General features: G+C 28.5%; 10 protein-coding genes, 3 long non-coding RNA genes and 1 other non-coding gene across 17 annotated transcripts in view; 3 read left to right on the top strand and 11 right to left on the bottom strand.

Moving 5' to 3' along the window:
• Window positions 1-323: 323 nt before the first annotated feature.
• On the top strand, window positions 324-8,383 carry LOC115697576 (floral homeotic protein AGAMOUS). The gene is made up of 9 exons (XM_030624644.2): window positions 324-535; window positions 684-960; window positions 4,980-5,061; window positions 5,308-5,369; window positions 5,458-5,557; window positions 5,678-5,719; window positions 7,066-7,107; window positions 7,204-7,490; window positions 7,983-8,383. The coding sequence occupies exons 2-9, from the start codon at window positions 686-688 to the stop codon at window positions 7,984-7,986; spliced, it is 894 nt and encodes a 297-aa protein (XP_030480504.1). The 5' UTR covers window positions 324-535; window positions 684-685; the 3' UTR covers window positions 7,987-8,383.
• A 225-nt stretch (window positions 8,384-8,608) lies between these two features.
• LOC115696799 (GDSL esterase/lipase At1g29660) lies at window positions 8,609-30,771 on the bottom strand. Of its 3 annotated transcripts, none has more exons than XM_061101639.1 (5): window positions 30,474-30,771; window positions 29,413-29,537; window positions 29,059-29,289; window positions 9,660-9,900; window positions 8,609-9,018 (listed from the first exon to the last, which is right to left on the bottom strand). In XM_061101639.1, the coding sequence occupies exons 1-5, from the start codon at window positions 30,733-30,735 to the stop codon at window positions 8,798-8,800; spliced, it is 1,080 nt and encodes a 359-aa protein (XP_060957622.1). In that variant the 5' UTR covers window positions 30,736-30,771; the 3' UTR covers window positions 8,609-8,797. The 3 variants fall into 3 exon arrangements, with proteins under 3 accessions (XP_060957622.1, XP_060957621.1, XP_060957623.1); XM_061101638.1 differs by lacking the exons at window positions 29,059-29,289; window positions 29,413-29,537; window positions 30,474-30,771 and adding exons at window positions 10,902-11,132; window positions 11,256-11,380; window positions 13,097-13,403; XM_061101640.1 differs by lacking the exons at window positions 29,059-29,289; window positions 29,413-29,537; window positions 30,474-30,771 and adding exons at window positions 11,256-11,380; window positions 13,097-13,408.
• Window positions 11,395-29,557, top strand: LOC133029153 (uncharacterized). The gene is made up of 2 exons (XR_009683345.1): window positions 11,395-12,257; window positions 29,427-29,557. It is a non-coding gene; the product is annotated as an uncharacterized LOC133029153 (long non-coding RNA).
• LOC133029152 (uncharacterized) lies at window positions 14,692-16,029 on the bottom strand. The gene is made up of 2 exons (XR_009683344.1): window positions 15,851-16,029; window positions 14,692-14,982 (listed from the first exon to the last, which is right to left on the bottom strand). It is a non-coding gene; the product is annotated as an uncharacterized LOC133029152 (long non-coding RNA).
• Window positions 26,489-27,826, bottom strand: LOC133039932 (uncharacterized). The gene is made up of 2 exons (XR_009688881.1): window positions 27,648-27,826; window positions 26,489-26,779 (listed from the first exon to the last, which is right to left on the bottom strand). It is a non-coding gene; the product is annotated as an uncharacterized LOC133039932 (long non-coding RNA).
• Window positions 30,772-33,870: 3,099 nt separating the features above from the next.
• LOC115697566 (GDSL esterase/lipase At1g29660) lies at window positions 33,871-39,670 on the bottom strand. Its single transcript, XM_061101637.1, has 5 exons — window positions 39,334-39,670; window positions 37,967-38,090; window positions 37,211-37,469; window positions 35,175-35,418; window positions 33,871-34,299 (listed from the first exon to the last, which is right to left on the bottom strand). The coding sequence occupies exons 1-5, from the start codon at window positions 39,593-39,595 to the stop codon at window positions 34,079-34,081; spliced, it is 1,110 nt and encodes a 369-aa protein (XP_060957620.1). The 5' UTR covers window positions 39,596-39,670; the 3' UTR covers window positions 33,871-34,078.
• Window positions 39,671-42,384: 2,714 nt separating this feature from the next.
• Window positions 42,385-45,874, bottom strand: LOC115697562 (GDSL esterase/lipase At1g29660-like). 2 transcript variants are annotated; one of them, XM_030624630.2, is made up of 5 exons: window positions 45,577-45,874; window positions 45,234-45,358; window positions 44,362-44,637; window positions 43,338-43,590; window positions 42,385-42,705 (listed from the first exon to the last, which is right to left on the bottom strand). In XM_030624630.2, the coding sequence occupies exons 1-5, from the start codon at window positions 45,869-45,871 to the stop codon at window positions 42,485-42,487; spliced, it is 1,170 nt and encodes a 389-aa protein (XP_030480490.2). In that variant the 5' UTR covers window positions 45,872-45,874; the 3' UTR covers window positions 42,385-42,484. The 2 variants fall into 2 exon arrangements, with proteins under 2 accessions (XP_030480490.2, XP_060957619.1); XM_061101636.1 differs by lacking the exon at window positions 44,362-44,637 and having other exon boundaries at window positions 45,577-45,872.
• Window positions 45,875-50,251: 4,377 nt separating this feature from the next.
• Window positions 50,252-54,622, bottom strand: LOC115697574 (GDSL esterase/lipase At1g29670-like). Its single transcript, XM_030624643.2, has 6 exons — window positions 54,357-54,622; window positions 53,757-54,010; window positions 52,762-52,898; window positions 51,678-51,926; window positions 51,102-51,351; window positions 50,252-50,727 (listed from the first exon to the last, which is right to left on the bottom strand). The coding sequence occupies exons 2-6, from the start codon at window positions 54,004-54,006 to the stop codon at window positions 50,396-50,398; spliced, it is 1,218 nt and encodes a 405-aa protein (XP_030480503.2). The 5' UTR covers window positions 54,007-54,010; window positions 54,357-54,622; the 3' UTR covers window positions 50,252-50,395.
• Window positions 54,623-61,995: 7,373 nt separating this feature from the next.
• On the bottom strand, window positions 61,996-64,231 carry LOC115697568 (GDSL esterase/lipase At1g29670). Its single transcript, XM_030624636.2, has 5 exons — window positions 63,810-64,231; window positions 63,577-63,707; window positions 62,687-62,932; window positions 62,333-62,588; window positions 61,996-62,245 (listed from the first exon to the last, which is right to left on the bottom strand). The coding sequence occupies exons 1-5, from the start codon at window positions 64,069-64,071 to the stop codon at window positions 62,052-62,054; spliced, it is 1,089 nt and encodes a 362-aa protein (XP_030480496.2). The 5' UTR covers window positions 64,072-64,231; the 3' UTR covers window positions 61,996-62,051.
• A 2,018-nt stretch (window positions 64,232-66,249) lies between these two features.
• LOC133029411 (small nucleolar RNA R71) lies at window positions 66,250-66,356 on the bottom strand. The gene has a single exon (XR_009683533.1). It is a non-coding gene; the product is annotated as a small nucleolar RNA R71 (small nucleolar RNA).
• Window positions 66,357-78,165: 11,809 nt separating this feature from the next.
• Window positions 78,166-80,915, bottom strand: LOC115697560 (GDSL esterase/lipase At1g29670). The gene is made up of 5 exons (XM_030624628.2): window positions 80,544-80,915; window positions 80,331-80,464; window positions 79,010-79,255; window positions 78,668-78,917; window positions 78,166-78,563 (listed from the first exon to the last, which is right to left on the bottom strand). The coding sequence occupies exons 1-5, from the start codon at window positions 80,794-80,796 to the stop codon at window positions 78,316-78,318; spliced, it is 1,131 nt and encodes a 376-aa protein (XP_030480488.2). The 5' UTR covers window positions 80,797-80,915; the 3' UTR covers window positions 78,166-78,315.
• A 2,579-nt stretch (window positions 80,916-83,494) lies between these two features.
• LOC115697567 (GDSL esterase/lipase At5g45670) lies at window positions 83,495-87,735 on the bottom strand. The gene is made up of 4 exons (XM_030624635.2): window positions 87,332-87,735; window positions 85,761-85,885; window positions 84,560-85,061; window positions 83,495-84,104 (listed from the first exon to the last, which is right to left on the bottom strand). Exons 1-4 carry the CDS (start codon window positions 87,582-87,584, stop codon window positions 83,881-83,883), a joined length of 1,104 nt encoding a protein of 367 aa, XP_030480495.2. The 5' UTR covers window positions 87,585-87,735; the 3' UTR covers window positions 83,495-83,880.
• Window positions 87,736-97,296: 9,561 nt separating this feature from the next.
• Window positions 97,297-99,368, bottom strand: LOC115697589 (uncharacterized). The gene is made up of 2 exons (XM_030624666.2): window positions 98,796-99,368; window positions 97,297-97,775 (listed from the first exon to the last, which is right to left on the bottom strand). The coding sequence occupies exons 1-2, from the start codon at window positions 99,252-99,254 to the stop codon at window positions 97,605-97,607; spliced, it is 630 nt and encodes a 209-aa protein (XP_030480526.2). The 5' UTR covers window positions 99,255-99,368; the 3' UTR covers window positions 97,297-97,604.
• A 19,902-nt stretch (window positions 99,369-119,270) lies between these two features.
• Window positions 119,271-121,896, top strand: part of LOC115697537 (alpha,alpha-trehalose-phosphate synthase [UDP-forming] 1) — a 6,941-nt gene continuing 4,315 nt past the window's right edge. Inside the window, exons 1-5 of the mRNA XM_030624589.2 lie at window positions 119,271-119,341; window positions 119,458-119,561; window positions 120,376-120,797; window positions 120,892-120,989; window positions 121,076-121,464. Of these exons, the coding sequence (XP_030480449.2) occupies window positions 120,407-120,797; window positions 120,892-120,989; window positions 121,076-121,464 (878 nt within the window). The 5' untranslated portion in view covers window positions 119,271-119,341; window positions 119,458-119,561; window positions 120,376-120,406. The remainder of the gene's footprint in view (window positions 119,342-119,457; window positions 119,562-120,375; window positions 120,798-120,891; window positions 120,990-121,075; window positions 121,465-121,896) is intronic.

The following is a 121,896-nucleotide window of genomic DNA, read 5'->3' as shown; positions in this document are numbered from 1 at the left end:
TCCACAAGTCCCTTTCTCTCTCTATAGCTAGCTAATTCCCACCATCATTCACATGAAAAAAAATTAAAATTAAAATAAAATAAAAAAAAAAAGTAAAAGTAAATGAAAAGAATGGTTAATGGAAGTCTGAATACAAATGAGTGATATTTATAAACAAATATTCTCATCTTCAACTTCTCTTTATTATTTTCCTTTCATATATATATATATATTAAAAAAAATTATATAAAAAAAAAATTATACCTTATTGTGTTAGTGGAATAAGTGTGGAAAATTAGTATATAAATATATATATAGGATGAATATAAAAAAGTCATTTCTCTCTAAACTTTAACTTTATAAATCTCTCTCTCTCTCATCTCTCTTTCTCTCTCTCTCTCTATATACCTTCATATTTTTCAATATATCTTCTTCTATATTCTCTAGTACTCTCTACTCAGATTCCTCACAAGAAAAAAAAAATAAAAAATAAAAAATCATCAAATTAAAACCACAAACCTCTTATCATCATCATCATCATCATCTTCAATATCTGGTAATTATTATTTTTATATATTAATTTATGAAGAAACCCTTTTACTTAAGGGATCTAATTATACTATAAAGATTAGTTTTTTTTTTTTTTTTGGTTTTATAAAAATAATTTTTGTTGAAGATATTAATAATTTTTGTTTTTGAGGTAGAAATGGCTTACAACAACAACAACAACAGCAACAACAATGTTAATAATTCGATATCGATGTCGATGTCGATGTCGGTTTCTTCTCCGGGGAGAAAAATGGGAAGAGGAAAGATTGAGATAAAGAGAATTGAAAACACAACAAATAGACAAGTCACTTTTTGTAAAAGAAGAAATGGTTTGTTGAAAAAAGCTTATGAACTCTCTGTTTTGTGTGATGCTGAAGTTGCTCTTATTGTCTTCTCTAGCCGTGGACGCCTTTATGAGTATGCAAATCAAAGGTATAAACATATATGTAATTAGGGTTATCTTTCTCTCTATATATATATATATTATTATTATTATTATAAAACCCTAACTATAATATAGTAGTTTTAATATAATATGAGAAGAGAGATCTTACTTTTTACTTGTTTTGTTTTTATAAGATCATGATCTACAATATATATAAATAAAAAAAAAATATTCATTTACTTAATTGCATTTTTTTTTTAATTTAAGTGCTCTTTTAATGAACTTTTGTGTTTGGGATTTTTTTTGTTTGGGTTTTGGTAAAATAATTTATGGTATTTATATTTATAGATCTGGTGTTAGTATGGATATTAGAAATATTATTATATAGAGAAGATATAGTAAAAATAAATAAATAAATAAATTGTTGTAAAAAAGGAAAATATCTAGAGGTTGAACTGAGTCCATTGTTGAGAAAATTTCTTCTTTCTTCTTCTTCTTCTTTGGTACATATAATTTCACACTTTGTTTTTTCTTTCTATATGAAATTAATCCATGAAAGAGGTATAGCTAGGTCTAAAAACCTAGAGAGAGAGAGAGAGAGAAAAAGAGAGAGAAAGAACCTTTCCCATCTTTTTTGACACATCCTTAATAATAAGTCAATTTTTAGAAATCAAAAACAAAATGGTACGTTTTTCAAAAAGAAAAAAAATATATATATAAATTTATTTTTGTTTAATTTTATTTTATTTATTAGGGTTTTTAAGAAAACAAAAATGAAGACTGATAATGGAGTTTTCCTTTGAAACAACTTTGAACTTCTCTTATCAACCAATCACAATTAGGGTTTTTTTTTACACAAGAGAAATTTCCAAAATCTCATTTTGTGATATGCCACGTGGAATATTTCTGAGATAAATAGTCAAACATAACCAAATTAGGGTTTCATAAGCAAAATCAAAACTTAAATTTTTCTTTGTAATAAGAACAAGAAAAGAAAATATAATAATATATAAAAGAAGTTTCTTGATATGACAAAACTCATCAAATGATTTTTTTTTTTTAATTTGGTGTCATTTACACCCACTTAAATTTTTTTCATAAATTTTTTAACCCTAGTTTAGGAAATTTGGCGATCTGGGTAAGGATTTTGGTTGTGTTTGAGCTATATATAAATATATATTAATATATAAATATTCTTTTTTTCTTAAGTCTTTGGGTGTAGAATCTTTGGTCACGTCACACACGATTTTTCAGTTCTTGACCACTGACAAAAAGAGGTTTTTTAGGTCATGATTTCCCATAATGGTTTTTCTTATCTAAAAACCCTAATATCATACTTTGAATGCTTCAAAATTGTTTTTTTTTTATTTATTAAGAAAAAATCTCTTGTTTTTTTTGAGTAAAATTCTTTCACAAAAGAGTGAAGGAAAAAAAGTGAGTACGTACCACTGATTAACCAATGAGAGTTATATATATATTTATTTATATATATATATAGCTCAACACTGGCTGAGTTATATATCATCATAATGTCACTGTGTACAATTAATTTTGGCTTTTAACACATTATTTTTTTTTATATATAAAAAATAATATTAATGGTTGAAAAAATACACCTAAAAAGTTATATATACAATAATACAACCTAATTAATAATAAAATAAATCAACTTAAATTAATTTTTTTTGTTAATTTGAATGTTTTTTTTATTTATTTTGTTTTCATATATATATATGTATATTCTATTTTTACTCTATAAGACTTCATATATATTTTTTTTATATACTTTGTCTTAATATTTAAATATATGTATATTTTATATGTGAGAAGGAATAATTTTTGTTTTTTTTTTTAATAAATTGAGTATAAATGTATTATGTAATATATATATTTAAAATTGTGATTAAATTTAACAAACCAAAGAAAAAGGGTTGGGTGTAAATATATAAATATATATTATGCCCTAAAAAAACCCTTAACCAATGAGAGAGTTTTGAGTTTTTTTATTTATTTATTTTTAAGTTCTGATTTACTGAGGTTAGTTCAAGTAATAATATATAGTTATTGCTATTTTTACTCTATAAGACTTCATACATTTTGTTCGTTTTAATTATTTTTGTTTTAATATTTAAAAAATATTTTATTACAAATATATATTTTTTATAGGATGTGAGAAGGAATAATTTTTAATTTTTTTTAAAAAAAGAATGAGTATAAGTAAATATTTTTTTTTAAAATCCAGTTTATTTATAAATTTTGAAAGTGTAAATCTTATAAACAAACTCCATTTTTTTATTAAGTAATTCACTACATTTTACATTGGAATTGAAAATTATATATATATAAAAAAAAACCTTTAACCAATGAGAGAGTTTTGAGTTGAGTTTTATTTATTTTTTTTTATATTTTTGAGTAGTGACAGCTGAAAGGCTCTGATTTACTGAGGTTATTTTGTTCAGAATGAAAATGACTAATTAATAAAAAAATAAATAAAAAAATTGAAGAAAATGGTTAATAGAGTGATATTTCCATATGATTAATGTAAATATCCATTGTGTAATAAGTGAGTTTGAAAAAAAAGACCTGTTTTTATTTCATATGACTTTCTCTACATTTAGTTATTAAGCCAATCAATAATGAAACTCTGTCCACGTGGCAATCACAGCCAATCACAGCCTCGATGAAATTAAGGTTATCTGTACCATTGGAAACTGTGATTTTAAAATGTATCTATAAATATAGATATTTGAACAGTTGTAATTTTGGCAATTATTAATTAATTAATATATTTTCTTTCAATGATCTTCTCATAAAAATATGTTACTCATCATCGATCTCAATGTTGAGAGTGACCAATTTATCTGACATTAGAGAAAAATTAGAAAAAAATGCTCAGATTTTTTTTTTGACTCATTTCATTTTGCTTTTTAGGGTTTCTTTTGTTGTTGCAAACCTGTAAGCCTAGGCTTTATATATGAAAATTATTAAAAAGTATAATTGTTTGTGCCTATTAATTTTATCCTTATTAATATTGGTGTAATTAAGTATTAGTTTCATATAATTTAACAAAATAATTTTTAAAAAATATCGTTAATTAAACATCGAGCCCACCCCGGCCATAGGCATAGGCAGGTTAGGCCTGTACCTAGAGCCCACCTAGCCGAGGAGCCCAAATTTTTTTCCCTTTTAAAATTATATATATTTTTTTACTGACTTTCAAAAATACCGCATTTTCTCTAACATAAAGGCTCAAAAATATGTTTTTTTGTGGCTCACTTTGTTTCAGAGTCGGCCCTGCATGGAGCACTACTTATAAAAAGTATTGGACACTACTGGTGCCCAATAATAATACTCTGATTTATATATATTTAAAATTATTTGTTTTAAGTGCAATGAATGATACATAGGTTGGTAAAAACTTTATTATGTTTTACTTTTATATGTTTAACCTTTGAATTTTTTACGGCAAAACTCTTTTAATTTCACTTTTTTCTTAGTAAATTTGAAGCATTCGTTAAATTTTACGGTTAAATATTAATTAGTTTGTTACCGTGTGCACTTTTCTATCCGTGACATATGTATTTTTATTAATTTCGAAATTTGACTGTTACTTTCATATAAGTATACAAAGTAAAGATTACACAGTTAACATTTAACAGTAAAATTTAACTAACGTCTTAAATTTGCAAAGAAAACTAAATTAAATTGAAAGGACTATTCAAGCCCCCTGAAAAAATAAATGAGATTAAGTATATAAAAATTAAAATCCATATAAAAGAATTTTACAACTAATTACCAAAATTAAACATAGTGTTGGTTGGTATATTTAATTTCACCATTTTTGTTTTGTTTTGGTTTTCACTTATTTTAATTTCTATATAAGCAATAATTATTGGTTGGTTAGATATCATAATGATTGTTGTTTCCTTAAGTAAATAATTAATTTAATTATTTGTTTGATAAGTTATTCATAAAGAGTTGATTTAATTTTGATTATTGTGTTGATTTAATTAACATTATTATGTTTATTATATATATATAAATATATATATATATATATATATAGTGTGAAATCAACAATTGATAGGTACAAAAAGGCATCCTCTGATACTTCTAATACTGGATCAGTTTCTGAAGTTAATGCCCAGGTAATTATTTATTTAATTATTTCATTTCACTACAATTATTGCACTATTAATAAATAATTAAAATTATCACATTTATATAAGATTAAAATTATTGAAACTTTTTGCTAGAAACCAATGAGCTCAGTGTGACACATTAATTATATATAAATAAATATTATATCATTGTTATACAATATATTATTATTGTACTATATATTAATTATATTTATATGAATTAATCAAATTGATCTAATAAAAAAAAATCAGTTCTATCAGCAAGAAGCTGCAAAATTACGTGGTCAAATTGAGTCTTTGCAGAAAGGAATCAGGTAAATATTTATATGTATAATATAATTATTGTATATATATAAATTAATTATATTATTAATTAATATGACTAATTAATATTTGTTACAGAGAGTTGCTTGGTGAGTGTATAGACAGTGCAAAACCAAGAGATCTTAAAAATCTGGAGAGTAAATTAGAGAGAGGAATTAGCAGAATTCGATCCAAAAAGGTCTTAATCTTCTTCATTAATTCTTAAATTTACATAATAATTATTAATTATTTTCATCACTTTAATTAATTAATATTAACATTACATATGTGTAATTAATTGTTTTATTTTTTTTCACAGAATGAGCTACTCTTTGCTGAAATTGAGTACATGCAGAAAAGGGTAATTTATATAAATATATATATCAATTAATTTTTTATTATTAATTACTGGATTTTGTTTCATAATTATTGGATCAATTTTTTTTTTTGAGTAAATCAAAAAAAAAAAAAAAGTTCATTACTAACAAATTGATTGTAAAACACAACACTTTTTAAAAAGATTTGAAAATGAAAACTCTTTACGATGTCCCAAATTTTCGGGTTATAACTACGTAAACTATTACATCCATAAATTGATTTTTTTTTTTCTACATTTTCTAAAATCCAACTTTCAAACATAGCCTTATGGCTTCGTAAACACCTCTTATTGATGTAGCAATCTAAAAATAAATGGGCTATTGATTCTTCATGAGAGCCGCACATCAAACAGTTAGGTCAAAACAATCGTTGCTTCGTTTTTAGACGTTGCAAAATTGCTAGCCACAAAATGAAGCTATGTTTGAGTGTTTAACCTCTCCCAAACTTCAACATATCAATCGACTCGAGGTTGTCAAGAATACAAGTGTATTCACTTGTGACAACCTATTGAGAGTTAGCAATATTTTGAATCTATCCTTGAAAGCCACAATTGTTTTCCAATACCAACTACTTTACACGAGAGCAATATACACCCACTAATATGAGTCTTTGAGATATACTATGTATCAATTTCACCCATAGATTATCTTTTTTGGAGGAAAACTGTCCAAAGTATTCTACAGATGTAAATCTCAAAAACTAGATCCTCCCACTCGTTTAGGAGAATAAGCTACTCGCCAAGCCACTTGATCAGCTGGTCGTACATATTTTGCTTGTCCTTTCCACAAAAAAGCACGACAAATTGCATTAATTTGCTTCAATAACTTCCTAAGAATGATCATTATCTATGACTAATATATGTGAATGGAAATGATGACCGAGTTTATTAATGTGACTCTACTAGCAAAAGATATATTCCTTGAACTCCAAAAACAAATTCTTACTACCATTTCATCAATCAAAACTCCACACTCTTTTTACTGAAATTCTTTTAGCACAAATGGGAATCCCAAAATATTTAAAAGACATTGAACGATTATGAAAACTAAAATACATCAAACTAAACTTACTACATTCCACCTTAATCAAAGTATATACAAAACAAAGTTATACAAAATAAAAGATTTTTCTTTTATTTGGGCTCCTATGATAAGTGGGCCTTATGCGTGAGTCTAGCCCGTCTTAGCTTATAACTGACCCTGATTGATAGATGATTGATAGATGCCTAATGCATGTTTGTAAATATATATTTATATATATATATATATAATGTAACAAATATAATTATTAAAATGTGGGATTAATTGTATAAATTGAATACTGATGCAGGAAATTGATTTGCACAACAACAACCAACTTCTACGAGCAAAGGTAAAAATAATAAATACATAAATAATCCATTTTCATATATAAATGAAATTGAATTATTAATTCTTAATTTTTTTTTATGCATAATAATATTTACAGATAGCTGAGAATGAGAGGAACCAAAGCATGAGTATGAATATGAACATGAACATAAATATGAACATGAATGTTGGTACAAGCAGCTATGGTCATCATCATGAACTAATTCATCAAAATCATAATAATAACAATGATCATAATAATAATAATAATAATAATAATGATGATGAGGGTGCAGCATCAGTTGTGGTACACCAGCAACCAGGAAATTATTTCCAAGTCAATGCTTTACAACCAAATAACAATCACTACTCACGCCAAGATCCCACCATGGCTCTTCAATTAGTGTAAGAACATATCATATATATATATATATATATATAAATATATATAATTGTCTAAATTAATAATAACTTACATGAATTTGCATACTAAATCTAATATTATGTATACATAAAAATTAAAAATATTGACATGATAATTTTTCTAATTAATCGAATTTATATGTATTTATGGGTTACATATCACTAATTTTTTTCTATTTTTTTTTTCGAAAATAATATGTGCATCTAAAATATGCATCATAATTTTACGGAATAGTATATCTATTTTTTTTTTTCAAAAAATCAAATTTATTTGAACTATTTTTTTTAGTTTTTAAATAACAATGTTACATCACTAAATACAATATGTTTATATAATTATACATTTGACTTGAACTTTTTAATTCCCATAATTTTTTATTCATAAATATATATACATTAAAATGTAAAAAATTAATCATAATACACAAAATGGTTTCATTAATTGATTTTAGCATTTGAATATTATATATGCAGCTAAATATGGTGGTGGGATCAAAAGAAGAAGTGATACTTTTGTGCTGCAAATGGTGATAATTTGATGCCTAGAAATGCATGCATGTATTTCTCAACTTTATATATAAATATATATCTATATAGCTAAATCTATGTATAAGCAATTTGCTCTAAGTGCAGGACCTAATAAATATATATATGATATATATATATATATATATATATATATATATATAACTGTAAGTCTCTCTAATAGCTACCACAATATGTAGTGCATATATGGCCAATTAATTTGTGATATTGGTCATGGATAATATTATATCTACTTAATTTGTCTGTATAATTATATATATAATGCTTCAAACTTTTTTTGTGAGAGATGATATAATTATTATAATTAGTAACAACTTATATTTATATTTGATGTGTAATATGTATAATAAATTGGGCTATATATAGATGATTAGTGTGTCAATTGTTATTAATTTTTTTTAATAAATGTGTCAATAGTGCTTTATTGTATAATATATATTTAATTTGTAAGAAGATTCATGAATGTTACATGAGATATATGAATTCTCATTGTAATATAATTAAGTTGCTTAGCTTAGATAAATGAGAGAACTATTATAACATATCGTTAATTATTCATAAAGCGCTACCTTATTATATTGCTGGTAAAATTTCAATTGATGTATCAATTAGAGTGTATTAAGAGTAAATGAAATAGATAAAATTTATTATGTGTTAAATTAACTCATACCATATCTTGTGGTCAATTTGACAAAGCCTTTAATATTAATGTAGAACTTCTATAGTACTCTTTTGAAGATGTTTTAAAATTGTAGTTGAGCAAGATGTTTGATATCAATAGGATAATTGTCTGAAGCATGAAGAGAAGTATACGATCTGTTAGCAGTAAATTTGTTTAGGGTTTCAGTTGTGTGGAATTCATCCCAGAACACGTACGATGTTCTGTTATCACATGTAGTACTTGAAGGAATACATAAACCAATATTATTTGTTTCACAACAACTTTCGGATACGTTAGTGAGTCCTGAAAAATAAAATTACAACTAAATTTCAAAATATAATAAAGGTATTAATAATAAGAAAATTCTAGAGTAAAGATTTTGTAGTCCTATTTAGAGATACCTCTAGTTTTAGCATTTAGAAAAATTATAACTCAAAATTTTTATATGACTTTTTACATTGTAGTTATAGACACATTCCACCCGATTTAAAAAAAAAAATTGAATAATTTACTATATATTGAAAGTAGAGTTCAAACATTTAGTTTATGTGTACTTATTTTTTCTTACATAGACCAAACTTCATCTATTTTTGCAAAATGAAATAAAAAGAGCTCTTTTATTATAAATTCGACAGTGTAAATTTTTAGTTGTAGTTGTAAATTAATAGTAAAAATCTTTTTCTGATTAATATAAGAATTGGAAGTGGAATAAAATTTATAATACATGAATATTTAGATTCTGCATGCATTAATTGATCAATTTGAATATTATTTTTTAGTATAGTAAATTATTCAAATATTTTCAAAAATAAGTAACAAAATACCTACCATAACTGTAATGTGAACCTTCAAAAATGGGTTATGATTTTCTCTATATATCAAAAACATAAATACTTCTATTTTAAATGTATTATTAAAAAGAGATTAAGGGTAGAGATATTTACCAAGAGAAGAAAGATCACCAGATTGTATTCCATAATTGTTGACATAAATAAATTTAGCATCACTAAATTTGGTATTAAGTTTATGAACAAGTGATATGAGATTTTGGTTGAAGAGTTGAACTTTTTGGTTGACTTTTGTTATACCATTTATTCCATATAAAGCAATAACTGCTGGAGTTGATCCTAGTTGCCCTAATCCAACAAGAGCAACCTTCCTTGCACTAGAATTACTGTACAATCTCTGTAAAATTATCAATTATTAATTAACTAATTACAAAAATTAATATAAGCCAAAGATAATATAATTAATCTTCATGCAGATTGTTAACCAGTAAGAACTAACAAAACTTATGTATGTCATAGTCAAGTGCGATATTGGGCATAAGTAGGTTAATCCTGTGTTTAAAGTTACTATAAAAATATATTACTTTTAGTCACAATAAAATTCGTAACTAAAAGTAAAAAAGTTGTGACTAATTAATTATAAATGATCATTCTTATGTTGTGGCCAAAAGTTACGTGGCTAAAAGTATTAGTTACAAAAATTATAATTTGTTGTGACTAAAATTAAATTAGTGATAACTTGTATCGAAATACTATATTTTAACCACAAGTATTTTTTTGTTGTGACTAAAAGTCAAATATATGTTGTGATTAAAAATTTGTCACTAAATGTATTTTCTTTTTGTAGTGGGCCCACCTAACCCAATGGCCCAAAAAAATTATCCTTTTAAAAATTCACTTATATTTTTTGTGAAAATTGCATTGTATACCTACTTTATTTTATTTGTTTTCATTTTTACCTTCATTTCTGTATTCTTTAAAATATATCCACTTTTATAAATAATGTCTCCATTATACCCTTTAGATTAATATAAATCATGTGCTACATTTAAGTAGAGGGCAAGAGTATATTAAGCAACCCACTCATAAAAGTGGGTAGATTTTAATGAAATATAATATGAAGGTATTTTTGATTAATGGATAAAAAAGAAGTATTACTCAACTTATTCTATATTTTCTACTGATTTTGAAAAATACTATATATCTTGTTGAGGATGCAAATTTTTTTCTTTGGCCCACTAATGTTCAAGGAACGATTCCTAATTTTCTATTGGAAGAATATACGACAGTTTTTCAACCGACACAATTAATATACTGATATTCTAACATAAAAGAATTTTTTTTGTTCTTACAATGATCGAATGATTTTTTTTTTTTTAAAAAAAAGCCATAACTTACCAAAACTTGATCTTCATATTTTTGGATGAGAAGCTCAGCAAATTGTTGAGGAGTAAAAAGATGACTTGTATTATAAATTGTAGGGAGTAAGTAGTTTTGAAGGTAGTCATTATTTCCTATTGTAATATGATATAAGCACTTCTTTAAGTAATCATTTTTTGTTTTATTTTTTATTTTTGAGATTGTAATTTGGTGGTTGTCTATTTGTTTGTCCAGGCTAATACATTCACCCTGTAAAAAATAAAGTAAATAAGTTGGGGTAATTTTATGAATTGAAAAATATTAAAAAAAAAATATTTGAAAATTTTGTTTTTTTATATTAATGTATTTATTGAATTAAAATAAGAAATATACCAAATATTTGCCTGATTCTGGAAGAATTCCACAACCTCCAGATGCATAGTTTACACCTTTGACTATGTCATAGCCAGTAGTATTGGCAAAGGGTGGTATGAAATCATCAAACCCTAAAAGTTGACCTTGTGACAAAAAAATAAATATATATAAATATTAGTTGATATTGTAAATGTATATATATAGATGTATTGAATATGTATTACCTAATTAAAAACATGCATATCGTACACTACACTACAAAAATTTTTACTTTTAATCATAAAATTTGTGACTAAAAGTAAAAAAGTCGTGATCAATTATAAATCATTAAATTCTTATATTGTGACTAAAAGGTACGTGGCTAAAGGTATTAGTCACCAAAATTACAATTTATTGTGACTAAATGTGTTTTTAGTCACGATATATGCTTGTTGTGACTAAAAGTAAATTAGTGATAATTTGTATCTAAATACTATGTTTTAGTTACAAATAATTTTTTGTTGTGACTAATAGTCACATTTAGTCACAAAAAAAATTATGTTGTAACTAAAATATTGTCACTAAAGGTAACTGTTTTTTTGTAGTACAAGAATTTATGTATATATATGACCAATTTTTCTGGCTTTCTCCCATGAGTGAGATGTTGGTTTTCCAATAGTGATAGCATTGTTAATTGGTAATTCTTTTCTTCTTCTTTTTATTCTCTCAATGGAAGAGCCTAGTCATGTCCAAGTTTTGGTGGATGGTGAGGGTTTTCCCTTACAAGAGGAAAATATAGAGCTTTTCAGGCACAGTAATAGTCACTGAGAAACCAATTTCTTTCGCTTCCTTGGAAACAATCTCCATGATCCTTATTTCTAAATGCTAGAAGCAACAAGGTTAGGGGAAAAGGCTCTTAAAAGAGTGGAACAAAGTCCAAATCTAGTCAGGGACGTTTGGCCAGAAAAAGTGTTCCCCTGTCGAGTATACCCTTTGAGTTAGCTTGAGGGGATGTCGAGGACAATGCTCGAGATCAGGGAGGTATGTTTATTGAAATTCATGTTGATTAAAATTTTTAATTGGGCGAGGAGGTGACCCTTATCAAGCCCCCTCTGTCCCAATGAATGTTATTTCCTAGAATTGTTGGGGGTGTCAAAAGGCTACCAAATTTCCAAGCTTTGGTGGCTTAGGTCAAAAAACACAAAGTTGATTGTTTATTTCTGATGGAAACTAAGGGACATTAATAGCTTCTTTCTCTATTTTATGGCACCCACATAGTTGACAATTTTGTGAACCATTAAAAGAAGTTTTTCAGTCGATTTGTACATTTTGTAGTAAACATATTCTATCTTTTTTCCTATTGTTTATATCTAGGCTTTGAACTCTAATTCCTACAACCATTTGGACAAACTTTACAAAACTCTTCACATTGGAACTTCAATTTCCCATAAAGTTCAAACTCTTGACAAGCACTTAGAGCTAAGATATATATATATATATATATATATATATATATATATATATACATATCCTTCCTCAATTTGCTATTATTGCATCTTCAAATCCATTTCAACAACCCTTTTAATCGAAATTGGTTTGAACCAATTCCAATTCAATGAATACTTTTTAATTTTTTTTTTTAAATTATTATTATTACTATTTATTTAGATACACGATTCTTCATTGAAATTAGGCACTCCAATGAAGATTCTCTATCCTCATCCCAGTCGTCGGGGAATGCCCTAGGGCAAGGGTGAGCATAGAGTCACAAGCTTCATCATAATTTTCAACCTAAGAATCAACATACTTTATTTAACAAAATACAAACATATAATTTAATATAATGAAAGAACTAAATTCATAATATATATAATACATACCAATTATATCAATGGTAGTCCGGCCATTGGTGAACCTACCGGTTGGACTAATAGCATAATTAGCATTAGGATTAGAGAAGTCAATCTCATAAGGTTTGTAATTAGCCTTACTCAATGTTGGAAGCTTGTTGTTATTTCCATTATCAGATAAAGAATCACCAAATATGTATAAGCATGGTACTTGTGGTTGTGAATCTCCATTAACACCATAATTATGATCATGTAACAATATGATCATCATCAATACCACCATAACTAATTTCATCACTTGATCTTAATTTTCATACTATATATGTGCTTAATTTATAGATAGGTCATGATAATGTATATATATATATATATATACCTAAATTAATTAATCAAATTAAACAATAACTCAAAAATTGTGACTATTGAAAATTAATTACTCAATTAGTATTGGTACACTCTTTTAAAGTCAAATGGTCTATAAATGTAAGCTTAATTAATTAGTCTTGTCTAGAGTTTTATTATAACTACTCAATAGCTTGGATATGCTTCTAGATGTTGGGAAACAATGGAGTGTGAATTTTTATTGAAGAAAAAAAAATTATATACTTAATTGGTATTAATAAGTACAGTCAAAATTATTTTAAAAAAATCAATCAATTTTGTGGGGTGCCTCAAATGTTTAAAAATATTTGTGGATATTATTATTTTGACTAACATAATACACTTTACATGTAATAAATATAAAAGTGGATATTTTTAAATAAGTCATTATCGTGTTATTTTTAAATTAGGCGTATCAATCTAAAAATAACTAATTTAATTAATACACGAGTTATATAATCAAGTCAACTCAAAAATAATCCAAAAAGTTCCCCCTTAATGTAGTTATGCACATGCATGAGGCTAAATTATATATTCAACATTAATTAATAAGTTGATTTTTCCTCAAACTCACTACCACTTGCCTTTGTTTTTAGACTACTATTACGTTTTCTTGTTAGTTTAAGTGGGAATTTTATTGAGAGAGAAATAATTTAATTGTGAAAAATTGAGGTCAACTAATTATTATAATTAATATGCTTATGTTGCATCCGTAGCTGTGACAGTCAGTAATCTTGTGATTTGTGAGGTGAAATACTGAGTAAGATATGCACTCCCACATCACGTGGAGAAGGTCAAGTACGATGATTCTAAGACTGCGTAGATATGGTACTATACAGTTGAAGAGAGTTTGAATGGCTAGATTATATCAGTAAGATGTATCTTCTTTTTGGTAGTCCATCATTTAAGAATTTTAAAGTTAAGTGTGCTTGACTTAGAGGATGGGTGACCTCCTAGGAAGTTTTCCCAAAGCATGCAAGTGAGGACAAAGTACACTGAAAAAACTTATGTTGGTTTGCAGGGCTAGTCGTCATTCCATGATGCAACCAAAGTGGCATACCCGTGTATAAGAACCATAAGTCTTTGAGGGAAGGCCTAATGGAGACTTGGAGCAGGGATGTTACAAATAGTATCAGAGTCTTAACCTAGTCCGAAGTGTGAGTAACGAGGATGTCAGACCTCGTAAGGGAGGAGAGGTGATTGTGACAGTCAGTAGTCCCGTGATTTATAAAGATAAAAAAAAATAATTTAAATACAACAGTGGATTTTAAAAAAAATCAAAATGCAACAGAGAAGGATCCTTCATTTGTAAAACAAGATACAGTAAGTAAATAATTTTAAATAATGCATTTCCACTGTGTTAGATTTATCAACTGCTTAAAATAAAACTAAGGCACCACCGACGTTCTAGATCGTTTGTCCGCCCGTAGCCGCTCACAGTATACGTACCAGAACTGACCCTGCTCACTATACATACTTCCATGTCTAATACCTCAAATCCCGCTGCTTAAGAGTTGTTATCTCGTCACTACTACCTATAATAAGACATGGGTCAAGGCCCTAATATTAAAATTCGTACTCTTACAGTACAGCAGAAAGATTACTATTTTTGACCAACAACTACACTAATTCAGTAAAAGTTGTCTTCATAAAAATTATAGGAAATTCCATTATCTTTCCAACGATATAAAGATCATTAAAAATGGATTAAAACTGAGAGAGCTATGATTGTTTTACTGAAACTATTTCTGAGAAGGAATATGGAGTAACGAATTATACGACTTAGCAAAAATACAAACTTTTTGTATTGAAAGGTTCAGAACTAGAAGATAACATCTTCATGAAAGTTTTAGGAAATTAAATTCCCTTTCCAATGATACCAAAATCTCTGAAATTGGAATTATATTCAAAGAGATATTACAATTTTACCAAAACAGTTTTGGAAGAACAAGATTCAAGAAACGAATTACATGATACAGAAGGAAACTAACTTTTCGACATAGTATAACTCCGAATTCACGAAATGTTTCTTCATGAAACTTATGGAAAATTGAATAAGCTTTGAAACCATATATAGATCATTAAAAATGGACAAGAATTGAGAGAGTTATGGTATTTTAAGTGAAAGTACTTTTTCTGGGAATATGAAAAAAACGATTTACAACAACATCAGAAAGATGATAATTTTCGACATAGAATATCACCGAACTGGTGAATAGTTTCTTGATAAAAATTTTAGATCATCGAACAAGCTTTCTAACGATATAAAAATCGCTGGAAACGGATCAATATTGAGAGAGATATGACTATTTTACTAAGACAATAATTTTCAGAAAAAAATAAAAACGAGATTTCATAGTTTAACCTAAAAGTTCACAACAATAAGTGGAAGAACTCTCTTACCTCTTGACGACTCTTCTTAATCAGTGCTAGATCTTGAAATCTCAAATTATTAGAATGGTGATGATGATCTCAATGTTATGTTGATGAAAATCATGAGTGTTGTTTGGCGAAGAGAATGAAACAAGAAGGAAAATTATAAATCTTTGATAGGTAGCGAGATGGATAACTTGTAGGATATAGGATTTTATGAGTGTCATATACAAGAATTGTATTCGAAATTTGAAAGAAAGAGATTGAGATTGAGTTTTATTTTTCTTAGGGTTAGAGACTACGCATATTACGTATCAAGAATGTGATAGATTTAGGTTTTATAATCTAATTAAATCTATAAAAGAAAATAATAAAATAACCCCTATAATCTGATGCTAATTTAACTCTAAATAGAATAATTAAATAAAAATCTTATTTGTTAGATATAAGTTTTAAATTTAAATTTTAAAACTTAGGGTTTCTATACTAAACTTAACAGGTCGTCACTTTGTAACCTAATTTTGACCCCAATAAAGTTAAAATTACGATAAATCTATTTCTACATAATTGATAGATCTTTGAATTATCTTTCCAACGCCACTGAAATCACCTCAATCCGAGCTCTAGAACTCCAGATATGATCGTTTTAGTAAAACAGTTTTTAATCCTGCGAATTTATCCAAACCTACGAATTTTTAACATTAATTAATTAAACTCACTAAATATATTATAAAACCCTAATGGACCTTCATATTGGGCTTTAATTAAACGATTACTTACTCTGTAAAAATACCATAATATTTTACTTTCGTAGTTAATACAACTTTAACTCTCTAGAAAATTGGTACAACTACTCTAAGCAATAATATCAACTCACTAACAACACAAAGAAACAAGATAATTATCCTCGCTCAATTAATATCCAAAAAAAAAATAAAAAATTAAATACTATTTTAATCTGGATATTACATTCTACCCTCCTTAAAAGAAATTTCGTCCTCGAAATTTAACTTACCAACACTCGGGGTGTTGAGTTGTCATGTCTTTCACCACTTACTGCATTACCTCATTATCTACCATATATATGGACCCGATAAACATGCATTTAACCTATGTCTTATCGGTCAATCCATAACACATAAAATATACACAACTTAATTAAGTATTATTATTTCTCTATACATTACTTAAATACCAAAATGTACTCCATCATAATAACTTACATATACATGCTTTAAATACTAAGTTTTGCAATCACATGCTCGTAATATATGAAAAGTTTTTCTTTCTCTTATGATCATCCTTACATGCCATTAAGAGTGAAACTATTTATTCTTCTATGAGCATCCTTACATGCCATTTAAAGTAACACTAATTATTCTCTAAATGAACATCCTTACATGTCACTTGAGAACACATTATACAATACAAAATAACAAACACAAAGAGTAGGGTAGAAGACCTTATGCAAACTTGTCTTTAATCATTCCCATTCTTTAGTTGAATGTTATTACCTATAAAAATCTTACTTCTCTACTTGATTTTCTACTATAAGGCTACAATGTCATTCTTTCAATTTCATAGGTGTTACCCACTCATCGATAGACACTTGTTCCATGACACTTGGAAATAAACATTTAAGCTCTTTAAAAGGTCTTCTATATATAAATATTTAATGATCCATTTCGACCACCTTTTTGTCTAACATTCACCTCTTGATATCCTTTATCCATGTATTCATTGCACTTGTCACGCCTTCCCATTTTCCTAGGTAACCACTGTCGGTTCCTTTTGTAGTCTCTTTCTTGTATCACTATATTGTATTTTCTTTGCTAATCTCTCCTATGGTGCTTGGTCCTCCATTACCCCCTTCAATCAAGTTGACTTGATTATGAGATTAGCTAGTTTTCTATACTAACTTTTATCTACTTTGGTATTATCTTGCTATAGTGGTGAACTTTGAATCTGTAATGCCGATAGATTCTGATAGTTATGTTCAATGATTGCTTCTTCTAATATACTAGCCATCTAAGGTATCACATAATTTCATACTTATCATAGCATTGATTATTCCAGCCATATTCATGCCCTGTATATTGTAGCCTTCTTTAATTCACCAAAAAAAATATATATATATATATCTCAACTTCTTAATTGTACCTCTAAATCTTCCAAATCTCTTAAACATACATTCCAATACTGATTATTTACTTAAGACTATAACATATATGTATTAAAACATAGAAAGCACACTAATAACCCCTTTAAAATAAGTTCAATCCTACCATAGTTTATCGTAGCCCAACTATTTATTATTTGTTGACTTTTAACAATAAGTCAACCATACCAATCTCATAATGTATTGATCATCCAAGTTATCAGGGTAAGGATACTATATATATATAATTTGCAAACTATGCCGAACAGACCTTACTCTGTCCATCACTATTATACCTCCTATACCCCTACTTGTATTTGATTTATTACTGGAGACTCACTATTTATAATTCCTTAGTCAGGAATTTTTTATTCTTACTTCCCATACTACCTTTAAGCACAAGTCAATAATTCGTTCAAGCGTCTCATTTTACATCCAAACGCCACCAAATTATCAATACCTATCTTGTTTTTTTCTTCTTCTAACTTTTGCACTTTCAATTGGACAAGACTTAGTAGTGTGCAATAAGTTAGTTATTGTCAGCTTGAGAGAGTCCTTCCAAAGATCTCTATTACTGGCTTTTTAGATTGAGAAAAATATCTAATATTTTTTTTTTTTGCTCTTAACAATTTTAGCTTTTGACAAATCCATAGTCATTTTCTTCTCGGGCATTATAGGACCTAGAAACACCATCTCTTTTCAGCAGGGCTGAACTTTGTGAGTTTTCCTCTTAGTTTCTCATTAGATGACACTCCAACATACTTATACTATTGCCCATAATATAAGTCGTAATTGGATTGTAGTATCCTTTGCTTACGTTGTGCCTTGAATTCCTTTATGTTGCATGAGTGTATTTTCTAATCCCAACACTTATCAAAAACTTGTATAGTCCTTGACATGCCATGACATTCTTCAATATATGTTACTTTGGTCCTAATTGTGTCTCACTTTTCTCCTGTCTCTAAGTGAGGCTTTCCTAACATTTTCTCATTGAGCTATACTCCACACCATTATTGTTGTATCAGTGAGTATTTGGAATCTAGGGATGTCACCCTTGAATGCTAATTCCTCCTCTTTCTCAAGTTATGAATTTGCGATCTACTCTCTATAGTTGTTTGTTGTACACCTGCCACAAAGCTGCATCCACAATCTCTTAGTTGTGTAGTTGTGATCAATTCCGAGTAGTCACCCTCTTAGTTGTCTCTCATTCATGTTGTACCCAAATTGTTAGCCGTGCCTGGACTTTTTTTTGTCTTTCTCCTTTGAAAATGTCTCTGTCGAAACCATACACATTTTTCTCTGTTATCTCCTCCACCAAGTAGATGACCTTGAGTTTAAAGTTTACAACTTTCCTTCGGTAATCTAATATTTGTTGATGCTCTGCTTATCTCTTAGTGTTTAAGATACCTTCATAAGTTATTACCTCTAGTAATTTTATCATGTCTCTTTCTAACTTCTCATTTTGGATTCTATTCAAGACACCGCACTCCTTTCTATATGATGGCATCGTCCTCTCCCCGACTCATTTCTATAACATACTTATCTCCAATGTCTTTGCATACAGTACTCATACTTCTTACCATCTAACTTAAGAGTGTGTAACTTATAGAATATCCAACAAGATAGTACCTTCTCCTTAAAGATCTATTATTTCATCCTTCTTAATAAGTAAGTTTCGTAAATTATACTTGTCCCGATGCAGTATAGCGTCTGCTATTCTAAGTCATCCCTACTTCCTATATGTTGGGCTTCCATTCATGGCTAGGTGTAGAGACCGCTTCTTCAACCATTCATAGATAGGTGAAAATATATGCGTCGGTACTTAGTTGGCTATTGGTACATTTCATTATGTGCTTCAAGTTCCACTACTAGTGTTGGTGATATTTTGCTGAGCCTGTGAAAACTCTTCAACAAATTGTCTTAGTCATGCTCGTAGTCCTTCCAATACCTCTATTAGATCGTTAGCCTTAACTATTATTGGGTTCTCTGGAACATCAACCATTTGTGGGTCAGCGGAACACACATCCTTAGCCCCCACCTCTATTGGTCGTTCCTTTCACATTGATTCTAACTGATCTTCTAGTTTCATGTTTACAAGAAAGGTTGATTTAAAAGAAACAAAAGAGTTCAATTATTGGAAGAGAAGATTCTATGTACATATCTAAACTTAATGTTGTCAAGCTTAACTAGTAATATTCTATTTATCAAATAAAGTCTTATGAACTCCTATTATAATTTATTCTAAATTTTCAAGAAAGGAACACGGTCCTTCCTAGTTCAATTCAAGACAATAAAGAAATATAAACCTATACATCTTCTTCCTAAAAAGTGTAATCAATCATAAGAGATAGAGGGTACTATTGATGTCTCTAAGCACCACCTAAGATGAGGCTCTAATTATATGTATCACATATAAGACTATTAATGGCAATACCAAGAAAATTAAAACTAACACTTACATAATAGTGAGAGGGATCTTTTTCAGTCTTCTGTATGTATACCGTGAGTATCCTTCGGGCTAACGGACGATCGGCTCGATACAATGTAACGCCCGTATTTTGCCTTATTTTACAAAAATACTATTTTCATGCATAATTTGAAAAGATAAAAAATAATTTAAATACAACGATGGATTTTAAAAAAAATCAAAATGCAACGAGAGAAGGATCCTTCATTTGTAAAACAAGATACGATAAGTAAATAATTTTAAATAATGCATTTCCACCGTGTTAGATTTATCAAGCGCTTAAAATAAAACTAAGGCACCACCGACGTTCTAGATCGTTTGTCCGCCCGTAGCCGCTCACAGTATACGTACCGCTGACCACTGCTCACTATACATACTTCCATGTCTAATACCTCAAATCCCGCTGCTTAAGAGTTGTTATCTCGTCACTACTACCTATAATAAGACATGGGTCAATGCCCTAATATTAAAATTCGTACTCTTACAGTACAGCAGAAAGATTACTATTTTTGACCAACAACTACACTAATTCAGTAAAAGTTGTCTTCATAAAAATTATAGGAAATTCCATTATCTTTCCAACGATATAAAGATCATTAAAAATGGATTAAAACTGAGAGAGCTATGATTGTTTTACTGAAACTATTTCTGAGAAGGAATATGGAGTAACGAATTATACGACTTAGCAAAAATACAAACTTTTTGTATTGAAAGGTTCAGAACTAGAAGATAACATCTTCATGAAAGTTTTAGGAAATTAAATTCCCTTTCCAATGATACCAAAATCTCTGAAATTGGAATTATATTCAAAGAGATATTACAATTTTACCAAAACAGTTTTGGAAGAACAAGATTCAAGAAACGAATTACATGATACAGAAGGAAACTAACTTTTCGACATAGTATAACTCCGAATTCACGAAATGTTTCTTCATGAAACTTATGGAAAATTGAATAAGCTTTGAAACCATATATAGATCATTAAAAATGGACAAGAATTGAGAGAGTTATGGTATTTTAAGTGAAAGTACTTTTTCTGGGAATATGAAAAAAACGATTTACAACAACATCAGAAAGATGATAATTTTCGACATAGAATATCACCGAACTGGTGAATAGTTTCTTGATAAAAATTTTAGATCATCGAACAAGCTTTCTAACGATATAAAAATCGCTGGAAACGGATCAATATTGAGAGAGATATGACTATTTTACTAAGACAATAATTTTCAGAAAAAAATAAAAACGAGATTTCATAGTTTAACCTAAAAGTTCACAACAATAAGTGGAAGAACTCTCTTACCTCTTGACGACTCTTCTTAATCAGTGCTAGATCTTGAAATCTCAAATTATTAGAATGGTGATGATGATCTCAATGTTATGTTGATGAAAATCATGAGTGTTGTTTGGCGAAGAGAATGAAACAAGAAGGAAAATTATAAATCTTTGATAGGTAGCGAGATGGATAACTTGTAGGATATAGGATTTTATGAGTGTCCTCTCTAAGAATTGTATTCGAGTGAAAGAAAGAGATTGAGATTGAGTTTTATTTTTCTTAGGGTTAGAGACTCTGCATATTACGTATCAAGAATGTGATAGATTTAGGTTTTATAATCTAATTAAATCTATAAAAGAAAATAATAAAATAACCCCTATAATCTGATGCTAATTTAACTCTAAATAGAATAATTAAATAAAAATCTTATTTGTTAGATATAAGTTTTAAATTTAAATTTTAAAACTTAGGGTTTCTATACTAAACTTAACAGGTCGTCACTTTGTAACCTAATTTTGACCCCAATAAAGTTAAAATTACGATAAATCTATTTCTACATAATTGATAGATCTTTGAATTATCTTTCCAACGCCACTGAAATCACCTCAATCCGAGCTCTAGAACTCCAGATATGATCGTTTTAGTAAAACAGTTTTTAATCCTGCGAATTTATCCAAACCTACGAATTTTTAACATTAATTAATTAAACTCACTAAATATATTATAAAACCCTAATGGACCTTCATATTGGGCTTTAATTAAACGATTACTTACTCTGTAAAAATACCATAATATTTTACTTTCGTAGTTAATACAACTTTAACTCTCTAGAAAATTGGTACAACTACTCTAAGCAATAATATCAACTCACTAACAACACAAAGAAACAAGATAATTATCCTCGCTCAATTAATATCCAAAAAAAAAATAAAAAATTAAATACTATTTTAATCTGGATATTACATTCTACCCTCCTTAAAAGAAATTTCGTCCTCGAAATTTAACTTACCAACACTCGGGGTGTTGAGTTGTCATGTCTTTCACCACTTACTGCATTACCTCATTATCTACCATATATATGGACCCGATAAACATGCATTTAACCTATGTCTTATCGGTCAATCCATAACACATAAAATATACACAACTTAATTAAGTATTATTATTTCTCTATACATTACTTAAATACCAAAATGTACTCCATCATAATAACTTACATATACATGCTTTAAATACTAAGTTTTGCAATCACATGCTCGTAATATATGAAAAGTTTTTCTTTCTCTTATGATCATCCTTACATGCCATTAAGAGTGAAACTATTTATTCTTCTATGAGCATCCTTACATGCCATTTAAAGTAACACTAATTATTCTCTAAATGAACATCCTTACATGTCACTTGAGAACACATTATACAATACAAAATAACAAACACAAAGAGTAGGGTAGAAGACCTTATGCAAACTTGTCTTTAATCATTCCCATTCTTTAGTTGAATGTTATTACCTATAAAAATCTTACTTCTCTACTTGATTTTCTACTATAAGGCTACAATGTCATTCTTTCAATTTCATAGGTGTTACCCACTCATCGATAGACACTTGTTCCATGACACTTGGAAATAAACATTTAAGCTCTTTAAAAGGTCTTCTATATATAAATATTTAATGATCCATTTCGACCACCTTTTTGTCTAACATTCACCTCTTGATATCCTTTATCCATGTATTCATTGCACTTGTCACGCCTTCCCATTTTCCTAGGTAACCACTGTCGGTTCCTTTTGTAGTCTCTTTCTTGTATCACTATATTGTATTTTCTTTGCTAATCTCTCCTATGGTGCTTGGTCCTCCATTACCCCCTTCAATCAAGTTGACTTGATTATGAGATTAGCTAGTTTTCTATACTAACTTTTATCTACTTTGGTATTATCTTGCTATAGTGGTGAACTTTGAATCGTAATGCCGATAGATTCTGATAGTTATGTTCAATGATTGCTTCTTCTAATATACTAGCCATCTAAGGTATCACATAATTTCATACTTATCATAGCATTGATTATTCCAGCCATATTCATGCCCTGTATATTGTAGCCTTCTTTAATTCACCAAAAAAAAATATATATATATATCTCAACTTCTTAATTGTACCTCTAAATCTTCCAAATCTCTTAAACATACATTCCAATACTGATTATTTACTTAAGACTATAACATATATGTATTAAAACATAGAAAGCACACTAATAACCCCTTTAAAATAAGTTCAATCCTACCATAGTTTATCGTAGCCCAACTATTTATTATTTGTTGACTTTTAACAATAAGTCAACCATACCAATCTCATAATGTATTGATCATCCAAGTTATCAGGGTAAGGATACTATATATATATAATTTGCAAACTATGCCGAACAGACCTTACTCTGTCCATCACTATTATACCTCCTATACCCCTACTTGTATTTGATTTATTACTGGAGACTCACTATTTATAATTCCTTAGTCAGGAATTTTTTATTCTTACTTCCCATACTACCTTTAAGCACAAGTCAATAATTCGTTCAAGCGTCTCATTTTACATCCAAACGCCACCAAATTATCAATACCTATCTTGTTTTTTTTTCTTCTTCTAACTTTTGCACTTTCAATTGGACAAGACTTAGTAGTGTGCAATAAGTTAGTTATTGTCAGCTTGAGAGAGTCCTTCCAAAGATCTCTATTACTGGCTTTTTAGATTGAGAAAAATATCTAATATTTTTTTTTTTTTTGCTCTTAACAATTTTAGCTTTTGACAAATCCATAGTCATTTTCTTCTCGGGCATTATAGGACCTAGAAACACCATCTCTTTTCGGCTGAACTTTGTGAGTTTTCCTCTTAGTTTCTCATTAGATGACACTCCAACATACTTATACTATTGCCCATAATATAAGTCGTAATTGGATTGTAGTATCCTTTGCTTACGTTGTGCCTTGAATTCCTTTATGTTGCATGAGTGTATTTTCTAATCCCAACACTTATCAAAAACTTGTATAGTCCTTGACATGCCATGACATTCTTCAATATATGTTACTTTGGTCCTAATTGTGTCTCACTTTTCTCCTGTCTCTAAGTGAGGCTTTCCTAACATTTTCTCATTGAGCTATACTCCACACCATTATTGTTGTATCAGTGAGTATTTGGAATCTAGGGATGTCACCCTTGAATGCTAATTCCTCCTCTTTCTCAAGTTATGAATTTGCGATCTACTCTCTATAGTTGTTTGTTGTACACCTGCCACAAAGCTGCATCCACAATCTCTTAGTTGTGTAGTTGTGATCAATTCCGAGTAGTCACCCTCTTAGTTGTCTCTCATTCATGTTGTACCCAAATTGTTAGCCGTGCACGGACTTTTTTGTCTTTCTCCTTTGAAAATGTCTCTGTCGAAACCATACACATTTTTCTCTGTTATCTCCTCCACCAAGTAGATGACCTTGAGTTTAAAGTTTACAACTTTCCTTCGGTAATCTAATATTTGTTGATGCTCTGCTTATCTCTTAGTGTTTAAGATACCTTCATAAGTTATTACCTCTAGTAATTTTATCATGTCTCTTTCTAACTTCTCATTTTGGATTCTATTCAGCACACCGCACTCCTTTCTATATGATGGCATCGTCCTCTCCTGACTCATTTCTATAACATACTTATCTCCAATGTCTTTGCATACAGTACTCATACTTCTTACCATCTAACTTAAGAGTGTGTAACTTATAGAATATCCAACAAGATAGTACCTTCTCCTTAAAGATCTATTATTTCATCCTTCTTAATAAGTAAGTTTCGTAAATTATACTGTCCCCGATGCAGTATAGCGTACGCTATTCTAAGTCATCCCTACTTCCTATATGTTGGGCTTCCATTCATGGCTAGGTGTAGAGATTTGCTTCTTCAACCATTCATAGATAGGTGAAAATATATGCGGCGGTACTTAGTTGGCTATTGGTACATTTCATTATGTGCTTCAAGTTCCACTACTAGTGTTGGTGATATTTTGCTGAGCCTGTGAAAACTCTTCAACAAATTGTCTTAGTCATGCTCGTAGTCCTTCCAATACCTCTATTAGATCGTTAGCCTTAACTATTATTGGGTTCTCTGGAACATCAACCATTTGTGGGTCAGCGGAACACACATCCTTAGCCCCCACCTCTATTGGTCGTTCCTTTCACATTGATTCTAACTGATCTTCTAGTTTCATGTTTACAAGAAAGGTTGATTTAAAAGAAACAAAAGAGTTCAATTATTGGAAGAGAAGATTCTATGTACATATCTAAACTTAATGTTGTCAAGCTTAACTAGTAATATTCTATTTATCAAATAAAGTCTTATGAACTCCTATTATAATTTATTCTAAATTTTCAAGAAAGGAACACGGTCCTTCCTAGTTCAATTCAAGACAATAAAGAAATATAAACCTATACATCTTCTTCCTAAAAAGTGTAATCAATCATAAGAGATAGAGGGTACTATTGATGTCTCTAAGCACCACCTAAGATGAGGCTCTAATTATATGTATCACCTATAAGACTATTAATGGCAATACCAAGAAAATTAAAACTAACACTTACATAATAGTGAGAGGGATCTTTTTCAGTCTTCTGTATGTATACCGTGAGTATCCTTCGGGCTAACGGACGATCGGCTCTGATACCAACTGTAACGCCCCAGTATTTTGCCTTATTTTACAAAAATACTATTTTCATGCATAATTTGAAAAGATAAAAAAAAATAATTTAAATACAACAGTGGATTTTAAAAAAAATCAAAATGCAACAGAGAAGGATCCTTCATTTGTAAAACAAGATACAGTAAGTAAATAATTTTAAATAATGCATTTCCACTGTGTTAGATTTATCAACTGCTTAAAATAAAACTAAGGCACCACCGACGTTCTAGATCGTTTGTCCGCCCGTAGCCGCTCACAGTATACGTACCAGAACTGACCCTGCTCACTATACATACTTCCATGTCTAATACCTCAAATCCCGCTGCTTAAGAGTTGTTATCTCGTCACTACTACCTATAATAAGACATGGGTCAATGCCCTAATATTAAAATTCGTACTCTTACAGTACAGCAGAAAGATTACTATTTTTGACCAACAACTACACTAATTCAGTAAAAGTTGTCTTCATAAAAATTATAGGAAATTCCATTATCTTTCCAACGATATAAAGATCATTAAAAATGGATTAAAACTGAGAGAGCTATGATTGTTTTACTGAAACTATTTCTGAGAAGGAATATGGAGTAACGAATTATACGACTTAGCAAAAATACAAACTTTTTGTATTGAAAGGTTCAGAACTAGAAGATAACATCTTCATGAAAGTTTTAGGAAATTAAATTCCCTTTCCAATGATACCAAAATCTCTGAAATTGGAATTATATTCAAAGAGATATTACAATTTTACCAAAACAGTTTTGGAAGAACAAGATTCAAGAAACGAATTACATGATACAGAAGGAAACTAACTTTTCGACATAGTATAACTCCGAATTCACGAAATGTTTCTTCATGAAACTTATGGAAAATTGAATAAGCTTTGAAACCATATATAGATCATTAAAAATGGACAAGAATTGAGAGAGTTATGGTATTTTAAGTGAAAGTACTTTTTCTGGGAATATGAAAAAAACGATTTACAACAACATCAGAAAGATGATAATTTTCGACATAGAATATCACCGAACTGGTGAATAGTTTCTTGATAAAAATTTTAGATCATCGAACAAGCTTTCTAACGATATAAAAATCGCTGGAAACGGATCAATATTGAGAGAGATATGACTATTTTACTAAGACAATAATTTTCAGAAAAAAATAAAAACGAGATTTCATAGTTTAACCTAAAAGTTCACAACAATAAGTGGAAGAACTCTCTTACCTCTTGACGACTCTTCTTAATCAGTGCTAGATCTTGAAATCTCAAATTATTAGAATGGTGATGATGATCTCAATGTTATGTTGATGAAAATCATGAGTGTTGTTTGGCGAAGAGAATGAAACAAGAAGGAAAATTATAAATCTTTGATAGGTAGCGAGATGGATAACTTGTAGGATATAGGATTTTATGAGTGTCATATACAGAATTGTATTCGAAATTTGAAAGAAAGAGATTGAGATTGAGTTTTATTTTTCTTAGGGTTAGAGACTCTGCATATTACGTATCAAGAATGTGATAGATTTAGGTTTTATAATCTAATTAAATCTATAAAAGAAAATAATAAAATAACCCCTATAATCTGATGCTAATTTAACTCTAAATAGAATAATTAAATAAAAATCTTATTTGTTAGATATAAGTTTTAAATTTAAATTTTAAAACTTAGGGTTTCTATACTAAACTTAACAGGTCGTCACTTTGTAACCTAATTTTGACCCCAATAAAGTTAAAATTACGATAAATCTATTTCTACATAATTGATAGATCTTTGAATTATCTTTCCAACGCCACTGAAATCACCTCAATCCGAGCTCTAGAACTCCAGATATGATCGTTTTAGTAAAACAGTTTTTAATCCTGCGAATTTATCCAAACCTACGAATTTTTAACATTAATTAATTAAACTCACTAAATATATTATAAAACCCTAATGGACCTTCATATTGGGCTTTAATTAAACGATTACTTACTCTGTAAAAATACCATAATATTTTACTTTCGTAGTTAATACAACTTTAACTCTCTAGAAAATTGGTACAACTACTCTAAGCAATAATATCAACTCACTAACAACACAAAGAAACAAGATAATTATCCTCGCTCAATTAATATCCAAAAAAAAAATAAAAAAATTAAATACTATTTTAATCTGGATATTACATTTTTTAATCTGGATATTACAATAAAGTAACTGGTTATATATTTTTTTTTAACTTTTTTTTTTTAATTTTTTTCTATAAAATATATATATATTTTTTTTTTTTAAAAAAAACTATATTTTGCACAGTTTGTATAAAAAACCATAAAATTTATAATTTTCTCTTATAGTAAATATGCTAATAAATATTTATAATTTTTATTTTTATTTTGAAAAATATTTAATTTTGATGAAATCTAGCTAGTTTCAAGACATGATTAATTTTAAACTATTTGAAGTAAAAAAATGTATATTTTTTTTAAAAATAATAATAATAAAAAAATGTTCATCCTAAAATTAAACAAAAATATATAGGAGCCAAATAATATAAACACTATATATAAATTTATATATATATATATAAAATATAGTATATAGTTAAGTGTAAATGAAATGAAAGAAGATAATATAATGAAAATTAATTAACAAACTTACCAAAATTTGATCTTCATATTTTTGGATGAGAAGCTCAGCATATTGTTGAGGTGTATACAAATGACTTGTATTATAAAATTTAGGCAATAAATAGTTTGCAATGTAGTCATTAGTGCCTATTGTAATATGATATAAGCACTTCTTTAAGTAATCATTTTTTACTCTATTTTTTATTTTTGAGATTGTAATTTGGTGGTTATCTACTTGTTTATTCAAGCTAATACAATCACCCTGTGTAGAAAATAACAAAATTAATAAGTTAGAGTGGTTTTATGAATTTAATAATAATAAAAATTAATTCAAATTTTATAAATATTATTATCATAATAATATGTATACTCATGAATTATGTACCAAATATTTTCCAGATTGTGGGAGAATTCCAGCTGATCCTGATGCATAGTTTACACCTTTGAGTATGTCATAGCCGGTGGTATTAGCAAAAGGTGGTATAAATTCATCAAACCCTAAAAGTTGACCTTTAATAATAATATATATATATATATAAATAATTAGTTGATATTTAAATATATAGAATAGTTCTTAGTAATATAATTATATATTAATTATATTTGTAAATAAATAATTCATGTATATTAGAGTTGTTCATGATGAATAGATTTAATTTGAATTACTCAACCCTAATTCTGGACATTATTAATATCACACCCTTTAATAATAAGAGTTACTCAGGCCTGATTCAAGACATAGGTGAACTAGGTCTGTGCCTGAAACCCACCTATAGTTGAAGGGCCCAATTTTTTTTTAAAAAATATTACTAATTCTTTTAGTAATTTTAAAAAATGATACATTTTTTTTTAAGCAAGAGCCCAAAATTATTTTTTTTTTCTATATGGCTCACTATATTTCAAGAAAAAACAACCTCATAATTCTTGTTGGTCAAAAAGAAAAAAAGGATAATTACATAAAGTACTATTTTTTATAAAATTTTTACATTTATACATTCAAAGATTTTTTTTATTATACTTTTACAATGTTTTATAAAATAACACGAAAACAACAAGAAAATTTTACAAAATAGCACGAAAACAACAAGAAAATTTTACAAAATAACACGAAAACAACAAAAAAACTATATAAAGTAACAGAAAAATATACAACATCCAAACAAAATAAAAAAAATAAAAATGAACAACAAATTAACAAGAGTACAATATAAAAATGTATCTAAAGACCATATTTTCTATAAATAAAATCGTAAAAATATTTAAAATTCCGTACAATTGTACGTATTTTTATAATTTTTTTTGTTGTTATTGTATTTTTTTTTTTGAAATTATTCTAAATGAATAAACCTCATAATTCCCAAGAACCAAGATATATACATTCTAACACAAAATAAATATAATTATATACACATGCATTTAATATAAAAAAAATTTATATATACATACCAAGTATATCAACCACAGTCTGACCATTGGTAAACCTGCCTGTTGGAGTAGCTTTAGGAAAATCAATCCCATAAGGTTTGTAATTAGCCTTAGAAAATGTTTTAAGATTATTGTTATTTCCACTATCAGATAAAGAATCACCAAATATGAAAAAACATTCTACTTGTGGATCTCCATTAACACCATAATAATTATGATTATGTAAAAATATGATCAATAACAACATAAAAAATTTAAATATCACAAATTGGAAGCACATCATGTCTTTCTTAATTTATACTTACTTAATTATATGATATGGTATCATGCATATATTTTATATGGTTTATATAGGTGATGATCATGATGTATATCTAAATTAATTAACCAAAATTAGAAGAAAAAAGAAATTGTAATCATTGGAAAACTATCATTAGTTTTGGTCCACTCCTATACATGTGTAATTTATTTTTCACAGTAAACTAGAAATATGAATTGCTTATGTCCACTCTTATATATATACGTGACATGTTAATATTGTTACATTTAATATTATTATTTAAAATTTATAATATTTTTTAAATATTTTTTATAATTTTATTTAATTTTAAAATAATAATATTAAGTGTGTACAAGATTGTACACATAAACAATTCATGGTTGTATACATTTAATTTGCTAACAGTTCGATAGTTTGGAAGGTTTTACTCTTAAAAGTTAAACTTAAAAAATTTATTAAGTACAAATGAAACAATAGTTGAGATGATTTAGCCGAGAAAAACTCATATAATAATAATGGCCCTACATGTATAATACGACTTTTTGTTGATGAAAACAATACAAAGTTATATACTTAAATAATTAGTATAAATTATAATTATAACATGTATATATATATTTAAAAAAATAAAGCAATTCTCTATCAATTTTGTGGGGTGCTTAAAGTGTTATTTAATTAGGTAATATATATCGTTAGATGTTGACTAATGATTATGAACTAATTAAGTTAATAAGGTGGTTGTGCACATGCATGAGGCTAAAGTATATGTGGTTTATATATTCAAGATATATTAATTAATAATAAATTGAACTGCAATTAATTTAATCTAGACTTAATTAATAATGTAGTTTAGCTAGCCTCAAATTAACTACAACTTTCCTTCATTTTGAGACTAATAATATATTGAGATAGAAATAAGGTGGGTAACTATATAATCAATATTCTTGTGTTGCACTCAAGAAACCCTCCTTACACACTACGAAAATGCTATTTTTAGTGACAATCTTTTAGTTACAATAAAAAAAAAAATCTGACTAAATGTGACTTTTAGTCATAATAAAAAAAATTACTTGTGATTAAATAAAGTATTTAGATACAAATTGTCACTAATTTAGTTTTAGTCACAACAAATTGTGATTTTTGGGACTAATATACTTTTAGTCACAGACTTTTTAGTCACAATGTAGGAATAATAATTTAAAATTAATCATAACTTTTTCATTTTTAGCCACAAGTTTTGTTGTAACTAAAAAAAAAAATTATAGTGACATCATCCCATTAAATTATAAATATGACTTGTGATATATATTTAAATTAATTTTTAATATTGTGTTCTAATTCATAATTGCCATATTTTTATCATTGCAAAGTAAAGTATGAAACTAACTTATCATCTATATCATTCACAATAACAAAAATCAATTTGAGCTAAGACATCTCTCTTTACTTAATTCACTATACAATCAACTCTAGGCACTTTTAAGTCCCAAACGGCCGGCCTCATTCCAAACCCGCCAAAATTTGGATAGACCGTGGCCTCGCCTTGCCTCAACCATCTCAACAATCGATGCACATTTGTTTCTCGAGTCCTCTAACTCAACCAAGCTTTGATTTTGATCAAGACACATTCTACTCAAAGAACAAATGGGAAACATCCTCCCTATGATTTTTCACAAACAACACATTGGGAATTCATAATCATTTTCACACCAAAGTATGATGAAGGCTCACTCTAACATTCAATATATCCAAACAAGCTAACCAAAGAATGAAAGAGGGCTTAAACTCCATTTAAAAGCAAAGTTAACACCTTATATTGATGGTTTAGACTTGTTAGTTTGTTATACATAGACATGGTGAATGCTATATTTTGCTAGCAAAAGATTTTGCTGAACTAAAACAAGCTTTAAGCGAATTTTTAACCTAAACAATTTTCTTCCAAGACCAGCTAATTGTGCTGAGAACCTCATTATCCCACCATGGAGTATTTGTAACGTCCCCGCTTCAAGTCTTCTTTGGATCCTTACACCCACAGAATGAATGGCTCTTATACACGAGTACGTCACTCTGGCTGGTTCATGGACTGATGACTGACCCTACAGACCAACACGAGTGTTTCCAGCATGCTTTGTCCTCACTCACACGCTTCCTAGGAAAACTTCCCAGGAGGTCACCCATCCTAAAATTACTCCCTAGTCAAGCTCACTTAATTGTGGAGTTCTTTCGTGATGGGCTACCGAAAAACAAGATGCACCTTGTTGATATAGGTAGTACCAATCAATCCATTTAAGCTCTCTTCAACTGTGTAGTCTCATACCTACACAGTCTCCGAATCATCCCACTTGACCTGCCCCAGGCGGTGTGGGATTGCACAGCTTACCCGGTATTTCCCCTTACGGATCACGGGACTACTGACTGTCACAGTATGGTAGAGCTAAATTGAGTGAATCCACTTCACCCACAAATTCTTATTATTTTCAATAGCCCAAGAGTAGTTCTCAAGAGCCACTAAGTTCCAAGTTTCCACATCTTGGATATCAAGGCCACTATTTTTCTTACTCTTACACACATCTTTCCAAGCAACATTTTTCCTGTTCATCAAAATTAGTTAAATCTTTTCATATAAAAACTCGACAAATCTTATTAATCTTATTCTTATATTGGAGATGCACCACCTCTTCTTGTTTGATATTGTTATTCTACGAATTATTTTTTATAGTGGGAAAATATTCAATTTTTTTTCTTGTGGGGGATGGCTTTTTAATATATTTTTTTTTATATCTAAACAAGTTTTTTGATAAAAGATAATTAATTTTTTTAATCGCTTAATTAGTTTGAAAATTTTAATTTCTTTTTTAATTTTGATAATCATTCAAAATGATTTTTTAAGGTATAAATTAATTTTTTAAGATATACAAAAGAAAATATGAATCTTTCTCATTTTTATTTTGAGGAGGTACAAATTGATAATTGTTAAAGTTTAGAAGATAAAATTGCTAATTTACAAATGTACGTCAACATTTAAATGAAATAATTGACTAAATTTCTATAAATGTAAAACTTCAAAAGAATTTTTAACAAGTTATATATTTTAGGGAGCAAAATCATCAAGTTTCAAAAATTTAAAAAGGCAAAAAATAGATAATTATTCTCTTTTTTATTGATGGCATGAGTATAGATAAATATGATAAATTTATCCATTTATAATATATTTTTACATGGTATTGTATATTTTGTATTATGCATATATTTATATTACAACACTATTATATAGATATTATATTTTAAAAAATTATATGCTAAAATATAGCAATATAGAAACCCTATAGCATTTCTTGGATATATTTTAAAGTCGTAGCTGAGCCAGTTGCTTGATATCAATAGGATAATTGTCTGAAGCATGAAGAGAAGTATAAGATCTGGTCGCAGTATATTTATTTAGAGTTTCAGATGGATGAACTTTATCCCAAAATACGTATGAGGTTCTGTTCTTACATGTAGTGCTTGAAGGGATACAGAAACCAATCGATGTTGTTGGACAACAAGTTTCATTAAAATTAGTGAATCCTGAAAAATAAAATATTAACCGAACTTTAAAATATAAACATTTTAATACGTGGTTACAATTACACATATAAGAAATATTTTATAGTAAGGGTTTGTCCTTATTAGTAAGAATATCTATTTTTAACCCTTTGAGAAATTATAATTGAAATATTTTTATAAGTGTGAACATTGTAATTATATATAATATGCATTCACTTATTTTTAGAAATTTTTTAATAATATATTTTATAGAAAATAAAATTTAAATATTTAATTACATATGTAATGTACTATTTCAAACTCAGTATCATAAATTATTAAAAAAAATTGAAAACAAACCGGAAGTATAATATATATCATATTATTGAGATTGTTGGATTTTGACATATACTAAATCATGCTCTCTGAACTTTTGAGGTCGTTAAAAATTTCCCTTGAACTATTGAGATTGTTGGATTTTAAGAACTTTTTTTAATTTCATTCAATTTTGCTAATATGTAGATTGTCCATATACTAAATCATGCCCCCAAACTTTGATATTTACAAAATCATGTCCCCTAAACTTAAACATGTACAGAATTATGCCCCCTAAATTTTCATCCTCGTCAGACTTTCTTTAATAAAATTGGACAAAAATCCTTAAATCCATCAACCTTAATAGTTCGAGGAGAATTTTTTATGACCTAAAAAATTTAGAGGGTATGATTTAGTACATTAGGAAGTAAAAATCCAAATTAACCTATATAATATTATATAAGTATATTCTTGAAACATTTTAAGTTTATGTTGACCATCATATAAATATTGAAAATAAATTTTACCCTAATAAATAAATAAATAGAACCCTATCTTAAATTTGTTATTAAGGAAAAAAGAGTAAGAGTAGAGATATTTACCAAGAGAAGAAAGATCATCACTAGAATGCATTTGAAAAGTGTTGACAAAAATGAACTTAGCATCACTAAATTTGGTATTAAGTTTATAAACAAGTGATTTCAGTTTTTTGTTGAAGATTTGAATTAGATTGTTCACTTTGTCAACACCAGTCTTTTTTCCATATAAATCAATAATTGCTGGAGAAGTTCCAATTTGTCCAATTCCAGCTAGAACAACCTTCCTTGCATTATTGTTGTACAATCTCTGTAATTAATTATCAATTATTAATTAATTAACTAAAAATAAATAAATATAAGCAAAATAGTATATATATTTAACAAATTTTTTATTTTGACAGCAAAAAATAATATATCTATAAACCTTATAAAAGAGAGAATAGTTTTTGGGCTTTTCATAGTGTATTTACAAAAAAACCCCTTAACTATTTTGAGGAGTTAGTGTTATTCTCTCTCATCATATATATTATATACTAAAGAATTTTTACTAAATAATCAATTTATAAAAAATACATAAAACATATTTAATTTTTTTTTAACAGCATAAAATAAAGTTTATCATGTGATTATTTTTCTACTATAATAATACTATTATTGATAAATAATTGTTACTTAAATAAAAAATTATAACATTATATTCTCATTCTATTAAATTTATAATTAAAGCTGAAAAATAAATTTATGAAAAAAATAAATAAACATACAACTCAAAAAAGTTATAATATGTTTCAAAAAAAAAAAAAAAAGTTATAATAAATTAAATATAGATAATGAAAGATAATAACAAAACAACACTATAATTAATTTGGGAAATTCTATGTTTTACTCTCTAAAATTAAGTGTACCAAACACTCCTTTCGTATTTTCGATATCCAGATAGTATTAATCTTAATTATTTTATATGACAATGTACATTGTAGTTTTTTTAAAACATCTTGCAAATTTTCAATAAATTCAAAATAATTTAACATGCGAGAAACAAGATTCAAATAATCTGTTTACTTATGCCTATTTTTATTATAATTTTTTTAATATTAATTTTGTGTTAATTTTTATTTATTATTAGTAGTATTGAAAATTCAAAAATATTTCTAAGAACATTTAATTTTTTTTCCTAAAATTTTATTTTTACTTAACAATTAGATTCAAACTTCTTCAATTTTACTAACTCATATCTATATATTACTTATCGAATTTTTTCAATTAAGTATAAAAAAAAAATGATGATACAAATTTTTCATCTAAATCAAGAATAATATATTTATTGATCAAAAATACATTTTAGGTACGAATTTTTTTAAAATAAAAAATATGAAAAATTATTTAATTTTTAATTTTTTTTAAGAGGAGTCATGCTTTAGAAGTAGATAAGATCTCGAGAAAAAAAAATACTAATTAATAATGCCACATCAACTTTTAAATGATAAAAAAGAATAATAATTAACAAAAATATTATATCTCTAAATAGAAGAGTTTACGAAATTTTTTCAACATGATATACATTTTAAATGATACAATTATATAATGTTGTAAGTTCAAGAGACAAAATATTAATTATTTCTTAAAATAGTTATACCTAAATAGTTTTAGGAGCCACTCACGTGCGAAGCACGTACTATCTGACTAGTATAGTTAATAAGTGAAAAACAAAAAATTAAAGGGCCTTTTTTTATTTTTCACTTTAAAATAGTTTTTATATATATATATACGGAATTCTACATAAAAATCTCTATTATAACTAACTGAGCAATTTAAATCGTAACCAAAATCTGTATAGCAATCTACATAGAAACTACTGGAGAAACCATCTGAGAAACTCAAACCGTAAATTTTTTTTTTTAAAAAAAAAAGTTAAAAAATAATATATAAAGTAATTTTCCAAAATTAAATTACAATAAAAATTAAACATTTCGGTCGAAATTAAACTAAAGTAGTATAGGAACCTATATTTAAAACATTTAGTTTAGTCAAGTGTACATAAAAAGAATAAAGATAAATATAAATAATGCAATGAAAGTTTGAAAAAAAAAAAACCTTACCAAAATTTGATATTCATATTTTTGGATGAGAAGCTTAGCATATTGTTGAGGTGTATAAAGACTACTTGTATTATAAATTTTAGGCAGTAAATAGTTTAAAATATAGTCATTATTTCCTATGGTAATATGATATATGCACTTCATCTTTAAGTGATAATTTATTTGTGAAATTGTAAATTTATGGTTGTATTTATTTTTTATTTTTGAGATTGTAATTTGGTGGTTGTCTATTTGTTTCTCCAAGCTAATACAATCACCCTGCAAAAAAAAAAAAACAAAAAAAAAACAAAAGTTGGTGTTATTTTATGAAATGAACAATGAAAATTTAATTTTAAATTTATTAATATTAGGATAAATATAATTTTAAATATTGTATTTTATAAAAATTATCGATTGGATCCTTTATTTTGTAAAATGACAAATTAGACAGTGTATTTTTCAAAATAGTACTAAATGGTACAATGAGCTGATTTTTTGTCAAAATAAAACTTTATAATAACCCGATATAAATGTGTTATGACAAAACTGATTACGTTTTTTTCAATTGTTCAAGCTAAAAATTATCTTCAAATTGATTTTATTAAAAAAATATATCAAAAATTTAGTTTAGGGTACTATTTGTACTAGTTTAAAAAATACAAGATCTTTTATATTATTTAATAAAATAAAAAATCTAATTAATAACTTTTACAAAATACAAATTTGAAATAATATTATTCACTCTTAATATAATTATCATAATATAATTAATGTAGCAAAATTTTGCCAGTTTCTTGGAGAATTCCTGCTGATCCAGATGCATAATTTACACCATGGGTTATGTTATAACCAGTAGTATTAGCAAATGGTGGTATGTAGTGATCCAAGCCTAAAAGTTGACCTTTTATAATAATATAGCAATATAAAAATATATAAAAAAAATTATATTAGTTAATGCATTCACTAAACAAGGATGTACTAATATATTTTTATCTGTTTTGGTTTCCAAAATAATTTTTATTTAAATTTTTTATCATAGTCATGTACGTTGTAGTTATTTATTAAGACATCTTGCAAAATTTTAAGAAATTATTCAGAAGAATTTAACATGTTGAAAACATGGTTCAAAACAGTGTGTTGTACGACTATTTTATTTTATATACGTGTGAAATAGACTGTTTGAACACTGCTTTCTATATTGTAAATTATTTCGAATTTTTCAAAATTTTATAAAATATCTTAAATAATTAACTATAGCATATACGAATATGAAAAAAAAAATGGGCTAAATTTTTTTCTAGATATCGAAACAAGCAAAGAGTGCATCATACATCTCTTTTAAGGGTGCATTGTAGAAACACTCTTGTGTATCTATAGATAGATAGATAGATAGAATTGAAAGATTCTAACATGTACTCTCTAAAAAAGGTTCACTGAAGCACCCTCTATCTATTTTGATATCAGGGAGAATTTTTTCAGTCTAATTTCTTTTATGGTCGTTTAAGTTGTAATTATTTATGATATCTTATTTTATATAATCTAATTTATGAGAGATCATATATGACCACATGTGAGTATAAATGATATTTTTTGTGAATATTTTATATTTTATTTTTAATAATATATATATTTATAAATTTCAAATGTAAAAAGGAAGAGGTAATTTTGTATGCATATTTAGATTTTTTTTCAAGTTTATGTTTACTTATAATTATTATCTTGCAATTATTTTTTTTTTAAAAAAAAAAAGTAAGAATAAATATTGTACTATTACATTTAAAAAAAATAAATATTGATACAATAACTATTTGGTTGGCTATGAATTATATTGAAAGTTTTAAATTATGTTTTCAATTATTAATAAAGCTAAATTGTAACAATTAAATTTAATTATCTTAATTTATTAAATATACTAAGTATACATGGTTTAGTAATATATTGAAAATAAAATTTAACTAAAATTGTCCTAAAAAAATATATTGAAATGTATTAATTATACATAAAAAAAAATTAATACTTATAATTTCTCTAAATGCTAAAAATAAATAAAGAGAGGTCCCTATAGAATAAAAACAAAAATGATATTTTTCAACTTATTATAAATATATTTGTATATATTAACATAATATTAATTATATACATACCAAGTACATCAACCACAGTTCGACCATTAGTAAACCTTCCTGTTGGAGTAATAGCATTAGGAAAATCAATCCCATAAGGTTTGTAATTAGCTTTAGCCATTGTTAAAAGATTGTTGTTGTTTCCACTATCAGATAAAGAATCACCAAATATGAAAAGACCATGTACTTCATCATGGGGATCACCATTAACACCATAATAATTATGATTATGTAACAATATGATCAATACCACCATAGTTAATTTCATCATTTGGGTACCCATAATTTTTATATATATTATTGAAGAAGAAGAAGATATGTAAACAAACACTCACTAATAATTTATATAATGCATATACAATGCATATTATATGGTTTATATACTAGTTCAATTACCCTAACGAGTAGTGTGTTAATAGTAATATATCATATGTTAGTTGTTATCAAAGTCAAATGGTCTATGAGTGTATGGATTAATTCTCTTTTATTTTTATTTGTTGATTTTAAGTCGAGTCCAGATTCGAGTCCTACGCCTGGGCTAGGGTCCAGGGTTGGGACTGTGGCCAAGGTCCTAGGCCAGAGTCTGGGTTCGAAGTCGGACCTCGGTTGGAGTCTGGGGTCAGGTCCGACATCAGTCCGGGTTCGGGTCGAGGTCTAGGGTCAAGGTCTAAGGTTTGGGTTTTGGTCTGGGGTTCTGGAACCAGGTTCGAGGTTCGGCGCCAGTCGGGGCTGGGGTCCGGGTCTTAGGTCTAAGTTCGAGTTCGGGTCTGGGTCCGGATCCGAGTCCAAGGTCTAAGTTCGGGCTCGGGTCCAGGTCAAGCATCGAGATCGTGGCCAAGGTCTAGAGTCGGATTCAAGTCCAAGTTCGGGTCTAGGTCTGGGGTTTGGGTTCGAGTCAGGGTTAGGATCTAGGGTCCAGTCAGGGTTGGGTCTGTGGTCTAGGTCCAGACCCAAGTCTGGGTCTAATTTGAGATTCAAGGTCAGGTGCTGGTTCGGGTCCGGGTATGGGTCCGAGTCTAGGTCTAGGGCCAGAATTCGAAGTCGGGATTCGGTTCAGGATCCAGGTTCGGGATCCAAGTTGAGGTCAGGTCAGGGTTGGAGTTGGGGTTAGGGTTCGGGTTCCAAGGTCTAAGTTGTGGTCGGAGTCCAACATATTGATTTAGAAAAAAAAAACTATTTAAAAAAAATTGAAAGCAACCTTTTTTTTTTTCCAAATTTTGATTCTCAATTAAAAAAAAATAAAAAGTAAAACAGTTTTCTAGAATATAGTTTTAGAAAATATTTTACTTTTCTAATTTTAAAAATAAAAAACTAATTAAAAAAATATTACTAAATGTGCCCTTAATTAATACATGTTATTCATATCAATATTATAACTCTTGGATATGGAGCATTATTATTATGCATTAGTGTCCAACATCATTAACTTGGTGGAGCTTTGTGAATAGTTTTTTATAATAATTATTAAATTAAAATATTTATTATTTATTATTTTATTTTTTATCGATAATATATAAACACTATTAGTGCTCTTTAATATTAGTCATTTATAAATTGTAATTTTTATAACTAATTATGAAACTTTTAATGACAAAATAAGTTTAATATATATATATATATTTTAGCCACAACTTTATTACTTTTAGTCAGAAATTTGATGTGTTAAAGTAAATTTCCTTTGTAATTATTACTTTGACAACTGAGAATTGTGTTTAACAAAAACTTATAACAATAAAAATGACATATTAACTAACATTAATATAACATTAATATGCCAACTAATTAAATTTGTTGATAGTGTTACTTGTTGGTGATTATTAACTACTTAATAAACTTAGGTAATTTTTGTGCACGCATGGGGCTAATAATTTAGCTATAATTGTGTACTCAAGATTGATTAATAATTATACTTCAATTAATTCTCTAGATCTAAAAATTTGGTTTGATTTGTTTTTAGAATATAGTATATAGTTTTCATGGTTTTTATAGGCATAGATAGACTCAAGATTTTCATTCAATTAAAATAATATAATATAAAAGTGTAACTTTACATGTTTATTTAGAAGAGATGGACTCTCCTATTTTATTCTACATAATTAATTTTTATTTTAATTAAAAAAAAAATAAGCATAAGCAAGAAATTATATATGAGGTTGATGGTATAGTGAAATTTGGATTCTAATTAAGCTTGTTCGAACAAGATTTGAGGTTTGAGTCTCTTCTCAGATACTAATTACAAAAGCAATTGTTATATATATTTCGGTCTAAAATATCTTCGTGAATGCATTTGGTTGATAGTGATGAAATAGAATATAAACGAAATAACTTTTAGGATAAAAATATCGATATTAACCTTATTCAAGCCTTTAAGAATTCATTTTCTCTTCTGTTCATAAATAATGCTATGTATTATTATTACAAAGTTTTGTACTCTCTTCTTCTTCTCATATAATCATTATGTAATACTTTTATTTGTATTTTGAATACATTTCCATTTTATCCCCCTATTCACTCAAAGTGTACTTAGAAAACTTCCAACACTATAAAGACAAGTAGATGATTTAATAAGGGATAATTTCAAAAAAATAAAAAATACAAAAACAATAAAAAAAAATTACAAAAATATGATTTGTACGAAGTTTTCAACATTCTTATAATTTTTAGATTTTATTTATATAAAATACGGTGTTTTGAAGTATTTTTATGTTATATTTTTGTTATTTGTTGTTTATTTTTTGTTATTTGTATATTTTATGTTATTTTTTGTTATTTTTTTATTACTTTCATGTAATTTTCACGTTATTTTTTTATATTTTTATAGAATACCGTAAAAATATATAAAAAAATGTAAAAAATTTTCTAAATTTAGTGTGATATATAATTATGTCATTCAATAATTCTTTTCTATACTTCACAAAATTATCTAAAACTATACCATTTTTTTTTATACAATTTAATATAGTACATAATATTTTTGAGTCCTGAGGTTGGGTGAGGTCTAAGTATGGGCCTAGTCTGTCTTAGCTCAAAACCAAAAGTACAAAGATCGACAATATCTGAATCCCTTAAATACAAATGATCAACCTTATTTTCTTTCTCAATATTTTATTGATTGTATAATTGACATGCATACACCTTAATTATATATGTATTAATTTAATTAATTAAGTAATTAGAGTTGTAAAGCAACAAGTTGTTTAATATCAATGGGATAAGTATCAGAAGGAAGAAAAGCATTATAGGATCTATTTGCAGTGAATCCATTGACAGCTTGAGTTGGGTGAATATCATCCCAAAACACATATAATTCTCTCTTTTCACAAACTTTCCCATTTGGTATACATTGCCCAATATTATTTGTTGGGCAACAACTTGTGTTCAAAAACTTGAACCCTGCACATGCAATAAATAATATTCAGAAAAATAAAATAATTAAATTAAAAAAAAAACCCAAAAAATTAATAAGCATTTGAGATTAGGATATAGGCAAGGTGATGTAATTATATACTATAGACTTTGTTTTATTGTAGTTGCTCAGAGATATATTGGGCCTTAGGAAGAAAAATTATTGGGCCTTATTTGAAAAATATGTGTTTTTTATGGGGTCTTGGGCTTAGTGGGCCTTAGGTCGGTAGAAATGTTCAAAAGGAACTAGTGGTGCCTAGTGAAGCCTTGAAATTTAGTAGATCGAAGTAAATAAAATAATTATAGACTCTTAGGAAAAAAAATATGATATTTTTTAAAATTAGTAAAAAATATGTATTATAATTTGTTTGGTCTCCTTGGCCCTAAGCACAAACCTAGCCTGCCTCATGCCTGGAGTTGGGTCTGTTAGCTCCTTCCAACATGTCATATCGTTATCGCTAACTAATTATAATTAAGGTGCTATTTTTAGATGGTATTAGGCACTACTAATAAACAGAGGAAGTTAGCTCTTTCTATATATATATATTTAAAAATCAATTATTATAATTAAATTGAAAATTAATAAAATAAATAATGTGTAGTTAGGTAGGTATATATACCAGCAGCAGTGGGATCCCCAGAGCCTATTCCAAAAGAGTTGACATAAATGAACTTTGCTGAATCATTGAATTTGTTGTTGAAATTGTCAACAAGTGATATAAGCTTTTGGTTGAATAATTGAATAGCTTCATTCACTTCATCAACACAAATTGATCCATTTTTTGCCCCAAATGATTTCATTGCATAGGGGATGCAACCAATGGGTCCCAATCCAATTAGGGCAACCTTCCTTGCACCATAACTATACAATCTCTGCATATACATATATTAATTACATATTAAATTAAAATATGTAGAACTCGATTGCACTAATAAGAGTATCAAAATAACTAGTTTTTTTGATATATATTTGATAGGTAATTATCAAAATATTTTCATTTTACAAGATATATACTACTATAAAAATTAATTATATACTATTTTATCAAACTCTCATCTTGGCCAAGTGATTAATACATACACAAAAAAATAATAATAATAATAATTTGCGATAAAAATATTTAAATTTAACTTTTAGTTTGTAGATAAATATTTAATTAAGTTTAATTATTTGTAGTAATAATACTTAAGTTATTTTTCAGAAACTTCTGTAGGTATATCTGGTCATTAAATGTGAAGTCAATGACTATGTGACAGTTCATGATTAGTCTAGATCATTAAATTTTTATTTTTTTATATAAAAATAACTTTAAATATATCAATAAAAAAATAACATGGAAATAATAATTTGACAGGTCCTAAAATATAACTTAGGTATTATTATCCTTAAAAATTAAATTTAAATATTTATCTATAATCAAGAATTAAAATTAAGTATTTATACCGCAAATTACTCTACAAATGTATAGAATAGTTTATTTTCTTCTCAACACCAATACAATTATACAAGATTAATCTCCTTATGCATGCAAAATAATTAATATTTAAAGGAAAAAAACAATAATTAATACATATTTACATATAGTTTATAAAATAAGAATAATATAAAATAACATATTATATGATATAATTAATAATTAATACCTGAATTTGTTTTTGATATTGATCGATGAGGAGAGAAGCATATTGTTGAGGTGTATAAATATGACTTGAAGAGTAAATTTTAGGTAAGAAATAATTGTTAAGGTAATCATTACTTCCCATTCCAACATAATACAAACATTTTTCTAAGTAATCTTTTGTTGATGATTTATAATTATAATTATAATTATCATATTTTTTATTATTAAGAATGTGATTCATACGTAAAATTGTTATTTGATGGTTCCATAATTGTTTATCCAAGCTCACACGTGCCCCCTGCATGCATGCATGTGATTAATTAGAAAGTTAATTAATTAATTAATTTATTACGTACAAATTACAATACACTTCTCATTTTTGTAATATATAATATATAAATATATTGGAAAATTAAATTTAAATCAGGAGATCTTTTTTGTCTAATTTTTATATTGTGCTCGTTCTAATTATAGATTTTTGTCCTAGTTAATTAATGGATTATCTGTATTTTTGATATTTAGAGAATTTTTTTTTTAAAACTATAATTTTTTTAAATAATGGGTATTTCACCGGGTTTTTAAAATTTATAAATAATTTACTATACCTAAAAATAAATTCAAAATATTCAATTGCAAGTGTATTAAAAAAACACCCAATGTAATATTTTTAATTTTATTTTTGACATAATAAATTATTTTAAATTTTTCAAAAATAAATAAATATCTATTATGTAAATATTTTTGTATGTATAAAAAAAATTAAGTTATTATTTATCAAAATACTAAAAAAATTTAGAGAAATTTTTACTAATAAAAACAAAAATAATGTCTATATTGTAAAATTTTCTTGAAAAATTCCTAAAATTTAGGATGATATATAATTATTAATAATACCAAATGTTGGCCTGATTCTTGGCGAATTCCTGCTGCACCAGATGCATAATTTACACCTTTTAGTATCATATCTCCACTTGCACTCGAAAATGGTGGTATCAACTCCTCAAACCCTAAAAGTTCACCTATAAATATATATATATTATAATTTATCATTAATTAATTAATACAATACATAATTTTTGAAAGAAAAAAAAAACAGATTAAAATACTCACCTGAATGCACAAACACATAATCAATATACAAAAACACTTTCTTTTAGCAAGTGTACTATAAATTTGTTCATACATATATATATATATATGAATATATAAGAGAGAAGATATATATATATATATATACCAAGTATGTCAACAGGAGTGAGACCATTGGAAAATCTTCCAGTTGGATCAGGAGATGATAATAAATCAATGCCATAAGGCTTATAATTAACTTTTGCAGAGGTTGGAAGTCTGTTGTTATTTCCATTGTCAACTAAAGAATCTCCAAATATGAAAAAACATGGCACATTTTCTTCTCCATTAACACCATTTTTATCCAATAATATTAATAATAATATTACCAATATTTTTATAAATATATAATTCATACCCATTATTTTGGCTGAGAATTGATAATAATATGGAGCTATAGGCATACCATATATATAGGGATGATTAATTAATATTATATATAGAATAATAAAAATCATATAATAATCATAGTGATGTGATCATAGCCATAGGTAATATAGATATAGTTTTTTTTTTATTAAATATTATTTTAATTATGTAAGCTAACAGAATGATGATGATTGTTGAGTTTAATAATAATTTGGTATGTGTCTTATGGCCAACTTGCTCAATATGACACTATATAATATAAATTTAATAATTGAGATGGCTAATAAATTGACCAATTAATATTTAATCATATATATATAACAATAATTAATGTTTATATAACTCGTTTGATACGCTGTATTATATTGTATTATGTTGAATTGTGTTGGATTGTATTGTATATTAGTATTATTTAATACAGTACTATATTTGGTATTGACTTATATTAATAGATTATGTAAAGTTATAATATATACTTTTAATATACTTGACCCCAATACTAACTACGGGTCGGGTCCGCGTTCGGGTCGCAGGTTGCATGTCTCAGGTCTCGGATACCGGGTCCAGGAACGGGTCCGGGTTCGGGAACGGGTCCCGTGTCCGAGTCCTGGTCCCGGTCCGGGTTCAGGTCTTGAGTCCAGGTTCGAGTCTCGGGTCCCGGGTCCGGGTTTAGGTCCTTGGTCCAGATCCAGGTCCTGGTTTGGGTCTGGGTCCCAGGTCTGGGGTCCACGTCCAGGTCTGGGTCCCGGGTCCAGGGTCCTGTTCGGAGATTAGTGTTGACCCCGAATTCTTTATAAATATTATAATACAAGCTAATACAGACCATTTATTTTGTATTAAATAATAGAACATCCATTGTATTAAAAAAAAAAATTAGTCGTAATAATTAATACAATACATTGTTTTATCCAAACATAATGTTACTTATTATTTAATACAATACAACTCTTATACGGCGTACCAAACGAGCCATGTATGTATTAATTAAGAGTATTGCTATTGGGCATGCATTAGTGGTGCCCATCACCTTTTATAGGTGGTCACGACTGGTTAGCGATATTCCCTAAAAGTTATTTTCTTAAATTACATAAGACTAGATATTTAATTATACTAATAGCGGTATGACACCAAGGTGCTAGGCACTAATAGTGCTTTTTTAGCAATTCTCATTAATTAATTAAATATTTTAACATAAATATTTTTGTAACTAATTAAACTCTCTCAACTATCATTACACTTGCACTTAATTCTCTAAGCATAAATTTTGGTGGTAAAACTTTCCAAACTACTTAACTGTTAACAAATTTAAGATGTTATCTATTTTTCACAGTTAACTGCTAATAACATGGACTATTTATGTGTACATTATTATACATGTGACACGTTTATATTGGTACACCTTATATTATTATTAAAATTATAATAAATTATTTCAAAATTTATAATGTAATTTTTTATTTTTGTTTTTTATGTTATTTAATTTTAAATGAATTTTGAAATAATAGTTGTACTAATATAAACGTGTCATGTGTACAAGACTGTATACATAAGCAGTTCATGATGACATTTAACTAAATGATACCTTAAATTTGTTAACAGTTCGATAGTTTAGAAGATTTTACAGCCAAAATTTAAGTTTAATTAGATGATTAAATACGAATAATTAAACAATAATTGAAAAAGTTTAGCTGCGAAAAACTCTTTAAACGCCTGCTATAACACTATGAGAAGTGTTTAATTAGTAGCGTGAAAAACCCCTTTGACATAAATTTAAGGGAAAATATAACTTTTTTTTGTTTGTTAATTTCATTTTTCTTTTCTTTTATTTTTAAATATTAATTGCTTGCCAATTTCATATATAGCTGTATTTGTATTTTGTTCTTTTTATTTTCATATACTTATTTATTACATCTTTTCTCATCCTCAAGATCATTTCTTGAAAGTGGGATTTATATATGTATGTAATATATGTTTTTATTTTATTTTTTTCATATTTTTATTATCCTTTCTCTTATATAATATTATTATAAGTCCATCCATAAAAAGAGGAGGAAAAGATTGTATCCTAACTAGAAGTGATATTTCATTTTCTAATGAGTTACATACGTGTTGGGAATTGTAATCCACTATAGTGCTCCATCATTTAATAACATAATAACTAATCTTTGCTAGCTATTTTCTAAAATGATCATTGGATAGGCGTTGATCGAAAACTCGTTAGAGATATGACTTTTAATATTATGACAAGAATTATGAAATTTCATCTCAAAATAATTTAATGATAAATGAAGTAATTCATATTCTTATATATGACTTAATATTTTTACATATAATCTACGTTTTTATAATTTTATCCGATACTTTATGATGTAGTCTTCCAACAATACTTTCTCTGATCTTGAGTCTATTTAGAATAACTATTCACAACAGAAAATTGTGTTTAGAAATATTCAATTTGCATCAAACTACCTTACTCCAATGAACATACTCCCAGCATCATCCATCAATTTGTATCCTACAAAGATTGTATAGTGAGTAAGTGAAAACTAAACATGATCCATGAGAAGTTAAACTCTCTCTTTGCGTTCCACAATTTTCTTCCAATACCAACTATTTTGGCTAGGGGCATTATACAAAAATTTTGAACAAAATTTTTACCCCAGTATTTAATTTCTAGATCATACAAATTGGAATCGTTCGAATATCCTCCTTACTAAAATTCGTGTTTGGGGTCCCAGGCCTAACAATTGGCCTTTGATTGAAGAAGGTATAGCCTTTCTCGATAATGTCATCAGAGTGCATTCTGATTAAGAACACACAATAAGCTAAGAGATTGACCTTATCAACTTTATCTTTCCATACTCTTCTAGCAAATCCTTCCAGTACCATTAATGGTGGGTTTGCTCCCAGTACGTAGCACACAATCGAAGACTCCCAATAAGAAATTTCCTCTTGAATGTCCTCCATTGTAAAATTAAACTTCTTACTTCTCACAAAACTTGCAAATGAATTTTCTAAATTCCTCACAAAACTACCAGATCTAAGTATTGGAGGGATAGAAGAGTAACCTTGAGCAATAATTTTTGAACATTGTTGATTTGCTTCTAGGGTGTTGGAAAAATTAGCATGAATATCTTTTTGACGTTAGGGCTAGCAAAACGGGTCAGACACGATAATACAACTTGAAACTCACACAAAATTTAGTGGGTTTGGGTTTCTTAAATGGGTTTGGGTCGTGTTCGGGTTGACTCGTCTAACCCGTTTAATAAACATGTCGTGTTCGGGTTGACACGGCTAACACGAAATTGACCTGTTAATGACCTATTTAAAGTTATCTTAGTACTTTAACATGTCATAAAAGGGTTATAAACGCGTTGAATACTTCACAAACGTGTTATTGGTTGACATGTTTAAACAAAATATGTTTATAAACGGGTTACATGTGTCGTGCTGTGTCAACCCATTTATAAATGGGTTGTATTCTGGTTTCATTTTTTTGACACGATTATTAAACGGATTGTGTTCGGGTCGAGCATATGTCTATTATACATGAGTCTCGATAAGACACGAACACGACCTGCGAACACGAATTGTCACCCATACCTGACATTAAATTAATTGCAAGGATGATCGTGGAGTCAAGGGTGCTTGGAAGACATCTCGACTTCCAAGGTCTTCTCCTTTAGCTCCATCAAATTTCCCAGCCCCTTCATCATCAGTAAAATCAGTAGGCTCAACTCCAAGTACCTCTTCCATTGTTTTGGTTTTCAAACACCAGTTGTGGAATTAGGTCCACATTTCTTAAATTCTTTGCAGTAATTTTGAGCTTCCCCTACATTATTGCTCTAGCCTCTGCCATGGCACCAGTTCGAGAGAACTACGAGAGCTAAGAGAGAGAAAAACCCTCATCAATATAATTTTAGCAATAACAAATTTTATACCATTTTTAACTTCTTTTTTTTTTTTAAATTTACGGGTTGCTCTGATGATTTCTATGTAGGTTGCTATATGAATTTTGGTTGTGATTTAGATTGCTCCATTAGTTAGTATGTAGGTCGTTATGTTAAATTCTGTAAAAATACAAAAAACAAAACTACTTTGAAGTGTAAAAATAATTAAATCTCATTTTTTTTATTTTATATAATAGCACATACGTACACATTTTTTTTTGTTATTATTAAATTTTTGTTTTGTCAAAAAATTAATTTAAGCTACTATTTAGTACTATTTTAAAAAATACATCCAATGTACCATTTAACAAAATATATAATCAGTAATTTTTACAAAATAAAAAGTTAAAAATAAATTTACCTATAATTATATTAAGAACAAAGAGTAACCATTAAAAAAAATCTATATAAATATTTTTTTGTAAGAATATATATAGTTTTTAAATAAAATAAATATAAAAAATAACAATACTAAACAAGTCAAATTTGTACTAATTGATGATCAACAAATATAAAATATAGTATACAACACAATACTATATATTTTCTATTTTTTTCTTCAATATAAACATTTTTTTTCATACATATAAAAAGAATTAAAAAAATTAATTAAAGTGGAGGGTGCGGATGAGAGCGAAGACCAGAGCGCGAGCGGGAGCGAGAGCTGGAGCGGGAGCGGGAGCGGGAGCGAGAGCGAGAGCGAGAGCGAGGGGGAGGCGGAGGTAATGACAAATTAATAAGGTGTCTGAGATCCATAGGATAACTATCAGAAAGGTCAAAAGCTGTGTATATTCGACTTGCAGTGATTTTATTGGCTTCTTCAGTTGGATGGAATGAGTCCCAAAATACAAATTCTTCTCTATTCTCACATGGCTTTTTCAATGGAACACATTGCCCTTGTGCATTCACTGGGCAACATCCAACATCCCAAACCTTAAATCCTGAAAATAATAAAAACAAAGAGAATGAGGACTATAGGAAGAAAATAAAATAATGGAGGACTTAAATGTAATATTCTTAAAAATTATTTCTTTCACCAATTATTGATCTTTTTTATTTTTATTATCAAAAATCATTACCTTATATGTTACATTGTAACATTACAAATATTTCGTTGAATTGTTAGAGTATTAGAAAAAAAAAATTATTTATAAATTCAAAAATAATGAAAAATTATCATATGTCATGAGATATGGTTATAAATAATAACATATGTATGTATTACTATGCATATTATGTATTCACATTTTCGTCTAATTTAATGAGATTCGAATTTAAGACCTTATTAAAAAAAATAAAATAAAAAATTACATACCAGCAGTAGTAGGATCACCACCATCCATTTCGAAAGAGTTAATGAAGATGAATTTAGCGTTAGTGAAATTCGTGTTGAGTTGATCGACAAGTGCTAAAAGCTTAACGTTGAAATGTTCGACTGCTTCGTTCATTTTGTCGACGCACGGGTTAGAGCTATTGGTTTGGTAAAATGCCACTGAATTAGGGGTGCAACCTATTCTTCCCAATCCCACTAGCACTACCTTGGTTGCTCCATACTTATATAATTTCTGCATATGATAATTAATAATTGATGCAATTTAATATTAGATTTCATATATTTTATCGCATTAATTATAGTAGCAGAAGTTATTGCAAAGTATTAATCTTCCCAAGATGTGATCAAGAATATATATATTGAATTATATTTTAATAAATATTACCTATTGATATGAACTTTCAAAAATAATTGTAATTAAATATTAATTTTAAAAATGAAATTTTAATCCAATATTTTAGCACTTGTTGTGGTTAAAAGTAAAATTTTTTGTAGTAACAATATAGATGAGAAAAGTATATCGATCATAATATTATGTGTACATATATATATACGTACCATGATATAGTTACGATATTGTTCAATGAGAAGAAGAGCAAAAGTTTCGGGCGAGTGAGCATGAGAGGAAGAGTATAACTGATCACGTGAGAAGTAGTTGTTGAGATAGTCATTATTTCCTATTGCAACCCAATATAAGCCCTCGTTTAAGTGTCTTCTTGCTGCTCTTCGGCTTCCTAAGCTCTTAACCAAACTCGTCATAACACTTCTGTGATTCTTTAATTGTGTACCAAAGTTGATGTTCTGACCCTACATATATACGAAAAAATATACACATTTGTTAAATTATTATGAAATGTATCTAATAAATATTATAATTTATGAATAATCATGATGATGAGTCTCTAAAATACTTGATTAAGTTTGTTAGAAACGATTAAATTTTGTTCGAAAATCATCGTAAAAAAATAATTTGATGCAATATTTTTGAGCATGTTCAGAAGTTATAATTTAAGATTTGTGTTTGGATGTCAAATATTATTAATTGTGTATGAAATGAAGCATTACACTCAATTCCAATTATCACAAAATTATTTTATTCTAAATGTAAACTTAATTATGTAACTTATTGGATGTGAATGAAGGATATATAAATATAAATATTGAATGTGATTTATTATTTCATCATAATATTTATTTAGGGTAAATACCATTTTAGATTCTATAATTATAAAAGTTATTAGGTTGACCATTTATTTTGTTAAATGATAAATTAGACCATGTAATTTTTAAAATAATACTATAAATAGCATCAAAAACTGATTTTTTGTCAAAATAAAACTTGTTACACTTTATGCATTTGTTTGTGTTAGGAATTATCTTCAATGTGATTATATTAACAAAAAAATTGTCAAAAATTGAACTCATGATTCTATTTATACTATTCTCAAAAATATAAGATCTATATTTTTGCTATTTAACAAAACAAAGGGTACGTCCAATTAATAACTTTTATAAAATATAAAATTCGAAATAGTATTAACCCTAATATTTATCATAACATAACATAAATTCGTTTATATATATATATAATTAAACTTAAAAATATTATGAAGCATGTATAATAAATTAATAATAAACATACCAAATGTTTTCCAGTGTTGTTTAGAATTCCAGCTGAGCCAGATGCATAATTCACACCATTAAGTATTAATTTTGAGTCCATAGAATTATTAACTGTTAAAAAGGTTGGAATAGACTCATTGAAACCTATATATTCAGCTGCATGTAAATAAGAACAAATTAATAATCATTAATTATATATATGTGAATTTAACTAATGATCTCAAAATAAAACTCAATGAATGATGAGATTTAAATGCACATTTTTTAATTGAATATGTAATTATTCGATAAAAAACATTATCATAATTCGTTACAAAATTTGTTTACTTTTAGTCACAATAGAATTTACGATTGTGAGTGAAAAGGTTTATGTTATCACTAAAAGGTCTGTAATTAAAAATATTAGTCACAAAAATTACAATTTGTTGTGACTAAATGCACCCTAAGTAATAATGGGCCTAAGAAATTTTGTGTGTGTTATATCTAATGCAAAGTGTGAGTATTATTGAGCCTCTTTTCATACAACTTTACAAAAATACCATTTTTTCAATGCAAAAAAGTATCCTATATAAATATTTTGGGCCCTAGGAAAACGCTTTAGTCCGCGTTAGCCTAGGGTCGAGCCTGAATAAATATATTTTTACTTACGATAATTGTTGTGACTAAAATTAAATTAGTGACAAGTTATATCTAAATACACTATGTTATAATAAAAAGTAATTTTTTGTTATGATTCAAAGTCACAAAAAATCTATATATATTGTAACTAAAAAGTTACTACTAAAAGTAAGTTTTTTTTTGTAATAATTATATCGTGTAATTAACTATATGTACACTTCGTCTACATATTTATAGGCATGCAGATATTGTACGTATTGTTAAATACACAGTATAACATACACACAATAATATTATTTAACATAAAAATATTTACGTAATTTATAAATATCCGTGAAATTTTATTTCAACAGTTGAGAATATATTAACCACACCATATAGTTAACGATGAATTACCAAGTAAATCAACGACAGTACGTCCGTTGGTAAATCTTCCGGTAGGTTGACCAGTTGGGTAGTCAATTCCATAGGGCAAGTAGTTGACTTTCGCTAACGTCGAAAGCATGTTATTATTTCCACCGTCAGATAAAGAATCCCCGAAAATGAAGAAAGAAGACACTTGTGGTTGTGCACTTATCATCACTCCATTCTTGATTATTGAAGAACTCAAACACAAAACCATCAACACCAACCATATTCTTTTCATCTCCCTATATTTTTATTCATAAGCAAAAGAAAAATCACAATAATTAATATAAATTTATGTGTTAATCATGTATAATCATATATAAATCTACATACATATGCAAAAATCAAATTTATTGTTAGAATTTTATAAACATGATGATGATCCTAAATATTAACACAAATATAATTAAATTATAAATAAAATTATTAATTATATAATAACCAAAACTTATTCAATTAATCATGTGTTTTTTCAAATTGTTGATGATCATAAAAATTTGTTTTTTTCTTCTTCTTCTCCTTATAATTTAAGGAAAAAGAAAATAATAATAATAATTAAAAAGAAGATATGAAAAAAAAAAATCAAACCTTGAAGAAAAGAGATTCAATAACCAGCTAAAAGGTATGTATGGATGATTCTCTCATTGATTGATATGGAATTAAACAATAATAAAAATAATAATTAATCATTAATTTGGTTTTGATTACAATTAATTACAGCATATTAAATTATTTATGAATTAATCATAAATTGGAATATTAATTAATCGATTAATTACCACACAAATTAAAACAACCCTTCCTATTATCATGCCCAACCTTTAAATTTAGAATATTAATTTTCTTAAAATAGGCATTCCATCACTCTCAACTCATAATTAAAATTTTTTTTTTATATATAAATATATTTGTGTCATTTATAATAATTTGTTGCTAATTTACTACATATTTAGCAAAAATAAAAAAGTTGTACTAACCAAAAAAAATTACTACTAAGATTTAACTACTATTTTTTAAGACCAAATACTTCAAATACTAGAAACATTTAGAATGTTGTTTTAACAACGGAGCCTAAAATTTAAAATTTAACGGGGGCCAACACATACAAAAATATATATAAAAAATATATATTTATTTTTATTTCTTCATTTCACGTATAATTTAAAAAATATTGAAAAAAATTGGAGGCATTATAGCTTCGTCATTTATGTACATGCAGGATCAGCCCAAATATTGGGCAGGTTGGGCCAATGTAGGAGGCCTCTATTTTTGTAAGGCCCAATTTCTTTTCTTTTTTTTTTAAAATGAAAATATCTATTTTTTTTCTATTATACATACATCAATAAAAAAAAAATTATAACTAAAAGTTTAAGAACATGTATCTTTTTTTCAAAAAAAAAAAAATAATGGGATTGTGGTCTTAATTAATGTACACAATTTTTTTTTTTTTGAGGAAATTAGACTCTATATCCTTTTTATATTGTCTTCTTTTATTTTTACCATCTTTTTTAAAGTTTATCATTTTTACCTCTTTTTTAAATACTTTACCGATTTTACCCCTGTCACCTCAACATACTCTCCATGTGACTCCCTTATGTGAGGGTATTTTGGGTACAACACATATAAAAAGAGGTATGTTTCAATATAAAATTAGAGGTAGATTTGGTTAATTGATAAATAAAAGAGGTATTTTTTTAATAAACCCCAATTTTTTTTTTAATTTTTATAAAGGGCCCAATTTTAATTTTTTGCGTGTGGCCCCCAAAATACTTAGATCGGCATGGTGTACATAAGTTTTGGTTTGCTCGAGACGACGCACCGTGTAATTCTTTTATTTTTAACTACTTTGAACCAATTATTATTTTGTTTACTATTTTCCATATTTTTAATTGCTTTTTATTAAATGAGAAAAAAAAATGTCAAAAGTCAAAAATAAAAAAATAAACAAAAAAAAGAAGAAGAAAAGAAAAGAAGGTAGGTGATGTGTTCAAGCCCAATTCTCTTAGTAAATAGAAAGCCCATGGCAGCTGTAATGGCCATATTTGTATAGACAAGAATTTGGAATTATTTTAAAAATACACAAAAATAATAATAAAAAATGATAAAAATACGGTTGTACGGAATTTTACATATTTTTATAATTTTTGAGATTTTATTTACATAAAATACGGTTTTTTTTATATATTTTTGTATTGTAATTTTTTTTTTTTACAAGATATTGTAATCTTATTATTTTAATGTTGATTTTTTGTTATTAACATATTATATTTTTATGTTATTTTTCTGTTATTTTCATGTAGTTTTCTTTTCTATTATTTTATGAACATCGTAAAAATATGAACAAAAAAAAAACTTTAAACGTGAAAGTGTAAAAAATTTACAAAAAATAGTAATTTATATAAATTTCTCAAATATTTTTATTGAAATTTGAGAATTATGAGCTTTAGCCTTAGGCATAGTACTAGTCCGCCTCAGCTTAAAGTTGGACATGGCCAACATCATACTCTCTTGAAGGGTGACTTGGGTTGTTTTTTAACATATTTTTCTTAACTTTCGTCTCCTGAAGGCGCGAACTACTCGTTATTGTGTTAGCCCAATACACGGAAGGGCAGTTGTGAGTCGACGAAAGTTAAGAAAAATATTTTTCTAAAAAAAAAAAGATAAATACAATTATTCCTATTAAAGTAGGGGCATAAATAATTTTTCTTTTTTGTCACATTAAATGAGCTAAATAATCCAATTGATTTTTTTTTTTTAAAAAAAAAAAAACCTTATGTAAAATCATTTATATATATTTATGAACATGAAGTATAGACAGCCAAGAAATTAGTGTAGCCAAGTATAAACAGTCTGAAGGAAGGTCGTGTGTTTCTCGAAATTGGTCAAGGTATTGCTCTTAAAGAAGTGCTTTCTTGGTTGAAGAATGATTTTTCTTATGTTGATCAGGTTGAAAGTGATAGCCTAGTTTCGATGCAAGCTGTTAGTAATAATTTGGTTTTAAATTCTACATTTGCTGTTGTTGGATTTCTAATCCTAGAACTATGATCTAACTCAGCTGTGTTGACAATCGAAAACAACTCTATGGCAGTAATGCCATATACACATAACCAAAACCAGAGCAAGTGCTCTTGACAAAAGAGATGAATAATGAATGCTTTCTTTATTGATGAGAAAGTGTATTACAAGACATAGTTACATTGTACAAGTGTTAACCTACTTATAGGTATGTATGAATCGAGTAACAAAGGCTTAGACTGAGTAAGACAGTTAAGTTAGTTATCCTAACTAACTTAACTGTCACTACAGTAAAAAACCAGAAAACAGTACAAATGCAATAAATACAATGTGAAGACAGCATCTACATATTTCTACAATTCTCCACCTTGGCTTCAATTGTATTTAGGAATTTAACACTTTTAGAAAGCATAGCAGATCCTAAACATTTCAATTCGAGATCTGCAACAAATTGAGACAATGCTGAAACTTGTCTCTTGGTAAAGCTTTTGTAAGCATGTCAGATGGATTATCTTTGGTAGGGACCTTTAGAAGCTTGACTTTTCCATCTGATATGGTGTTTCGAATGAAGTGGAATCTCACATCTATGTGTTTGGTTCGTTCATGAAACACTTGATTCTTGCTGAGATGTAGAGCACTCTGACTGTCACAGAAGATTTCTACAATTTCATGCTGAATTCTGAGTTCCCTGGTGATGCCTTTCATCCATAAAGCCTCCTTGACTGCCTCAGTGCATGCTATATACTCAGCTTTGGTTGTTGAGAGAGCAACTATAGACTGAAGATTTGCCTTCCAGCTAACTGTGTTGTTGTTCATTTTGAACACATAACCTGTTTGAGATTTTCTAGAGTCCATATCACCAGCAAAATCAGAATCTACAAACCCCACAACACCTGAATCTTCAGTATTTGGCCCATAGACAAGTCCTATATCAAAGGTACCCTTTAGATATCTCATAATCCATTTGACAGCTTTCCAATGTTCAATGCCAGGTTTTCCCATAAACCTGCTAACTACACTAACTGCATGACATAGATCAGGTCTTGTACAGACCATTAAGTACATGATGCTTCCCACTACACTTGTGTATGGGACTTTCTCCATGTAATCTTCTTCTTCCTCTGTGCAAGGAGATTGATCACTTGTTAATTTGAATTGTTGACTGATTGGGGTGCTTACTGGCTTTGAATAAGCAAACCCAAACTTAGACAAAATCTTTGAAGTGTACCCTTGTTGAGTTAACTTGATTCTTCTCTTGGTTCTGTCTCTGACTATTTAAATTCCAAGGATCTTCCTTGCTGCACCCAGATCCTTCATAGAAAACTCTTTACTCAGTAACTTCTTAAGTCTGTCAATTTCAGTGGTGCTTTTACTTGCTATTAACATATCATCCACGTATAGCAACAAGAACACTGGTCCTTTTGTGTTTCTCACATAAACACAACAGTCATAGGCACTCCTTTTGAAACCAATTTTGATGACAAACTCATCAAATCGTTTGTACCATTGCCTAGGTGACTGTTTTAGGCCATATAGAGATTTCTTTAATAAGCAAACATGATCGTCCTTGCCCAACTCTTCGGAACCTTCTGGTTGCTTCATGAATATCTCTTCCTCTAGATCTCCATGTAGGTATGTAGTCTTGACATCTAGTTGCTCAAGTTCTAGATCATTACATGCCACCAAACTAAGCAAAAGCCTAATGGATGTGTGTTTTACTACAGGAGAAAAAATCTCATTGTAATCTATCCCTTCCCTTTGAGCATATCCCTTTGCAACAAGCCTGGCCTTAAACCTTGCTTGTGCAACACCTTGAATCCCTTCCTTGTATTTGAGTACCCATTTGCATCCTACAACTTTCATTCCAGCAAGTTTTCTAACCAGAATCCAGGTATGATTTCTCTTTAATGAAGTCATTTCATCCTCCATAGCTTGATTCCATTCATGCTTGTATGCTGATTTCATAGCTTCTCTAAAATTCAGAGGCTCATCCACTGCAGCATTAGACAAAGCATAATGCACCAGATCAGCAAAACCAAACCTGTTTGGTGGTTTGACAGCCCTTCTTTTTCTGTCTCTGACCAATTGGTAGTCTTGATCCTCCTCTTCATCTTGTTCATCATTCACTGCATCATTGTCATTCTCAATCACATCTTCTTCAACTTCAGTTGTCCCTTGATCTTGCATCTTATTCTGATCACTACTGGGCTCCACCTCAAACTGATACTCCTCTTCTTGTTCAAGATCAGATGGTACTGGTTCATTTGGCTGGGTTTGGAGAGTATCTCTATAGACTCTGTTTTCATCAAAAGTAACATCTCTACTGATAAAATACTTTTGATGATCTCCATTCTTGATACTCCACATTTTGTATCCCTTCACTCCCTCAGGATACCCCAGAAAAATACATTTCCTGGCTCTTGGTTCGAGTTTACCTTGCCTCACATGAGCAAATGCTACACAACCAAACACTCTCAGGTGTTCATACTTTGCATCTCTTCCAGTCCATGCCTCAATTGGTGTCTTGAAGCCTATTGCAGATGAGGGACAATGGTTTATCAAATAACAAGCCGTGGAAACAGCTTCAGCCCAGAAGTTCTTTGGCAGTCCAGAATGGATCAGTAGGCACCTAACTCGTTCTAAGATGGTTTTATTCATCCTCTCTGCCAAACTATTTTATTGTGGTGTTCTTGGTACTGTCTTGTGTCTACTAATTCCAACCTTTTTGCAATAGTTAGTAAAAGCATCTGAGCAATACTCTAAGCCATTGTCAGTTCTAAGCTTTTTAATTTTCTTACCAATTTAATTCTCAATCATGGTTTTCCATTCTATGAAAAACTTCAGAGCCAAATCTTTAGTTTTCAATATATGAACCCAAACAAATCTTGAGAAATCATCTATAAGGGTGAGAAAATACCTGGCACCACCTCTAGAAACTGTCCTTGAAGGCCCCCATAGATCTGAGTGAATGTAGCTGAGAATACCCTTTGAAACATGCTTCCCAGTTCCAAATTTTATCCTTGTAGCCTTTCCAAGTACACATTGTTCACAGAACTCCAGATCCATGATTTTGTCCTTTCCAAACACTCCCTTTTTGCTAAGAATCTTGAGTCCACCATTGCTGATGTGTCCAAGCCTCTTGTGCCAGATTACTGTCTTTCTTTTCCCTTCATCTTCTGCAACATTTGCTTGATTCATCATAGTGTTTCCAAGTAAGATGTAGATCCCATTTTCTTTGGAACCCTTCATTACTAGCATTGACCCTTTGACAATTCTCATCATGCCATTTTCGATTTTCACAGAATGGCCCTCTTGATCCAACATAGCCACAGATATCAAATTTCTTTTTATTTCTGGAACATGTCTGACATGCTTTAGCTCTGAAACTCCTCCACCTTTTGATTGTAGCTTGATAGTGCCTATACCAGTTATGGGACATGATCTATTATCACCAAGCCTGACCATGCCACCATTAATCTTCTCATAATTACTGAATTGGGACTGATCTGGGCAAATGTGAAAGGAACACCCAGAATCGAGTACCCAGTCAGTTCTTGAACTTTCCTTAGACAATACTAATACCCCTGCACTTCCATAGCCATCACTGTCACAGTCTGAAACCAGATCAACATCACCAGATGACTGTTTCTGGTTGTAACTCTTAAGAACAGGACAATCTTTTCTCAAATGAGTGGTTTTGTTGCAGACAAAGCATTTTCTCTTGAATTTTGAATCTGACTTTCCTTGATTCTTCCCTTTTCCTGTGTATTCTTTGTTTCCCTTCTTGAAATTCTTGCCTCGAACAAACAATCCATCACCATTGTTGTCATCCTTCTGGTCTGATTTCTTCTTTAATTCCTTGGACATTAAAGCATTTTGAACCTCTTCTAGAGTCAATGATTCTTTACCATACATCATGGTATCCACAAAATGTTCATAATTTTCAGTGGGAAGAGAGTTCAAGATGATGATAGCTTGGTCTTCATCTTCTATCTTGATTCCAATGTTTTCTAAATCAAGAATGATCTTATTGAAATCGTCGAGGTGATCTTCAACACTTTTCCCTGTCAACATCTTGAATGAGTACAATTTCTGTTTCAAGAACAGTCTATTTGCTAAAGACTTTGTCATGTAGAAACTTTCCAATTTCGACCATACACCAGAAGCTGTCTTTTCCTTCAATACCTCACGCAGAACCTTGTCCCCTAGACTCAGGATAATGGCACTGTGAGCTTTATCGAGCATCTCCACCTTCTCCTTCTCTGTCAAACCATCTGGTAAGTTCTCTTCTCCCAGCAAAGCAGCCTGGATCCCCTGTTGAACCAGCATTGCCCTCATCTTTACCCTCCATGGACCAAAATCGTTCGTAATTTCCAGTAAATTTTTCAAGATCATACTTCGCACTGCCCATTTTCTTGGATGTTCACCAGATTCTTGAACCGAGATCAAGATGATCTTCTTCGAACCTCCTCTCCAAAGCTCTGATACCAATTGTTGGATTTCTAATTCTAGAACTATGATCTAACTCAGCTGTGTTGACAATCAAAAACAACTCTATGGCAGTAATGCCATATACACATAACCAAAACCAGAGCAAGTGCTCTTGACAAAAGAGATGAATAATGAATGCTTTCTTTATTGATGAGAAAGTGTATTACAAGACATAGTTACATTGTACAAGTGTTAACCTATTTATAGGTATGTATGAATCGGGTAACAAAGGCTTAGACTGAGTAAGACAGTTAAGTTAGTTAGGATAACTAACTTAACTGTCACTACAGTAAAAAACCAGAAAACAGTACAAATGCAATTAATACAATGTGAAGACAACATCTACAGCTGTTGTGGAAAACTGTCGACAACTTTTAAATTCTTTTTCTAATATTTCTTTAGCTTTTGTTAAGCGATCTGTTAATTAGGTTGCTTATCACATTACTTGAGCTTTCTGTTTATATGTTAATTGTATTTTTTTTGGACTCTAACGTTCCAACTGATGTTTTATCCATCAAATATGTTGAGATCGAGTAAGTTTATTTGAATGAAATATATCTTAGTTGAAAAAAAAAAAAAATAAAATAAATAAGCTTATACACATAAATATAAATATTACAGACATAGAGAGATTAATATTCTATTTATACATATAAACCTTGAATTAATTATGACTAATTAAGTAATTTACTAATTATATAGATAAAGATCATAATTAATCTATGACAATATATAATTGGTTTAACTAAATATATAAATGAACAACATCACTAATATTTATTGGGTAACTATATATGATATGTTATAATAAGCTTGATATATTTTAGTTGCAGTGATTAAGTTGTAAGCCTCAGTTGGATGAAATGAATCCCAAAACACATAATCTCTTCTATTCTCACATGGAATCTCCAAAGGCTTACATTGTCCATTCTCATCTCCACCACAACAACCAACATTCAAAACCTTAAACCCTAATAAGAAAAAAAAATAAGTATTATTTATTTTCGATTTATTAATGAAATTATAAAATTAAAAGTATTATTGGTAATAATTCTTACCAAGAGCGATGAGATCTTCAGACAATCCTATCTCATAAGAATTGACGTAAATAAATTTTGCATCGGTAAAATCACTGTTAAGTTCATCTACGAGCGTTGTAAGTTTATTATTGAATAATTGAACAGCGTCATTCATGTAACTTATACATGAAGAAGAATCGTTGTTCGTCCCATATATTTGAATTGCATTCGGAGTGCATCCGATTTGTCCCAATCCAACTAAAGTGATCATTCTTGCCCCCAAATTGTACAATTCCTATCAAATTAATAAATAATTTCCAAAATAAACAATTAATTTGAGCTTTTCAAGTATAATAATGTAATTATTAGAAGTATTAATTAAGAATTAATTACCAAGATATGAAGTCGATATTTGTGGATGAGAATAAGAGCAAATTGTTGAGGTGTATAAAGATTTCCAGAAGAATAAATCCAAGGCATGAAGTAGTTGTTAATGTAATCATTATTTCCAATTTCAACCCAATATAAGCACTTGTTTAATAGCTCTTGTGCTAATTTTTTGCTCCCTAATTTGTCACTTATTCTTGATACCATAATTTGGTGATGCTTTATTTGTTTCTTCAAGCAAATATTTTCACCCTATAAAACACAATAAGTACTCTTTGTAAATAATAGAAAGGACAAGAGTATTGTAGGGACACCAATTTTGTCTTTATTGCTAAAGATATCAATATATTTTTGATAATTTAAAAAATTATATATATATTTTTTAATATATGACAATCTACATTATAATTATAGTAGGCATTCTATTTATTTTTGAAATTTTCTAAATAATTTACGATATCAAAAACAGAGTTCAAAAATTCAGTTGCACGTGTACTTACTTCTTTTTACATGTGTGCATCTGAATGTTTGAATCTTTCTATTTTTTTCACAAACACGTAGATTATATATTTACTACAAAACGTGTATACAGTCAAATAAAAAAATTTGAGTTATAATCTCTCTAAACGTCCCTACTAGTAAAAACAAAAGTAATATCCCTCCAATAAAAAAATTCATAATATAAAGTTTAATATCGCACTAGCTACTACTTACAATGACACAGATTAATGTGACATTTTTTATTGGTCGATCACGATAGCCTGCAAAAACTGACAATTTGACAGTTTTTGCAGCCTACTCATAACCAATAAAAAAATCACACTTGCTCGTTCGAGTAAGAGTACTCATAAATAATTAAAAATATATAATTATTTATATATATATATAATGTATACCATATGTGTTCCTGTTTGCCTGAGAATCCCAGCTCCCCCAGATGCATAATTAGCACCACTCAATAGATTGAAGCTATTATTATCAAGACTAGCAAAGGCTGGAATTAACTTCTCAAAACCCAAAAACTCACCTAAAATAAATTAACACATAATTATAAACAAATTATGATTTTTTTATTTTTTTTAAATAAAATAAATATATAAAAAATAATTGAAGAGAAATATATGAGTACCAATAATATCAACAGTGGTTCTTCCATTGGTGAATCTTCCTGTTGGTTGAGAATCAATGAAGTCAATCCCATAAGGCTTATAATTGACTTTAGCCAAAGTGTTGAGATTATTGTTATTGCCATTATCAGCCAAAGAATCTCCAAATATGAAAAAGCAAGAAACTTTAGGGTTTGCATTAACATAACTAATAATCGTTATTATCACGATCATAAACGCTAACAATCTCCCACTTTTTGTATGATCAAATAATGTTGACTCCATTGTAGATAGCTTGCATAGAAGAAAATTTTAACAACACTTTATAATAAATATGTATTAATGACATTGAGAGAGTTTGTTGTGTAGTTGTGTGGAAGAGTAGGTGAGAAGAAGAAAAATACACATGTGGTTTTATTGTTGCCTTGGAAATTTAATAGGTGAGTGAGTAGCTCATATGTTTGTTGTAGTGGTTTTATTATTTGTTAGGCTAGAATTAGTCTAAGTTTCGGGTCGTATTTTCGGTTAGTTTTCACTCTTTGTTTCTAGTTTTAGGGCTATATTACGCTTGATTCTTTTGTTTCAGGTCCTCAGGCATTTAAAGAAAGTATGTACAAGAATTGAGGAAAAACGGTGAAAGAATCGAGAAGAAAAACCAAAATTGGTGTTTCTGCCTATTCCCGTCGCGACGGGGGATTTGCCAGTCGCGACGGGAACTTACAGAAAGTTTCAAAAATTCAATGCTGAACTCCCGTCGCGACGGGGGGATTTGCCAGTCGCGACGGGAACTGACAGAAAATCTTCGAAAATTCTCTGCTCAACCCCGTCGCGACGGGGACTGTGCCAGTCGCGACGGGGACCCTTTTGACGGGATTTTTGGGCAATTTCGTAATTTCACGAATTTTAAAGATGAGAATTGGTTTAAATAGCAAGGGTTCGTGAAAATTAGAGAGTATTCAGAATTGGAACCCTAGAAACAAAGGAGGAGGCTAGAAGAGCGGCTTGTGGCGACCCGGATCAATTGCTTCAACTAGTTCTTTCTCTTCTCTTTAATTTCTCTATGTTCTTTTCTGTTTCAATGTTAATTATGGATTTGATTATGGATGTTTTGAACTAAACTCCTATTTAGGGAGAATGATGAATGTTGTTTAAGTTTTTCCTAGTTAATGAATAATTGCCATTCCTCCATCTTGATTGTGAACACTATTCATATTTGTGTTTAATTTCCATGTGCAAGATTGATCACCTTTTACAGGTTTTATGATCTCAATTCAAAATCGAAAAGTGAGAATTGAGAATGCTAAAATTGGATAGTCTAGGTTTTGATGTGAAACGAAAGTATTTACATAGCCTTTGTGACATTTAGATTATTGCTTAATGCTGATTTCATGTTAATTTAATTAAGAGATTAATTAGAGAGCATGAGATTTAGAACCTAGAAGATCTGAAAAGAGCTAGGTTAATTTATAATCTGTCATTCACTTCAAGAGAAGGATAGCAATTAGACATTAACATTGGTAACTTAACAACAGGATTCGTCTCCCTATTCTCTCATCTTGATTAATATTCACTTGTTTTTTTAAGTTTCTTGAATTTCTTTCGTCCTTTTTTAATCATAAATACTTTTGATTTGCCAAATAGAATTATAAGTATAGTTTAGTAGTAATTAATCCAATTCCCTGTGGTTCGACCTCACTTGCGTGAGTATACTACTTGATTGCGTGCACTTGCGTAGTAATTAATAATTTTCGCAACAAGTTTTTGGCGCCGTTGCCGGGGAATTGTATAAAGATTAATATTACCCAAAATTATACTAACTTCTACTTTGGTTTATTTTTCTTGCTAATTACTAATCTTTTTCTTGCAATATTTTCTTTATCTATTTCAGGAATCCTAGTGTATGCGCCGTCAAGGACAAGCAGTCATATTACCAGTTGATCCTGAAATCGAGAAAACTTGTAGGAGAAACCGAAAGAACAAGAGGCAAGAAAGAGTTTCAGCAATTGCTGAAACAACAGAAATCATGGCTGCTAATGTGAATGCGAATGTTGTAAATAACGGCAATAATGGTGGTGCCGTGGAAGACCAAGCTAATGGCCGTAGCTTGAGAGATTACATTCTCCCTACTCTGACGGGAGTGCAGTCATGTATCGAGCCACCGCGATGGATGCGAATAACTTTGAGATCAAACCTGCCATACTTCAAATGGTGCAGTCTTCAGTTCAGTTTGGTGGCCTCCCTTCTGAAGATCCTAATCTGCATCTCTCGAACTTCATGGAACTTTGTGAGACTTTTAAAGTCAATGGAGTTAGTGATGATGCCATTCGTTTGAGACTGTTTCCATTCTCACTTAGAGAAAGAGCCAAGAGTTGGTTAATCTCCTTGCCACCAAATTCCATAGCAACATGGACAGACTTAGCAACTAAATTTTTGTCTAAGTTCTTTCCCCCAGCAAAGTCTGCTAAGCTGCGAGGAGAGATCAACAATTTCTGTCAACAAGAGAATGAGTCTCTCTATGAGTCTTGGGAGAGGTTCAAGGACTTAATCAGAAAGTGTCCTCATCATGGTATTGAGAAGTGGATGTTGGTTCATAATTTCTATAACGGGTTGGTTGGTAACACTAGAACTCTGATAGATGCAGCAGCTGGTGGAGCCTTTATGAGAAAGAGTGCTAATGAGGCTTATGATCTATTGGAGGAGATGGCTCTAAACAATCAGCAGTGGCCAACTGAAAGGAGTCAAACTAAGAAGGTAGCTGGTGTGCTAGAGGTGGATGCCATTACAAAGCTGACAGCTCAGGTTGAGGCCCTAACAAAGCTGATCGCAGTGCAAGCCAAACAAGCTCAAGTGGTTTGTGAGATATGTGGAGGTCCCCATCACTTTTCTGAGTGTCAGGCAAATGTGGATGATTTGCCAATGGATCAAGCAAAAGCCATTGGAAACTATTCCCAAAACAATAATTATGGGCACAACCAACAGGGTTTCTACCAGCAGAGAAACCAGCCCCAACAAAACCAACAACAGCTGCGACAACAAAGTTCTAGTGGAGGCTCCACTATCCAAGCTGATTTATTGCTCCAATTCATGATGGAAACTAGAGCCTCTATTAAAACTCTAGAAACTCAAATGGAACAATTGGCTACTCAAGTGGAAAAACAAGCTCAAGGAAATTCGCCTAGCACTAATGATGCAAAAGGAAAAGAGCAATGTAAAGCAATTTCCTTAAGGAGTGGAAAGAAATATGATGGGCCTGAGATGATACAACCAGTGGATGAAGAGATTAAAGTTCAAACAACACCAACTCAAGCATCATCAGATAAGAAGATTACTGATAGTCCAGCACCACCACAACAGTCTCCACCAATCAATATTGATCATCATGTGAAAATACCCTATCCTCAAAGACTCCGAAAGACCAATCTAGACAAGCAGTTCACAAAATTTCTAGAGGTCTTCAAAAGATTACACATCAACATTCCTTTTGCCGAAGCCTTGGAACAAATGCCCCGTTATGTGAAGTTCATGAAGGAGATATTGTCTAAGAAGAGAAAATTGGAGGACTATGAAACAGTGGCATTAACTGAGGAGTGTAGCGCCATTTTGCAAAAGAAACTACCGCCCAAGCTTAAAGATCCGGGTAGTTTCAATATTCCATGCTCTATAGGGGGTTCGGTGGAAACTAAAGCTCTATGTGATCTGGGAGCAAGCATTAATCTAATGCCCTTGTCTGTCTTCAAAAGGCTAGGATTGGGAAAAGCAAAGCCCACAACAGTGACTTTACAACTAGCGGATCGTTCTTTGACTCATCCTCGTGGGATAATTGAAGATGTACTGGTGAAGGTTGGTAAGTTTATCTTCCCTGCTGATTTCCTAATTCTTGATATGGAGGAAGATTCAACTATTCCCATTATTTTGGGAAGACCATTCTTAGCCACAGGCCGAGCATTAATAGATGTTCAAAAGGGAGAGTTAAAGTTGAGAGTGCAAGATGAAGAGGTCAATTTTAATGTTTTTGCCCCAACCGACATTCCTACCTGTTGCAAGATTGAGATGGTGAAGGGTTCTTTTGTTAAAGCTGATAAGAAGAAAGCAAAGCCTAAAGAGCGACTTCGAACGATTCGGCGTCATTGGAAAAGATTGATGTGTGGTAGTTCTGAAGGTGAGCTTACTCTTGTGCGAAACTCTGAAATCAACACGATTGGTGGTAAATTTTCTTCATTTAGTACGAGGGCTCTTTTGGATGAAAAGGGTCCGCCCAACCCCTTCTGATGGGGGTTCAGGTAAGTCCTTCTCACCTTGGGTATAATAGTACATTGGGGACAATGTCATATTTAGTTTGGGGGGAGAGACCTTAAAATTATTTAAATTCTGCACTTTAATTTCTGCATTTTAATTTTCTGTTTTAGTTAAGGAATGGCAATAAGCTAGAAGATAGTTGTATACTGCTGATTAGTGTGATGTGTTCTGAAATTGTAAAATAATTGTGTGATTGATTCTGTTAACTCTTTGGATTAGTTTGGATGCTTAGAAACCTGTGTTTATCTGCAAAAATATTCAATCTGTGAAAATTGTTATAATTGTTTTACTAGGGTTTGTGGTAAGATTGACAGGATAGTTTAGAACTTGCATGCTTATTCTCTTGAGACGAAATCCTTGATAGTGTTCAATTGGAATATGATTTAGGCATTTGTTGGATAGTTTGAGCCTTTCAAGCCTACCGTAATAAGATGTATCCATAGTTAACCTTTTGAGCCTAAACCTATTATGTTTTTCAACCATCGAAAAAATTTTGTAACCACACTATTAATTTTTTTCTTCACCCTGTATTCATGATATCATAAGCTACATAATTAGTTTGGGGGAGGAGAAACATTTAGTGTGAGGAAATAGTGAGAGTGAAAAAATTGTAAGATTGAGAAGAGGAAAAATTGTGTAATTCAATGTCACTGAAAAAAAAAATGAAATATGATGAAAAAAAAAAACACAATAAAAAGCAAAAATATGTGTGAAAGAAAAAAATTTCAGTGATGTTGAAAAATAATAGAGACGTCTTCTATCAATCTTGGTAAATTTGGGAATATTATGGGATCTTAGAAAAAAAAAAAGAAAAGTAAGAAGCTTGTGGGTTCTGTTTGTGTGCTTATGATATCTTGAGCCAAAATTATCTTTTGCCTATCCCTGAATATCTGAGCCATACTACCTAAAGCCTTGAAAAGACCTAATGATTCCAAAGAATACTGTCAACATTAGTGGAGAAAGGTAAGCATGCAAGCTTATGAGTTATCAGGCTGTGGAACTGTTGGAAAGAGTAAAACTTTTATAACAATGTTTCACATTTGAATAAATTTTTGCAGTTGTACATAGTGTTATAAACCGAGCATCTAAATTAATTGTTAGAGTTGGTAGAATTGAAATTCTAGTTTGAGCAATAGAAGAGAACATCACATGAGGCAGCAGTATTATGATTATCTGATAGCGTAGTTAGTAGTTAGTAGCATTCATCTTACTCGAGGGCGAGTAAGAATCTAGTTTGGGGGAATTTGTTAGGCTAGAATTAGTCTAAGTTTCGGGTCGTATTTTCGGTTAGTTTTCACTCTTTGTTTCTAGTTTTAGGGCTATATTACGCTTGATTCTTTTGTTTCAGGTCCTCAGGCATTTAAAGAAAGTATGTACAAGAATTGAGGAAAAACGGTGAAAGAATCGAGAAGAAAAACCAAAATTGGTGTTTCTGCCTATTCCCGTCGCGACGGGGGATTTGCCAGTCGCGACGGGAACTTACAGAAAGTTTCAAAAATTCAATGCTGAACTCCCGTCGCGACGGGGGGATTTGCCAGTCGCGACGGGAACTGACAGAAAATCTTCGAAAATTCTCTGCTCAACCCCGTCGCGACGGGGACTGTGCCAGTCGCGACGGGGACCCTTTTGACGGGATTTTTGGGCAATTTCGTAATTTCACGAATTTTAAAGATGAGAATTGGTTTAAATAGCAAGGGTTCGTGAAAATTAGAGAGTATTCAGAATTGGAACCCTAGAAACAAAGGAGGAGGCTAGAAGAGCGGCTTGTGGCGACCCGGATCAATTGCTTCAACTAGTTCTTTCTCTTCTCTTTAATTTCTCTATGTTCTTTTCTGTTTCAATGTTAATTATGGATTTGATTATGGATGTTTTGAACTAAACTCCTATTTAGGGAGAATGATGAATGTTGTTTAAGTTTTTCCTAGTTAATGAATAATTGCCATTCCTCCATCTTGATTGTGAACACTATTCATATTTGTGTTTAATTTCCATGTGCAAGATTGATCACCTTTTACATGTTTTATGATCTCAATTCAAAATCTGAAAAGTGAGAATTGAGAATGCTAAAATTGGATAGTCTAGGTTTTGATGTGAAACGAAAGTATTTACATAGCCTTTGTGACATTTAGATTATTGCTTAATGCTGATTTCATGTTAATTTAATTAAGAGATTAATTAGAGAGCATGAGATTTAGAACCTAGAAGATCTGAAAAGAGCTAGGTTAATTTATAATCTGTCATTCACTTCAAGAGAAGGATAGCAATTAGACATTAACATTGGTAACTTAACAACAGGATTCGTCTCCCTATTCTCTCATCTTGATTAATATTCACTTGTTTCTTTAAGTTTCTTGAATTTCTTTCGTCCTTTTTTAATCATAAATACTTTTGATTTGCCAAATAGAATTATAAGTATAGTTTAGTAGTAATTAATCCAATTCCCTGTGGTTCGACCTCACTTGCGTGAGTATACTACTTGATTGCGTGCACTTGCGTAGTAATTAATAATTTTCGCAACATTATTTGCGGCGAAATTTTGTTATGTTTTGATTTTTTACATTTAATTTTCTTATTTTATTTTTTGGTTAAAAAAATTTCTTTATGTTTATTTATTATTATTTATTTTTTTTTTAATTTGAGGTGTCAGTTGGATATTACTGTTAAATATTAATTGGATTATTGATGTATTGGCTTCAAAATTTTACTTTCATGTATACATAGGTGTATATAGTGTTATCTATTTGGTATTTAACGGTAATATGTAACTAACGTTTTAAATTTGCAAAGAAAAGTAAACTTAAAGAGGTTTTGTCACAAAAAAATAAGAGGATTAAGTATATAAAAATTAAAACATAAGGAGGATTCGCCGCGAATTATTCAAAAATTTATTATTGTATCATGATTAATCCTCACTCACATAATTGTTATGAAATGAATACTATTTTGGACTTTTTTTTTTAGCAAAAAAATTTGATTGCATTTAAATAATAAATTGTCTTATATTTTTCATAGTATACTCTAAAAAAAATTTATTGTCAAAATATAATTTAATAAGTCGAGGTATTATGACAAGATTTGGTATATTTTCTGTATGATTTTTTCGTGCGAGAAATTATTTTCAAGTTAATTATATTGAAAAAAAATTATCAAAAAAACTAAGCCTAAGGTATTATTTTATAAGTAATTCTATTATATAGAAAAACAAAAATTCATTTATAACGTGGGGAAAACTTCTAACCAACCAAATTTTAAATTGCAAAAAGTACAATTATTAGATACGAGTTTGGAATTATTCATTTTTGAGATCAATATCACATTGATTAATAAAAACTATATTTATAATATATATACATAAAATGAAAATTATTAGCTTATATTAATTTGTCTTCTAGTATGGGTAATATTCTATTCAATAGCATATGTCCCACAAGAGATATTTTCATTCAAAAGGCCAATCATGTGAATTTTTTTTAAGAAATACTATTTTATATTTTATATTTTACGATTGAATTCTCTATTCTGTTAAATTATAAATTAGACCATGTATTTTCACTATAAAAAAGGAAGTTAAAGTGTGTGAAAATATCCGTATTGATATTTAGAGGCAGTTTTTTGGTAAAAACTGTAGGTATGGAATATATATATATCTAAGTCGTCGGTGGGGAGTTGGAAAAAAATCATAGTTTTTTAATAACCCTATGGCGTCAGTTATTTTGTTAACGCTAAGACTAATTTTACAATATTTGTGTAATATTTAATTAATTCTATGAAATGAAATTATGTATTTTGACCAATTCTAAAATTAATTTAAATAATATTTAATTTACCTTTTAAAAAATATATATAATTTAAATTTAAATTAAATAAAATAATTAATAAATATATAATTTAAGGTTTAGGGTTTAGGGTTTAGGGTTTATGGTCCTCTTCGAGACAGGACAAATCACCAATTGATAAATAACGAGTCTTCTTCGAGATAAGACAAATTTCTAAATGCACTCTTCGAGTGAGTGCCAAACTTCCAATTAAATGATTGTATTATCTCTTTTGCAATTTATGGCATTTCACATAGTCAAAATTCAGTTTTGTGGGAACAAAAGTTTCTTGTGATTTATGTTCTTGTAGAGAATATAGTTAATATGATTACTGTTAGATTTTAATTCATTAATTAATTTGAGTAACTTAAGATTGAGTATTTAAAATTTTGAAGTAATATATAACTGGTGATTCATAAACTATAATATACAACTAATGAAGACAAAAGCAATCCACTAAAATATATATATATATATATATATATATATAGATGTAGGAAATTTTAAGATAGGCTTTTACTATCCTGCCCCTACACCAACAAACAACACTAATCAATAATTAAGGTCAATTTCGACCTTTTACTGTTCAATGACTTTTCAAAGTCAGAACACCAAAACGACAGCGTTTTGTGTTTGAACAAAACCCCAATGACTCGAGAACCTTCTCAGTCAATTCCTTTCTCCCTTAGGTTTTCCTCGAAACCCTAGCAGAGAGTTTCTCTCTGAGAAACTCGAAGCTAGGTTTAGATCAACCCAGAAAACCCTAGAAATCCCAGATTAAACACAAGCCAAAGATCAGATCTAGAAGGATCTGATCTATACACAACCACACACACAAAACCAGAAAGATTAGAGTTAGAAAACACCAAATTTTTCCCGAAGTTCACCAATAAATTGGCTACGTCTCCGTTTGAGCTGCTCCTCGAATTTGAGAGCTCGATTCCACTATCAAGATGTTTCAGACATACAAAAATGAAGATTCCAAGTCACAGGTATGGTTCTGTTGAGAATGGTTCTGTTCATTCTCTCTGCAACTCCATGATCTGTTGGGGTGTAATTCTAACTGTCCTGTGTCTCTGTATACCATTTTCTTTACAATAATTGTTAAACTCTTCATTACAAAATTCCAATCCATTGTCAGTCCTTAGAGTCAGGGCCGGCCCTGACTTTTAGTGGGCCATAGAAAAAAATTTATTTTGGGCCCTTATTTAGAAAAAAAAAATATGGTATTTTTCAAAATCAGTAAAAAAAATAGTATAATTTTAAAAGGTAAATATTTTTTTTTGGGCCCCTGAGATAGGTGGGCCCTAGGCACAGGCCTAGCCCGCCTATGCCCAGGGCCGGGCCTGCTTAGAGTTTTTAATTTTTCATTTGTTAAATTTTCCACAAGTGTTCTCCACTGTGTAAACTTAGAAAAAGCCTCATTTTTATGTTTTAAAAGAAAAATCCAGACTTTTCTTGAAAAATCATCAACAATAGATAGAAAATAGACACAGCCTCCATGAGTACTTGTTTTCTCTGGTCCCCACAGATCAGAGTGAACATACTCTAGGATTTTCTTAGTGTTGTGTGTGCCAGTGAAAAATTTCAATCTATGATGTTTTCCAAGCACACAACACTCACAAAAATCAAGTTTACATACCTTGTCTTTACCTAGCAGATTATGTTCACTCATTAGTTGCAGTCCCTTCTCACTTATGTGCCCTAGCCTTTTGTGCCATAACATTGCATTTGAGTCATCACTATTGCTGTGAGCAGTATAGTTACAAGGTACAACTGGTGTGCCTTTTAAGTAGTATAAGCCTCCATCTTTGTGTCCTTTCATGATAGTTAGAGCCCATTTACTTATTTTCATTTGGCCAGATTCAATCTTGCTAACAATGCCTTGGTCATCTAGAACACTTAGTGAAATTAGGTTCCTGGCTAGATTAGGAACATATCTAACTTCACTTAGAGTTCTGACCATTCCATCATGCATTTTAAAACTGATAGATCCAGAACCTTGTATATCACAAGTTTGATTGTTTCCAAGTATAACTCTGCCCCCATTTGATTTCCTGAAATCAAACATGAAAGTTTTATTATTAGTCATGTGGAAAGTGCAACCAGAGTCAAGGATCCATTCATCTTTGATGGATGGTCCAACTTGGTACACTTCACCACTTTCATATCCATCAGTAACATTAGCATCATGCATATCAGATTTAGGTTTAGAGTTAGAGTATTTAGAATCTCCATGTCCATGTGGTTTTTGTTTGTTATTTCTTTTCAAGAAATAACAATCTCTTTTAAAATGCCCAGGTTTACCACAATTGTAACAACCATTAGTTTCATCAGAATTTCTAGGGTTAGAATTAGATCTGCCTCTTTGAAATCCTCCCTGTTTGTTTGAACCTCTGCCTTGGCTTCTACCTCTATTGTTCCAAGGTTTTCGTGGACCTGGTCTGCCCCTACTCAAGTTAACTTCACCATTTGAATGTCCACCTTTCTCTGTTCTCATCTCTAAATCTTTAGATTTGAGTGCTGAAATCACCTCCTCTAGGGTTATAGATGTCCTTCCATACTTTATTCCAGTTTTAACTTCCCTATAGGATTCAGGTAGAGAGTTTAAGATAATTATGGCCTGATTTTCATCACTCAGTGCCTCATTTTCCCCAGAATTTGCAAGTTCAATGTGCATCCTTAAGAATTCATCCAAATTTTGATCAAGAGATTTGGATGAACTCATCTTAAACCCAAAAATCCTTTCCTTCAAGAAAATCTTGTTGGTTAGAGATTTTTGTTGAAACTGTTCTTCCAGTTTCTTCCAAATCTGGGCAGGGGTTTCCTCCTTGTCTATTAATCTGATTATGGCATCTGATAAGTCGAATATCATGATTCCAGTTGCAGTTTCCAAGTATTCTTCTTGTTGAATCTTGGTAGTCTCTTCTGGCCATTCTATGGGATCATTAAGCACTCTCAACAGTTTTTGTTGAGCCAAGAGTGACTTAATTTTCCTTCTCCAAATCCTGTAATCACCAGAACCATCAAATTTGTCAATGTCAACCTTTAAATTGCTCATAGTTAATGAATTGAAATAAGATCAAATAAAGATAAGTGTTGATAGGCAATTTAGTTATAAAGATAATTATAATGTGTCCCAGAAATCCTTTGTTAAAGATTTCAAGTTGATCTGGTTGAGTTCTTGAATTTCTTGTTTGTGTTTCTTGATTTCTTGCTTGAGTTTTCTTCCTTCTTGATTAGTTTGAATGTTGATTCTTTTCCAGCTTTAACCAAGCTCTGATACCATTGTAGGAAATTTTAAGATAGGCTTTTACTATCCTGTCCCTACACCAACAAACAACACTAATCAATAATTAAGGTCAATTTCGACCTTTTACTGTTCAATGACTTTTCAAAGTCAGAACACCAAAACGACAGTGTTTTGTGTTTGAACAAAACCCCAATGACTCGAGAACCTTCTCAGTCAATTCCTTTCTCCCTTAGGTTTTCCTCGAAACCCTAGCAGAGAGTTTCTCTCTGAGAAACTCGAAGCTAGGTTTAGATCAACCCAGAAAACCCTAGAAATCCCAGATTAAACACAAGCCAAAGATCAGATCTAGAAGGATCTGATCTATACACAACCAAACACACAAAACCAGAAAGATTAGAGTTAGAAAACGCCAAATTTTTCCCGAAGTTCACCAATAAATTGGCTACGTCTCCGTTTGAGCTGCTCCTCGAATTTGAGAGCTCGATTCCACTATCAAGATGTTTCAGACATACAAAAATGAAGATTCCAAGTCACAGGTATGGTTTTTGACTCTTTAGTTGTTACATATACTGTGTTTTATTTCTCTCTCCCTAACTGTACTAACTTTCTTCTGTTTTCTGTGCATGTACGAGTCTCGATCTCTGTTTCTTCAAGTATTCAAAGCCTTGGATCTTGAAGAACTCTCTCAACCACGCAGATCTGGTTGTTGCTTGAGGTATATATAGATCTAGGGTTTCTATTTTTGCTTCTGAATGTATTAGTTAGGTAGTTACAGAAATTAGTTAGGTGTGGATTTAACCAAATCCATTCTAACTAATTTCTGTTAGGGTTTTTAGAGACCAAAGGTCAACTTAGGGATTTTGCATGTATTTCCTTTTCTGTCCTTTGTATTAAGTTGTATTGAGTCTTAATATCAGTGTAAGTGGAGGTTTACTCCAACAATAGATATACATAATTATGAAGATATGAGATTTTTTTTTTTATTTTGGATCTTCATATGAGATTAAGTAGGGTAGTTCATCGAACTATTTAAATTGTCTGTACTCTAAAAAAATATAGTTTAAAATTTTTAGCGGTATGGTCACAGTTTGAATTTTTCTTAAATCGCACGGTGCGGTACGGTGCGATTTGCGGTTTTAAATTGTTTCTATGTGGTTCAAACCGCACTGCACCGCATATTATATTTATTTGGGTCCATATGTGAAGGCCCAGCCCAAAGCCTATTAATTATTGTATTGTTGAAACTTGAAACTTTTTTCTATATTTATTTTAGCTTTATGGTATTTTTGACAAGTGTTGCTCAAACTTTGTTATATTTGTGATAGTTTAATTATTTGGTGATAGTCCAAACTGCAAAAACCGTCACTACAAAAAACTGCTATTTTTAGTGATAACTTTTTAGTCACAATATAACTTTTTTATGACTAAATGTAACTTTTAGTCACAACAAAATATTACTTGTGACTAAAACATAGTATTTAGTTACAATTGTTGTCACTAATTTAGTTTTAGTCACAACAAGTATTATGACTAAAAATACATTTAGTCACAACAAATTGTAATTTTTGTGACTAATACTTTTAGCCACGGACCTTTTAGTCACAACATAAGAATAATAATTTATAATTAGTCACAATTTTTTCACTTTTAGTCACAAGTTTTGTTGTGTCTAAAAGTAAGATTTTTTGTAACTGCACTCGTGCGGTTTCTGTAGTTTTTTAATTTCGCAATACGAGTACGGTTTAAAAATTTAAAAAACTACATGTGGAGAATAGTTTGAAAAAATAGTCAAACCATACCACCCACACTGTGAATATGCCAAAAGAAAAGGATGGAATTATAATTTATTTTATATAATGTGGGAAAACTTCCAAAAGGTCCTCCCACAAAGCCTCAATATGACATTTTTTTTCCTATTAAGGCAGTTTGTTTTGTTTGTATATATATTGGATGGAATCTTATATATATATATATATATATATATATATATGATGATATATGTATAAGCTTACGATCTTTCACGGGTGTTTTTGTATTATATATATACATATATATATATATATCAACTTTACTATACAGAAGAAGGGTACGTAAGTATGGTCCACAAGTAAAATCATATCTCATGCATATACTATACTACATATAATCGTCATTTACTTGTTTTTATATATAACCGATCATGGATATCTTATTAATTAATATTATTTATTTGGAATAAATTAATAAATAATGATGAGTTATATATATATATATATATTTTTATGGGGCTTAGGAGGTTTTGCATTATATTATACACTATTGTGTTGTTGAATTACTATTTAGTATAATACTATGTTCGGTATTAATTTATATTAAGTAATAGACTAAGTAAAATTATATTATTTTTACTATAAATTCGACATCGCCCCTACCCTAGCCTAGAATTGGATCCCATCTTCAGTGTCGGGCAAGAAATTAATCCTGGCCCATGATAATTTATATAATAATATTTTTTCACTTAATTAAAGAAAAAGGAAATACATAAGGCTATAGGTTCGGGTCCAGAGCTGGAATCCAGGGGTCAGGGTCAAGGTCAGGGTCTGTGTTAGGGCTTCGAGGTTTAGGGTCGAGTCTTGGTCTAGGTCATGGGATTGGGGTTCAAGGCTGAAGTTTTGGGGTCCGAGTCTAAAATCTATATGTCTGGGGTCGGGTATGGATCCAAATATCGAATCATTTCTAAATATTATAATATATACAAGCTAATTAATACAAATCATTTGTTATGAATTAAATAATACGATTCACACTATTAAATTTTATTGCCGTAATAATTAATTGTACAATATAAAATTTTGTGTAAACATTGTGTTTTTTGTTATTTAATACAATACGACATTTATAAGACGTACCAAACCAATATATATAATTTTTTTATGTAAAATATTTCTCATATATTTATAACACATATATAATTAATTAATAATTTGCAATTAATTATTAATTAACAAAACTTATAAATTATTTAAATTACACAAATTATAATAAAATTTAATTATTGACATAACAACGAAATAGTACACACATGATTTGGATTCATATACATTATTGCAAAACAATAATATAGATATAAAAACACACACATATATAGATATATTAATTAAGATAATATATATAATTAATAATTAATTACATACTCATAATAGGATTTATTAGTAGTTGAAATGATTGAATTAGGGTACTAAGATCCATTGGGTGAGAGTCTGATGGATCATAAGCTTTGTAAATTCTATTGGCTGTGATTAAATTAGAAGCCTCAGTTGGATGAAATGAGTCCCAAAACACATACTCTGTCCTATTCTCACATGGCTTCTCCAATTTCTTACATTGCCCTATCTCATTCACCGAACAACACCCAACATCCCAAACTTTGAACCCTAAAAAAAACGAAATCGAAATCAAAATATTAGCGAAATGTAGAAAAAAAATCGTAAAAAAAATAATAAACGAGTGTACATGTAACCCTAACCGAGTTTCTTACCAGCTTCAGTGGGATCTCCAGACCCCATTCCGTAAGAGTTAATATAGATGAATTTTGCATCAGCAAAATCACTGTTGAATTTATCAACGAGCGTCACAAGTTTTTGGTTGAAGAGCTGAACTGCGTCGTTCATGTAATCTACGCAGGTAGATCCATTACTTGCTCCGTAAGTTTTTATCGAGTTCGGAGTACAACCAATTTGCCCTAATCCATTTAGGGCTACCATTCTTGCTCCATTATTGTACAAGCTCTATTAACAAAGAACAAAAAAATCTAAGTAACTATATACAAAGCAATGCATGTATAATTATTACATAATTATTATTAATTAATGATAATTACCATGATTTGATCACTATATTTTTGGATGAGAAGATTGGCATATTGATTAGGGTTATAAAGATTTCCATAAGGGTAAATCCAAGGCATGAAGTAATTGTTAATGTAATCATTATTTCCCATTGCAACCCAATACAAACACTTGTTTAAGTACTCTTTGGCTAATTTTTTGTCCCCTAATTTCTCAACAATTTTTGACACCACAATCTTGTGATTCTTCATTTGTTTCCCCAAACCAATATTGTCACCCTGAAAATTAATATAAAATAAAACAAAATTAATTCCAATATACGAAAATTGATAAAACATTTCGATTTATAAATATAAATAAGTTACTAGTCTAATTTTATCGTAAATGAATATGTTAATTATATAGTTACAATAATTTCTCAACACCTTTTCATGAAAATCTAAATTATTATTAGAGAGTGACAAAAATATGCTTATTTTAAAAACCATATTTTGTGCATGATAATATTACCCAAAGTAATTTTTTTTTCTTGACATTTTAAATTATTCATAATTTCACGAAAACATATAACGTATTAATCAGCTAAGTTGAACTAGGCGTCGACCTAGGGCCCACTCATCCTAAAAGTCCAAAAATAAATAATTAAAATAAAAAATATATATACATAGGTGCCGTTTGGTAACACTTTTTTAATCAGTTTTTTGTTTTTAAAATTGAAAAAGTGAATATATTTTTTAAAAACATGTTCTATAAAAATGTTTTTACTTTTTAATTTTTTAATTGAGAATCAAAATTTTAAAAACAAAAAAAAATCACTTTCAATATTTTTTTAAACAGTTTTTTTTTTCTTAATCAATATCTTGGACTTCAATCCCAAATCCCCCCACGGCCCTGGCGCTAAACCCGACCTCTAACTTGAACCCAAATCCAACTCCGGACCTAGACCCGACGTAAATAAAATCAAAAAATTAAAATGAAAATAAATTTTACAGAACACACTTTTGTTTTCTGTTTTTAAAATTAAAAAATAAAAGTAGTTACAAAACGCATTTTTATTTTTCAAAAGTAAAATTTTTAAAAACAAAAATTTTACTTTCATTTTATGATTAAAAAATTAGAAAACAAAAGTGTTACCAAACGTCACCATATTTGTTTAATAATTTTTAAAAATAATTCAATAATTTTATTGCTACCTAAAGCGTAATTAGTATCAGGATCGACCCTAATTACACAATACCATAACTAATTATCTGAATATATGTGACATTAATGCCTAAAAAACCAAAGGGACCATAACCATAAATATGATATGTATGTATATATATATATAAATATATATATATAAATAATTACCATATGTTTGCCAGAAATTGAGAGAATTCCAGATGCCCCAGAAGCATAATTGACCCCACTCATTAAATTAGAGCTTTCATTAAGTAGTGATGAAGCAAAAGATGGAATGTACTCATCAAAACCCAGAAGATCACCTGCATATATACATATATATATATATATATTATTGAAGAAATTAAGAAAATAATAATAATAAGAAGAAGAATTAATTACCAATAATATCAACAGTATTTTTTCCATTGGTGAATCTTCCAGTTGGGGAATTATGAAAGTCAATCCCATAAGGTTGATAATTGACTTTAGCCAAAGTGAGAAGATTGTTATTATTTCCATTATCAGCCAATGAATCTCCAAATATGAAAAAACAATCAACTGATGATGATGATGATGATCCAACGGTCTCTATTGATAATGATAATGATAATGATAAAATTATCATCATAATATTCATCACTAACACACTCATTATATTTCTATAATCAAAAAGAGAAAATATATATGTTATAGATGAAATTATAATATTTATGATATGATGAGGATATGCAATGCCAATATTTTATATAGGGGTATATATATATATATATATGATTATATGGGGTTTGGAAAATGAAATAATTTAATTGTAATAATTAGGTGATTTGATTGTGTACGTACTTTAAATATATGTGTGGTTTGTGTTAAGCTAGCATGGCCCCAAAGCCAAAGTGTTATTATTGCCCAAATCAATTAATTCCATTATTATTATTATTATTATTATTATTATTATTATTATTATTTTGACATGTGCTTGTAAAGAAAAATATCAAGGCTATTATATATAATGTTTTCTTTTTCTTTTTATTTTTTTTTGTTAAAACATTGGTAAAATGAATTTTTTTCATTTTTACACTTTAAAATAGTTTTTTTTTTATATTTTTACAAAAAAAATTATATCAACTAATGGAGCAATTTAAATTGTGATCAAAATTTACATAACAACCTACATGAAAACTACTGGAGTAACCCAAACTGTAAATTTAAAAAAAAATTAAAAATAATATATAGAAAATAATTCCTCAATTTATATATACAAACTATTACTAATATCAATTTTAAAAAAATATATATTTAATTGTAATAAATTATAATTTTTATAACTAATAATTTTAACCTATAAATTTTAGTGGGATGTCATATATAGGAAATAATTTAGTTGAAATTTCTTTATTTTTAAGTCACAAATTTTGTTGTTGAACAAAAGATCAGTTCATGTAGTTGTTAATTAAGGTATTAAATAGTGTACTTGTTAATTAAATATTTGAGGGGTTTGGAAAATTAAATAATTAGGTTATTAATCAAATGAGCATTGCTATTAGCCCCCAGTGGTGTCTATCATATTCTCGACATGTTACGTTACGATTGGCTTGCGATACTCCTTAAAAGCTATTATATCAAATTATATGGGACCCGATACTTAGTTGGACCAATAGCGATATATATTGACACATAGGAAGGTGCTAGACACCACTGGTACCTTTTAGCGTATCTCTAATCAAATAAGTGTACTTATTTACTAGTGGTCACTATTTAATTTTTGGTTTATATTATAAAGTACAATTATTAATTTCCTTTTAAATAAAAAAGTACAATTATTACTACTGTCAGTCCAATTATATTATATGGCATGTTTTTCTAATGCAATTATTATTGTATTTATTTAGAAAGAAGAAAGAAAAAATTGGTACCCATAATTTATAGTAGGGGTGATATTTCGTATACACACGAGTCACGAGTCGTATATGTGTCGTATTAAGACTTATATATAATAGGTATATGCTCGATTCAAACACGACTTACGATCTGTGTAACTCGTTTATAAGTATATTTTGTTTAAACATATCAACCTAAACATGACTCGTTTATTAAACAAGTTAGATGAGTCAACATGAACACGATCTAAACTCATTTAAAGCTAATCCAAACCTACTAACTCGTACAGATTTCGAATCGTGTTATTGTGTCTGGCCATTTTGAGTTGAAATTATTGTAAAGTAAATAAATCTAATTATTCATTATTTTATAATATATATGATTATCTCATATATATATATATGTTCTTCTAAACAAGAAAGTCTACTTATCTAATCTATTTTTCTAAAAAGTCTTCTTATTATCTAAATTTGTTTAATCAATTGAACATATTTATATAAACTTAAATTTAATTAATATAGTGTTATTTACTGTATAATATTTAAGTTTAATTCTCGGTTACAAATAAATACTTAAATTTAATTTTTGACGACAGTAATACTTAAATTATATTTTTGAAACTTCTGTAGGTACTTAACCATTAAGTGTTCAATCAATGGTTACGTGGCAATTCCTACTGATTGGTCTAAGTTATTAAATTTTTATTTTTTTATTTAAAAATTAATTTAAATATACCAATACGAAAATAATACGTGAATAATGATTTAACGGTAAGATACTTACGAAAATTCCAAAAATATAACTTAAGTATCTATCTTTACAATAAAAAATTAAACTTAAATATTTATACTGTAAGTTACTTTTAAATATATACTTAAATCTCGTCTTACCTTTTAATAATTATTTTAACTATGAGATATGTACAAGTATTTTAGCACTATCACAAAATATCATAACGTTGTATAATTATATAAATTAAATATCACAAATATTAATTTAATAATTATTATAAAATATTAACTACTAATAATTTCTTAAATATAATGTAAATTATTCCAAATTCATCCAAAATTATAAAGTAAAAAATGATACTCAAAACTATTTTAGTGCGTAAATTTTGAAAATGGTAGAATTTAACCTCAATTTTTTTAAAAAAAATTACCTCGTATATTATTTTTAACTTTTTCTTTTAAAATTTATAGTTTGAATTGTGGTTACTCTATAAATTACTATGTGAATTTTAGTTACAATTTAAGTTGTTTCGTTAGTTGTTACGTAAATTTCTATAAAAATACGAAAAATAATATTATTTTAAAGTCTAATAAAAAACTCCTATTTTTTTTGTCTAAAAGTATTAAAAAACACACACAAAAAGACACAAAATAAAACAAAAACACAACTCATTCAAATATAAAATCAGTACTGATGGTACATAGCTATATCTCAACTTAATAACAACCACATATATATTTCAATTACAAAAAATATCAATATTATTATTATTTAAAAGAGAAAATAACAATAATTCAAATTCATGAACACATTATTATAATATATAAAAATATTTGTTTTTTTTCCCACAAACCAACTTTTGGATATGAAGGACTCTAAATAATTGACATAAGATACAACAAAACCAACTGCAAACAAAATTACCACTATACCCTTGTAATATTTAAAGCCAAATTTATATATATAATTGCAACAAATTTGAGCTAGATATCACAACAAAACATAAATTTATGTATTAATTAGTAGTAGTAGTATGGTATAGTAGTACTAGAACTCATTCATCACATATCATGATATATATATATATATATATATATATAATCATGAGATATGTATATATATTTGATGATTAGAGTTGAGCTAGGGTTTTAATATCAATTGGGTAAGCATCAGAAGCACGTTGAGCAGAGTAAGATCTTCTTCCAACAACAACATTTCCAGCCTCAGTTGGGTGAAATGCATCCCAAAATAAGTACTCATCTCTGTTTTGACATGGTGTTTGTAGGGGTAAACATGTAATTTGACCATTGTTTCTTCCTACTCCACAACACCCAGCATTTGTAACCTTAAATCCTGAAAAATTATTAATAAATAATCATAATTAATTAATTAATTAATTCGAGTACTAATCAAACCCTAATCTTAATTTATGTCATTTTTTATTACGATACGTTAAACGTGTAACAAAACGTTTAATACTACTAGATAACATTTTTACGAGTTTCACATATTTTAATTTAATACATTATGTTACACTTATATATATTACAGTATTTGATGTTAGACCATATAAATATCACTATTTATATAAATTTTTAAAAATACCACTTTTGTATGTACAAAGAAAAGTAATAATAATAGTTTTGTCAAAAGCTCCATATAATTCCACAATTTTACTGAGTCTAGCACTAATAAAAATTATGCAAAACTAAATTATCAAAAATGCCATTTTTCTCAAAAAAATTATCAAAAATGTCATTTTCTCAAAAAAAATATCAAAAATGCCATAAGTGAGAAGAAGTAGTTACCATAAGTGGAAGGACTTTGAACAATATCTTGAAAAATACCATAAGCATCAATGTAGATGAACCTTGCATCATTGAACTGAGAATTCAACTGATCAACCGTCCCCTTCAACCTCGCGTTAAAGATTCTATTCGCAGAGTTGATCTTTTCGACGCAAGTGGTTCCATCTTGGCTATTTTGAGCCAACTCATTAGGGCTACACCCAATTTGACCGATTCCAAAAAGTGCAAACCTCCGGGCCCCGTAATTGTACAATGTCCTTAGGTTTTGGACATAGTCTTGAATGAGAAGATCGGCGTATTGATCGGGGGTGTAACGAGAGCCGGTGTTGTAGAATTGAGGCATGAAATAGTTGTTTAGGTAGTCATTGCTACCTAAACCTATTGAGTAAATGCATTTACTCAAGTAATCAGCAGCTGTGTTCTCATCTCCTAACAAATCCACCACTTGTGACACTGTGTTTCTATAGTTCTCTACTTGTCCACTAAAGCTTATCCTACCACCCTATAATGAAAGAAAATTAAAAATTATTTTTATTAGAAAAAAAATGTATTTTTCTAACTATGATATATAAAGTGGTATTTTTCTAAATTGTTGTTGTTCCTATTTTTATTGAAATTATATAAATTTATGGTATTTTTCTAAAAAGTTTGGTAATTCTAGCTAAGCATGCGTATAGACTAGACATCTTAATCATTTGATTAAAATGAAGAGGTTATTAAAAATAATTCTTAGGTGATATTAATTAAATATCTCTAATAATTATAAACATTAAGCCAATATATAGTATTTTTTTATTATTATTTTTTTTTTTTTTTGAAGAAAATTTAAGAAATTTTTTATATATATTAGTAAAAATTTAAAATATAGTATATTAAAATATAATAGGGTCATTTTTCTTAATGAAATATTGAATTTAATATCTTAAAAAATAAATTAAGTATTTTAAAATATAAATTTTTCAATAAATAAATTTAGAATATTTTTATTAAAGAATTTTTTAGGTTTGGTTGAAGAGTCGAGTGTAAGCACCTGCTGCCTTACTCTTAAGTTGGCCCTGGTAAACTTGTGTGTGTGCATATAAATATAAATAAAAATGATGATAAAAAAACTAAGAAGCTATATATATAATGTTTTATTAATTAAGTAAAATAATTAATAATAATAATAATAATAATTAAGTAATTAGTGTTAATTAATTACCAATTGACGACCAGTCTCTTCTCTAATGCCAGCAGCAGCAGATGCAAAATTGACTCCTCCAAGAATTTGTTGGCCTCGAGCAGTTGCATATGCTGGAATATAATCCTCAAATCCCAATAGCTCAGCTGTTAATTACAACCATATTAATTACTTAATTAATTAACATCTTTACTACTTTTATCAAAGAGCATTGTTATTGGGCCGGCACCAGTAGTGTCCAACATCTTCTATAGGTAGTGTCCTACAATTGATTGGCGATATTAATCTTTAAAGTTATTTTCTTAAGTTATATAGATTCTGATACTTAATTACACCAATATTCATATTTAGTACACCGATACTCAATAATCATGTTTAGTACTATTATTAAAGACTGTTGTTGGTGAAGAATTTAGAGCATTGTTATTGGGCACCAGTGGTGCCTAACACTTTTTTATAAGTGTGGTACTCCACTATATTGATTAGTGATATTTCTTAATTAACGTCTATTTTTTTAAGTTATATAGGACCTGATATTTAATTACACTAATAGTGGTATTACATTGATGAGGATACTAAGTACCAGTAATGTCTTTTAACAATTCACAAAGTATTTAATAGGGCCTTAGACAAAATTAATTTGAGATATTAAATAGAGCATTGTTATTAGGTAGACTTGTTACATTATAATTGGTTAGCGTTACTTCTTAAAAGTTATTATATTAATTAATTATATAAAAACTTGATACTTAATTAATTGCACCAATAGTGATATTCACACGTAGAAAAGTGTCAAACACCACTGATGCTTTTTAGCATTTCACATTTAAAATGTAGACAAAAATATAAGAGAAATATTAAAAAGTACCAGTAGTTACTAGTACCCTTCTCAATGTCATATAGCTATTGGTGGTACAATTAAGCATCAAATTTCATATAACTTACGATAATAAGTTTTAGAAAATATTTCTAACCAAATATAAAATGTCACCTCTAAGCATTACTCATACAAAATAACAATGCTCTAAAAAAAATAATTATATATATGCGGCACACTTACTATTACTATTAATTACTACTTAATATTGTAGTTTGAAATAAATGATTTTCTACCAATATTTAAAGTTGTATAATTATTACTATTTATTACCCTCTTAATTTATTGGACCCCACAATTAGGACTATATTCAAGCTTTTGAAGTACTTCAATATGGAGCCACACAGCTTCCATTCATTAAACCAAAAATAATATTTATATATATAAATAATGAAATTAATAAAGGAAAATGAAACGATTCAAAAGAAAAAGTAGTTTGTTGTATGCATCTTAATTTATTTTTAACTCATTTATAGAAATTATTTAGCTTAATTATCTGTTAAATATTTTATTTGGTGCCAAAAAAAATCACTATAATTTCTATAATAAAATAAAATAAAATGAGTAATTAAACTAAGCTCTCTTACAACTTAAGTAACATAACATGTATTATATATATATTACTTCATTTAAATAATATAATGAGCAAAATCATGAAGCATTATATAAAGAGATATATATATATATATATATATATATATATATATATACTAACCAACAACATCAACAGTGGTTTTTCCATTGGAGAATCGACCAGAAGGACCATTAGGAAAATCAATACCATAAGGCAAATAATCAGCCCTAGCCAATGATTGAAGTTGATTATTATTCCCATTATCAACTAATGAATCTCCAAATATGAAGTAACATGGTACTTGTGGTGCACCTTCACTCACTACTACTACACTCATTATTATTAATCCTATTATTATCATAACATTATTATCACTATTCTTCATCATCATCATTCTCTCTCTCTCTCTCCCTTAGAAAAAAAAAATGTATATATATATATATAGAATGTGTATATACTATAGCTTAAGAAGAAGAAGAAAAGAAAAAGAGAGAATATATGTATATGGTTTGATTTGATGAATGTGATGAGTTTACTTAAAAGCAAGGATGCTTTTATATATATATAAAAATATATATATATATATAATATTATAATTATATATAGCTTTTACAGTTGAGAGATATAAAGGTTGGTTCAATTGCATTAATTTCACGCGGAGATAATGTGATCATGAGATGATCCACTGTGTATATATTCATATATATATAGATAGATTTTGTATTGTGGAATAATTTACAAATTATTATAATGCTGGATATATTATTAACCTAGCTTTTTTCATTTCTTCTAATCAATATTATTATGAATATTTAAGTGTTTATAATGAATATATATTATATTGGATTATATATTATATATTTATATTAATATTATTATAGATAAATTATAACCATGGTATAGTTATATATTATTATATATAGTCTTGTATGTTCATGCAATTGTGGTTCAAAAATATATTTAATTATTATTATTTTTCATAAACAAATTATATAGCTAATTTAGTTATAGAAAGAGTACAACTTTAGGAAATTATAGTGTTCATCCATGCATTTTATTATAAGATCACTTTAATTTATTATTATAATATTAAGAGCAATATATAAATATAATATATTCATTACATTTTATGAGACCAATTTAGCAACGCAATCATATGTTAAACATTTATTAATATAATAAAAGCTCTATAATTATGACAAACTTAAGACTACTTAATAAGTATATAATATTACATATAAATATATATTTATATATATATATATATATATATGAAGTACTAGGGTAGGTATCAGATCAACTATAGTAAATGTTTGTTCTCAAAACTAGGGTATTTAATTATATTTTTAGTATTTAGAGAAAGTGTAATTAATTTTTTTTAAATATGACAACTATTTTAATATAAGTATCTCATCTTTTTATTATATGAAATTTTTTAAGAGTAATTTGCGGCAAAACCCTCTCAACTATCAATTTACTTGCAAAAAATTATCCAATCTTATATTTTGGTGGGAAAACCCTCCAAAGTACTGTTCCGTTTACATTTTTAAGGTGTCTTCTGTCCAGCCTCGTTAAGTCCTAATTTTGCCCACGTGGCAATGACATGTCACTAAAAAATTATCCTATGTGGCCATATTTTACAAACTAAAATAAAAACTTTAAGAGTAATTTGCGGCAAAACCCCCACAACTATCAATTCACTTGCAAAAAACCATCCAAAAAACTTTAAGGTTGGATGGTTTTTTGCAAGTAAAGTGATAGTTGGGAGAGTTTTGCCGCAAATTACTCTTAAATTTTTTATTTTTATTTTAATTTTTATTTTGTAAAATATTACCACGTAGGATAATTTTTTAGTGACCTGTCATTGCCATGTGGGCAAAATTAGGACTTAACTTAAAAATGTAAACAAACAGTACTTTGGAAGGTTTTTCCACCAAAATATGAGGTTGGATGGTTTTTTGCAAGTAAATTGATAGTTGAGGGGGTTTTGCCGCAAATTACTAATTTTTTAATAGATTATTTACACCGAAATTTTTAATTTTTACTTTTTTACTGTAAAGCAGAATTTTTTTTCAAAAATACTGTGTTAAGTTTTCACTGTTATTCTACGGTTGTTTTTTAGTTGTTCCACTGTTGTGTTTTTAGTTGTTCTATTTTGTGTTCCACTATTGTTTTATATAAATACAGTATTTTTGAAAAAAATTATGTGTAGCAATATTTTTGTAAAAGTTAACTTAAAATTTAGTATTTTTGTAAGTTTTCATTTTTTAATTTATGATACTGAAAATAAAATTTTAAATAGGCTAATAAGTATTTTTACCGCCTAAACTTTAACATGTACCAAATCATGCCCCCTGAACTTTTTTGGGCGTTAAAAATTCCCTTGAACTATTGAGTTGTTAGATTTAAGGACTTTTATAATTTAATTTCATTCAATTTTACTATTTTCGTGATTGTTTGTGTACTAGATCATGCTCTCTAAACTTTGATATCTACCAAATTATGTCTCTCGAACTTTGACATACTAAATTATATCCCCTGAACTTTCGTCCATGTTAGATTTTCTATTTTTTACTAAAATTATACAAAAGTCCTTAAATCTAACAATCTCAATAGTTCAGGGGTATTTTTAACGACCTTAAAAGTTTAAGAGCATGATTTGGTACATATCAAAGTTTAGGAGTAAAAATCATAATTAGCCTTTTAAATAATCACTTACACGTGTATAAAAAAACTAACATGTTTGCAACTGAATGTATGAATTAATTTCTAGCTAAAAATAAAGAGGTTTCTACCAATAAGAATTAACAGTAGAATTATTTACACAATACACTTAAAAATAGATTTTCTTTTATTATTTTTACAGATTTTTTATACATACAAATTTTCACTTGTTATTTTTTATAGAAAAGTATTACTTTCTTATTATAGGAGCAACGTCAAAATAACAGAAAAACAACACTCTTGTTAAAAAAACATTTGTAGAAATGTAAAAATTCTGTTATTTTTATATATTTATGAGCTAAAATTTCTATATTTATATATTAAAAAATTTGTTTAATGAAATATATTTCTATGATATGCAAGCCCTAACAATTAATTAATTGGTGCAAATAGTCAACAAATTTAAACCAATTAACTACGTACGTACTTATTTTACTTTTTGCATATTAATTGTATAGCATATATCTTTATATATTAAAAGTGTCTATCTAACGGTATTTCTTGGTTTAACATTCTTGGTTTAACAGAATATACTTAAAAATAAAAGAATATTCTGTTAAATTTAACGATCTTTTAAATAAACAATCTTTTAAATATTAATAATCTCTTTCTAAATTAAAAAAATCATCTTAGCCACATATCTCTCTAACAAACCTATCTTGGGAGAATATTAATAATTTTTTTATTTATTTTTTTAAAAAAAAATATAGATAAAATATCTAGAAAAGATAATATAAAAGAAGATTGATTGTGTTGGCTTAGAGATTTTTGGACTTGGGCTTAAAATAATAATAAAAAAAAAAGATGAAATGGGCTGTAATTAGTATTTACCTTATATGTTTGTGCTTATTTTTAGTTTTATTTTTAATTTTACCACCAAGAGGAGAAGGTTGAAAAATATTAGAATATGAAAATATTATTGGTGCTTATTAGTAATTTGCAAAGAATGTGAAAGTCTATAAATATATAGTTGTCTAGCTATTATTAAATATGAAATGAGATAATAGAACTTTTTTCAATTAGAAGATTAATGTACATTTTACTATTAATAACATACATTATTATAACACAACTATGTTTTACTTACTAAATATACTGACACATATTTTATTTTTATAAAACAAATCGTTCAAATAATTATACTATTTTAATTATTAATTAAAATAAAAAACTAAAATATTAAATAAAACTAACACTACGTGGCTTGGCACGTAACAATCACCTAGTATATATATATGTATATATACATATGTTCATGCTGCATGTGCATGTGCATATTCTTACACGATTATCGAATTTTCAATCTAAATTAAATCATCAATTAATGAAATATATATATATATAATATATTTTACATTAATTAAAAATTTATTATCTCAATTATATTACTTTTATCATATTTAAGCTACGCATAATATACTCTATATAGATTGCCATGCCACAAAAACTAATTTCACTTTACAATTTTTGTATTAACTTGAACTCCTAAATTATTATTATTTTTATTATATATTATATATATAATTATAAAATAAAAACTGTACCACGTACATGATTTATATTTTTTACCATACTAACAAATTTTATAAAATAAAAATAAAATTTTAAATTTTACTAAAATATAAATTCAAGCAAAAAAAAAAAAAAAAACTTCTACATATCTCACATATATATTTATACAATATATATATATATATAAATATGTAATAACTACACAGTTGACCTAGGAATCAAAAAAGCAGTCATTTATACATAAATATATTATTATGAACAATCTGATCAGACAAAATTTTCAGCCAGCTTAAACGTTTACTTTCTCAACATATCTATACACATTAATATTTTCAATGCAATCCAGAAAGTTTCAAGAGAAAAACAGGTTGGTCTTGAAAGAGAAATAATAATCTTGGGAAAAAGGATTATATATCTATAGTTATTATTTATGCATGGGAAACTTATATAAATAAATGATCAACGGTTGAGATTGAACTCTCTAAACAAATCCAACGGCTATAGTGTATCTGATAAAATCTTATAATAAATATAGAGATAAATAATATAGAAATAATTAATGTGAGTAGGTGACCAAATTGAATGCTAGTGAGGCAAAAAGTCATGCAGTGTAACATGGGTGGGTTAGGGTTAGGGTTAGGGTTAGGGTTTACTTCTTTTTTCTTTTTTTTAGTAATTAATGCTCCAACACTACTATAGCTATAGCTTCGAGCTAGATATTATACTACTCTTTATTTCATTATTATTAGTTTTGAGTATTGTTACTAAGTATTCTTATTATTAGGCATCAGTAGTATTTAGCACAATACATGCTAAAAGGTATTATTAGTGTTTAGCACATTCCTTGATGTCATACCGTTAATAGTATAATTAAATATCAGATCTCAAATAATTTTAAAAAAAAATAACTTTTAGGAAATATCGCTAATTAATCGTAAAGTAACACCTATAGAAAGTGTTAAACACTACTGTCCAATAACAATATTTATCTAGCACCATCTATAAATAACACTTTGTGATTAATTAGCAATATTCTCTTCAAATTATTAAATGAATTATATGGAATCTAAAACTAAATTGTACCATAATAATATAACAATTAGAAAGATAATAATTAAATAGCACTGGTATTTTTTAGTATTCCTAATTATTTCTCAAGAAGAAAAATGTTCATTATTTATTATGAGAGTTGAAGGAAAAAAAGGTAAAAGTGTACATTAATTATATGAATTATATATGCCTAATAAGTTGTCTTTGCCGACTTGTTATATTCAATATATGTCGGTGCTTGCATGTCATGTTAATGTCACAATTTTGGCTTTGTCTAATAATTAATGGGTAAAAGCTAATGATTAATACATTTGTCTAAGTGTGAAATTTGTTCTTTTTATAAAAATAATTACATGGTGAAATTATTAATATATCCAGTCGTAACTATGTAGGGTTTAAATTTTTCATATTGTTGTCACGTCTCTGCTTTTATTTTGATTAGGGCTCGTTGACTGTTCCTGATTTTAAATGTGGCTCTAGTCGGAAAGTAAGTTTCTTCCTTTCCTATTTCGACATTAGTCATGTTTTCTTCCCTTTCCTTTAAAGGTCTATTTTTTCTTTAGAGGAATGTTTTTTAGTGCACTGGTTTGGAACATCTAGGGTTCTTGTCTGTATTGTCCAGTCAGTGTTTGGGTTTCTCAAATCTTGTGAATTTGTTCTCTAGTTGGAATTGTGGTTTTGCATTTGGAGGCGTATGACTCGGGGGCCATTAGGTCATTAGATTAGGGCTATTAGGTTCAGATCTATGGTCGTGGGGTGGGAACATGGGGTTGGGTCATATTTCAAGAGCTTGAGGGTGGCTGGTGTAACTCTTTATGGGTTGAGATGGAGTTTGTTGGTTTTAGGATTGTGCGTTCAAGGGTTCTCTTTGTGGAACAGAGATACTCACGAGATTATGGTTGGTTATTGGCTTTTGTTGTCGTTAATAAGGTGTTTATTGGCTTTTGGGTGTCTCTGGCCGTTTTTCAGCCGATGGCACTCATGGAGTTCTATTTGGTAGCAATTTAGGTCTTAAGAGGTGAGTTCTCTGGTGGAAGGGGTTTTTGAACTCCAGTGGATTTTCAGTAGGGATTCCTTCATGTCGTTGGCAATTTTGGGTTTCCCTCCCCAACAATGAGGCCTTTATTCTATAGTTTTAGGACTCCCTCCTCAGTGGTGCAATCTTGGCTGGATGATGATCCTTTCGTCGTTGAGGGGTTCAAGGCCGCCTAGTTGTGCAATTTTGTAATGTTCATGCCTCTAGCCTTGGGCATTTACATCAACAGATTTACGACTCTTATACACGGGTACGTCACTTTGGCTACTTTCTGGAATGAAGACTAGCCTTACAAACCAACACGAGTACTCTTTCCAGTATACTTTTTCCTCACTTGCATGCTTCCTAAGAACTCACCCATCATGAGATTACTCTAGATCAAGCACGGTTAACTTTCGAGTTCTCAAGTAATGGGCTACCGAAAAGAAGATGCATCTCATTGGCATAGGTACGTAGTACCCATCAATCAATTTTAGCCATCTGCAACTGTGTAGTCTCATACCTACACAGTTTTAAAATCATCACACTTGACATTCCTAACGATGTAAGATTACATAGCCTATACTCAATTTTCCTTACAGATCACGAGATTTTGACTATTACAGGTTTGGTGTCTTTGTGGGGGCTTCTGGCGGCTAAGTTTGGTGGTTGTCGGTGGGTCTGTCACCCTTGGCTAGTTGAAGGTGTTGACAGTGTGGCTATTGCTAATGATGCAGAAACTGGTTGGTGTTTGATGGGGGTCTGCTCTCGAAAATGTCTTTCATCCTCGATCTTGACTTTGGCATACCATTTGGGTCCATGTTGGCGTTTGCCAATCTTGGGCATTCTTTGAAGATTGATATTGGAAAGGGGAGGTTGCAAGTTTGTCCCGACTCCCAAGGGTAATGCACCCTCGTGTTCTTCCGTCATTTTCTTGGTCATTTTGTTTGGATATTTATGGTTTTTAGTCGTAATTTGTAATTGTTTTGGTTTAGGCTTTGTTTGGTCATCTCCTTATGAAATCAGTGCGGCTAAATCTGCCTAACCTTTTAAAATCAATTTTTTCATTTTTACATTTTAAAATAGGTTTTTTTTTTTACATTTTTACATAATTCCACACAGAAACCCCTATAGAAACTAACAGATCAATTTAAATCGAAACCAAAATTTGTATAGCAACCCACATAGAAACCGCTGAAGTAATCCAAACCGTAAATTTTAAAAAAAAAAAAAATAGTATATAGAATAATTACTCAAGATTTTATCACCTTAAACTATTGAATTTACTCTCTCATTCAAAAAAAGAAAAAAGGAAGATATATATTGATATATATATATATATATATATATATAATGATATTAAAGAAAAGATAATTAACACGATCGATTTTCCACAAAACTATTAAAGATTATTAATGAGGATTATTAACACAATATTGGACTTTATCAATTCATCAAATTAACTTGCACTCTTATTTTTGTTTAATTTATTTGTCTTGGCCTTATTTATACAATCAAATTTCAAACACATTTATTCTTGGAATAAAAATTGAATATGTTATTTTAAATGGATGTAGGGAAATGAAATAGTGAAGAGAAAATAACACATTTATGGAAGTTGTTATTTTTCTTTTCGAATTTCTTTCTTTTTTATTTTTGAATAATTATGGAAGTTGTTGTTAGTTGGTCTATAATACAATTTAAAAAAGCTTTTCTTCATTTTGATTAAATTATTCTTGTTTGTTCTCCGAAAAAAATAAATAATATATTCTTCTCATAAGTTTATATGATCATTGCTAATAAATATTAGTGGTGCCTAGCACTACTTAAAAGTAATATCCTGCGATTAGTTAGCGATATTTTATAATAGTTATTACCTTAAATTATATGAGACTCAATACTTAATTGCACCAACAACGATATGATACATAAACACCACTGATACCTTTTAGCATTTCTCATTAAACTACTCATTTAATTTTGGAAATTGCTAATTAAGTGGTACATTAAAGAGCATGGAGAGCTATAAATGTAATGTATTGCTCTTTTTTAAAATATTTTACTAAAATTTAACTCCAATGGTAATATAAAATGTATACTAAATTTAACCCAAGCTAAAAATTATATCAAATTTAGGGTAGCATGAACTAAATTTTAGCACACAAAAATACCACATTTTTTTTTAGAGAAAAAATATCACATTTTTAATTACCTTTTTGTTACTCATTAATACTCTTCATTAATAAAAAAGTACTTTTATATTTGTAAGATATTAAAATAATATAAATAAAATTAATTATTTTGTATATTTTCAATGAACATTAATAGTATTGAATTTTATAGTTAATTTGCAACTTGTGGAAGCACATATACAAAAATTGAGTCAAATATTAGTATATTTTGAGCTAAATTTAATCCAAAACATACACTATCCATTGAAGATTGTCTTTAGGTGCCAAACACTACAAGAAATGACATACCGCTATCGGTGCAATTCAATATCAGATCTATATAAATAATACAAAAAATCATTAACCACTCACAACACATCAGGTCAATATAGTGTTGGACACATTAAGGTGTCTAATATCAATACTCTTATACATTTAAATTTAAAATATAATAATATGTAAATCCTGTTATTAAATTACACCAATTATAATTTACCACTACATTGATACTATGAACTTATACAAAAATAACTATATACAATGTGTACAAAATATATAAGCCATAGCATAATATACAAAAGAAAACACATCCAAATCTTATAAGTATACAAATAGATAATATAGCCTCAAAACAAAAAAAAGACAGAACTACTACTTCATTATTCTCTGGTCAGTAAATAAATATGAAATCACCCTACTCAGCTTCAAATATACATACATGAATTTCCAAGAAAAAATGAAAGAAAAGTGGTCAGATTTTACAAAGGAGAGGCTCATAGTCACATTTGAAAGCAGAGAAGAAAAAATTGAACCAATTAATGAGATCTTGTGATAATGAGAGAAAGATAAATAATAATGCATTAATGAAAGCATGTGATTTTAGCAATTAGATAGTGATAGAATAAAGCTAGTAGGGTACCAAAAGAGTGATACATGATACAATCCACATGATATATTTATGATCAATAGTGTGTATATATAGGCAAGTCAAGACCAGTTGCTATCAATGTCATCTCTCCAAGCTGTATTTGGAGTTAGCTTGACTGGTTTAGGCTGGTCCCCCATATCAACTTTTAATATTAATTAATTGTCTTATCTTAGCTGGTTTTCGTATCCAACTGAAAACTATAGGATGCCCCGGTTTGGACACTGGTTCAGTGCCCTTACCAGGGTCCGAACCCTTGACCAAGATTCCACCAAAGGGTGGAATTTTGTTTCATGAAACTAAGATCTTCAATTAAACTATAAGGAAATACCGATTCGGTGCCCCTACCAGGATCCAAACCCATGACCAAGATTCCACCGAAGGGTGGAATTTCGTTTCATGAAACTTAAGATCTTCGCCTAACTCTACAAGATATTCTAGAACCAATAAATTATAGGAATTTGAATTTGATCATGTAGAGAATGGACTTCTCTGTAATGTAACGTAATGTAATAGAAGAATCGGGTATCGAAAGGGAATCCTACCTCAAAACTTTTTGTCATTTGAGCTACTCCTAAAGGGTGAAACTTTTAAGCTCAATAGAATGATCAAATTGACCTTTTCTTTCTTTTCTTCAATCAATACTATTTCTTATTTTGCAGTATTGAAACTCTTTTGTATATATACTTTCTCCCTATAAATTTCTATAAATCAAACCAACACTGTATTTCTTATTGATTCAAGATACCCAAGACAGACTAGGGTCATGACTCATGACTTGCCTATCCTATTTGGCCAAAACAGAGAAACAAAACAAAATTAAAAGAAAATCTTTGCATTGCCCAAAAAAAAGGACACAAAGAAAAAGTTATCGAAGTTATCATTTCTTGTGTGTATACATATATGTGTGTGTGTTGTGTAATTTGAAGTTGGTGTGAAGAGTTAACTACTTTACTTTCAAGAAAATGCAAAGAGTTATTATGTGAGTGAAACCATTTTCAATAGTGACCCAAAATGTCATAAGTCACTATTGGTATGATCAGTGTTGGAAGCATACTGCAACCCCATATCTTTGAGGATTTGAATCAAACCTTTTAAGTCATTAGTGCCCAATTCAAGACAATCTCTCAACAATCCACCATCTACTACTTCTCTTTGCACTGTCTTCACCACTTCCCTCAATGATCCCTGTCAATTCCAAAATCAAATTTTTAATATGTAAAAAATGGAAATCAACAAGCAAACACAAATATCATCATTTTACATGACATGACATAATTTTAGATACTTAAAGTTGAAGTCTTTATTTAAAAAAAAGAAAAAATAAACCAAACTTTTTCCTAGGTAGTATCACTAATTTAGTATACATAGTGTGCCCAAAAAATGAAAAAATAAAGGAAATTTGAAACTTACCCTTTCAGCAAATTATTAAAAAATATGAAAAATTACTCCTTTAAAGTCACATTATATTAGAAGTCAAAAACCAAAATATAAACATCATCATTTTACATGAAATAGCATTTATGAAAATTTGTATTGCCAAAATAATTTTACAAAAAAAATTATTAGTAAAACAATTTTATATGCTCACAGAAACAACCATAAATTACATTTTATTATGTTACAAAATAACCATAGATTTACACTGGTCTTTTTTTTTTTTTTTAAGAAAAGCGTGCATATATTAGATCAAAAAAAACAGTTAGACCTCGCGGTCATTACAAAATATAATATTGGGCATAGAGAAAATTGACACGGAGCCGAACCTCTGATGGAAAAAAGCCCACTTAGCCACATTATGGGCCATAGATTTACACTGGTCACGCATAGAGTAAATTACCTCAGACTATTTTGTAAATTTTAGTATTTCACATTTTGACTAAAGTTGAAGTCTTTCAAAATGGGCTTCTAGTTTTTTTTTCAGAATCAAACTTTTTTCTAGGTGGTATCACTAATTTACTATACATAAAGGTGTAATTAACAGATTTTCGATACTTGAAAGTTACTATATTTCATGATCAAACTTTTTCCAAAGTAATTACCAAATAATGCACAAAAAAAGGACTATTTTGTAAAAAAACTACAAACATACCCTTTTCTGCAAAATAACATTACACAAAAGGCGTAATAATCAAATTCACCATAATTAAAGGTTACTACAGAAAATAAAAAAAATAAAAAAGTGTAAATGCCAAAACGACAACGTACCGATTGACGAAACACTTTGAGAAGCCTAGAGATCATCGAGCTAGAAACCCTAAGGACATTTTGGTAATTTCGTCCAATCCAGGCGGCGCGTTGGCCGGCCGATTCAGCCCGAGACAACTCACCCAACCATTTTAGCAACTCGTTGGAATCGGAAACGGCGCCGAAGAGCTCCGTGTAGGACAAATCCCTCCATGCATAGTTAGTGACGTAATCCCAACTGGCCGACCACATGAATCTCCAAAACCCTAAGCCCATTCCTCGCTCCAATTTCGCCGCCATGGTCCTGGCTCGGTTCGCGCCAGATATGTCGCCCCTGGCGGCGCGTAGGTTCGCCACTCGAGTTAAGAGCGTGTGGGAGAGGGAGAAGAGTGTACGGTACTGTGTGTAGGAGATTGATTCCGAGAACGGCACGGCGGTGAGGAGAAGGATGGCGATTATAGCTAGGGTTTGGTTCGCCATTGATATCGTCGGAAGGTTTGGTTTCAGATCAGAGATTGGAATTGAAATTTGAGCTGTGAAGACAAACTGTGCTTGTTTGGGTTTCTGGGAATTGGGCCTGGAATTTGGGCCTGGATTTCATTGTGTTTGGGCCTACTGATTTTTTTTGGGCCCATTTTGCTAAAATGCCATCTGGGGCTTTAAACTTGCGAACACAATTGGGCATTTAAACTTGAAAATTTTGAAATGGGTCCCAAACTTTGGCCCATTTTTCAAAAGTTGTTTTATGGAGATATTGAAATTTTATGGCTTTTAGGGCAAAAATTTGTAAAATTGTGAGTTTTTTTCAAAGACTAATTTACGTCATAAATACTTAATTTTAATTTCTTGTTGCAGAGAAATACTTAAATTTAAGTTTTGATGATAATAGTACTTAAGTTATATTTTTGAAATTTTTGTAGGAACCTGACTGCTAAGTGTCAAGTTATTATTCACGTGACATTTTCTTATTGATATATTTTAATTAATTTTAAATAAAAATTAAAAATTTAATAACTTAAATCAATTAGAGACTGTCGTGTGGCGATTGACTTAACACTTAACGGTCAGATACTCAGAAGTATAATTTAAGTATTATTACTGTAAAAAATTAAACTTAAGTATTTATCTTCAACTAAGAGTTAAATTTAAGTATTTATGCTGCAAATATTAAAAAAAATATATTGTAAAAGGTAACTGAAGTTAAAAAAATATGGGAAATACAATATAAGGTAACTAGTTAACTAAAAGAGGTAATAGTAATTACCTAAACTATTTTCTCCATGTATTTTAACTTGTTATTTCTTTAAGAAATTTTTTGTTTTTTTATTTTAAAAAAAAAGTCTGTATATGCACACATTGTGTAACAACACACAAAATGTGTCATTTCCACTTGTTTTATCAATTTTTCTTGTTTTTTTTTCAAGTATAAATTTATTTTATCAAATTACTTTCTTAAATTTATAACTTTCAAATGTGAATAATTATCCCTCCCATAAAAAAAAAAAAAATTATGCCTCGAAGTAGAATAACTCTAATCATGAAGATTGAATTAGGCTATTCTTAGGCCAATTATATGTACGAAATATGATCTATACACACAAAATATGCATTGTAATAGGGGTATATTGAGAAATACCTCTTTTATTTATCAATTAATCAAAACTACTTCTAATTTTATATTTAATTTAAACATACCTCTTTTTATATGTATTGTACCCAAAATACCCTGATATAAAGGAGTCACATGGAGAGTATATTGATATGACAGGGGTAAAATTAGTAAAGTGTTTAGAAAAAGAGATAAAAATAATAGGTTTTAAAAAATAGGGTAAAAATGAAAGAGAACAATATAAAAAGAGTATAAAGTCTAATTTCCTCTTGTAATAGAACATCTCTATAGGACTCTTCTTAAATAAATATTAGAGAAATTTACGCTGAAAGACCAAAATTTTAAATAAATGTCATAACTAACGCTAATTATTTAATTTGTGAAATATACCCTTATTTTTTTATTTTATTTGGACAAGTATATACGCACGCTGCTATTGTTTTACTTCTACACTTTTAACTTATCCTTTTATCTTTTTCTCTTTCTTACATCTATCTCCTCCCTTATATTAAATTATATCTATATAATAATAATCACAATTTTATTCCTTTTTATAACTATGGAACCATCAAATATTCTCTCTCTTTCTTTTTTTTTTTCTTTTATTTATTTTTAAAATTTTTTATTTTTATACTTTAAAATATTTTTTTTTACATTTTTACGAAATTTTACACAGGAATCCTATAGCAACTAATAGAGCAACCTAAATCGTAACCAAAATCCGTATAACAACTCATATAGCAACTACCGGAGCAACCAAAACTGTAAATTTGAAGAAAAAAAAATTAAAAATAGTATATGTAGTAATTTCCTATTATTTTAGATTTAGTTTAAAAATCATTTTTAACTATCACTGATAATCGTTTGATCATAAAAGTTACACCATTATCACCTAGTCCTACTATTTAATGCGATTTTTTTAATATATTAGAAGCATATTTTTATTTGCTGAAAAAGATAATTAAAATTAAAAGTAACATTTTAGTTTCATTTATTTTAACTTTAAACAAAACAAAATTTACCAACTAATTTCATTCGTTATTAAAAAAAAATTGTTATTTAATATTTTTAAAAGTTACTAATTGTTTGCTTCATAATTTTTTAATTTCTTTACTATAAAAATAATGAACTTTCAACTTAAATAAAATTTATTAGTAATTGGATAAATACTTTATTTGATTTGATTTATCAAAAAAAATCAAACAAAATTTCATATACCAATCAATTTTACAAGATTATAAAAAATATTTTATAAGTTTATTACAACAAATAAATGTAACCTAAAAGTATTATAACCAACAAGACAACATAGCGTTACTTAAAATAAATAAAAAGTAACGAAAATATATCTTAAACAATAAAAGTACATACTTTAACATTATATTAGAGCTATAATTTTAAAAATAACAAATCGAAAAAATAACCAAAAGTCAGTGAATACGTAAATTTTGTTTAATTTAAAATTTAGTTGTTTTATCTCTAAATAAAATATGAAAGAAACTAAAATGTAGCTTTTTCATTACAGCAGCAATCTAGCTTCATCGGTGAAGATAATGCTACTTTTGATTTTTTTGAAAGTAATTTAAATGATATTAAGAAAAAAGTAATCTAAAAGTTACCTAAAAAATTTATAATATAGTTAATTATATAATTTTAAACTTTATGATATCAATTAGTTTCATTAATTATAAATTAGTTATTTTTTTATCAATTAATTTTATTAATTATAATTTTATGATATCAATTAGTTCCTTTTTCAGTAATAAATTATAAAAGAAACTAAGAGATTACTTTTGATTATGATTACGTTTTTTTTTTGTAACAACCAAAAAATATATGCTTCTAACATATTAAAATGATGATTTTAAAAAATAAGTCACAGTAATACTATTTTCAAACTGAAATGATTAACGCTGTGATCAGGAATTTTTTTTGAAATAATAGAAAATAGAGAGAAAAAGATAAAAATAATAATTAAAAAAAATGAAAATTAAAAAGATTCATAGCAGGAGAAAAGTGGTCATGATAAACTAAAAACTGAACACATAGGGAGATAATTATTTTCAACTTTTCGGTAGATAGCATCATTAGGTATGTATTGTGTGCACTATTTAAATTATTACATCTGTTTTTGTAATTAATTTGAACATTACGTATATAATTAAAAAATCCCCTAAATATTATTGATTAAACGATTCATACAGCTTAACACTTGGGCTAAGACAAGTTAGGCCCATACTTAGGGTCCATTTGATTTAAAAACATTTAGGCCCTTTTGTTTTTTAATTATATTAAATTTGTCTTAAAGCCGATTTTGAATTCATATATATCATAAATATTTTTGTTTATATTTTGTGTGATAGAAGGTTTGAAAAAACAAAAAATGGGTTAGAATCCCTTGATGGAAACTATATAGGCCATTTTTTTTTTTGTGATTTTGCTCAAACTATAACTTTTTCTAAATAAAGATAATTATGTGAATAAATCTTTTCATTTTTTACTTTTTTGTGCTTATTTGAATTAATTCCATATTTTAGTGTTTAAGATTTTGTGTGAATGTGTTTAATTTCTTATATGTTTGTTCATTTCATCCAATTTTTCAAAAGGATATATATGCAATTTTCATGTAGTTTTAATAATTAGGGGTCACTCAACACCTTTGTTATAAATTAGGTTGTCATCATTAATATCAAATGTTACACTTTAAAAGTAATATGGTGCATTGAAAATCATATCAAAACCAACACCAAAAATAGTAATGTGATACCTTAAATTATAACTACCAATAAAGATAAAAAGAACTAAAAGAAAAATAGTGATTGTGACACATAATTTGCACACATTATTTATGGAAATTAATTACACATGAGTGTAATAGACTCTTTATTTTATTTTTAGGTTGTAACTTTTTCTTTCGTTTATAGATTTTATAATTTTGCGATTGATAATATGGTTAAATGAGTTTTTGCTCAGAATTTAACTAGTATAATTATGGAGGTATCAACAATGTCAACGAACATTACCGAACATTACCTGTAAGGACTAGGAAGTCTAAATTTATTTATTATCTATAGACGCTACTTTTTAAAAAAATATTCTATGCACTATAACTTTGTTTTTAAGAATGTAACTGTCGGAGTACTTATGTTGTAAGTACCCAAATTTTTGAAATTGTTATTGCTATAAAATTAATAATTTTTTAGCGATATAAGTACTCAATATTAGTATAATTGTAGTTTTCGTCAAGTTTTATCACTGCAGACTCAATTAGTTTCAAAAAGAACACATGTAAAACTCAAAACCTAAATCATTATTAAATCTAGAAAAAAAAAAATGTAAAGTATCACCTATGTACATAAACTTTTGCTTTCAAAGAATATAATTATCACATAATTATCTATAATAAAAATTAAATATACACATAAAATTTGTGGGCAATAAATTTACTTATACATAAACTTTTGCTTTCAAAGAATTTAACTATCACATAATTATGTGTACATAAATAACAATATTAACGTTATGAGTATCTATTGAGTTTAAAAACGGCATAAAGTTAATAAATTTTTTTACGACATAAGTATCTAATGTTATGTAAAATAAATTTTCGTCAAGTTTTGTCATTACATCTTCTGTTAGAGTCTTAAACAGGACACATGTAAAGCCTAAATTTTAAGTCTTTAAGTATGAACAAAAACATATAATATCAGTTAATTACATCCAGATTTTCTTTCAATAAATTCAAATCACTAAATCTGATTACAAATTCAAGACACTAACAAAATTCATAAGGATGAAATAAATAAAAATTATAATTTACTATAATGCTTACATATATTGACTCTATATACCACTTATACAAACTTAAAACTTTATTATATCGTAAATACATTGAACTTTTTGTAATGAAAAACCATGTATAGGATTAAGATATATTATAATAAAAACAAAATAAGAATATATCATTGTTTACTTTTACAATTGCACTTCTAAAAGGGGTTTATAATGCACCCTTATTTATTTTAGTTTAATTTTTTTTATGGTCGTCTACATTGTAGTTATATATATTTAAGACGACCTGCAAAATTTTAAGAAATTCAAAAAAAATTAACACGCCGAAAACAGGGTTCAACCAGTCTGTTGCACTCGAGACTCTTTTATTTTCTACGCTTGTAAAATATACTGTTTGATTGAACTCTAGTTTCAGCGTGTCAAATTTTTTTAAATAACTACAACACACAGATGACTAGAAAAAAAAAAAATTAGACAAAAAATTCAAAACAGATAACAAGTGCAACAATAGATCCCTTTTATGGGGTCCATTGTATAATTTTTCTATATCATATATGAAATGTTCATGTGGTTTAGAAAGTTCCACACATAAGACTGAAAATAGCAATATTTGATTTTGGAATTTGTGTGGTTTGAGTTATATATATATGTAAGGTACATTTATACATGTTGATAGTACAAAAGCCAATAATAAAAACAAGGATAGTGATATTGCATATGGGTTATAATTTGTTGCAAACATTATTTTCTTGCCATTTTGAAAGTTACAACGTTGTCCATATATACTACAATATTATTATGTATAAAGATATGTAATTTTTCTTCACTCACATAATATATTTATATGAATATATAACGTAAGTGAAAATCTTATCTGACCTCAACATCATATCTTATATTTGTACAAATAGCCAACTTCAGAAAAGAAAAGAACATCATCAATAGTTTCTTTTCTTACATGTGACTCAAAGTACTTTTTTACCTTTTTGTGTTTCGAAATTCCTTATAGTTGTAATAAAAATGTAACTTCATGGTGTTAATTTTTTTTCACCTAAGGTAAAAATAATAATAATATGTGTATTTGAATACTTGTTATGTGAAAAGCCTTTTTGATATTTTAATATGTGGAGTGAAGTATCAGATTTTTTAGTGAGAGTTGAGAGAGATCGAAAGCAAGAAGTACAAGGCGGTCCAATGTTTAGCCTTACTCGAAAACTCAAAAGAATCAAGCTAATTCTTAAAGAAATAAATAAGAATGGGCTTGGGGATCGTGGGGGCGCAACAAACTTTTACTGAGATGAATGTTTGGCCGGAAGCTCTTCAGAAAGATCCAACCAACCTAAATCTGATTACTCAAAAGATGAAGGTTCAAAAGGATTATACTTGTTATCTATGTTTTCGGATAAAAACAAGTGTAATCCCAAAAGCGGTATAGTCGAGCTACTTCAAGCTCAATAGTAGGTCAACGATAATGGACCATATCCACTAGTGAAGTGATATCTTGCAAATGGATATATGACTCGTCCATGTGAGATGACCCTCCAGCATAGTGTATCAGAAGACCTCAGTCAGAGCATTCAGAGAAGTAACCAGCGAGCATTCAAACATTTAGCTCATAATCATATTCATTAATATTATCAGATCACGTAATATTAATACTATTCTAAAGATTTCGTCTGAGGATCATATCTTCCCAATATAAAAAGATAATAATTGACGATCAAACATTAAAGTGTCTTTATTATCAACAAAAGTAGGACATGACTTGACAACTATAAATGAGATGTGGCCTCACGTCATCAAACAATCAATGCCTCATGGGCAGGGCCTCACCAAATCGGCCCAAAGTCATTATATTATCAGTATTTACCCATCATTGGGCAAGAACCCTACCCTAGCACTATATATATATATAAGAAAATCCATCCATGTAAAAGGTTAAAATCTCAATCCTTAGTGCTCATGAAAAATTTAAGGTTCAAACACTTGTATAAATGATAAGACTTTTCTAATCGTATAGCAATATCAGTGACTCGTAAACTAAGACTTTTTTTAATGCCACAACCACGTAAAAATTCTAGTTTCATTCTTCACTGATTATTATTTCTTTAGCTTTATTATATTTTATTAGTTTCTAAAAATCTCGATAAATAATACTCATTCCTATAATGTGTCTCTTTCTATATGAGCCAAAAAACCAAAGAAGATTAGAATGACCATACTACTAGAAAAAAAAAAATTAGGCTTCAAAGTTAAAAAAAAAATATTAATTTTATTATAATAAAGCATAAAATACAGTTTTTTTTTTAATAAATTATAGAATTTTATTAATAGCAATTAATTAAAATAATATCTTGTAATTTAATCGGGACATTTCATTATAAACACGATCAGGATTAAAATTAGAAAAACGAACCAAATAATCAGTCGCCTAATTCTCATCGTTTGACAAAAAAAATTAAAATAAAATCATATGAAAATAACTGCATCACAATTAACCTTAAGAACAACTATATTCTATTCCATCCACCGCTCAGAAAACACAACAGTAGAAATTATTGCAGTTGATTCAACCTCGTAGCTGAGCACTCAACTATTGTGTAAGGTGTGTAACTGTTGGATATTTATTTTACCAGGATCTTAGATCTACTCACAAGTATGTTTATTAACATCCTAAATAAGAACTTTCTAAAACGATAAAATAAACACATATAAAGTTTAAGAAACCTTACATTGGGTGCAGCGGAAGTATATGACTCCTTCCGTTCAGATATCTAGCCCTTGATTCCTTTCTGTAGCAGAGCATTATCAATATCTGAACCTGGATCTCTTTCTCTGAATCTTTGATGCTGAAACTCCTTTGCTGATGATCTTTCTTCACGATCTTCCTCACTATGATTGAGGTATCACTTGATGTGTGTGGGCACTACTCATACACTAAGGATTTCGAAATTCTAAGGAAGAAGAGAGAGAGTGGTCAGCTAAAGATAGGGAGAGAGAAGGCTCAGTTTTTTCTGATTCAGAAAGTCTGAAGAAAAGTGTAATTTTCCTGAAGCCTTCACTATCTATTTATAGCATTCCACTAGGGTTAGATTTGAATTATATGGTATTAAAATAATGAAAAAATCAATTTAAAATGCTACAATAGGTGGCCGGCCATGCATTTAATGGATTGGGCCTTGGGCTTTGCAATTTTTCAATTTTAACACCTTTTGTATCTGATTTTCTCAAAAATGCCAATTTTCTAATTCAATCATTTAAATGTTAATTCTAACTATTTAATAACTATAAATAATTATTAAATAATATTGTCATTTATCATATTTATTAATTGAACCATACAAAGTATCATAATTAACAAATATGCCCCTATAAACTCTTTCTTTACAATTTCGCCCTTACTTAGTGAAAAATTCACAAATAGACATAGTCTAATTTGAGAATTATAATTGATTAATCAAAACCAATTACATGAGTCTTACAAGCAATATTATCTCAACTAGTGGGGGGACCATGGGTCTATATAACCGAGCTTCCAATAAGTAGATCAAGAATTTAGCACTAAAATTCACTAACTTATTAATTCTTCGTTGAATCCACGCATAGAACTTAGAATTGCACTCTCAGTATATAGAATGCTCTATATGTTCCACCATATAGACACATCATTAGTTATCCATTGTTATAATCCTAATTTGATCAATGATCCTCTATATGAATGATCTACATTGTAAAGGGATTAAATTACCGTTACACCCTACAATGTATTTATTCCTTAAAACACTTGACCCCGTATAAATGATATTTCAGCTTATGTGAAATGAGTACTCCACCATTTATGTTCGTTTGGTCAAGCTCGAAGGAGATCATCCTTTGCTTACTATTTGCCAGATAGAAGCTATAGATTCCATGTTTATGCTAGCGCTCCCACTCAATTGCACTACCGTGTTCCCAAAAAGTACGTATCACCCTGACCAAAAGGTAGGCTTAACTAACAATTCAAGGAACACGAATAGCCTTTCAAGATTGAGCCTAATCATAACAGGATTAAGATCATTTGATCTAGGATCAACTAGGCGATATTGACTTGAATAGATTTTACGGTAAGTTTAATTAAATCTTAGTCAAAGTTCAATATCGGTCCCTTCTGATGCATACTCCATGCATCCAACCTGAGCTTTACTTTAACCAATGTTCTGGAAAGAACATAGTACTTCTCCAAATGCAAGTAAACTCTGTTGTAGATTATCATATCAGTAAAATCCTGTGTCTGATAAATCTAGGAAACTTTATTCACATAGTCATGTTTACTTTCCAATGTGTTGACGGCACAATAAACAGGATCAAGTATGTGAAAAGGGTTTCAGATAAATTTATACATTATGTACATATAATCATGAAATAAATCATGTGAACCATGCAACATTAAATGTTATTTCTGATCTATATTAATAAGTAAATCTGATTATATTGAAATGAGTTTTATTTAGGGCATAAAACCCAACAGTAACTGCACTACTAACATCTTATTCAATTGCAAAAAACTTATTATTCTCAACCACTAACAACGATTTAATAATGGCGAGCCATTGAAAAACAAAAAGAACTAACAACGAAACAAAATAAAATAAAAGAAAACTATGTCACATAGATAAGACTAAAACACTCAAAACTATATCACACACACAAGAGTAAAACACTCAAGATCAAAAGCATGTCACAAAGACAAGAATAAAACACTCAAAAATATGTCACAAAAACAAGACTAATCGTAGTAGCAAAACTCGAATGACAGTAGCAAAACACAACCTCGACGAAGCCACAGCTAAGCCCAGGGAAGGTCGGCGAGCCTGGCCAAAGAAAAAAAATACAAACTTCGATAGCTATTGATTTAGAAACGAGAAACATTAAATTTTCTATTGATTTAGCACAAAATACAGTTTAGGTATACATATAATATTTTTTTTTGGGTAATAGTCTATAGCACACCTCTAAAAGAAAGTTTAGGTACATTTTCTATTTATTTCGATAAAGAGTAGAACTTTTTAATTTAATTATTTTGATGATTGTTTACTTTGTAGTTATTTAAATCTACTTATAAATTTAGTAGTTTATATTGCTAAAAATAAAGTATAATAGACGTTACTTACTACATATATAAGAAAACATATATATAGCACCCGTACAATAAAAACATTTAAATTTTATTTTTAGTATAAACTATTTAGAGTGTTTTAAAAATTTATATATTATTTTGAATAATTATAATATACGCGTTTCTTTTGGGTACTACTACAAATATTTTCTATACTCTTTTTTTAGGGTATTATAGACTTTTCCCCATACTTTTATAAATACAAATGGTAAATGGTGTAATTTTCACTAAATAAATATCATAGTACAACACAAGTTGTAATAAAAAAGTTGTTGATTACGACCCAACACTAATATGAACTCTTCCTTTCACTTACCACACGTGTATCTTGTGACAACTAGTGTCCTTTTTTGAAAAATAAACTAAAATTATTTTAATAAATTTATAAAAAAAACCTTCATAACAACTTGAATAAAAATCTTCATCAATCCTCAAATTATTTGAGGATAGAAATTTTTTATTCAAATAATTAAAAACTATTTGAGTAGTGATATTTGCACAATTGTGAACCACACTTGAATATGTAATATTTAGATTTTTTTTTTCTTGAGAAAAATGGAAATTTTGATTAATAGACAAATTGGATATATAATAATCTATTTTATGATGATATATCATTCAAAATAACAAAATCAAGGAGATAGGCAAATCATGCCATTTACAAAAATAAGAATGGAAACCCTAATAGCGTGCGTTTAACTAAAATACTATTAAGCCGTTAGCGTTGAAGTATTAAAGAAGCGTAAAGAATGCTAGATCTTCAACCAAAATGAATATGTGACAAATCAAATTTGTTAATGACTATCAGTCAAATATCTTTTAATGAAAATTGAGTAATAACAACCCTATTATTCAATATAGAACAAAAGGAAAAAACAAAATGACCACCCCATAACGATAACAATCATAACAAATAATCACACCATAAATTATGGGGCCAATAAAAATTTGAGAATCTCTAAACATGGACAAGGATAATCATGCTAACACAAACATGCTTTGAGCCAATTGAGATTCTCTCAATGTCTCAAAAAGAAACAAGACTAAAATCTCCCGCCATGAATGAATAAAGTCCTACTACCATAACAATAGCAAGGTGGTGTAGCAACACTATTATTGAAAATAAAAATTAACATAAAAAAACAAAAACATAGCAAAACACCAGTGAAGATCCAATCCATAGCCAATAAATAACTCAAATCTCCGAGACACATTTCTAAAAGAAGACGAAGAAGAAAAGAACACTCAGGTAAAAGAATAACCCCAGCAAAATCGAAAATAGTGTGGGAATCAACAAGACCTGACCAAAGCCACATTGTAAGGCCAAAAAATGGCCGACGAGCCCTAGTTAGGCAAAAAAATCAAGGGCGGCTAAGAATTTCTACAAAGAACCCTAAAGAGTAGAGAGAAACAATTCCTTGGATTGTCATTTACTGTAATATTTAAATTTTGCTACTAATTAGATTGGATCATGTTAATTAATTTTAACTATATAATGTTTTTTAACACTACACTCATAGTATTTAATTGAAATTAAACAAACTTATCGATAGATCACAATTTTTTTTTTTATATCCTACACTATATATTTTTTATAAGTCAACTTAACTCAAGTTAAGGAAATGAAAAAAAAAAAAATGGTATAGAAAGTATTCAAATGACCCAAAATACTTCTAACAAGCATAGAAGTAGTAAAACCTTAATATCACACATTCAGTATCGTATTTACGAAATTACATATAAAAAGGCAAAGGTATAAAAAAAATATTTACATAAAATATAATTTACATAAAAAAAATAGAAATTTTTACACCAAAAATCTGTTTTGCACATTTTATTACTGTTTTACTCCTACACGCCTACATCAACATTTTTACTTACCATCTTTATTTTATTACAATAATACCACTTACACACCATTCTCATGCACAGACACATGTGTCATCCCCATCACACATCAATCAACTTCCACTCTCTTCTTTCTCTTTTTTTCTTTTCTATCACACATCAATCAACTTCCACTCTCTTCTTTCTCTTTTTTCCTTTTCTTTTCATTTGATTTTGGATTTTCTTTCAGTTTTTTTTTTGTTTGGAAGATCAATAACCTCCATTGTTGAAGCATAACTACTCATTATTCATCACGATTTTTTCTCTCTCATTTTTTGTTCTTCCAAAAAATTTCAACTCTCACTCAACCCACGATTTCTCAAGTTTTTTTCCCTCTCAGTTTATTCTTGTTTCAAATTTCTTTATAAAATGGTCATCACTCGTTCATCCTCATCTCTTTCCCCAGTTCAGAAAAAAAAAAATCGAAAATGGGCTTGAAATCTTTGGCTAACAAAGCAAAGGGTAAACGTCCGATTGTTGAAGAGAAGAAATCGAAGCTCAATGTGGAGGAGCAAATGGTTGAAGAAATTTCTAGTGAAAAAGCTAGTGCCTCTGCCGAAGTTTGAACAGAGGTTGGTTTTCAGTTTCATTTTCGTTTCCCCCCATTTTAAACATTTTCTTGTATTTCCATTTCATCGTTTTGGTTTTTTCTGGTTTGTGATATTTTAGGTTTTTCATTTTAAAATTTCGTTTGGTTTTCTTTGGATTTTTAGGACTTTATTTTTGTTTAATCAATTTTATTTTGTTCTTGGGTTTGGCATTTTAGTTTGTTTCTTATTATTTTCGTTCCATTTTTGTTGTGTTTTATGTTCTGTTTGTGTTTCTAGTTTTTTTTAGATATTTTGAAACATTTGTTTTTGTTTTAGTGTCTCTAATCAGTGGGTTTTAGTTTTTTTTTTCTAGTTTTTTAATAGTTTAATATGTTTATGTATGATGTGTTTTGGGAATATTATTAGGTATAGTTGTTTGCTGTTCTTTTTTAGGTAACAATTCGATTTAGATGTTTGTAGTTTATATTCGTAGAGTTGTTTCTGCTTGTCAGTTTGTTTTTAGTTTTTTTATAGTTTTATTATAGTTTGTATACTTGTTTATTTACAATTTATATTTATTGCTGTTAATAAACTATAATAAAACTAAAATGAAACTATTAAGAAACGTTTAAATTTATTTCAGAAACTAACTATTTCTCAAAGTGTTTTCTCCTTTTCTTATTTCCAAAATAAATTCTTGCAAACAATTGAATTAAACTAATATAAAATAATGATGCAACTGTAAATCAACTTGAAAAACCACAACACTTAATTCAATTTAATATAGTTGTGGTCATTGTGCTTTTTCATCAGTTTTATTTGAATCAGATCAATTGAATTAATAGTTGTATTTTTCTCGCTTTGGTTTCTTTTTGGTTGTTTTGCAGTTTTGAAACGAGCGCGTATTTTCATCTTCATGGTTCGCTCTGTACAGCTGAAGGCTTAGTGCATGTGGTATTTTTGTTAGGGGTGTACGTCGGTCGGTTTAGTCGGGTTATAGCATATTTTTATTAACCCAATATAAATATCGGGTTGCAAAATTTAATCGTAACTCGCCCAATGAAAATTTAGAAAAAGTTCAACCCGCCCAATGATTTTGTCGGTTTGGTCGGGTTAACCCGTCCAAACCGTTCTTCATTTTTTTTTTATAATTATTATTGTTAGTTTCTAGAATTCAAGTAATAAAAAAGTTAAAAAAAATAAAAATATATTATTTATATTTCAAGCTAAATAATGCTATAGTTTAAATTAATTTTAAGAACTTTAATATAAGATAAATATAATTGAGTAAACATAAAATAATTGAATAAAATAATAAAAAAAAGTAATAATATGGTGTAGATTTTAAACTTTAACTTCAATATCCAAATACATTAAAAATTATTAACTATAAAATCTAAGTTTTAAGTTAAAAATTAAAATGTCCAAACTTTAAATACAAAATAATTTAACTAATAAATGTAATTTATATAATATAAGATATACACTTTTATTAAAAAATATATAAATCGGTTTAATTCGGTTTATTCGGGTTAATTGGGCGGTTTAGAATAATTTGTAAACCACCCAATATATTCATTGGGCGGGTTGGATTTTCATTATATTATTTCGGGTTGTATTTTTTGTCGGTTTATTCGGTTTGGTTTGGGCGGTTTATTCGGGTTGGGCGGTTTGTAAATTTTATTGAACACCCCTAATTTTTGTAAATATTTGTATGTGGACTGTATAAATGTTTAATGGGCCGGCCCAAAGTATTTTTGTAATTTTTTTCCCTTTTTTGTATTTTTTTGTTTTTTTCCCAAAAAAATATATATTTAAATTTTCTATTAAAATTAGAATATAAATGTAAATATTATAATATAAAACGAACCACACTAAAAACATATATAAGTTATTTTTTAAGATTAAGGTGGGTCAAAGACAAATATATGTTAATATTTTTTTTCCCAAACAAAAATATAAGTTAATAAAGTTATAAATATAGAATAATTGATATTAATTTTTTTATATGCTAATTAATATAAAAGCAAAGTCATCGAAATTTGATTGACAAATTAACAATTTTTTTTTTCTTTTTTAGAAAGTAACATCAACATATTATATATATTGACAAAATAATATGAATAAAGAGTTGATTTAATCAAATTTATCTCCACCATGTACACTAATTTATAAAAGGTTACAAAGTAGAGATATTTCCAGCTAAAAAAACAAACTTGAAATATATCCAAAAAAAAAATAAAAAATCATAACTCAATGTCTAAGTTACAATCGAAATCCTTGTAATTTAAATGTAATTTTATTTTAAAAAAAATATTCTTATATTATCATCACATCTACATAATATTTGTTTGAATGAGAGGAATTGCCCTACAAAATCATTAAAACAAATAGTGAGAACCCTTTAACAAACAAATTGAGCAAGAGAAATGTATATAAATTTGTTTCTTTTTTGGCATTATTAAGTAATGATTAGTTTTAAAAAATACAATTATTTTTAAGAGATTAATGGATTAATATTTGGAGAATTTAAAAACAAAATGCTTAACTTTAGAGAATTATTTAAACAAATTTTAATTTTAATATTTTTTTTAAAAAAAAAAAATTATAATAGATTCGATTCATGTTAGAGTGACATGTATTCAATAAGCATAATACATAGTGATCACTAATATAGGTATATTCTAATCTTGAGATAGGTATATTGTATTCTTATTCTTGGAATAGTGAGATGTCAATTTAAGTGATTCTAGGGAATAAAATAGTGGAGAATTTTTCACCTTTTATTTTAATTACTTTTGCATCATTATTGCAGCATAATCTTTTACTTTTCTTTTCTTAAAAAAAAAAAATAAATAAATGTTTTTTTTGCTTTTAGGATGCACTCTCTTAAAAAAGATGTATTGATGTACCATTTATCTATTTCAACATCCAAAAAAAATTAATCTATTTTTTTATATTCGTGTACGTTAAGTTATTTAAGATATTATACAAAATTTTAAACAATTCAGAATAATTTATAATATAAAAAGTAATGTTCAAGCAATTTATTTCACATGCGTATAAATATAATAGTCACGCGTGTAATAGACTGTTTGAATCATATTTTCGGCGTATTAATTTTTTTTTTTTTTGAATACCTCAAAATTTTATAGAATGTTTTAAATAACTATAACGTACATAATCATGGGAAACAAAAATTAACTAAAAAATTATTTCAAATACTAAGACAAATAAGGATGCATCGATGCATCCCTTTTAAAATGTGTATTGTAAAATTTTCTTATTTTTTTTACATATATATATTTTAGAAAAATCTTTCTACCATCAGTCGTTACAAGGGCTATTTTTTTAGGAGAAAAGTCTCAACCACTAAATATCAAGAGTAGCAAGCGCTCTAAAAAAGTAGGAACGAGAATTTATTCAAACATAATATCTACACTATTCATGGATACAACTCAGACTTTCTGGTAGGGGTGGGCATCCGATCCAATCCAACTTTTTTTTCCTCATCCGATCCAATCCAATTAGTAATTGGATTTGGAGAATCATCATCCGATCCAATCCAATTAGACCTCAAAATCCAATCCAATCCAATCCAATTACTAATTGGATTGGATCGGTTTTTTAATTGGATATCCAATTACACACCTAAATTTCATATTAGCTTAAAAATATAAAGAAAAATACGTAAAAAATTAAATATCACTTTTTATTTAAGTTTAATACTTCATAAATATACTATTCTTACAAGTGTATTGTAGCTAAAAGTTTTAAATAATTAAAACAATAACATTTCTAAGTAATAAAATAGAACAAAACATCATGAAAAAAATACACTAAACAATCAAGTGTTATAAATTTAACATACAAAAAAATCTAATAAATATTTATTATATTTTTTAATATTTTTTATTATATAAATAATTTTTTAATATGTATAAATGTAATTGGATTGGATCGGTTTTTAATTGGATTTTGAGATTGACATCAAATAACCGATCCAATCCAATTAGAATCCAACTTTTAGCATCCAATCCAATTCAATTGTAATTGGATATCCAACTTTTTGTAATTGGATTGGATTGGATCGGTTCGGTTCAATTGGATTGGATTGGATGATGCCCACCCCTACTTTCTGGTCACCAAATCATATTTTTACTAGACGATAAAACTAATTTAACTAAAGAATGAACAATAACATTACAATTACAAGATCTATAAAAATAAAAAAATAAAAATAACTAATAACTCAGAACCCTTAACAATGAATATCTATTGTGCTTTACTAAATATTATTGCATGGAATAATTGGAAGAAAAAAAAACAAAGATAAAAAAATATATATTAGATAATGCTTTTGAATTATTCTCTATGAGGCATGGTACAAATGATTGCAATCTCTTTGATCAAGACAAAAACATTCTTCTCAAAAAACAAAACACATTATATTTTATTAAATACTTTCTGTAACAACACATGAGTTAGGAAAATAAAAGTTGTCATATAGTATAAAACAGCTGGGTACTAGTTGTTCAAAATTAGTGCTGTAAGTTTCCTTTCATGTCGTGCGGGTTTAGCTCGTATTTATACGTGCTTTTTAAGAAATAAATTGTATCGTTATGTACTACAAAAAAAAAAAAAAATATAGACCGTGTTAGGCCCAACATAGCTTGTATTTTCATATTGTGCTCGAATTTGTATCGTGCTTTACTCATGACGACATGTATTTCTTAAGTAGGTCAACCTATTTTTATATTCGAGATTAACTTCATGCTTCACTTTTTTTTTAATAATTATTAAATTATATGTATATTTCAAAGCTTTACTTATATTTATATAATTTTTGAACAATATTTTACAGATAATTATATATATAAAAAAAATTATTAATATTATTAGAATTTGAATATTTACTTATAAATACTTAAATTTTTAAATCACAGTCTATAAATAAATTGATATATAATTTTAATTTTTAATTTTTTAATAATTTTAATTATAAAATTATAATAATCAGAATTATATTTAAATTTTGTTATTTTTTTAACTTATTTATAATTAATAAATTCATATCTCATTATATTATTATTATTATAAATAAATTATAAGTTTTTTTAATATATCATGTCGTGCTTTTCGAGCTTGTCGCGTATTTTATTTTTTGGACTAGTTTATTCGTGCTTACTTCTCGTATCTTTCGTGCTTAATTAATTAAGAATATATTTTTTGTGTTCTGTCATGCCAATTTGTAGTATCGTGTCATGTCGTGCTACAAACCTATATTTTCTCGTGCTTGTATCAATTTCGTGTCAGGTCAAAAATTTCGACCTATATTTACAGCACTATTTAAAATTATTTTTCTCAAGTGATATATTATAAGATTAGCTGTCTATCAGTCACATAAGCTATGTGATTCTTGCCAATGCTGGAATTGAAAACTATTTTGGTGAATTTTGATAACTTTTTCGGCACCAATGACAAATAAAATTGCTTAAATAAATAAAAATATTAAATATGGGCTTTGAAAACTTAATTTACATATATATGACATATCAAATATCATAAAAATATCTAAAACAGAAAAATATCATATAAATTAGTCAAATTTAAAAGTGTTATATTTAAGTAAATAATTATCTTAAAATCCCATAGTAAGTATAATTTTCTCTTTTATTATATGATAGTGTATATTATTATTATTGGAATATTATATGAACTTTTAAAAATTTGTAAATAACTTATAGTATCACATAATGAATTGTTCTTATTAAAATATTAAGAAATTTTTTAAAAGACCCATAAAAATAAAATCAGTCACCATGCATTATAGGTGTCTTTGATAAAGTAATTTTATTTTTATTTTATTTTTTTAAAAGAAAAATTGGCTGTAAAAGAAAAGAGTATACTAATATCAGGTGTACAATTTATTTTTCTTAATTTTTATTGGCCCATTTGTCTTCCCTAGATTTCCCTATATATTTGACAATTCATATATATACTAGGTGATTGTTACGTGCCAAGCCACGTAGTGTTAGTTTTATTTAATATTTTAATTTTTTATTTTAATTAATAATTAAAATAATATAATTATTTTAACGATTTGTTTTATAAAAATAAAATATGTATCAGTATATTTAGTAAGTAAAACATAATTGTGTTATAATAGTGTATGTTATTAATAGTAAAATGTACATTAATCTTCTAATTGAAAAAATTCTATTATCTCATTTTATATCTAATAATAGCTACACAACTATATATTTATAGACTTTCACATTCTTTGCAAATTACTAATAAGCACCAATAATATTTTCATATTCTAATATTTTTCAACCTTCTCCTCTTGGTGATAAAATTAAAAATAAAACTAAAAATAAGCACAAACATATAAGGTAAATACTAATTACAGCCCATTTCATCTTTTTATTTTTTATTTTTTTAAGCCCAAGCCCAAAAATCTCTAAGCCAACACAATCAATCTTTTTATATTATCTTTTCTAGATATTTTATTTATATTTTTCTTTTTTAAAAAATAAATAAAAAAATTATTAATATTCTCCCAAGATAGGTTTGTTAGAGAGATATGTGGCTAACATGATTTTTTTAATTTAAAAAGAGATTATTAATATTTAAAAGATTGTTTATTTAAAAGATTGTTTAATTTTTTGGGTTTAATTATTGGGTTTATTTTTTAACGGGAGATCAAACTAATCGTTAAATTTAACAGAATATTCTTTTTTATTTTTAAGTATATTCTGTTAAACCAAGAATGTTAAACCAAGAAATGCCGTTAGATAGGCACTTTTAATATATAAAGATATATATAACTATTTTTATATATAAAAATAAATAATAACATGCGTTTCACCTTCATTGCTGCTACACCACCAACCAATCACAAAACAAAATCACTACCATATTAATGCACCACGAATACATTAATGCCACGTGTCATTTTCTGTAATTCATTTATTTTTCCAAAACAATGTCATTTTTCGGTTTTGCATGGCTAAAAATGTTCTCTTTCTTTCCTCTCTAATAATAACTCTCTCTAATATAATATCAACACAATACAAATTACACTACGTTAAGAGTGATTAGCGGTTTTTCACATACTCACCTCGGGTCTCATATAATTTAATATATTGTAATACATTTAAAATATATTAGTCACTATCGACTACTAACCAATTATAAAACGACCCTTCAATTTATTAATATTAATGGTGTATATAATATAAAATACATGAAGAGCATTATATAAATAGAGCAGAAATGCTAATTACAATGTCCTATTACAATTTTTACGTCCGAAATCACAAGCCGAATTTATTTTTGTTACTGTAAATTATTCTAAATATTTCAAAAATTTACGGAGAAGATGTTATAAGCATAACGAATACTCCCGTGAAAAAAAATTTAAAAAAAAAATATTCTGACATGTGTTTTCGAGCATAGAAGTTGACTAAGAGATTGTAACGGGAGGTTATATATAGAGATAGGTATAGATATAGTTTGTAGTAGAGAGTGGCGTTGGGCTGTGAGTGGAGAGAGTTTTCTGCAAATCTTTCTGGCCACACCCAAAATATCGGTTGAGCCAACTTCAACTTTCTTCCCTTTCATTTTCAATTTCACCGCCTTTTATTCATTCATTCATATATATATAGATATAGATATAGTCCGTACATAAATCGTTTTCATTTTCAGAATTTAAAACAGAGAAAGCTTCACTCTCTCTCTCTTGCTCTTGCTGTTGCTCTTGCTCGTGGATTTGGAGAACTGTTCATCGACGATCTACATTCTTTCATTCGGTTTATCTCTTAATCTCTTCTTTTATTATTTTTAATTTATTGATTTTTTATTTTATTATTTGGATATTCTTGTTCTTGTTCTGGATTTTGCGTCTTGAATTTTGATTTCGGTGTTTGATTATTGTTATAGCTTATTTGATTACGATGAAATGAAAGGAAATGAAATGTCTGTTCTTCATTGTTGTTCTTGTTCTGTTTTGTGTGTGAGCTCGTTTTTGTTTTGTTTCTTTATCGTATTGTATCTTGATTTTGCGTCTTGAATTTTGTTTTCGGTGTTTGATTATATTTTTAGCTTTGTTTATTTGATTATGATGAAATGAAATGTCTGTTCTTCGTTGTTGTGACATTTCGATTTAGTTATAATTGTCGAGCTCTTGTTCTGAATTTTGGTTACTAGCTTTGCTTATTTGATATTACGATGAAATGAAATGAAATGTCAATTTTCCATTGCTGTTGGTTATTTCATTGGTTCATTTTGGTGTTTTGGTCTGTGGATAACATTTTTGATTAGTTAATGATCGATTTATTTCGGTCACTGTTTGATGAAAATTCTAGGTGAACAGGTTCATACATTAGTTTTGTTTATTTGATTATAATGAATTGAATTGTCTATTCTCCATTATTAATTTTTTATTTCATTGTGGATAACATGTTCGTACTCTAGCTTAGCTTTGTTTATCTTGATTGAAATGTCATTTCTTTATGTAAATGCTCTTAATCAGAATGAGATTTGTTTATCTTGATTGCTGTTATACTTGTTCGCTGCCATTGATGTTTGTATTGGAATGACCTTTTATAGTTTTGGAATCTGTAGGCATATATACTCTGCTAGTCAGTCATATCATATGCCAGGGAACAAGTATAATAACAGCAATCCGTCGACACCAAGAACTAGATTAGAAAGACTACTGAGGGAAAGAGAATTAAGGAAATCGAATCGGTCTATCAATTTGAATGAAGAAGCAAAGGACGGTAGCAGACAGGTTGAATTGTTTGGGAAAGATACACTGCTTGGGGAGGCTGAAACTCAAGACTTTTCCAATGTAGATGAGAATTTGGAAGAGTCATCTCCAAGGGTCTTTCTTGATGGTTGTGAAAGGCAAGATGGACATGGACGACCTTCTAAACAGCGTTTGTTGGTTGTAGCTAATAGGTTGCCTGTGTCTGCAATTCGAAAGGGTGAGGAACAATGGCTACTTGAGATAAGTGTTGGGGGTTTGGTCAGTGCACTTCTAGGTAATCTCATCACTTGAGCTAATTTTGTTTCATTAGATGGATTGATAGATAAAAATTTCAATCCTTGTTTGTTTGTTTTTTCAATTTTTGATAGGGGTGAAGGAGTTTGATGCTAGATGGATTGGTTGGGCTGGTGTAAATGTGCCTGATGAGACTGGACAAATTGCACTAACTAAAGCTTTAGCTGAAAAGGTTCAAATATCTACTTGCCATTTAATCTTGTACTTTTAGCTATGTACATATCAGATACCTTAAAAGAAATTGTTCATTGACTGCAGAGGTGTATACCAGTTTTTCTTGATGAGGAGATTGTTCATCAGTACTACAATGGTTACTGTAACAACATATTGTGGCCACTTTTTCATTATCTTGGACTTCCACAAGAAGACCGCCTTGCAACCACTCGTAGTTTCCAGTCACAGTTTGATGCATACAAGAAGGCGAACCAAATGTTTGCTGATGTAGTGAATGAGCATTATGAGGAGGGAGATGTTGTGTGGTGTCATGATTATCACCTAATGTTTCTTCCAGAATGTCTTAAAAAACACAACGATAACATGAAAGTAGGTTGGTTTCTCCACACACCCTTTCCTTCATCAGAAATTCATAGGACACTGCCATCTCGATCCGAGCTCTTGAAATCTGTTCTTGCTGCTGATTTGGTTGGGTAAGTCAAGTTGTTTTACAGCATCATAATCCAAATAACTTGTAAATAATCTTCTATGATACGCCTACAATTACATTATGTTACTTAAATTATTAATGATCTCTTGGGGAAACAATATTGCTTTAGTAGCCATAGGTGATATGCCCTGTTTTTGAAGTCACTCGTAGTCTTGAGCATTGTCTTTTACCTTCTATCCCCATATAGGATGGTCAATTTGATAGTCTTTCTATCTTGTATTAAAATTTATCAGCAATTAGTAATTATATATTGACTTGAGATCGAACCATAGCAAGACCAAAAGATGCCTTCTAGCTAGTGTAATTGATTGAAGGGGTAACTTTTTGCCATATACTTGCTCACTTTTTGTAAAGATTTATGTTATTTATGGGTGCCGGAACCATCTTAATGTTATAATCTTGAGATCACAAGGAT

Source organism: Cannabis sativa, chromosome 7 (genome assembly GCF_029168945.1).
Source record: "Cannabis sativa cultivar Pink pepper isolate KNU-18-1 chromosome 7, ASM2916894v1, whole genome shotgun sequence".
Taxonomy (NCBI): Eukaryota; Viridiplantae; Streptophyta; class Magnoliopsida; order Rosales; family Cannabaceae; genus Cannabis; species Cannabis sativa.
The sequence above is the reverse complement of the archived record's forward strand: the minus strand, read 5'-3'. Positions and strand labels throughout refer to the sequence as shown.

Bases quoted from the DNA above. Each gene is read 5' to 3' on its own strand.
- LOC115697576 (XM_030624644.2), top strand. From the start codon at position 686: ATGGCTTACAACAACAACAACAACAGCAACAACAATGTTAATAATTCG. The intron at 5,370-5,457 runs GTAAATATTTAT...TATTTGTTACAG, and splicing joins TCTTTGCAGAAAGGAATCAG to AGAGTTGCTTGGTGAGTGTA. The intron at 5,720-7,065 runs GTAATTTATATA...ATACTGATGCAG, and splicing joins TTGAGTACATGCAGAAAAGG to GAAATTGATTTGCACAACAA.
- LOC115696799 (XM_061101638.1), bottom strand. From the start codon at position 13,361: ATGAAATTAGTTATGGTGGTATTGATGATGATCATATTGTTACATGAT. The intron at 11,381-13,096 runs GTATGTATTATA...TTTTGTCACAAG, and splicing joins GACTACCATTGATATAATTG to GTCAACTTTTAGGGTTTGAT. The intron at 9,901-10,901 runs GTAAGTTATGGC...ATAATTTTACAG, and splicing joins AATATGAAGATCAAGTTTTG to AGATTGTACAGTAATTCTAG.
- LOC115697566 (XM_061101637.1), bottom strand. From the start codon at position 39,595: ATGGGTACCCAAATGATGAAATTAACTATGGTGGTATTGATCATATTG. The intron at 38,091-39,333 runs GTATGTATATAA...TTATTATAAAAG, and splicing joins AACTGTGGTTGATGTACTTG to GTCAACTTTTAGGCTTGGAT. The intron at 35,419-37,210 runs GTAAGGTTTTTT...AATTAATTACAG, and splicing joins AATATGAATATCAAATTTTG to AGATTGTACAACAATAATGC.
- LOC115697562 (XM_030624630.2), bottom strand. From the start codon at position 45,871: ATGCCTATAGCTCCATATTATTATCAATTCTCAGCCAAAATAATGGGT. The intron at 44,638-45,233 runs GTATTATTAATA...GCATGCATGCAG, and splicing joins AAGAATCAGGCCAACATTTG to GGGGCACGTGTGAGCTTGGA. The intron at 43,591-44,361 runs GTATTAATTATT...ATGTATATGCAG, and splicing joins AATATCAAAAACAAATTCAG to AGATTGTATAGTTATGGTGC.
- LOC115697574 (XM_030624643.2), bottom strand. From the start codon at position 54,006: ATGAAAAGAATATGGTTGGTGTTGATGGTTTTGTGTTTGAGTTCTTCA. The intron at 51,927-52,761 runs GTATGTTTATTA...GTATATATGTAG, and splicing joins ACAACACTGGAAAACATTTG to GGTCAGAACATCAACTTTGG. The intron at 50,728-51,101 runs GTATGTAATTTT...TATTATTTTCAG, and splicing joins TGGTGATCCTACTACTGCTG to GATTTAAGGTTTGGGATGTT.
- LOC115697568 (XM_030624636.2), bottom strand. From the start codon at position 64,071: ATGGAGTCAACATTATTTGATCATACAAAAAGTGGGAGATTGTTAGCG. The intron at 62,589-62,686 runs GTAATTAATTCT...TTAATTTGATAG, and splicing joins AATATCGACTTCATATCTTG to GAATTGTACAATTTGGGGGC. The intron at 62,246-62,332 runs GTAAGAATTATT...TTTTCTTATTAG, and splicing joins TGAAGATCTCATCGCTCTTG to GGTTTAAGGTTTTGAATGTT.
- LOC115697560 (XM_030624628.2), bottom strand. From the start codon at position 80,796: ATGAGTGTGTTAGTGATGAATATTATGATGATAATTTTATCATTATCA. The intron at 80,465-80,543 runs GTAATTAATTCT...GTATATATGCAG, and splicing joins AAATACTGTTGATATTATTG to GTGATCTTCTGGGTTTTGAT. The intron at 78,564-78,667 runs GTAAGAAACTCG...CGTTTTTTTTAG, and splicing joins TGGAGATCCCACTGAAGCTG to GGTTCAAAGTTTGGGATGTT.
- LOC115697567 (XM_030624635.2), bottom strand. From the start codon at position 87,584: ATGATGATGATGAAGAATAGTGATAATAATGTTATGATAATAATAGGA. The intron at 85,062-85,760 runs GTAATTAATTAA...CTTTCATTATAG, and splicing joins AAGAGACTGGTCGTCAATTG to GGTGGTAGGATAAGCTTTAG. The intron at 84,105-84,559 runs GTAACTACTTCT...ATAATTTTTCAG, and splicing joins TCAAAGTCCTTCCACTTATG to GATTTAAGGTTACAAATGCT.
- LOC115697589 (XM_030624666.2), bottom strand. From the start codon at position 99,254: ATGGCGAACCAAACCCTAGCTATAATCGCCATCCTTCTCCTCACCGCC. The intron at 97,776-98,795 runs GTACGTTGTCGT...TGGAATTGACAG, and splicing joins TCAAAGTGTTTCGTCAATCG to GGATCATTGAGGGAAGTGGT.